This window comes from Amphiura filiformis, chromosome 17 (assembly GCF_039555335.1).
Source record: "Amphiura filiformis chromosome 17, Afil_fr2py, whole genome shotgun sequence".
Classification (NCBI taxonomy): domain Eukaryota; kingdom Metazoa; phylum Echinodermata; class Ophiuroidea; order Amphilepidida; family Amphiuridae; genus Amphiura; species Amphiura filiformis.
Window position 1 is genome coordinate 56,758,347 of NC_092644.1, and position 121,896 is coordinate 56,880,242.

At 35.7% G+C, this 121,896-nt stretch overlaps 4 protein-coding genes across 4 annotated transcripts; 3 read left to right on the forward strand and 1 right to left on the reverse strand.

Annotated features, from left to right (window-relative positions):
• Window positions 1-10,891: 10,891 nt before the first annotated feature.
• LOC140138025 (guanine nucleotide-binding protein-like 1) lies at window positions 10,892-103,707 on the reverse strand. The gene is made up of 11 exons (XM_072159863.1): window positions 103,452-103,707; window positions 71,425-71,569; window positions 64,550-64,637; window positions 63,892-64,089; window positions 61,174-61,456; window positions 58,640-58,729; window positions 58,036-58,203; window positions 55,278-55,456; window positions 51,901-52,072; window positions 17,883-18,023; window positions 10,892-17,280 (listed from the first exon to the last, which is right to left on the reverse strand). Exons 1-11 carry the CDS (start codon window positions 103,555-103,557, stop codon window positions 17,009-17,011), a joined length of 1,842 nt encoding a protein of 613 aa, XP_072015964.1. The 5' UTR covers window positions 103,558-103,707; the 3' UTR covers window positions 10,892-17,008.
• Window positions 23,344-26,081, forward strand: LOC140138024 (uncharacterized). Its single transcript, XM_072159862.1, has one exon. It carries the CDS (start codon window positions 23,937-23,939, stop codon window positions 26,031-26,033), a length of 2,097 nt encoding a protein of 698 aa, XP_072015963.1. The 5' UTR covers window positions 23,344-23,936; the 3' UTR covers window positions 26,034-26,081.
• Window positions 38,951-41,291, forward strand: LOC140138026 (uncharacterized). Its single transcript, XM_072159864.1, has one exon. It carries the CDS (start codon window positions 39,425-39,427, stop codon window positions 41,129-41,131), a length of 1,707 nt encoding a protein of 568 aa, XP_072015965.1. The 5' UTR covers window positions 38,951-39,424; the 3' UTR covers window positions 41,132-41,291.
• Window positions 103,708-103,990: 283 nt separating the features above from the next.
• Window positions 103,991-119,728, forward strand: LOC140138278 (uncharacterized). The gene is made up of 10 exons (XM_072160191.1): window positions 103,991-104,195; window positions 106,765-106,828; window positions 108,873-108,964; window positions 109,808-109,979; window positions 110,533-110,634; window positions 111,064-111,181; window positions 114,961-115,180; window positions 116,173-116,291; window positions 117,021-117,198; window positions 118,828-119,728. Exons 1-10 carry the CDS (start codon window positions 104,110-104,112, stop codon window positions 119,084-119,086), a joined length of 1,410 nt encoding a protein of 469 aa, XP_072016292.1. The 5' UTR covers window positions 103,991-104,109; the 3' UTR covers window positions 119,087-119,728.
• The last annotated feature ends 2,168 nt before the right edge of the window (window positions 119,729-121,896 follow it).

The following is a 121,896-nucleotide window of genomic DNA, read 5'->3' on the forward strand; positions in this document are numbered from 1 at the left end:
TTGTCGGTGCTCATAATTTTACCAGTCAAAGTATAAATGAACATTTAATCATGTATTACATGCATTATCTTGGATATTTGTTCAGTTTTATAATAGTTTTATCATCAGAAAAAGGCATGCAGGGCCGGCCGGATTAAAATTTGGGCTTGTGCTTTCAGTGTGTGGGGGTGTGCCTGTGAGGAAATGTACTCATCATGTAGGCCCAACACTGGGCATGTAGTTTTCATCTATCGTCAACTTAGTCGGGTATTAATTAATTATGAATGGTATCTTATTCCCCCATCCCCCCGGGATCTGCGCCTATATGGCTCTAAGTCTTGGTACTAGAGCTAGACCTATGTCACAACTTTTAATGTATGGTATATCGTGATCTTAGCATGATTCTAGAGTACCATACATAGTTCAATAGATATCCACGAATAAAGCTTATTTCCAACATTTCAGCAAAAATTGATGTGCAAGTTATGTAGTAAATTACAGTACCAATAGGCTACTGCAAAAATTCAAATTGGACAGTATCTGAGCTTTGTCAAACATCCAAATCTGCAAGAAAGCTTAAGAGCACATAATCATGATCATGTGATGTAGTGTCAGGTTTCTGATGGTATAAAAATCTCAACTTGGTGATGAGGCTGTCAATCGGGTCACAGACCTTTAATATGTCAATTGCACAATAATACACAAGATACGGTGTTTTTGAAAGGGTTTAAAATGGAACTTCTAGCACTATGCACTAGTGGTCAACTTGCACAAGTTGGTGGTGGTGCAAATCCACCCTTAGTGGAATAGGTTCCGTCTTCTATCCTTTTTATGTGCCTGATGCATAGTCAGAAGCAGGCAAGAATCCAAAAATCAATTCTCGCAAAGATTCTTGTGAATCTCAAATGATTTCCACAAATTTATTCTGCAAGAATCTAGATTGATTCTTGCACTGTGAAACAAGATTCTGATCAGCCCTGCTGATGATATGTTGATAAATGACAAATCAAATGAATTGAAAAGAAAAATGCCTGATCCTCTGTCTTTTGTGAAAGTTTATCATTTTTAGGCCTGCATAAATTTGGTAAAAAATAAATTTAACAATAAGATTGAATAATTGCAGAATACAAATCTAATTGCAAACTGGGAAGACATTTCAAGAAATTTCCTTTTGATATTTCTACAGGGTAAATTTTAATTATTTTAATATTACTTGTTGCTCGAGAAATTTGACAAAATAATGCACGCATGCTGATGTTGATGCGTCTAATACATGAGCCCCGTAGGAAGGGGGGAGTATAAGATGCATCAACATCAGCGCAAGTGCATTCTGTCTAATTTCTCGATCAACAAGTAATACGCATTCATTAACCTATTTCATATACAAGAAAAAAACATGATTTTTGCTGTTATAACTAAAAATGTTGAAAAATAGAACCAAATATAAATGCATCAACCTGCTCAAAAATAAATCAAACCTACGCTAAGAAAACACATGTGAAAGCACTGCACGTAGTACACATATGTACACAATCAATGCACTCCACATACTTTTCTAACCGCTTTTCTGTTTGGCTTCAAGAATTTATTAGCTCGATTGGTAGAGAGCATTAGTCATGTCATCCCAAGGTCCCAGGTAAAATCCTATGGCACAGCTAATTTTGATCTATGCAAGTCATCTTGAACTACAATCCCAGCATACAAGCTAGGAACAATTACTATAAACTTACACTCTAAGCCTACACAAAATGTAGTCGATTTCAAAGATATTCAGTGATTTCTCACAATTGATTTCACGTTCCACTGGTGTTGTGTGCTATGAACTTCCAGTTACATGACATCTGCATGAACTGTTCATCCTCGTTCATGATCATGTGTATAAGCATTAGTGCATTAATAATTTGTACTGATAAGCTGATAATATCATTGTTGTTGAATATCACATTTTTATATGGGCTGGGTAAAATATTTATAATGAGTAACAAATAGTAATACAATTTTTACTGTTTAAATAATATTCATATATTTATGCCATCACTTCATTACGGCACAATAGAGGGCTCCGCACTACAGCGAGTCTATTGTCGCTAGTGTCATCATATCTTTCAGACGTTGTTGACCCAACAACATGAATTTATAACCTAACTTTGGCTGTAACTTGCCACTATATGCATGGGTAAACAAGATCAGTTACATACTTCCAAAATCAGGTGGTTTTGTTGTTGTTATTAATATTCACGGATCAAAACACATTGGAATGTGGAATAGTACACAGGTGATTTCATTCTGAATTCAAGTATTTAACACTCTGTCATTGGGTTTGAGATTTCACTTTTTGTACGGACGATTACAAATATACTTTATATGAAAATAACAGAACTATGTTCCAAATAAAGAAAACCCCTGTTTTGGGGCGTACTCGCCGCAGCGAGTACGCACTCATTATATTGTCACTTTTGGCCTTTAATGGCGTTTAGTATGAGATGAAACTTTCGACACAATTTTTGTAGTCTGAAACGACGCAAGTGATATTGTGCGATGCAGTTCCAAAGGGGTATTTGTATACTAATTACTCACTATAACATTAACGATCCATTACATACAAGCTAGACACGCACCTCACAGTGATATTTTGATAGAAGTAATAATTATTGGAAATACTAGAATCACTTTTGACCCATACCGGATCTTGCAGAGAAATATTATGACCGTAATATTTGCACAGTACAACCATGACAACGGGCAGTACAATCCCAAGTACAATTGCCAGATTTTTGTCCACGTTTTCGCCCAATGAAAGTGCCGCTGTTTGTTTTCTGGAAAGAACTCATCAACAGAAGTATTTTGGTGGTTAAATGGTCAAAATCGGTCAAAAACTTTTCGAATTATGAATTTTCAAAGTTTCCCATTCTGACCGGTCATTGGAACGAAATAAAATGACAAGGTCCAAAAATAGCAATTGGGAGCAAAATTGGCATAAGCATATATTTACCTTTATATATTTCTTTATTTTAACATATATGCAAACATGAAACAAGCATATTGTGAAAGTATCAAAGGGTTTCTTATGAAATGGCACTTTACTAGTCAATGGCATAAATTATTTTTTCAAACCGAGGCATTGAAATCATGCATTTAGAGAACATTTGCCAAAAATCATCCAAGATGGCCGATATGGCACAATATCAAAATTGCACTAAGTCCAGGTGAACTTTTTTTTTTCACAACCAAAAATTTCAATGTTATTGGGTTTAATATGACCAATTAGTAGGTGTATACAAACAAAATCTTAAGTGTCATTGAAGGTCATTGACTCATTCACAACAATAGAGGTTATCCACTTCACTCATCATGCTCATGTGTGACTTCTAACAAAAGGTGCTGGTTCCTGTAGTATTCTTCATTCAAACCAATTCAATGCATGACCTTGGAGTCACCTGCATGACTTTCGCGGGCTGTTTTGAAACAGTTATGGTTGCACATTCAGGTACTTCTTTTGAAAGTTCTAAACAAGGTATAGCCAGCAGCAAGTTGTAGATGGTATAGGCCTAAATATAAGAAAACGTTTAGGCTTGAAATCAGGTGAAAAATACATCGAATGAGCACAAAACTTCACATTTATGTTCAGAAAGGTGTCTTCTTAGCATGATTCGAAAGGAGTATGGAAATTCCAAAGGGAAGCTGGTGATTTAATTTGTAACTCGAGATCTACTTGTTCAATTTTTTAACCTTTTTACAGAGGGTATGATAGAGGTATTACAGGCAACTCTGCCAAATTACAGCTCAGTAGGCCACGTTTTTCACCTGATCTTATTAATCTGAATATCTTGTGCCATTCTTGAGCCGTGCTGAACTCAGCCACTGGCAATTAAACGTACTGTGGCGATGGACCAATTTTGACTCGCACTTACAGGAAAATGAAATCAGTTGTGTTGCTGTAATTTGCAAGATAGTTACAAAATATAATTGGCATTCACTTCCCCAATTTTTACAGAAAAATATTGAAAAATAAAAGAATGACATCAATTTAGAAATGTCTGTGCAAGCAGTGCACAGTTGAGCTCCCTGCATGTCTATGGGAGCATTCTAATCAAGTTGATGGTTCATTGGTCATCCCTAAACATTATTATGTTTTCAGAATCTTGGTCCCTATACTTTGTACAGAGTTAAAGAGTCCGATTTTTTCACACACATTAATTACAGCCCAATTGGGTGCAATTGACTGCAGGGTGATGTTCTGGAACCTCTCCCCTCAGTCTTTTAATGGCTGTTTTTATATATGTTTCATCGAGATGAAAAATGTTTGCAGTGCCATATATTATTTTGCTCCTTTATCATGTTATACATCTTCCATCGCGCATTCGCTGTGCCGGTCACTCTACTAGTTTTGTTTGTTATTTCGAGGTTGCCATACCATCTTCATGCGGTGAAAATATTTGCTCATATTTTTGTTGCATGAAATATATTGACTGCAGGGTGAAGTTCTGGAACCTCTCCCCTCAGTCCAGGGCTCTCATTATTATTGTTGTTATCTGATCTTCTATCATTTGAAATTGTCACAACAATATCATCAACTTGTATATGAACAGTATTTTTCGTGTATCAATGTTGTCAATTATATTTTGTTTGGCATTTTGTTGTATTAATTAAAAGGAAAAAAAGTGTGTAATTTCCGCTTAGAATAATTTTGTGCAATCCTGTGCTGCATTGTGTGTCGTTATGTTTTTTGCTCACTCTGTGATCCATTAAAGATCACCCGCGACACACTGTGCGGCATGGACCTAAATAATTGTTTTGTATTTTCATTGCCGTATATTTCACATGTTAATCTGTCCTTTTTTGCTCGCCACTGATGTGGACTTTCACACATCTTTATAACTGTGTAATATACATCAACTTTTTACCTCAGTCATTTTATAAAGCTGGTTTGTATTTTAATTATGTATATTAGATATTGCTGCCATGTGTTTATGCTCTTATGTTTGTTTTTGTAAAGCGCTATGAAAACCAGTTTTTACTATGAAAATTTTGCATGCTAGTAATTAATTATAATGATTCAGTTGATTTTGTTGTTTTTTGTATAGGTTAAATTTATGAATTTCCTCTGTCAAAGCCTACTATCGTATTCCACGCTTTGTTGTTTTGTTCTTTTGTGCTTTAAAGCATTCCATTTCTGTGCAATATGCATTGTATGTTTTCCAATTTCTTGCCTCTTGCACATGTGCCTATTTCACATTTTCCAATTTGCGGCTTCTGCGTTTTTTTTGCTTTGCTTCTTGTGTGAAATATGCATCTTGTGTTCTTTTGGCTTTGGTTTTGCATGTTATTGTTGTACACTCTAAGTTGCAGGGATTTAGGAATGGATCCTTGAGACTGTGGTTGGGGACCGATCAATTTTGGATTTGGAATTGATCTTATGGATTTGAATTTTAAATCTTAAAGATTTAATTTTAAGTCTTAGAGATTTGGTTTTGGATCTAACACTTGATTGGTCCCTAACTGCAGTCCCTTGGGATTTGTTTTGGATCCTTGAAATTTGGAGTGTATATTTGACATGCTACTGTCCTCCTGTGCTCGCCTCTGTCGTAACTGTGCAATATACATCAACTTATTTTCTTTATTAATTTTAAAATGTTAGTTCGTATCTTAATGCTGTATATTTAAATATTGTTGCCATGTGTTTATGCTTTTATGTATGCTCTGTAAAGCGCATTGAGATTTGTTTGTAATGCGCTATATAAGATTAAATTATTATTATTATTATTATTATTATTATATTAATACTCTCTGTGAGATTTAATATTGCCATATCAGTACTAACAACAATCTACACCCAATTGGGCACCATACTCACCAAGATCTGGCAACACTGTCAACAACCAAACTGAAAACTGATTTGGCTGTGTGTGGCTGAGTGAATTGCAGTGCAGCAGGGACATAATTCCCAGTGGATTTCTAACTCAAAAATCATTTCTTTTAGAAATTAAAGTAGAAAAAAGATGACAGCCAGTGTTTTGAGCTGTAATTTGTCAAGATTGTTCATGTTTTTAGAGTTATGTAGAATGCATGAGCAGGAAGTCAAGGCCAAGGTAAGTAAGCTTACTTTTCAATAAGCTTATTTTGGAAGTTGCACAAGACATGCATGCTTATGTGCTTGCAATTTGCATTGTGTGAAGCTAGAAAGTTAGGTTTATTCTATTTAATTCTAGCTTAGCCTCAAGGCTTAGTCTAGGCCTTCATCAGCCCAATGTCTCTGTTTAGTGTTCTAGTTCTAACTGCTAATGCTGGCCTATTTGCAGCTGCCAGGCCCAGGTCTATAAATATGTACGTGGGAGCAATTGAATATAAAACCCATGCATAAATCAGCTAGGCCTGAATTTAAGTCCAAGCCTAGTCTTAGGCCTAGATGCTGATTTCACCTTCTACCGCTTGCCGTTTCATCATGCCGCTTGTACTTTTCTGCAACAGTGCAAGCAGAGCGGCACCCCGCTGAACGGTAGCGACATGAATATATTGTCAATGTTGCTGCTCAGCACCGACAGATATCATTTAATATCTCATACGGTACGTCAGAGCAACGCAGCTCCCGAGTTGACTGAAATTGAATTCAACTCCTAGACCTAGCGATCTGTCGCTTTGGGCAAACTGGTAGAGTGAATAATATCTCGGCTTGCTACTGGTAACCGTAGCTGGTGCGACTGCAGTGTGCAGTAAAATTGTTGTCAGAGCAGCAAAGCGGCAGGAAAGTATGAAACCAGCATAGATAGTGCCACAGATGCCAGTCTCTCTAGACTCTACTGCTAGCATTGGTAAATCCTTCAAATATTGCAGCTGCACTGAATGTAATACCGGTACTGTATTTTGCTGGCCATGAACTTGGAAGCAGCATGCCTTCGAACCTAGTAGAGTTCTACGATAAACACAGACTTAAAGAGATTTAAGACAAGTAAAGATTCTGAAAACATAATAATGATAAAATTGGATGGTTTTTTTCACCCAATACTACAAATTTATTGGTCTCGCTATGAGTTTTAAAATATTGGACTCGACTACGTCTCGTATTTTATATTTTAAAACTCATAGCTCGACCAATAAATTTGTAGTATTGGGTTCAAACCATCCAATTTTATATCAAATATGGGTGAGTTCGCAATATACAAAAAATGTGTTTTAATCACACTTAAAAACCTTTTCAAAAATCGTAAAATACTACACGTGCTTGCTCGTTTATCCCAGTTCACTCATTCCTACTATTATTTCCAATACTTATGTCAAACATTTATAATAGGCCTACCCTACATCATGCGCACTTTCTTTGGTATGCCCATTTCCTTTTTAAAGTAATTTTTATTGTAACTTTAGAAGTACATTACCTTAGACCCTATCAAAGGGGAGACAGGCCTTGAGGCGGTCAACAGCAGGCTTTGGGGCAGGCATTTAAAGTAACAAATACAATGAGATAGCATCATATAGGTGTGAAGTTATATGTGCATCTAGCAAACATTGACTTAAATACCATATTATAAACCATACAGGGAGTGCCAAACCCAAAAAGGTAAATAAATAAATAAAATACTTTCCGACTCCCTTCATCGTATTAAAGTTTCAAGGGGTGAAGAGGAGGAAAGACTTCCCACAGGGGGCATGCCACTGATCATTACCGGGAGTCTTCTTCACACTGGAGATTTCAATTTCCATGAGGATGCTACTGATGATCGTGTAGCATCAGCATTTAGCTGCATCTTTGAATCATACGGACTGAAACAACATGTCTGTGATGCAACAGACCACACTCTTGATCTTATTTCTCATAATGATACCAACTTAGTTATAGATTATATCTACCATTTGATCATTACACTTACCTGCTTAACGGACAAAGACTTGCACAAGACTTAGAACACCCTCTTTTGCAAAGAAATTATTTGTCGCATCTGAGGAAAATCTTAAGAAAAGTGTTGATGGGCATTACTCTGTTCTCCAAGAACTGCTACTTTTACAAACCTGCTCCTCATATAACGCATTCTGTTACTTTGCTCCCACATGCTCCTTGGTTCTATGAGTCTTTGTGAAACGAAAAAGACCTGAGTGAAATGTTATTGAAATATTGAAGTACATCTTGGTTGCTTAAACTTAAACTTAAAAACTTAAAGTGACTGCTAAATAAACTTCTGTATTTTAATTACAATTCTTCTGCTTATTAACATTTACTTTCTTTTAGTTTTACAACAGATACACTGTAGTACCTGTTGAAGCTGTTCCAATAGGTCAGTAAAATAACACGCAGACAAAGCTTATCATAAAATGGATGTTTTATTCAATATAATCTGCTGTTTCGTACCCTTTCTAAGGTACTGTCAATAAATTCAAAATGAAAAGTTTGCATATGTCTCTATTTGAGTAACATAAAGTCTCCATTGCAATTATTTATATTGTGCAAAAATATATAGATTAAATTAAAAGAAATGATGTGTTTTATTCACGATATGGACTACTAGTAGTGAAGGAAAAAAGTCTTCCGTAGCAGATTGGCCTTTGACAATAACCTTGGCAACCCTCTTTTCCCAAGTTTTTTTCTGAAACAGATGGATTTACATGTCATTCATATATTGCAAGCAAAATACAAATAAAAAGTTTGAACTCAACAACAAAATATGCTTCTTTCACATTGAGCTGAATGGTTAAGCTATAACTGCATTATGTTTTCTCTGGCTATTTATAGGTCAAATTAAAATAAGAGGATGATTTTCACATTTTTGGCATATACCTGAGGGGCTTGAGTCCTCCCCCAGAGCCACCCTCCTGGGCATGCACATGCCCATATACACATTTTGAAGATTAATTGACAAAAAGAAAAAGATCACATAAACGTAAGAATGTATGTGTAACTTCATAACAACCTGCCAGTATACCTTTTAAGGGTCATAAATTGTAGGGTGTGGACTAGAATTTGGGCAAGGCATTTATTCAGTTTTGGGTATTATATTAGTAGGGATGCCCACTCTCAATACAGTTTCCACTAGAACGATTTTTCATTTACTGTGTGCGTGCACTCACACACGTATTGTCTATGGAGAAACTGATCGATACAAGAAATCCCAGGCCTGTTAAATGGCGTACATACTTGTTTTGATCCAAATGTAGGCCTATATCAGGGTGTTTCAAGAAATTCCTGATTCCACCAGAAAACATTAACCAAACTTTTTCCTGTTTGGTCAGTAAATAGAGAGGACCTTCCTTCATGAAGAGATCAATTTTTTTTAATGAGAAATTTAATGAGATGAGAACTACAACAGGTTGAAGTGACACCATTCCGTGCATCAGGTGTTCAAATGCAATTATCTCCGAATTTGGAGTGAATCATACAAGCAAACTTACATACTCATAAAATTTAACTATTTTTGAAGACAAAATGTGTAGGATGTTAAGAAATTTAAGAATGTTTAAGCCTACCATGCCCATCTCAAATCATGCACTTCCCGTGCACTTCTCACTACCATGTAAATTTCATATGCTATCCATCATGGCTTCCATGCACACACAGTGTATTGCTCAATGTAGTAAAGATAACCTTTGAGTTGGAGCAAATTTCTCAAAATTGGTAGTGATTAATGTTACCAAACTTATGCCATGATGAAATATAATAATTTTGAAGATAAAATGTGCTGACCTTAAAAGATTGAACAATGTTTAAGACTACCGCTTTTCATTTGAAATAATGCACTTATTGTTCATCTCCTCTATGGAGATATTTTCCATAGCGCCATCTATGATCAAGCTTGAGGTTTCACCAAACAAACCATGGGTTTTGAGGTCTTATATTTTTTGTTGTATGTCAACAAAATCGATTAAATTTTCAGGATGATCTTATTTTCATGTTGTTATAAGTAAATATAATGTTCCAGATAAGCTAGTTAATAAATACATTAAGAAAAAGTACCTTAAAGTTGCACTTTCTGTTAGTATTCCTTTTTGGGACTTTTTAACATGTTCTAGCAGCCCTATATAAAACCGTGACACTCGAAAGGCCATATCTCTGGAAAAATGTTTCTTTCATCAATTCCCAGCCAATAAGTTAGGTCTGAATCAATTTAAAAGTACTTCAATTTTTAGTGGACACGCCTAATATTAGTGTTAGAGCATAAAAGAACTTTGTCAGGTTATCCATATCAAAACGATGCACTTGTCGGCTGCTACATGTGTCTCATTTCACATAATAGCTAGGAATAAATACCAGACTCATATCAAGTGTAGGTCGCTTCAAATCATCCCCAAGTCAAATTGTATAAGGAATGATCTCTGTATTCCTCAACCACGTGGCTTGGGATGATTTAAAGTGACCTTCACTTCGGAAATGAGCCTGGTATTTATTCCTAGCTATTATATGAAATGAGACACATGTAGCAGCCGACAAGTACATCGTTTTGATATGGATGTACACAATTTACTTGTCAACTTAAGGGGTAGGGTATGAATGTTTGGACAGTATTTATTGTGGGACATTAGAGCACATCAGACATATTGAATTGCATTCTGAATACGAAGAATGTCCTTCTGATATCAAATGATTAAAAATTGATATTTTTGATATTTAACAGTACTCGAAGTAAACTTTATAAATCTGATGATTTGTACTTAAAGTGTATGTAGGTGGGATGAAAAGCCGATGATCAATTGAAAATTTTGACCTTTTGTATTAAGATATGGATTTTTTCAAAAAAAACACCAAAAAAAAGGTCTTTTGGGAAAAAAATCCATATCTTCAATATGAAAGGTCAAAATTTTCAATTGATCGTCGGCTTTTCATCCCACCTACATACACTTTAAGTACAAATCATCAGATTTATAAAGTTTACTTTGAGGACTGTTATATATCAAAAACCTGAAAAATATCAAATTTTGTCATAAAATTTGAATTATATCATGAATTTCAAAAAATGAAAATTATTTGATATCAGAAAGACATTCTTTGTATTCAGAATGCAATTCGGTATGTCTGATGTGCTCTCATGTCCCACAAAAAATACTGTCGAAACGCCCAAAACACTCATTCCAGTTCCCTTAATTACCAATATATATATTTACTATGCACAGGCGATATAGCCTCCTAAGTCCTAACTTGGCAATCAAACCCAATTCATACACTGGAATTCATTGTATATTCCAACAGATTTAGAATGAGAAACTATTGTTTGGTAACATATCACACACTTATCATTATATAACAAAGTTTGCTTTATGAACCAATGGTAATCTGAATAGCTTGGCCACCACTGCCTGACTCTGCAGACCGTTTCCTCAATACTGCCCTCATTTGTTTATGAGTAGATGGGCAAACTTAATGACAAAATGAGGGCATAACACTCACAGGCATAAATCACCAAGTGATGGGGGGACAAATCCCAAAAAAAATTGATGGGGGGAGAGGATCCATACAAATCATTCCCCCAATGTTGATACGGTACGATACCTGTATGTGGTTTCTGACCAAATTAACCTCATATCTGGCCATTAAAAAAAACAAATTTGCACAATATTTCACCATTTTAGCTTCAATATGAGTGGCAAAAATTTTCATGTGTTTAGCACACACATTTGTACCATAAACTTGTTCTGTCACCAAAAGGTGCTGGATTCACAGTACTTGCAAGAATCTTTTTCCAACCCCATCAGGCAACCAAAAATGGTGTCATGACAGCCTGGCAGACAACTATCTTTAAAATGACAGATATAATCAAAATCATGCAAACTTGCATATTGCTACAAAAGACACCCCTCAAAAAAAATCCTGCACTGAATGCTACACTTTGTCTGGTGACTACCATATCTTACCACTTGTGAAGTTTAAAGTGACTAAATAGGGCAGGGTAACTAAAACATCAAGTCGGGGAAGTGGATTTTTACACAGAGTAGACTTACCCAATGTGAAAGATTTGCGAGGTATGTCTCTGAATACCCTTTTAAACCATTTCTTGCATTTTAACTTACATAATTATGGTCATTTAGTGCTTTCTAACACTTACAAGTATATTCACAATTCACTGTTTTTGTTACAATTGTTTTTCTTATTGCAGAAAAGCTGCAGCATTGTTAATAGGTTATTCCAATTCAAATCCACATACCCACTATGGAAGACATGACCTTAATCTTCCACACAGGGAGTGTAGATCTCAAATGGAGTCACCAAGTCAGGTAACTCCCTGTATGTGATTTTACGGTCATGTCTTTCATGTGATGCATGGATTTTAAATTGAATAGTCGAATGCTGTCATTGTGCAATTTTAATACAAAATGCGTCACAAATTTGTAAATATTTGTATAAAAATTGAGATCTCTGTAAATTATACACACTATGCTCTGTTCAAAATAAGTTGTTCATTTACATAATTTACATGTGCTGTATTACATCAGCAAGAAGTAGTATTAGAGTTGTTACAAATTTGACACGCTATTTCTGCAGACATTTGATATGGTCATAGATGACGACCTTTGAGCTGTCATTGCAACTTGCATTCACTGTCTCTTACTTATACGGTTTCATAGTGTAACATCAAAATTGATTGTTGCTAGGTCAACTGGAACGCTTTCTTTGTTCAGAACTACGATCAAAATAATCACAACATAAAGTCAGTATCTTGTTAACAGGTGTGCAAAACAAGTTCGAACTAGGAAGGTATGACGTATCCACTACGACAGCGTATAACACTACCATTCTATAACAATGTACTTCATACACTTTTCCACATTTCAATTCATAACATATAAACACAGATAACTCCTCTTCTGGATCTTTTGTATGAGCACTCATGAGTGATCCTCTGTGGATCTAATGCTGGTTTCATACTTTCTGCTGCTTGCCGCTGAGCAGAGTGATGCTTCATCATGTCGCTTGTACTTTTCTCCAAGAGGAGCGGCACGCTGCTAAGCGGCAGCAGCGTGACTATGAAAGCCAATGTTGCAGCTTAGCATCACCAAAAATTCTTTTCTGTTCTCAAACGTCAGAGCGGCGCCGCTCCCGAAGTGACTTGAAGTCAACTCCTCGTGATGCTGCCACTTGGGCAAAGCAGCGGTGGAGTGATTGATATATCGGCTTGACGCTGATCAGCGCTAGTGTTTCTGGTGCGACTGCGCAGTGAATCAAAATCGTCATCAGAGCAGCTAAGCGGCAAGCAGCAAACAGTATGAAACCAGCAAAATGAAGTATTACTTGACTTGACATAGAATGCCTGAACTAATACCATAGTAGAGAAGTGACTGTACACCACTCAAAGAATTCAACTGGGAGAATGTGGACTCTGTATGGCTGCATGGATAATGTTATGAGAAATACCTATATTGAGCTGTCACGTTGGGGACCAATAATAGTCAACCTTGTAAAAATCTGAAATAGTACAGTAATTGGTATGCTATGAGCTTGATCATTGCAAATGCTAGAGCATTTACACACACTGCTTAGTACACATAAACAGCACAGCGTGTTGAACACAGATTGCAAGCCCACACTAAGATTGAAGTTGGTTGGGTACATAGTCAAGTAATCTGTAATACCGGTACCACCATTCTATTTTCCCATATATGATTGTCAAGCTAATATAGCAGAGTCAAGTTCTCCCGGCTTATTATCATGGGTACTTGGGTACACTTGATGTACTCGTCAGAGCAACAATCTAGCTGTGTATATCTTCCGTCAGTAGTCTCAGAGAAAGGATAGCACAATTCTGTAATTTGTCATATGCATAAAACTGTCCACTGTTCAATGACAATTGAGCCCATGTGCCAAAATATCCTATAAAATTTGATTCCAACAATATTTGAACATGGCAATTCAAGATTATTACTCTCAATTTCAAATAATGTATATGCAATAATTATAAATATAAAAGGATCTTTACAAAATAGCTATTCAACACAAGCAGAACATTTTACAAATTGAAAATTACACTAACCTATCATTTTTGACCAACATGTAATTTACAAACAGACAACAACAATACCAATACTTATCGGGTAATTTGTAGAAGTTTACAAAATGTAAAAATAAAGTGCTTAGTCATGAAACTCAAAAAATGAACTTGATTGAAATAAAATGAAAAAGGGTACATTTAGGCATGGAAGTACTCATACTTCCATGATGGAAGTACTCATACTTCCATGATGGAAGTACTCATACTTCCATGATTTAGGATGCTGGAGATTTCACTCATCATAAATTACAGACCATTTGTAGAATAGAATCACTCAGTGACTGAGTGACATGTGTATTGTCTGATTTCATTTCTTTTATTACACTCCGACAGTTGATATTTTGCTGTATACGCTGGCGAAGTTACATAATTAATTGGATTAATTACCATAGCAATAAGTGAAAAATTTTTTAACATATCGCGCTGCACTACAAGCAGGTTACACTCATCACCTGTGTATGTCTGCAATCATAGATTTAATACAATACTGGTCTTTTCAAAGATACTAATCTTACAGGTGCAAGTGATCAGCATGATATGGTTCAATGCAGAGGTACCGCGTGAACGTATCAGTGCAGCATGGTATATTCAAATATTGTTTTCACCTATTGCTATGGTAGTTAATCCGATTATTACGTAACTTCGCCAGCGTATTCTCCCAATTCATAACAATTCTGTCTTGTATTTTTCACATTGAAGGCCTGTTTCCAGGATTTATTTTGGGGAGTGCAGGGCTTATGAATGATGGACTGTTTTTGGCAATAGGATACTTGGGAACCAACTTCCCAGAACTTCCTCAATCACAAATTACCATCATGTGGTACCATCAACCACCAAATAATAATTTGGTCACAGAAATTAGTGCCAGTTAAGATGACAAGCTTGGAGGTATTGATTTTTGAGGGATAATTCTTCCTAGAGCAGCCTAATCGATAAACTAACAGATTTAATAAACATATGTAAATCCCATCTCACAATAAATACTAAAAAGAAAAGGAAAGCAAAATGATATGAAGCCATTACAAATTATACACACCAATGAACTCCAAAATAACTTAACAAAAAGTTTGAAATAGTGGTTGGCACCCACCAGATTAGGATTTAGGATTACAGGTTTGAGGATTAGGATTGGGATTAGAGTCAGCATTACAGTTAGGTTTAATGGATTATGATGTCCAGCTTAGTATTAAGGTTAAAGTCGGGATTAATGTTGGGGTAACAGCTAGTATTCTGAAGTTGCTCCCTTATTGTTTTTAACTTGTGTTTCAAAACTTGCCCTCTGCAGCTCAAGATTGGATACTATTAGTGTGTAACTGTGTAGAAATACAACCAAATTCTAAAATGCATTGCTTGTAGCACCTCGCTGTAAAACATATATGGCAATGAGTGTATTTTGGAATGCAAATTCCACTTATATATGACTGACCACAACATTTTGGCAGTGTACATTCCAAAAAATATAAAACAAATCTTCATTATGACAATTATCACACATGGCAAGAAAAATTGAGGCAATTTCTACACTTCATTATAACAAGGAATCAAACCACTGGTTGTTGCTATTGATACTGTAACTGGACTATTCCAGTTGAAATTCATGTACAGTACACCCCCTATGAAAGACATGAACCTAATCTCCCACACAGGGAGTGTGAATTTCAAATGGGGTTACCTGAATGGGTAACTCCCTTTGAAATCTGCATCACCTGTGTGGGAGATTAAGGTCATGTCTTCCATAGATTGTTAACCAGTGTTAATCAATTATAGCCGAAATAGGGAAAAGATGATTGGATGACTCAAGACTGTACATGGATAATTATGTGACCGGGGCCTTAGAGGTGGCATAAAGTGTAATCCAATAAGTTTTATCTCTCAATGGGTATTCCAGTTGAAATCCACACACCATCTATGGAAGACATCGACTTTAATCTCCCACACAGGTGATGAAGATTTTAAAAGGAGTCACCCACTCTGGTACCACATTTGAAATTCACATTCCCAGTGTGGAAGAATAAGATGTCTTCTATATGGGATGTATGGATTGCAAATGAAATAGCCCATTGCCAGTAGGTAAGTGCCCAATTCCAGTCTAATTCATTAGCCAAAACAAAATCCAACATTTTAAAAATCTTTCACCTCTTCAAAATAAATAAAACCCTAATACTTTGGTATGACAAACAAATCAAATATCATTCATTACTGATGTATGTTTTTGAACAATAATGCTCCCCTGATATATATCAGATGCTTTGTTACTTTTAAAGCATTTCATATGGCAAGATATTTCAGTCCTTTTTGCTACAGCATATGTGCAAAGTCATATCAAAATGGTGCATTTGTTGGCAGAATATGCATCTCTTTTCCATGTCTGCTATTTTTTACCGGTCAGAAACTTATACATTTGCCCAGCTGAATGTTTGTTTCTGGTGGCTGGTGGAAAAGTTATTGGGATATTTTAGTTGAAATCCATACACACCCTATGGAATACATGAACATCATCTACCACACATCACAGGGGGTGCAGATTTTAAATGGCGTCACCCATTCAGGTAACCCAATTTGAAATTAACACTCCCTGTGTAGAAGATTAGGGCCATGTCTTCCATAGGGGGTGTATGGATTTCAAATGGAATCGACCATTGGTACAAATAACTTCAAGGACCTTGCATATCTTTCCTGCTATTACTATAGGCATAATAGGATCATGAACGGATGAAAAGCAGGTTATGATCAACAAATGCATCAGTTCGATATGGCTGGTCACATACTGCATGTTACATCAAACAATTCAATGAGACAAGGGTCAAAGATTCATCTTACAGGTTTTCACTTTGCAAGAGCACACAATACATTAGGCTATTGCAGTTGAAATCCATACACCCTGTATGGAACACATGACCTTAATCTCCCCCACTGGGGGTGTAGATTTCACATGGAGTTTCCCATTCAGGTAACCCCATTTGAAATTCACTCTTCCTGTGTGGAAGATTAAGATCATGTCTTACATAGGGGGTGTATGGATTTCAACTGGAATAACCCATTGAAGAATCAACACAAAATCTGTATCAGAAGTCCAAATCAAGTGAACAATCCGTTGATAACAATGCATATTTATTGCTAGTAGAAAACCTTCTCCTCTCAGCTCTTTCATCAGCTTCATCATCGTTCTTCTTGAAATCAGACTCTCCAACATCGTTGCTCTCGACGTCCGCATCACTTTCATCCCCTGATGATGTGAGTTCTGAATGCTCGCCTAGTTCATCATTGCTTTGTGTCTGTTTGTGTTTCTCCTGTAGTTTTGCTATCTCTTTTGTTTCTGGATGCTGGTCCCAGTGTTCTAAAAATTCAATTCATGAAACATGGAGAAAATTGTTCATGACAATTGATGAGTAAAGTATCACTTTCAAAATTTAAAATGGTATTCTGTGTTTGTTTTTTCTCTTATATTTTCTTTTCTCACATCTTCATGCATTAGCAAGGAATCTTTCTTTTGTCACATATCAAATATCATTCAGGTATGGTTAATTATACTACATTCTGTTTTCAGTGGCAGTGCTGGGGCAGGGTACCCCCAGTCAGAACTCTTCCCCCTCCCTGTTGTTCCCCCAGTAAAAAATGACAAAATTCTGCTTTTTGCATAAATTTTGCACAAAATTTGATGTCTTTGCCCCCGGCAAAAAATAATCACTTTGCTCCCCCGATGCCCCCTTCCCCAATTCTTTTTTCTGGTACCACCACTGAATATTTGACCTTATCAGCATCAGTTTCAAATAAAGCAAAGATTTTCGCAGTCTCTTTTATTTATATGTCATGTATTTATTCAAATTTGTTTAATCTACATGTATTTTGGCTTTTTCCCCACATACACAATCAAAAATCAATTTTGAAATAAATTGGGAGCCTAAATCAGTTACATTGGTATTATTAAAATTTGCTCACCTTTTTGACTCGTATATCCTGGCGGTCTTGTACACATACAAAGCCTGCCCTCTACTGTTAGTCTTAAGATGTTATTAGCTGCCCTGTATACATCATGCCTGGCTGCTTTGGCTGTAATGAAACCACGTTTCGCTGCCCACGCTGTTGATAAAAAGAAGAGAGATACTATTTAGTCATTTTTGATACAATATAACACAATCTCACATTTTTCTAAGATACATATAAAAACAAGTCCCATGTTGATTTTGAGGCAGGGAGACAGAACCACTTAAGTATGATAGAATCTACGCATGCATGACCACATTTCTTACACCACTCCCCACATGAGTTTCACATGATCTTGCCAGCAAAAATCATAAACAAGAAAAACTTAAACCATGTTTTTTCCATATTGCAAGTTTTCGGCCAAAATTGGAATTCTTTTGAGACTCAATTCACATAACACAAGCACCGATGGTGCAGTGCTGTAGCCTCACCTAAATTCAGCATTCATATCTGCAAAAGAGTGATGATTCAAATCAGGGAGCCAATGTAAGACATGCAAATTTTCCACAAAGATCAGTCAAATCCGAACAATTTACAATACCCTCCAAATGACCTTTGACATTGGATGACCCCTGGTTGTTTTACACACATCTCCGACACCTTCAAATTAATTTCCAGCAAGTATTTGCCCAAAGAGCAATCTTCTAAAAATTTGCACAAAATTATTTCATTTTAACTAATTATGATGAACTAGTCATAAAGGGCACCTTTTGGATGCTTAAATTAAAGCTAGTCATTTCTAGTCAGACTGTTAAAGCCATATTATAACATTTGCTGAGGAAGACGCCTCACTGAATTTTTAAAATTCCTTTTTTACACGATTAAATTGTGCTTTATTAAACCAATATACCCTGCAAAAAATCAAGACTCTAGGTGCTGTAGTTTTGTCAAAATCCGAGATTTTGAATAAAACGCCGAATCCGCGCTTTATTATTACGATGGAATTATTAGTCGAACGCATACACGATGTTCATAACACACAGTACGTGACGGGCGTATGGGACGGTGATATACATTAACAAAGGGTCGTACCACAACATGACCGAAGGAGTGGTACGTATTGGCGACATGTCGCGCTAGTAGTAAATTCCAATTTTCTTTGCTTTGCCGTAGTTGTTCGGCTCCAAATTAAAAGGGGATATATCTGACAGTAAAAGCTAACATTTTATGGCAAAGAAATGCTAATCTATTTTGTTTGAAAATGTTATAATATGGCTTTAACTGTCCAACAACAAAGGTTAGAAACTGAAGGCAGCTTATTTGACTAACATGACTAAAGAACCTTCAGTCAACCTATCCTTGACTAGTAATTCAAACTAGTCTAAAGAGACTGAGCAGAATTTCATTAGCATGACCAATTGTTATTTTCTGTGTGGGTGTAAACCCTATGTCAATTCATGCATAAAAAGATCAACCTTGAAATCCTACTTGTGGAATTGTTACTTCAGTTGCTATGAACATTTCTGTGGACAAAAATTATATTTATATAGCCACATAACAAAGTGTATATTTCTTCCTGAAATCCAAAATAGGCTAACTCTAGAGATTGACCCATAGCATATGACTGTTCATTAAATTCTTTAATAAATGTCTTTGAACTTTCATCATACAGATCCTGAACTTTTACTTCAGAAGCCAGCTTCAATTACTGACGACAAGTTCCAATTACTTTGCAAATCTTACAATGACCTACATTAATTAGGTCAATTAATAATTTCCACTACATAATCATGATAATGACCACACACCCAATTTCTTGTAAGAAGAGATTGTCAATGTTCCCCCAGGGTTACCAACAATTGTCAGCCCAAATTACAGGTCAAATAATAAAAAAGTCACCCAAATTTATTTCTTAACCATTGGTTTGTATGGAACAGGAAATGGTCGAAATTGTAAGGAAAATATTCAAAAGTCACCCAAATGGGCTACCTAATTGGGGGTTTGGCAACCCTGCATGCATCTCTCAAAAAGTGGCCATTTTGTAGAAGCAAACCTAGAGGATTCTGTCAATTAGTGGTTAAAACTCTTGACAATTTAAACCAATTACAGGATTGCCATGTAAATTGGTTATTAAGTAAAATAAGCAGGGGTTGTATGTCAATTTCACACCCAAAGTGCGGGAAATCAGAAATTTGAGTTTAAGATATTTTTGCACACTACTTTTAAGGAGACCCTACACACACTTTTCAAATTTAAGTTTTGCAGAAATATAGTAAGGACATTCTAAACCCGGTGGGGTCACTCAACTTGCAATACTGACCGCACGATCGTTACCAAAATCACGCAAAAAGGGGTCATTTTTAGGGCTTGTCCGTGGACAAAATTGTCCGTGAAATTGGAAAAATAGAGGTGTTTTATCGCACAAAAATGTCCACAAAATTGAAAAAAAAGGGGTTCTTATTATTTTCTCCGGATCCCGTGGATAGCTGACCAGATAAATTATTAAATAAGGAATAAATTTGGTTTCCTACTTCGTAACTCATCCCATGATCAATATCGTTCTCGGTTCTATTTTGTGCGTAGCCTTAGCATAGATTCGCCAAAATTTTGCAATAGCCAATTTATATGCAAGGAGCTGCAAGGGGTACTACATGTATGTACTTGAATTAAAAAAAACATTCATAAAAGCCTCATCCTTGAAATGTTGAAATAGGGTAAATAGCAAATGTGTCCTCGGAATCTAAAAAATAGGGGTGTTTCAGAGTACCATTTTGTCCTTGTTTTGGGGTAAAAAAGGGGGCAAAATTTCATGATTTGTCCTTGAAATCGACTGCGAAAGGGGGCAATTTGCACTTGTGGTAACGGTCCTACGTGTCCCTCCTGCCAGGGAGTGACCCCACCGGGATTCTAAATATAGTCAAAAACCCATACAAAATCTATGAATGTCACTTTAATCACATACTTTGAGCAGTGCATAAGTTAATTATGCTAACATGTCCCAGTAAAATGTACACCATGCGATGTGTCCCAAAAGTTCAATTTTTGAAATAAAAATCAGTATAATTAGGGTCTATAGCCTTCTTTCTGGAGTAACAATATTCAAAATAACAATGAAAGTCTTCTTTTGAGAAGTTAAAAGTCAAATTCATACAGAAAAACCAACCCTAGGTTCATTACCACCCAAATATAAATCCTGGCTACATTCCTGTAAAAGTGTGACATATGTGATCAAAGGCAGACAGACCTAGTGGAAGCTATACAATAAACTGACAAGGAAACATCTCATCAGGTACACTGATGTAAACAGGACTATAAACTCAATCACATGCATGTCAATCAATGATAAACTTAACTAAGAATGACATTAACGGTCACTCTCCAATAAACGTAGGGTATTCCAGGGCTGTAGCAAGCGGGGCGGCCAGGAATGCCATGGCCGCCCCACTTTTTGAGAAATTTGTTATGTTTTCTTTTATATCTCTATTTCAATTTGGGCCTATTTGTAATTTGGCCACCCCACATTTGTGATGGCTGCCCCACATTTTTCAACCTTGCTACAGCCCTGGGGTATTCATATAATTGTGTTCTTATTGAGGGGGTGCCACATTCTTCAAATACAGGGTTATCAACCAGCAGTCCTAGGGACACACTAGCTGTACCACTACTTCATGTCTTATGCAGCCAGCAACTATTGCAAAGAAGGCTCAAATTTATAGCAATTTGGCCTACTCTGCCTGAAATCCGTAAAAGGTTTTATTTTGGCCCCAAGTAAAAACACAGTGTCTGCTTAGTTATGTACTTGTAAATACTGCATCAACCTAGTAAGGCAGCATCAACTTCACTTCCTCGGACACATCCTGAATATGCCAGTGGAGGAGCGCTGTAGAAGATATTCTCTTTAGTCTTGGGGAGACCAGGGTGACAAAGGACAAGCTATCTGACTAACACAGAAGCTATTGGGAGATACCATTAACGATTTACAATCACATGCAATTGCTTCACTAGCTATGGTTTGTGGTGGTTGGATAAATTTTGTAATCACCTCCTCCTATGCAATCAAATGAAATGAATGAAATACACTCCAAGAAATAAAGGTTTTAAAAAGCTTCTAAGTTGTCCTCTCAGGAGAACCCTAAGAACCAAAAATGGTTCCAAAACCATCGAAAATGGCTGCAAAAATGTGATACAGAACTGTTTTCTGTTCTTTAGAGAACCTTAAAGGTTCTCCAAAATTAAAGAACTTTTTTAGAAGTTCATGAGAAAAGGTTCTCCTGAGAGAACAGAAAAGGTTCTATCTAGAACCTTAATTCTTAGAGTGTACTGAATATCTTACTGAGGCCAGATTGATTAAATGTAACTCTCAAGGCAAAATGGCTGTATCTGGATCATCTTCTTTTGTCTTTTATTTGTAGATATCGCATTTTAATATGGGAGGGTAGAGATGCACTAGCGAGTAAACATGTTAAAAAGGTCAAAAATAATAAGAACAGGTCATAAAAGAGCCATTTTTTATGTAATGATACCTTATTATAAGCCTACAAAAAGTCCATCTGTGTTCACTTCATGCAAGATTATCTTCTGTAAAGATTCAAATCATCCTTCACCCTAATCACCCATTATTTATTTTATTTTTACGGACATAAAATAAAAGAGTAATACAATGGGATATTCCATTTGAAATCCATACTCCCCCTGTGGAAGATTTTGGAAATATCTTCCACAGGGGGAGTGTGAATTTCAAATGGAATTAGCACATAAACCAACTCTATTTGAAACTCATTTTCCCTCTGTTGAAGATTCAGGTTGAATCTTTCTCAGAGGGTGTATGAAATTCAAACGGAGTTGCCTAATATGTTCATTCCATTTGAAATTCATACTCCCCCTGTAGAAGATGTTTCCAAAATCTTCCACAGGGGTAGGGTGGATTTTAAATGGAATAGCCCAATTCATTATTTTTTGATTGAAATATAGGTTACCATCTTCAGGATCACACATAACCAATATTTGGATGCCCCAATTTGCTATGTAATGCTTTATCTTTGGTATAACCATTATTCTAATCAATCAAGCATGTACGATTCCTACCAATTTTTGTGCTTTTAACTTTTTACAGAGTACAGCTAACTGCTCATGGCATCAAAATCACACATCCCAAATTTCACACCATCATGCAAATATATCACTTTTCTATTCTCAATTCTACGGTGAAAAAATTCATTGTTTAACAATCCTAGTATAATAACCTGAAACTACAGAAATACAATCAGTGAAAATAAACTTTACTTTGAAAACTGATCACTATTGTCACATTTCTTTCCACCTAAAAAGCTGGCTATACCTTACCTGAGTGATCACAATGAAAAGTGCAGAGTGCATGCTATGAAATTCTTTGTTATTACTGAGCCTACATATTAAATAGCTGTGGTACAATATATCAAATAATCCTACCAGACAGCATATCACCAATTACTCACTATTTTTTCTATATCTGCAGGGCCAGTATACAACAGAAGTGTATTGTGGACTACTATGTCCATTAAACTCGTTAGTGGACTTTATTCTGTGTGTGTGAAACAGAAATCAAAACCTAAGCAAGTTGGACATTTTTTCACTAAAAAACAACCCTTTTCAAAAGCATGTGTATTGTTGCATTTTGCCTGCATATTTGGAAAGTATAAATGACAGCTAGACCATGGCACACAGGTAAACTATTTGATTACCCAGAGTTGCTATAGTTGGAATTGAATTACAAAACTATTTGGATAAGAGTCTATACTCGCACAATGAATTTGTTGGATTGAATTTTATGACAATGGTGGAAATTTTGAAGTCTACAAGTAAGTTGGGAATACTTCAGTGTGATTACACAACAGAAGAGTGAAGAATGACTATAGCATATGGGAGTATGCTCACAAATTGAGTTGATATAGATTTGCCTTAACATGCTACGAAGGATGAACTCTCCTTAACTCCACTTCATGTTGTAGGAAAAGGATCAAAACGCAGTTACTAAATGAACACTTGCAAATTCAGTTCACATACTACTTATATTCAGTGTAGTTATACATCATGGCAGGGGCAGCAGTTGATAATAAATCAGTCGCTTCAAGCAACATGGCTTCTGCAGGTGCAAGTAAGTCTGCATTACCAAGCCACATAGGAACTAGCACAGTATCATCCAGTAGATCAAGTTCATATACTGATCTTGCCCATGAGGATCTCACCTGTCCTCTTTGTTTTGAATTTATGGTGGACCCACATACACCAAAAGAACTCACGTGCCCTCATGTCTACTGTTACCTCTGTTTACAACGTATGGTCGTAAGAGGACAGAGCATGATTGACTGTCCTGAATGTCGACGTACGACCACTTTACCACGACGAGGGATAGCTGCTCTCAAGACTAATCTGAGGTTGCGCAGTTTAGCGGAGAAACATGTGCAAAGTGAACAGAGCAAGTATTCGATTGAAAAAATTGATAATTTGACTTGTCCTGCTTGTAATAACTTTTTAGTGGATCCACACACTCCTAAGAAACTGACCTGTGCTCACACGTTTTGCAGCAAATGCTTAACAGACTTGATAGACAAAGAGAGTAACATAGAATGCCCTTTATGTAAACATCCAACAAAAGTATCTGAAGATGGAATTAATGCATTAACCACCGATTTGAGATTGAGAAATTTAGCAGAAAAACATCTGCGTGCAAGCATGAAGAGGAACAGGAACGAAAACGGCATCAAATGTCCGCACCATACTGGTGAGAACATGCCCTTTCACTGCTCCACATGTAGCAAAGCGATCTGCCAGTTTTGCCTCTTGCATTCGCACAGAAAACATGATGTAACAGAACAAGACAAACTTGTACAACAAAAGAAAAACCAGTTGGGATCAATATTAAGCTCAGCGCTTAAAGATGTGGACAAATACAAAGCACATATAAAGAAACTGATGGAACTTGAAGGAGCGATAGAAAGTTACTTGAAAGCTGAGGAAGACGAGATTGACAGGTGCATCACTAAAGTGGTGCAATCAGCTCAGAATTCGGGGCAAGCCCTCAAGAAGCAACTCCGCCAGACGGAGCACCAGAGACTTGCGCGAATCCGAGATGAGGTCATTCAAGTGCAGAAGAAGATTGACCTGATTCAGAAAGGTCAGCGTGTCGCACAAGCAGATATAGAAACGTTAACATATGAAAATCATACAGAACAAACGTGTGTTGTGGCTGGAAAGCTCAATCGGTTGTGCATGAAAGAAAAGACTACCCAAATCAACATGCACTTTGTCAACACCGCTAAGTTCATACCGCAAAGGAAAGTTAAGCTTGGTCGGGTAGTAGAGCCTACAAAACTTCACCTAGTGCAAGAATTTGGTGAATTCCAAGGTGCGAATGCTATTGGAGCATCGCTGACTTCTGATGATCTTCTCATCGTTAATGACTTTGGATCGGGACAGATTCATGTGTACAGTTATCAACCGTATGAATACAAACACAAATGTGTTCTTGAGCTTTCCAAAGACAACACATTCCCTCCTCGTGATGTTGCCATCACCATCCGAGAGGAATTCTTGGTTGCAAGATGCACCGGTGTAGAAGTATACTCCACAGATGGGACATACAAGAAAACCATTCTTGGTGTTGATATGGAAGAGGTTGCATCTGAAGATGCTACAGTCAATGTTGCCAGTGTAACCACGACTGGAGATGGCCGTGTCTTGGTTGGTGATACAGGGCGGAATCTTGTGACGGAACATCGGAGCAGAACAAATCGAGTCATACGAACCAGTGTTAAACCTGGCACTGTCGCTGCTGTCGGTGGCACACACATGGCTCTTATAGACAAATATGACAGTGGAAGTGTTCGAGTCCAGAGTCTAGCATCTGGTAAGGAAACCATTAAGCTTGAGATATCAGGATCACAAGGTATTTGCTACGATGAGAAATCAGATTGTATGCTTCTCTTGAGAAGTGAGACTGGAAATGCACCGGGACTTGTGAAGTTAGGAACAGGTGTATTGGAGCAATACTGTAGGGTGAGTGGAAAACTGATTGGATGCTTGATCAGAGGGCTGTACCATCCTAGAGCATTAGTTTTCACCTCTGAAGATATGTTGGCTATAGCAGATCACAAAACTATTAAGATTTACAGAGTTAACCGGAGATAGGAACTGACGATTAAATAAGACATGCATTCTGTAGTAAGATTCTGGATTATTGGGTTATTTGTCAAGACCAACCAAGTTTTCTGCTGACTGTTTAAACAAAATCCTGTTTCTTTTCATTTGGTCTTGACAAATAATCTTAAAATGACTGACAAATTAACATGAATCGCTGAATCATACATAATTCAGATTTAAACAAAAGTATACAGGCTGGCTGTCAATTTGTACAAATGTGTAAATTTCATGGAACTTTTGTTGGTTCTACCTGAAGAAAATACATCTATACTTTGTTCGGCTCATGATTGGCAAAGACTCATAACATAATCGTATAGAACCATTAGAATGGCATACACGCAGTTGGATGCAACACCTATGGCGTAGTTGTGCTTCGAGTGATATGCACAAAATTATGTCAATTTATGCAAACCTCAGTTGGAACTTTATTGATGACAGTAACAAAAACCATTTTTTTGCCAATTGTAAGCAGAACAAATTATAAGCTTTGTAAATGATACAACGAGGTCATTAAATAATACCAATATGCTAATGAAAACATTAACTGAATAATCAGAATACTTGTTGAGATAAGTCATAGTAGAAAATGCTGATTTATAGGAATTGTGTTAACATTTGTTGCTTGTATCTTGAAAATGTGACATAATCAGTACAGATGTACACTTTTAAAAGTACAGAATATATGTGACCATCCACCACTAATGGGCTGTAATGTCCACATAGCTTGCTTTAAGCTATGGTCCATTAAACTTCTCAAAAACCAATCATAGAAAACAAAGGATTTCTCAACTTTTTTACCAATTGTTACTATCTTGCAAATAAGTGACAGGGACATGCAATATATCATTGTAAAGCTTATTTTGAGCAGAATTAGCCTGTCCACTATCTCATAAAAAGAGAAAATGCCAACATTACAGCCGAAATTAAGGCAAAAAAAAAGATTGTTTGCTTGTCCTCCACCGACCGACCCTAATCTGGAAAATCTGGAAAAAAGTTTTTTTTGTTTTACTGCACAAATGAATACCAACCCTAATTTTGAAAATTACAGAAAGTTTTTTTTTCTTTCAACATTTTAACATCCTAAAAAGTTTGTTTTACAGTTTCTATACATTTCTAAACTGTTTTAAAAATATGAATGAAGTGGTATACAGTAGAGAAATATCCCAATTCAAACTATTTGGGCTTATATTTATTAAGCTAATTAAAGGCATACAGTCATGTTTTAGGTATGACCTTTAAAAATAAAAAGATATATTTAAAAAAAAATAATCCTGACCGACCAACCCAATTCTGAAAAAGTTGTGCAGGACAAGCAAACTATCTTTTTTTGGCCTTATGGTGGATGGTAACATATATTATTTAAACAACATTTATGCTTTGTAAATTAACAAACTTCAAGGCGTATTTCATGATCTTACTTTTATAACATTTTCAGTAGATTTCAGTTGAATCTGATTTTTTGTTTTGCGAGTTATGCATGATGATGTGTGCTACACTGCTTCATAGGTGACAAATTTGATGAAATTTTTGCTGAATAAATTATTCTGCAAGAATATTTTTGCACAATATACATTTATCATCAGGTTTCCAGTAGTATAAAATTCTCAACTTTTTTTGTAAAAAGTGGGAGTGATGAGGCTGTGGATCACAAAATGACACTTTTAAAAGGTACTTTTCCAAATTAAAACATTTATATGAATATAAAAAGCAATTTACATTATGCAAATATGTCACAGTTGTTGATTGATCGCAGACTTCACCCATGGGAACATTGCTCAATTTCTGAACAAATAATTTTGTATGTAAATACTTTATATCTTGAAATACCAAACAATGAAATAACTTAATGGAAATATTGGAAATCCTACTTTTTTCTCCAATCAACTTTTTTCTCCAATTTTGAAGGATTCTTAAATAATGCTAGGACTTTCTCTATTGTTTCCGTCACGGCAAGGTCAAAAGTACAACCGTAGTTATGTAAACATTGCAAACAGAACTCGGTATTCCGCTTATGCAAAGCAGGAATAATTGGGAATTTGAGCTTACAGTACTGTTCTGAGTCACTGTTTTATTTAAGGGTTCCAGTATGCCCACTTGTATTTCCTACAAATATAACAATCCTAGTAATCCAAGGCAAAATATTGTGGGAATATCAGATATTATAATCAGGAAAATTGATATAAGCTAGGGGGTGCCAAGGTTTTTATCAACTTTTAACAATATCAAAAATTTATTTTTCACAAATCACAACCCCACCAAAAATACCATAAATATCAAAATACAAGTCTTCCACCAACAGTCCAATGAGGGAGCAATGAGGTCTTCAGTTACAATGTGAAAATGTCACTGTCAAGTATTTCTTTTGCTTTAACTCAAGCAACACAAAATCTTCTGAATTTGTGAGTGCAATACTTTTTAGCTCCTTTGCTGTGTAAAGCACATGAAGGATTTAAAATAATCAATTTGGCAGATTTGTTAAAATAGTGATTATGACCAAATATAGGCAGTTTTTTTAGCTTAAGGATATGTTTACAGCCCTTTATGACTACTTTTCTGACAATTCTCAAATGAAATGGGTATTATATTTGTATGATGTATTTTGAAATGAAGGTGGTTTTGTACAATTCATTCTCAATTAAGCTCCTTTATAGTTTCTCTACGGATGTCGATTTGTGCCTACATTCTTTCCCACAACAGGTACAGTTCAGAGGTTAATCCATCTCCTTTGTTATGCAATATGCACATTGTATTGTGGGAAGGAATTTGGTACAAATCAACATCCGGTAGAGAAACCCTACAGGTGCGTATTGAAGTGGGTTTGTCTTTTTTTTTTTTGGTCCAGAAGTTCAATATACTGCAATCACAGTCGTGTATATAAGTTCATGAGTTGAAGCTAAAATAAAGTGCAAAATGTGTATTTTACTTTAACATTTTGAAACATGCCTCATGAACCACTAGACTTACCAAGCAATATGTGATGCAAAATCAGTCGGAACTCGGAAATATTGATTTTGAGATATAGCCAAACAAAGGAAATATTTCCGTTTGTTTCCTGTTGTTTTGGAAACTCTAAATTACTCATATCTTTGGAACTGGTTGTTCAATTTAAATTTTCTGCAAAATGCAGCTTTATAAATTTATGTGTTTTACTCTCATATAAGAAACTGAAAATTGACTCATTTCTGAGTTCCGACTGATTTTGCTTGATCGCATCACATATATACGACTTCCTTAAAATCACTTCAATTGGTAAGATCCACTGATAACTATATCTGCTCCTTATTTCAGAAGAATACAGACAATGTTTTGGATTGAAAAATTGTTATCCGGTTTTGCCAAATGAAACATAGCTAAATCTTAATCCTTTAGTTCATAATTTTAATATTCTTCCTATGTTGTTTTTGATAATCGGTTATGAAAAAGATTAGAAAATATGTTTACCAAAAATTGGAATGCATAACTTGAAATTAGTCTTTGTACAAATCTTTCCACTTGATTGTCACAACATACAAAAAAACAAAAAACAAAAAAAAACCCCAAGAAAACCATAAAAACACATATTTCGGCCCTTATTTCTAAAAATTGATCAAAAATGAAAATTTGACTTTCATTGCCAGTTAGCAGTTAGAACTAACTAAAGGATTATGATATGATTAAGCTGTGTCTGATCTGTAGTTGCATACATCACTATGTCAGCCTAACTTCATAAGTCAATAATATCACTTTGTATAATATTGGAGACAGAATTACAATTTTATACCTGTGTGACATATTCTCAGTAAATTTAGATATAAACATAATAATTATTTGACTACACATATGTGCCCGATTTTGTGAACTTGCATTTGCAAGGTTATTTGATGTATTTTGGATTAACAAGTCAATATGTATCACCTGAAATTTCCAACAGTTTCATTAAATGTTATCTGATTGTCACAATGTTGCAAAAGGTATTACCAGAATCCCTGACATTTTGAGTCAGTTGAGACATGACTATATACCTGATTTCATGAACTTACATTCCCAAAGAGTGTATTTTTGGAATAGCCCTAATTGTATCATGATCAAGGAAGATGAGTCGTTTCTCAGTCAACCCCATATGGACACTACTGCTTTTCTAACAGAGCCTGTGATTGGTTAATTGCATGATATAATCACCTGTGTAACCAATCTTATCAGAGCTTTTAGATCTCTTAACAATTTTATGCTTGAAAATCTTCTCCAGCCTAATTCTTACCATATCTCTGATTGGCTCAATACACAATATAACCCTCTTTGTAATCAATCAAAATAATGCCTCTAAATATTTGTGTGTATTTTTGAAGAAAAAGACGAAAAGCAGCCACCCTCCACAAAAACATTATTTGGAGTTTGACCTATATATTACTGATCTGAGACTAATATACCTACAGTATATTCATCTCAGTTACTGATACAGGTGGCTGTACAAACAAGTATTATTGTAAGACCAATCTATTGTAATGCTTTTGTGGAGGGGTGTGCCATTTGTCTCTTTCATCATAAAAAAACCCACTCCTTTAGAAGCATATGCTTTTTGATGGAATCCAACAGTATAGTTAATAGCTGATAATTAGGCTGGTAGTGCCCAAGGGGTTAAAAACAAGTTTAGATATGGTCAAGCAATGTTTGTCCCCTCTTTTAAAAAAAAAATTTCATAGTTGTCTACACACTACAACAATGATATATATGGTCGTACACTATGTATGAGCCGTTAAGTCAGCAAATTGTATTCCGAGTTAAGTGTAAAATGTGTCGAAGGTCGTATTCATAAGTACCTCAATAATCCTATTGCTGAAGAGGATAATAATCTTCTACCTATTTCTATAGAATCCTTAAATAGATCTAGTCTTTGTATGCTTTGGCTAAATCCTCTTGAAGTGTTGGGTTACAAAGCTTTGTATTTTGTCCAGGTATAACCAACAATGAACAATGAGAGGACATTCCTAAACCTTATTGACTTGTGGATAGTTTGAAATGACCGCCAATTATGACTGTATGATATTTATTACCAGCAATGTGGAAAAAGAGACACATGTAGAATCGAAAAAAAGGGACCATTTTGTTGAAGGAGCAGAGTTCAACAAACCATAACCCCGCTTCTGGATATCGTTTGAAGTCAAATGATATACCATTTTAAAGCTTATGATATATATTTTCTGAACACAAAATAAAACAAAATTGACCAGAGCCAACTTTACGTCTGATTCGTAGTATCCGGTCACATATATATTTATCGAAGGAACTGCAAGTCAACTTTCTTTGCCCTTTCCATATATTGTAACCTATGGGTGATAATACTTACTGATAGATATTGAAATTTGTATCAAGAGAGAAAACATCTCATTTAGCGTGATCCAGTCATAAATGTTAATATATTACTATCAACCAAATTTTGCAGCAGTTTACTTTATTACAGTAGACAGCAGGACACTTCAGCACATTGTTGCCATTTTAGCATGTACACAATGAAGTGGGGGTTCTGATTGGCCTTTTGGAATGAAAGCTATGAAAGATCAACAGCTCGATCGCTAACAACGCCACATAGCATTGTGTGATGCTGATTTGACCCCCTTCTTTTTATGTTATAAAAAGGTGTGAGCATCGGCCAGTGCTGTACTTTCCTGGTAGCAATTGTAATATAATGTCTGGCAAATTGTGTATTTGTTGTTGGTTTTGATAATAATTATTGTTATTGTTCTGTACAGGAGTAACTTGGGCAAGCTTATAGCCTATTGTACATACTGTGTGTCATCACCAAGAATTATCATACTTTCAATGCTTTTGTTATTTTTAACATGATGTACAAATGTACCAGATACCTGTAAATGTACAAATGTACCAGATACCTGTAAATACACATCTTTAATTACAATTTGATTGTATTATTATAATCAAGAGATAATAATTATATGTTTCATAACAGCAATATGTATACAGGCTTTAACTATAGGCCTATCAGCATTCAATAGCAATCCCTCCTATACACCGTGGAATTCACCATATCACGTCCAGCTCACATTGGGCGCCCTCTTCCTTTTTTAAAGGAATTTTTTATTTAATCTTATTATCAAGCTTCATATGTGACCATCCAGCACAACTGAGCCCTGAAGTGTGCTGGATGGTCACATATGCTGCACATATCACATTCTGCAGTAGAATTGCAGTAGAGGCCTTATTGCATACTGGTAGAGACTACAGTTGTAAAACAGTAATTTGTTGTTATTATTGCAACAACAAAATATTTTGATATCTCCTCTCTCATGACAGATACTTTTGTATCAATAAAGCTAACAACAAAGTATGTGTTTGTCAATTTTTCAAGGGCTGTTTTTTTCTGTAAAAATGTTGAAATCAGCCCTTTTTTGAACAATTTTTTAGCCCCTGCATTCACCTAAAATAAATCATGACGTTACGCACATTTACCTGTCATAATTTTGTCAATATAAATCCAACAGATGTGATGAGTTCTGATATGGATATCGCTGTGATACCAAACCCAAAAATTGGGCTATTCCAGTTGAAATCCATACACCCCTACAGAAGACATGACCTTAATCTTCCACACAGGGAGTGTGAATTTCAAATGGGGTTACCTGCCCAATTATGTTCCAATTTCCCCCCAACATCAGTCTTGTTTACTTGTGTTCAGTCACAAATAATTTAGTGTTCTTAATATGACTCTGTCTACATAGAATTATTCTATTTTTTAGTTGGTTGCTATTGAATAAATGGTAATAACAGAATTCCAATGACAATAAGATTGGTGGATTTACTATACTTAAAAACATTAAAAAGTTTATTGTGTACCTAGTATTTGTAATAATAGTAATATATTTATCATATTAAAATATGTAAAAAAAATGTAATATTATCATCAAACTAAAACTTGTTTCACCATCTTGTAGGCCATGTATAAAATGTTTTGTTATTGATTAAAGCCAACATTACAAGGTAAAGTGATTTTGAAGATCAGATCACACACAAAATGCACTTTTCCAAATTAGAACTTTACAGACAACAATAATTTAGACAATGACATAAGCAAAATTTGTGCATCTCTTAATAGCCTACTTGTTCATTTAGGTATAACTTCCTGTCCACAAGTATCCATAGGGTCTTTATTGTTCTATTATTGAAGTCAGTGACCTATAATTAGTGACTTTAATTGGCCAAGGGGAGGACAAAGTTGTCTGTTACATAACCAATGAGAACTATTACCTGCCAATTACAATGTTATTCATCTGATTCTTGTAGTGTTTGGTTATCATTATTTTTTCTTTAGCAAAAACTGTTTTATTTTTATTTCTGCTATATTTCTGCTATCTTTTGAACTACAGGGTGTCCCAGAAAAAATTACCGAGTGAATAAAATTGAACGTAAGTCGAGAAATAGACATCAGAATCATAATATTTAAAATGTAGCGCATAGCCTATTTTGTTGTGCATCACATACGAAAATTTTATTTGATTCGGTTGACTGGTTCCGAAGAAATGAACGATTGCATAAAGCGTGCATAAATGCACTTCATTCCAAGTTTGATAAACCGGCGCTATTTTTATACTCGCTCACCACTTCCTAAAGTTTGTGTATCTTATTAAATTTAGTCCACATTATCTATTAAAACCCCTCGGTGTCATGTCATTCATGCTTTCACTAACGATGAATAACAATTTGTCCGAGAAAACTTTGATTTCTGCAATTGGAAGCTCTCCAACTTTAATTCTTTAGGTTGTGCAAAAATATACTTTACAAAGAACATTTGAGCCAAAACTGACAATGATCAAGTGCTAACAGCTTTACGTGTGATTTTTGATACCACGCAACATTAATGTTAAAGTTTTAAAAGATTTAAACTTTGCATTACAATTCCTTGGAAATATTCCAAAAACATTAATGTGTGTGAGAAATGTTTAAGCCAGCTGGAATTCTTTATGTAGTAATTCTTTATGCAACATTTATATCAACATTAACAAAAAGATATTTACAAATACTGAGCATCATCTTACATGCAAGCTTTCATTTTCAAACCGTGCAGGTTTTCAAATTTGAACAAAATCTAATTAAATGTTTTGCAAGAAACAGGTTGTTTAAAAAGAACGAAAAGGATTTCATAGAACAAAATATGAAGCCCATTTAAAAGCTGCCCGAGCGAAGTAAACCACGCAGATGCGCCGGACGCGAGTTGTTAAACGGTGATGAACAACGCTGAAACATGGTTGAATCCCTTTCACCAACGAAAAGAAGCTAAATATCGTATAATTCACGATTATTTTACGAGGAATGTCAGTTAATCATTGCCACTCAAACACTTCAATGATTTCTCTTTTGATATCAGCATTGAAACTACAGAATAAAACGGCAATGTTTAGCCGCTACCTGAAAAATACTGAATTCAACTTGTAAGCTGGCATACGCACAAAGGTTCCAGGCATGACGAATTTTCGCGCTCTCGCGTAGTAACGTAGTCTCGCTTCGCGTTACGTATACGCTACAGTAAAAGTGTGGGTTCATCACGGTTTAACAACGGTTGGCTCCTGTACAAAGGTATAGGAAGAGTTGTTGAATGATAGTTTAACCACTAGTGCGCACACATTGTGTTGAATGATCTTTCTTTCAAACTTGGAATGAAGTGAATTGATACATGCGTTATGTAATCGCTCATTTCTTCGCGATCAGTCAACCGATTCCAGTCAAATTGGTGTATAAGAAGCAGAATAAGATGGGCTACACGCTGATGTTTAGATTTTTGGATTCTGATGTCTATTTTGCGACTTACGTCCAAATTCATTTGCCCGGTAATTTTTTCTGGGACACCCTGTATACTCTCTGGCCTAAGGTAACATGCAAACTATACCAGGTAGATTAATATGGAAGGGTTACAATAAATGCCTCCCGAAATATACAAAACATTTGGTTGCCAAGGCATTAGCCAGAGGGGTGTCTTTAGGGTATCCAAAATGGTCAAAAATACCTTATTGTACAAAATCAGGGTGTCCACTTCCTATTCACTCCATTATAAAAATCAGAATTTTAAGGTGTTCAAATTGAAAACAGGGTGTCCAAATGATACCTGGACACCCCTCTGGCTATTAAATGCCTTGTTGGTTGCTTAACTTCACATACATTCCAATGATTTAAGGCCAGAGTAATGGAAGACACATTCGTCCACGCCCGAATTTGAGATTTCTTGATATTTATCAACACTAAGATGTATTCTTTCACTTGAAACTGATAAAATACAACTTGCTAATATTTACACGTATTTTTGCTTGATTTATTTCACTCTTTTCAGCTCTAAAAAGTCACATGGCTCAAGACAGCTTAGTAAATTGGCGGAAATAATGAGTCAGAAATGCGCGAATCTGAAATATTGTGATTACGCAGCGATTCGCGTCAAGCGTGACACGGCAAGCAAACTCTCTGGCGTATGTCCAACGCAGTCAAAGGCGCATTCGGTATGTTGTTAACGCCGGCAAATGCGGTGTAAACAAAACAAAAATTTGGAGTCAAAATGCCACTTGGATTTTTTATTTATTTTGAATTTTGGCGCACTAAAAGCAGACATTACATATTCATTGGTGCAAAAAGATGCATATTTAGACCATGCACCATATACAGCTTTTACAAGCGTGAAAGTCTTGCCGTTTTAAAATATAAGGACATTTTGTGCATAATTTTGAAATTTTTTTACTAAAACGTCGATTTCTCATAGTTCACTTTTGACAATATTGCACGATTTTTGTGACAAGATAACTCGAAAAATATGCAAGCAAAAGGTAAATTTTTTGCACTATCGTTTAGAGTACATCAAAGTCTAGGGAAGGTTTTCTCATTTTTTCAAAATATTTGTTTTAAACAAAAATATACACCATTATGTGCAATTTTAGCTGAATAAAGTGACAAAATTGCTTTTTTCACATGTTTATTCCAATATTAAGAAAAAAGAAAAAAAATAAAAAAAAAAAAAAAAAACCTTCCCTAAGTTCATGTCTCTTCTTCATAAAAAGCTAACTGAAATTTTTTTATTCGAGCGGATTTTTTTAAGTTGTCACAAAAAATTGGGGTAAAAAGTGATTTTTGTGATTTTTCAAAAACTCGAGATTTTTGAAAAATCTGGCGTCACCATGGGATTCCTTGACTCATTTCCTTTCCAAAAATGTATAGTTTTATGTACTTTGGACATACAATTCAGAAATAATGATGCTCGAAAAGGTCCATGTTCTCGAAAAGGTCCATGTTCTCTCCCATTACTCTGCCCTTAAAAACTTTGAAACCCATTAAAAGATGAAATGTTTGGCTACCCACCTAAAGTTGTCTCTATTAAAATCATTTGTTGTTTTTCCAACCAAAAAATAAATAAATCAGATTTTCAAAATTGTGCTGTATGAAACTGATCACATCAAAGTTCAATTATGCATGTTATATATATATATATTCTGTGTTTACACTTTATAATAATTTTTTACTCAAGTCAGAATTCATTTATTCTTATTGTAAGTGTAATTGATTGCTATAATTTATCAAAACATCATCCTCAAAGTAGCTGAATTTGCATCATAAATTAAGTCAAACTTTGTCAAGTTAAGTCTGCTTTCACTGCGTTCACCAATAATAAAGGAACTATTTAATCAGTTACAACTTAATGATTATACTCTTATTTAGTATGTTGTGATGCAAACTTTTGATAACATAGGAACCCTTAATTAATGGTGAGCGATTAGCTGTCCTGGATGTGTGCTGTGTTCCCATTGTTATTTGTGATGCTACAAAGCTAATAGTCTAATGCATAAAGAAATCTTAATTCATGATATAACCAAGTAAATGTAGTATTTTTCTCTGAACTAACCCAGCAAAATACAAAATGTTTTACAGAACAATTAGGCCTACATGTCAGATTATATAAAGGGTATAAATAAAACGTTTTAATAGAGTTCAAAAACATTTTATTTGTGACACGATCTGGTCCATGGGGGCCAAAGGCGGCAAATTTGAAACTGAGATAAAGGTCAAAATATGGAGCAAAAAACAATAAAATACATAAGAAAATAGACATCAAAAAACTTCATAACTTTAGAACTAAGTATGCTAGACCTTTGGTGTTTTCAGTAAATGATAGCCTATTGTATGTATAATGTAATAATTACAGTAACTCAATTTTTAAAAATGCATCCTTTGGCCCCCATGGATCAGATCATGTCACATTTTAGTTTTGACAAAATAATTTTGTAGAAAAATACAAAATTTGAATATATCGAAATCATCCTAGGAAATTTTATTTTCTGGAGGGGCTTTCTTCTTTTCCTTATTGGAGAAGATCAAGTTGGAAGGAGGTCAACAATGATTTCTTTTTCTTTTACCTCATTCGCCAATGGCTACTAAAGCTTCACTACCTGTATACAGCAGCGAGAGGTAAAAATGCATTTCCAGTAATGGATTTAATTCAAAATATTATGTGTATATCACTGCTATACCCACAATACACTACTTCAAAAAATCCAAAGATAAAATCCACCATGGGATACACTCTTTGTTTCAATTTCTAATGCTGACATAGGAACTCTTAATTAATTACCTCAATTATGCAGGTAATATATCCCTATTGTCATGTCCATGATGACCACAAGCTTAACACATTTAGACCTTTGATTTCCTTATTAACAACACAGTACAGTAATTGGGTGGCTGAATACAATCTTTGACAAGTTCTTAATAGCTTATCCAGGGTTTCATAAAAGATGAAATTAAGCAATAAAGGATAAAATAGATAATTACCTGACTGGCCAAAGTCCTGATCCCAGCCCCTTCACTCATAAACTATAGTGGTAACTAAGATTGTTCTTCAATTTTTTAAATATCCCCTTTGCAAGAATATGTCATTAAATTGACCCCATTTTGATGATTTTGCGGTCCCTGCTGCTATTCAAAAAATAACCCCTTTCTGTGATATTTAGTGAAAGGGCTGGGGCCTTGACTAATTAACCAATGAAACTAAGTAAATAAGTAAACTTATTTTTTCTCTCGTCAATTTAAACTCAAATAAATAAATTCTGAAAGAACAACTAGCAGGTATAGCATGAGTAATATGCATTATGAACTAATTGCTTAAATGTCTTTATTACTAATATATAATCAATTAGTTCATGCTCTGTGACTGCTATTGTTATTTGTGTCTACCAGCAATGTTTATATTAAAGTTCAACTAAATTGTCATATAATTGGTTATTGAACTTTTAACCTAAACAAATTGGGACAATAAGTTGTCATCTTCTTCATTCTGAGCAAGTCCAGTTGACTTCCACGTCCTCTCTGGACAACAATGGTCATAAAGATTACTAGAAAATGGTACAAAATTATTGTCCAGAGATAATGCATTGTTTTTTTATGAAGATTCCAGGAAATTTTCAGTATACTGTCTCCAAATTGCAGACCAAAATAGTCATTGTGTTTTAACTGATAATAACAGAGGGATCCACTTTGTGTTTAACCTTAACTCCTCTCTCTGGAGAGAAAAGAGAGAACGTTTGAAAGAAAGTTTGAAAGAAAGAAAGAACAAAAGAAAGTTTGAAAGAAATAAAGTTTGAAAGAAAGAAAGTTTGAAAGAAAGAAAGTTTGAAAGAAAAAAAGTTTGAAAGAAAGATAATATATCTACATTTAAAGACACTTACATAGGGAAAATAGCCAAATAAATAACAAGGGGCATTTACCCCCTTTCTACAGCCAGTTCAAGCCTGTACAAACTTGCTATGTCAGTGGCCTACTGACAGAAGCCCAGGATAAATTATCCAATTTCCAGGCAGCCAATCACAATGCGCCCTTCAAAAACAAAAAAAAACAGGAAGTCAGATGATTTTGGTTTCCTACCAGTCCAATTTCCTGACTGGCATGACACATACAGCAAGGAACTTTGCACTGCAATGAAACAAGTCATAAGTAGGACTTCCTTGATAGGTACAGCAGGAAGTAAGTACTCTCAATAGGCAGTACAGACCTACTTCCTTTTACCTTGGTATGGTCATAAGCACTTACGACATGGTAACAAGGAGGAGGTACTACTAAATACTCTTTCTTCTTTTCAAGCACACTTTTGATCCATTTGTCAGTGTACTGTGAATGAACTACATGGTCATTTGGTGAGCCGGCAGACTAGAACCAACAAGGAACTTGGCTCGGTCTACAGACAATATTGTCAACAAGTGTATTTAAATAGAACGCTCACACAGACAATTCTGACATTTATTGCAACAACTTTGGTGCCACATGGGGCTTTTCAGCTTCACTGTTGTCTTGTGAGACCCAACTGTGCCGTAACTTTATGAAACTTTGTTGATATTGGAATAGTGTTCACTTCAGAAGTCACCATGGCTGGATCATTTTCAGATGTGGCACAAGAAGATCTCACTTGTCCACTGTGCTATGAACTTTTTGTCGACCCACATGTGCCAAAAATCTTGGACTGTTCGCATGTCTGCTGTCAGGTATGTCTAAAACGTCTCGTCAAAGGTGGCAAATCCACCATTTACTGCCCAGAATGCCGACAGACCATCCATGTACCCCAGGGAAAGATACCAGCTCTGAAGACCAATTTGAGAATACGTAGCCTGGCCGAGAAGCACATCCAAATCGGCGCTACAGCTCAAAAAATGCAGAGAAGACAGACCATAACTTGTACTAACCATGAAGGTGAGAAGATGTATTTTCATTGTGTGGCCTGTAACGTACCCATCTGTCAATTCTGTCTGCTGCATAGTCACAAGGAGCATGATGTCAGGGAGCAGAAAGCAGTGGTGCAAGATAAAAAGGATGAGATGGAAAAACTTATGCGAGAAGCGATCGGTGATGTCAAGTCATACGAAGCAAGAGTGCAGGGTCTTAATGACCTTGAACAAGGAATCGAGAAAGCTTTGAAACAAGAGGAAGCCGAAATTGATGAATGTGCAGAGAGAATACGTAGAAAGTGTCAAGCGCTGAAAATTCAACTGCGTCAAGCTGAGGAGGAGCGTTTTAATACCATACGAGAGGAGAGGGAACGACTTGGCATCCAGGCGAAAAACATACGCACCCATCATAATCATGTGGAGAGTAACATAGACACCATGACAGACTATGACTACATCAGTGCACACGATGAGTTCATGATAAAAATGAAAGCTCTCACCGTGAAAGAAAAAGGTGCCGATATCTACATGAAACCCAGCGTGTCGAAATTTGTCGCAACACCAGGTGAGCTTAAACTAGGCTGGTTTTCCAAACCTAAACACATTGATCCAGATCAGGAGTTTGGCGAATTTGAGTCAGCAAGTGGATTAGTGTCAACACCTTTAGGGTTTCTAACTGTATCTGATTTTGGTAATAACCAAGTGTCTGTTTACTCTGAGCAACATAATGAGTATAAGAAACTGATGAATATTACCCTGACATCGTCAAACCAATGTATGCCCATTGATGTTGCTGCTGCACCAGATGGCAGATTCCTCATTGTCAGAGGTTCTGGCATTGAAGTTTACTCAATCAAGGGCAAATATAAGCGAAAGATAGGCACTTCATCAATCACAGAAGGTGGTGAAGGTGCAAACACCGTTGATGTGTGTAGCGTGACCACCACGCGTGATGGCCGCATTCTCGCTGCCGACTACGGCAAGTCAGCCATAACAGTACATGATCCGATGGGACGGATCGTGAAGACCATCAGCACAAGTGTGAAGCCGCAATGTCTTGCAGCCATTCACGATTCCCATGTTATAATGAGCGATTTCCATAGTGGTAAAGTGTGTATCATTGATTTGCAAACAACAGAAGAGACTCTGAACGTAGACATTCCTGAAGCGCAAGGTGTATGTTACGACGAGCAAACCAACTGCATACTGGTGGTGCGCAACGAGAGAGGCAGTGAGCCTGGAAGAGTGTTCATTGGTACAGGAGTTATTGAGCAGTACTGTAGGACCACTGGTCGCCTCATCGCATGTCTAGCAACAGACCTGTACCATCCACGTGCATTGGCATTCACAAGCGATGGCAGGCTTGCAGTGGCTGATAGTAAAACTATTAAGGTCTACAAAAATATTTAAAGTATGACTATATAAACTCTTGGTTCATTATGAAGTATGACAGACAATTGAATGATGTTTTATCATTTGTGAGGATATTTCAGTGCTTTTAATGGCAGATCAACGCATGTTATTTCTGTGTACATAAGATATCCAATTCAGGCTTTACTTCACAATATTTTTAATAAGAAAATTAATATCCTACATTGAAGTATACAATTACAGTAGCAAGTTTTTGTAGTCGCTATTCACAATTCAATAACTTTACTTTCATTATTTAAAATAACCACTTCATTACCTGTTGTTATATGTAACCACAAAATGTCTTAAAGTTGCGAGTATTTGTAAATTTCTGTATTTATGGAGCTTCTATCTTTTAAATTTGTAATAGCCTTTTACTTTGTAAGCACTAGATGATATTAACTTCATAACCTATCATAAAAATTCTTATGCAATAGATGTTTTATAAACTAGTTATATTGTGATATATTGTGTCGAATTGATAATGAATTACACAGTCGCTAACAAGTTTCACTTCTATAAAGACCAATACTAAAAACTTTTAGGAAGAAAACATTAGTATGTACAATGAAAGAAACAATCTACAATTCAGTGCCTTATGTATGTTGTAGAGCAGGTTATCTACACTTCAGTGACCTGTTACGTATCATAGACCCTGTGCACATTAGAAATTTTCTTCATTCGATGAAGATAAGTTAATCTTGATTAACAAATTAAGCATGCGTACACATTACACTGAACGAAGATCGAACTAAGACATTGCACTGTACACATTTCATGCAAATTAACAAAGCTCCAATGAAGCTATTAACGCCTGGCTATTATTAAAGCCGGCGAGGGTCACTTGTCACATGATCACTTTCCTTCGTTGAACGAAGCAAGCGTACACATTACAAAATTAGCTTCGTCTAAAGAAGTATTCCTTCGTCGAAGCAACCTTTTTAGCTTCATTGAACAAAGCAATTTCAATCTTCGTCGAAGGAAGAAAAGTGCGTACACATTAGGAAAATTTTTTAATTTTCATTTGAGGTTCGTCGAAAGAAGAAAATTTTCTAATGTGAACAGGGTCATACATGTTGTAGAGCAGGTTATCTACACTGTTACAATGCCACTTAAAAGTTTAAACAACCTTGTTTAACAGGTGAACTATACAGCAGTTAAAAATAATTAAACAGCTGAATCATTAAACAGAGTTGAATCAACTTTTAAACAGCATTTGACCAGTAACTTTTGCCAAGCTGATCAAAATGAATAATTTTCATTCCATCACAAGGTGTTGTATTTTAAAAATACACATAGATACTAACACCCAAGGACTTTTTGCAGACAGTTACCTACAGATGTAAAGCTTCAAAATTTTACATATTTTGTTTGATGAGACTTGTTCAATGTACACCAAAATTATTCTGTGTTGCAGTTTTTAAACATTTAACAAATTTTAAAACATGTGAAATCTAGTTTGCTTGTTTGTTTTGTTTTATTTCTTCTTTAACCTGGGACTCAATCAGTTGAAAACACAATTGCCCAAGGACTGGTTGTCTTTCATTCCATATAGCAATTAAAAGCATTGTATTAAATGACTAATATCGAATTTTCTAGACATAATTGAGTTAGTATATTTGGAATGTGATCAAGCAAAATTATTCAGAAGTTTTAAATTTTGAGATATGGCTGAAAAAGGTTTCTAATTTCTTATATAATTTATTGTTTTCAATAACAAGAAAACACTATATCTTAAACCTGGGATCTTAACAAGTGGAAGGCCAATTTTGGTGATGTTTTCAGCATACTAGTATAATATCTTCATTAACATATTAATCGGAAAATGAATGTTGATTTTGCTCTAAAAATACTAATTTTGCTCGATTACATAAAATGTGTGTGATCTTGCCCAAATCAGTAATGAACCAACCAATTTGTTAGTGTACATTTCATATTTCACAGCTCAAACCTGAAAATGGACATTACCCAAATCCCCACATGTAAGCTGAGTCATATTGTCTTTCACAGTTTCTATGAAATAAATATTATATATCAAAAGTAGGTTGTGCCAGAATCACACACAGGTTGCAAGTGACTTTACCCTTCCATAAAAAACATTATCCGAACGGATAAAAATATGAAAACATAATCATGTATAAGCCTGCGTGTATTAATCATTCACCTCCACTTCAATTATCGCCTCCTCCAGTGTCAAAATTATGAGTAGGGTATTATAAGACTAACATAAGGATATAGTAGACTACAGGGATATATAACCTCTATAGGAAGTTGTGATATATGCTGCATTAATTTGCGTACGGATATTTATTTTGAGCATGGAGAACCAGCCGTGCCAGAAGGTGCCTTGTGCAGCCCTGTAACTTCAGGGAATGCTGAATAACTTTACAATTATGAAAAACTATATTGTTTAAATGTTAAGTGAGTGTGTAAATATTTAACATGGGTAGATGTCAATTTTTTGTCCACACAATAGTCATAGAAAAACACATAACTAATACCACTTCAATATTTGAACTTGGGACCTAGATTTGTACCGAGATGTTGATGCGTCTAATGCACTCCCCCCTGCACGGCTCGTACATCAGCAGGGATGTACTTCAACACCCACCCAAACTCCAGGGGCAGGTGATTTTGCTGTTGGGTAGGTAAATTTTCAAAAGTACCCGCCCACTTAGGGGTAAGAAATTGATGATAAACTGGTAATATTGCAACCCTGAGCTGAGCTTTCTGTCGGGCTGGTAACTTTTATGAGTTACCTGCCCAAAAAAGTTAGAGTACACCATATACATTAGACGTATCAACATCTCAGTAGGCATGCATTATTTTGTGCAATCTCACTCTCAACTCATTATAATCCTATAAATCATCAACTTACACAGTAACCAAGCATATTATTCTTAAAATTCTTTAATTAGCATACTTAATTGTGAAAGTATGAGCTTTTATTATGCCAATTTTCCTATGTATGTTTTTGTTTTTTGCTGCCTATTTATGATGGTATCTCAATTACACAACTCATCAGGTGTATCACATAGTGACAGATGGTGATTGCATATTCATCAAGAAATGAACATTGAAAAAAACATTGAGTAGGTGAATTGTATTGGGCATAGATTATAAACTTACCATTAATGTTCAGTGAAATATGAAAGTAGAATGTTCAAATATTGTAAAATCTCACATCTCACAAATGTAATAGATTGCCAAAGTTATCTGTCACTGTGAGAAAACAATTTTGTGTGAAATATCATCATCCGTCCCTATGGATTTTACCTGATTAACTAAACTTACTCTTGCTCCTTGGCAAATTGTCATTGAACATGCATACAAAAGCGTAAAAACATTATTCCTAACTGACAGAGAAAATAGTCAGGCAAAAGAAAATGATGTAATGAGTATTTTCATTAACAGTAATAAAAGGATAAGTTTGTGATTTCCCTAAAGTAATCCTGTATGTAAACTGACAATAATACAAGCTGGCATTAGGCTATTCCAGTTGAAATCCATACACCCCCTATGGAAGACATGACCTGAATCTCACACACAGGGGGTGTAGATTTCAAATGGGGTTACCTGAATGGGCAACTCCATTTCAAATCTACACCTCCTGTACAAGATTAAGGCAATACCTTCCAGGGGGTGTATGGATTTCAATTGGAATAGCCCATTGCATAAGGTTGGCAGCCTTCAGCATCACTTGGTTTGATGTAAAGGAGAAATTGAATTTATTACTACGTTTTCCTTTTGGATATTAAAGGGCATCACATATCATTAATCATTTAAAAATGGAAAATGTTACATGCTTGAACTTATAATTGAGTTTCAAACCTCTTTCAATGTGATTCAGGAAGATCTCATTTCTAATAGCAAAGTTCAATAACCGTCAATTAACAATCAGGACTCAGAATTTGACCTCAAATTATAAAGTATGAGTTTTTGTACCCAATTCAGTCAAAGGTCATTTTAAAAGTGTCCAACCTATTGGGGTTATTGAACAATGCCCTTGCTGGTGGGGTTGTTTAAGATCCTAGGGATTTGGATATTGTGATATATACGAAGCAAAGAAATGTAAGAAGCAAAGATATTAAAAGAGCCTGGACTTTGTCATGATAAAGGGCAAAATAGTTTACCTCCAGATTATTTCACCATGTACCTGTAATGCATTTTGCTGATACGAACATTAAGTGATACATGTGCAAATCTTTGTTACGGTCAAGTCTGCAGACAAAAATTATGGTTGATTTGGCATTTGGAAATAAATGCTGGATAGGTACACTATTTTGGTCTCCATTTTTGTCTGACACTCAACTCTAATCTCTTTGGCAAGAACTGATACTTCCATTGTATCTTTGTAGCACTTCATTCAGCAGCGTCAATTTACATAGCTATGTTAAACTCAAAAATTAATAAAGTAATTGAATTGATATCTGTTGTAGTATCAAACAACACGATACCAATGGGTTGATACTTGAAAATCTCTTGCACTCAAGTGGATCTGGTAGGCATATTAAGTGAACAGATAATGGGCTATTCCATTTGAAATCCATGCACCCCTATGGAAGATAGGACCTTAATTTCCCACACAGTGGGTGTAGATTTCAAATGGAATCACCCATTTTGGAAACCCCATTTGAAATTCATACTCCCTGTGTGGATGATTAAGGTCATGTCTTCCATAGAGGGTGTATGAATTTCAAGTGGAATAGCCCAATAGATGTGTGATGAGACTGTAATTAAGTGTAATTTGTTTAGTGCTTAAACCCATCCATACTTACCATTATAATTGGTTTTGTACATTTTGTATGATGTAATATATTGTATGTTTCACAAAATAATTTGATGCTATCACAAATCACATTTACTGTCCAGTTGTATTCCTCATTTATGTTTGCCATGAGTAATTAATTAATTAAGCTAACTTGTTATTGTCATGAAATCACTGAATATTAAAATATACCAATTCAAGTTATGAAACACTCAGAAAAGGGGCAGATGCCTCTTACAAAGCTCATATAATTTCTTAAGTTTGTGATCCTTTTCCACACACTTCAGAACTTAACCCTGTACCAACTGTGTGAATAGGACAATTACAGTTGAAATCCAAACACCCCCTATGGAAGGCATGACCTTAATCATCCACAAAGGGAGTGTGAATTTTAAATGGGGCTATCTGAATGTGGCATGTCTTCCATAGCGGGTACATTGATTGCAACTAGAATAGCCCATTGGTAAACTGGGAAGAGCAAGAGCATTATTATTATTTTAAAGCACATGCTATTATCTTGAAACCTTCAGTTGCACACCCACCTTTCTTCCTCAAAAACATAGCATGCCGTGGGAAAATGACAAAGATGACTAAATGACTGCCTACCATGATCACAATTATGTGTCCAACCTTCAACTGACATAGATATGCGAAATACTCTTCTCAGAATAAATACAACACATTGAACTTCCTGAGAGTACTGGACCACACTACTTCAGGCCAGTGGACCCCTCTAAATTTGTAAAAGTATAAAAAAAGTCCCAATTTGCAAGAAGAAAAAAAACCTTCTTTTGCATTTTTTGATCAGAAAAGTCCAAATTTGGGAAGGTGGTCCACTTGTCACAAAATTACCCCCTGGAAAAAAGGTCCACTTTTTCCAAATCTGCACCCCTCAAAAATAAATCGGGTGTGCTACTGTTAAATCAAAACATCAATTTAGGCATCTTGATGATCAAGACAATGGTCTATATTTTGCCTGTTAAAGAAAGTAAAGAGAGCATACAACCTCAATTAATAATTTGTAATACTTCTGGCGAGATGTCACGAGACAATTTTCCAAATGAAATATATTGATATTAATCTGTGATGTTATAAGACCCGCCGATAACAAGCTGATCCAACTACAGGTAACTAACATTCATAGACCATAATTGGCTGCAAGAACTTCCAAATGTTGAAAGTTATAAAGCATACAACCACAGTGACTTTTACCTCAGACCATCTATGATTAAACCATATAAGGATATTGATAATTGGTTGACAAAAATAAAGTTAAACCATAATTTTTCCTATTATAGAACCATGCTAGACCAGGGTGGTTAGTCTCCTACAAGTCTCCCAACTAGTGTGATGTGTGATACACTATAGCAGACAAAAAAACTTTTGAGGACTGCGACAGAGACAAAACCCAGTTTATCTGTAATCAAATTCTGTTCAATTAACTGGTTCAATTCAAGTCATTACCCAACTAATCATCACAAAGGCCTATTCCAGTTGAAACCCATACACCCCCTGACCTTAATCTCCCACACAGGGGTATAGATTTCAAATGGAACCACCACCCATTTAGGTAATCCCATTTGAAATTCAAACTCCTTGTGCGGAAGATTAGGGTCATATTTTCCATAGGGGGAGTATGGATTTCAACTGGAATATCCAAAAGAGACAGTTGGCCGGCTAGGCGACTTGCCTGTTATCAGATGGTAGGACCAGGTTATATTCAGGGACAACTAATTTCCTTGATAAAACAAGGAAAACTTCCTGTTAATTGTTGTATCATGGCTCATTTCATGAGTACTTCAGCTATTTATCACACGCATGAGCCACTACCATCAACTTGGTGTGTACTTTATGTAGGATGACACGGCATATAATGATACAGGAACTATACCAACCTTGCTGAACACTGACCTATATTAAACTTCGGACAGCATTAGAGACAGAGTTATGACCTTACAATGTGAATCATACAAAGTTCTCCTTCAGACACCCCAGTTTGCCTCATATACCAAAAATTTGGATTTCTTCTCAATTCTATCATCTAATTTCAGTATTCCTTGTTATGTTGTTCCTGCAATGTCCTACACAACAGAGCCTTTAAATGGGCAAGTCATCTGTCATAACATCCCCATATCTATTTATCTTCAGTAGGTGCATGAATTAATTTTACAATGTGTTACACTTAAACATGAACCTATATCTGATCCAAACATTATCCAGAACCTAAAATGATCAAGATGCTACCTAAAGTTCAAAAATATATGGAGTGGTAAGGGGTTACTAGAGGTATGCTTATTTTGTGTAAGAGCTATATATACATTGACCAGCACTGCTGAAGATTGTAATGTTACCATTATATAATGTGTTACTTGTCAACCATAACACTTGTGCTGATGACTCATGCTGTATTTATAAATTAAGAAGCAACATTTTAATTGAGAGTCTTAAAATTAATTGTTTCTGCCAATTAGTGAACTACAAATTGTAAACAACTTGGTACTTGGTTAAGATCCAGTAAAGGTTGAATTATAGATATTGATGTATGTTGCATCAAGAACAAGCTTATCACCAACACAAAGATGACATTGAGTTGTGCACTAGTGATCTGGAAATACATCAATGGTCAAGGGTGCTAAGTTGCCATTTGAGGATAAAAATCATTGAACTAGGTGACAATTTTTGTCCCAAAGTGTCATCAGGCATGCCTTATGAAAGATAAACAGAAAATACAACATGGTATCTTTGAAAAAGCAAGCTCATTTTCATGCAAAATATTGGCCAATTCCAATGCATTTTCAACAAAATGCATTGCCGACTCCTATTTTTTACGTAATGTTTCGCCAAATTTTCTTGTTATTTCCTTTCATTTTCAAGAGTCATGATTTGACAGTATTCTTGTTTACTGGTGTAAATTTGAGGCATTAAGGTCATGTCTTCCATAGGAGTGTATGAATTTCAACTGGAATAGCCTATTACATCTTTATAATTCAGAGATACCACTTTGTGTTGTCAACAATCCAAAAGCACCTGAAAAAATTCTGAATGTACTTTTCCTATACAACTGCACAGACTAATCTAAGCATAACTTTCTAACAGAGAATAAGTTTGATATTACAAGGTTGTGCTACATTAATTTTGGTTATAAGCTGCACCAAGGTTACTGCCATCAATTGCAAACAAATGCAAAAAATTGTTAAATTTACAATTACATTTAAGACTTTGGTCTCCGTAAATAAGTATATTTGAAGAAAAAACATCAGTAGAAAAGTTTTTGAAGGATGATTTTGCGATACCGACAAATTAATACATATTCATAACCTCATTAATAAACGCGATGCGTGCGATCCAATCATATTTTATTATTTGCGAAAACGTGAACGCAAATCGAGGTCATTAATATCTCACAATTGACCGCAAAATGCGTAATTGTTCCAATGTCGCACACAATTGACTTCTGCTGCGCGGTATTGTCGTCCAACAAACTCTTGCTGCGCTGGCTCCCGTGATTTGGATTTGGCGCTACCATATTTGCACAGATTGTGATACGCACTTTTGTTATTGGTCGTTCTGTTTTAGCCTGATCGATTTTTGGCAAGGGAAGATGTAAAAATCATCTATCTTTATAAACTTTTGAGCAAAATTTTGTGTTATTTTGTAAGGTGAAGAGATTAAAGTGACGGTTATGAATGAGGTTAATAACTGCGCATCGGTTATTTGGAGGGCATTGTGAAAAATCTAAACATTTTGCTTTGGACCTCGAATATCAATCTCGGGCTCGCCCTCAGGATATTCCTCGGTTCCAAAGGCAAAATGTTTAGATTTTCACAATGCCTCCAAATAACCGATCGCATTATTAACCTCTAAATAATTATATATAGTTGATTTTTGGTACACTTGACCTATTACCTAAACAGGAAGTGGGTAATATCAAACCTGTTAATTTCCTGAAAAGTGGCATCTCTTTCAGAGTGACAGTAAATCCATTGAAATTTTGTGACATTTGATACCTTTTCACCATGTCACATTACGTATAGGCCTATATGGCTAACAATTACAAGATATACATATCCGATATTGAATTATGGTATAAATTTGTTGAGTAGTCTGGTAATTAGAATTGTTTTGTTGTTGTGATTATAAACATTTAAGATTGTAATACATTACTAATATGCTCTATGCAGTGCATGAGTTCAATAAATCTGTATACACTTTATATTGGTGCAATAACTAACATGTCTGGTTCTCGAGTATATTTCACGAGTGCAAAGATTGATGATTTACGTAAGCATCCTACATCAAGAAAGGAATAGATTTACAAATGTGGGTGACCCAATTGTAATAGCCTCCCCCACTCCCACATACTTTACTCCATCAAGATTTGGGCATCTGTAGAAACCTCATAACCATCGTATAATTTAGGTCTGAGACAAGTTTCCTTTAGACAGCATGAACAAACAAAATTGGTAGCCTCTCCTCAGGTCATAACCATTCTTACTTCAAATATTCAAACCACTGGAGCAAATTTACCTCCAATCTTTGAATTAGATTGTTTTGTTGATAACCGCCATGTAAGGTATTAAAAACCATAATGAAAAATATGGATCACCCATCTTATAGCTATGGCTTCTAAATCTTATTTCAGGAACTCAGTTTTGAAGTGCAAGAGTGCCATGGTATATTATGGTAAACCTGATGCTTTTTGTACAAGTGATTTATAACATGCATGGAATCTCAATCCTTGAGGTTATTATTAACTAAATTCTTAATCTAAGAAATTTGAAATGCTTAATACCATATGATTGAATATCTATCACTGACAATTTTTAGTTCAAAGATATCCATTTGAATTTTGATCATGTATTTCATTCCTGGATTACTGCAAACACCTGTACTAAAACCAGTGCACACAAATACATGATTCTGGAACATTAGCATAATCCCATAGTCCCAAATATCCTAGAACACACCCAAGGGTGACACAACTAATTAAGCATTATCCTATCTGTCATGATGACATGTACTACTTCTCTGCCAGTCACTTTGTTCTTTCACCACCACCTTACCTCCTATAGATCTTTTCAGGAAGACTTTTATGAAAAACACTGATCATGTAAACCATCAAAATATATTCAACCATGCAATTTCTAGTGATTTGAATGCATATTCAACCGAGTTGTGGATATACAAATATTAACTGTCTATGAGTGTAATGGTCGAAATATAATCACGAGGTGAAAGATGGATTGTTCCAATACATCTTTCACCGAGTGATTATATTTCAACCATTACAATTTAAGACAGTTAATATTTGTTTTATATCACTCATGCATAAATTCTATTACTAAAATACTATTTCAGGTAGGAAATACATTTTTTCATCAACATAACACCATGTTTTGCCGTGATATACTTCACATTTTGGGGTCCACCCCATAACTAAATCGGCGAGTCCAAGAGTCAGCGCACGGCTTGGCGCAGGCGCACTCACGGCAGAGCACATGATGGTAAAGACTATCACACGGAGAGGGTGATAGTAAAAATGATAAATGGTAATCAACCAATGAACTGTCTAGAATTTATGTATGAGTGATATAATACCGCATATATGTTGCATCAAGTATCTTGAGTATCCTGTCAGACTACTGTATAGATGAGGTCACATGTGACATCCTACCCCACATTTGGTCAAGAGTTGTCGCTGTTCTTCTTTGCCCAGCAGTATGCATGCATATCCTGGGTTTTTTTAGGACCCATGCTTTTAAAATTTGCGCTGAATAGTACCAAAGAGACTAGGAAAACCTGGACTCCACCACTTTTGCTTACCTTTTGTCTTAAATGTGTGCATGTTTGGGATATGCATTCATTATGTGTTGTGGCACAAAATGAACAAGGAAAACCATTTTAGTCCCAGTATATGACTATCTAATAGCATTACACAAAGGGATATACAGAGTCCAGACTAATCTCTTTGGTACATAAAGAATTGTAGATTGGCACTTACCATCACATATATCATATGCAGACCACTTTGGGCTAGCGGCACCCTCTGGAGAGTCCTTCTCATCCGGATGTTTTAGCTTGAGTATCTCTATCACTGGTATTCTTTGGGCTAGATATCCTACTGCTGTGTATGGTTCCTGAACTTGTGCTATAGGGTACAAGCCTGATAATATCTGTGGAAAATACCAACATTTGACATTTAGAATGAACAGCAATTTATTTATCATATCATAACTTCGCTATGTCACAACTCCGCTATAAATCTACGATAATACTATTTTATAGTAGTGGTTACATTTACAAGTATAAATATTAAGGAAATTAACAATTGTAGCCCACCTTAATGCATATAAAATCAGTTTCCCAACGACTATCAATCATTTTCTTCACACTTGCCTGCATGATGACACAACACAGTTTGAGGGCCAGATGTTATAAACAGGGATTTTAGCAGTGAGAGAAATTCCGATTGTGATATTTTTTGGCACAATGTGCGATATGAAAAAAACTGGTGACCTTATGCCTAATGTTATCGACCTGCTTTAGTCCAGGATCTATAATTCGTACTTCCACTATTAGACTCCAGGGGAGGTACTTAAATTATGGTTTAACAGGTGTGTTGTCCGAGCTTCAAAACCCTACCCTATTTCTAAGGGTAATTTTACTCAAAAAACACAGCTTAACTTTGCTCTTTTAGGGCAATTTTAAGCATGGACCCACATCTTAAGATTATTTGTAAAAACCTACCTCATTTTTGCCATTTGGGGGGAATTTGAAAACATGGACCTATGTCTTTGGATTTTCTGAATAAATATGAATCCACTTGGACAGCTTATCCCCCGGGATTAGACTACCTGTAGGCCTACTTGTTTATCTATTGAAAGCAATGGACATTCATTTCCATGTGATGAGTCAGACAGATATTGTGTGTCATTATTGTCTGATATGACCTGGCCACCTGTGTATTGCTTATATAACACACACAGAGGCTAGGGAGGGCTTTCCTAGTAACAACTTAACACATCTTTAGGCTTTATACATAATACAGTGATAATACTTTGATTGTTTTGTGTGAATTAACAATGGCTATCTAATGAATCATCCCTTAAATCGGTGTGTTGACATGCAAACTCAATATCCCTAGGTAGCACTAGGTCTCTGATATGCTATGATATACTCCAACAAGCTTGGCTCTAGCGGGCTTGAGTGGCCGTTTTGCAGCCATGCATACAGCATAGGAATCAGAGCAACTGAGCCAGTTCTATCCCCAGGATCCATCATGATTGAATTTTATTTGGGCCATCATTCCTGCTGTGTGGATCTACTAATATCTTGAATCAGACCAAGTAAATAGCTCCATGCTTTCTGATACTCTATGATATACTCCAACAAGCTTGGCTCTAGCAGGCTTGAGTGGCCGCTTTGCAGCCATGCGTACAGCATAGCAATCAGAGTAACTGAGCAAGTTCTATCCCCAGGCTCCATCATGATTAAATTTTATTTGGGTCATCATTCCTGCTGTGTGGATCTACTAATATCTTGAATCAGACCAAGTAAACAATGTTTTGCCATAAATCCAAAAATAATCAGCTTCTTAAAGCATGGCAGGTTTGTGCATGTAGTACTTAATGTATAATTGGCACAATACACTACCCACAGATCACAGCACTCTTCTGAAATGTCTTAATTAACCCGGGTCAATCATTTAATGTCAGACATTATTCTCTTTTTTGAATCAGGGATCTCTTGCACCTGAGTCAAAAGAGTGGGATACGCTGCACTTGTATCCCTTACTGTCATGTTTGCCAAGTGCAACACAAGACATTGTGAGATATACACTCTTTCCTCTTTCATGAATGATATGTAAAAACATAGCAGTCCCATCAGTCAAAATCAAAAAGTTGCGACTGGCGTATACTTTCAAATATCACATACATACATACATACATACAATAAGGCTTTTGTAGCCCGCCATTTCATGAAGACCACAGCGGGTGTGATGATACATAATAAAATAAAACACTATAGAGCAAAGAATGAACAAAGACAAGTCAATATGGGAACATGTATGTTTTCAAATTCTTCTTAAATATATGAGGAGATGTTGCAGAGCGAAGGGCTGCTGGAAGTTAGTTCCATAGCTTTGGAGCAGCGAAGTAAAAAGATCGGTCAGCAGCGGATTGAAGTTTCCTGGAGTGAATGGTATGTTCAACTAACCGGGTAATATCTGCAGGCGAGCGCAGTCCAGTGCGGGAAGGTGTGTAATTAAGTAAGTTGGAACCCAGATATGGAGGAGCAATGTTATTCACACACTTAAAAACAAGGAGCAATATCTTAAAAACAATACGTTCATGAATCGGAAGCCAATGTAACTGTTCCATATATGGTGTGGCATGGTCTTGCTTGCCAGCGCGATGAATAAGTTTGACAGCCCAATTTTGCAATCGTTGAAGTTTGGCAATATCTGTTTTGTTGGATCCTAACAGAAGAGCATTGCCGTAGTCTAAGCGAGAAAGTACCAGAGATCTAACAATGTGATGACATGTGTCTGTGTCCAGGAACCGGCGAATCTGAGATATGTTGCGGAGCTGAAAAGTAATAGATTTACAAAGTCCGGATATATGCGGTGACATAAGCATGTGCGTGTCAAATAAAATGCCCAAATTCCGTACAGTATCGGAAGGATGGATGATATCAGTTCCAAGATCAAGGTGAACGGGAGGCATCTTGAGCTTATTATTTCTCGACACGGCAACAAAAAACTCAGTTTTGGTGTCATTTAACATGAGCATGTTCATTGTCATCCACAGTTTGATCTCGGAGATACAAGTAGCTAGGCGTGAAAGAGCAATTTGAATGGAAGATGTGTCCGCAGGATTAAAACTGGTATAAAGTTGAATGTCGTCAGCATACATGTGAAATGACATTTGATGTTTTCTGATGATCGGCCAATAGGTATGGTATAGATCTTAAATGAGCCCGGTCCAACAATGGAGCCCTGTGGTAGTCCATAATTCATGTCTTGTGAGTCTGAGAAGGTACCGTTAATGCACACTTTAGAAGATCTTTCAGCAAAATATGACTTGTACCACGTTAGTGCAGTCCCAGAGAGGCCGATCTCATTTGCCATTCTTCTGACGAGTACGCTATGCTCAACCGTATCAAAAGCGGAAGATAGGTCCAAAAGGACCAGGAACACACCTTGCTGATTATACAGACATGACATAATATCAGTTTTAACTTGTAGGAGTGCTGTTTCGGTGCTGTGTGCTGATCGGTAAGCTGATTGAAGCTCCTCACCTAGATTGTGCTCTTCCATATGTTCATTAATGCACCTGAAAACATGTTTTTCAATTAGTTTTGACCATATAGACTAACCTGTAATTGTTTATCTACAAGTGAAGGGAAGACCAGTCCTGGTGAGTCACACAGCCGTACAGTTGGTGTCAAAAATATTGTCTGGAAATGCTTGGTATGACCTGGTGTTCTAGATGTACTGACTACCTTGCGACCACACAGGCCATTCATTAGTGATGATTTGCCTACATTAGGACAACCTGTATAAAGGGATGGATAGAAATGAAGTAAAACATATATCATGGTAAATAAAGCAACTTAAAATAAAGAGATAATACCCTAACCTTAATCTTAACCCTAAACCCCAGATGGAAATTCAAGGGGAAAAGTGGGTTGTAAACGCTCACACCAAACCGCTTGTGGGCAGAGGTGTTTAGGAGAAGAAAGCAAGATGAATAGGGAAGTTGTTGTTGTCCTTTCTGCATCATACACACATCAAAGGACCGTACTGTAGCATGATCGACAGAGTGACACGCATTAACGATATCAGCTGGTAGTTAATTACAATTTTCTTTGCTTTAAAAAGGGGACATATCTGACAGTAAAAGCTAACATTTTTTATGAAAAAGAAATACTGATCTATTTTTACGGAAATGTTACAATGTGGCTTTACTACTACTTGGTTGTATTTCATGTCGTAATTGTCACCTTTTACCTGGTTGTATCAGATCATACCACATATTTTGATCAAATCTTTTTTTCCTCATAAAAGTCCGGGATAAAAGAATCCATGAAGATCAGGGAAACTTTCACCAACAATGTTTTTCAGGTTAATAAAAAAGGTAATGCATTTTCCTTTGCCTTTACCAACTGAAGTTATCGGGAATAACTTGCAGTTTTGAAGAAAAAAAATATATGGGTCAAGTGTTTGTTAATGGGAAGTATGCAAGGTATTGACATCCGAAATTGGTCATGTTTCAATACCAGGAATTTCCCCAATTCAGTGCATATGTCATTACAGGATATACTGTCTGCATGTGTTTAGGAAGTACACGTATGTTACAGGTGACACCAGGAACATGATTTCATGCATGTACAGATTTATTAACTGTAAGCTGTAAGAAAATATTAAAAATTACATTTTAAAATTAGGCATTTCTACGTGTAGGCAGTAGATGGTACAAAAGATCTTTGATGGCTACTGCTTAAAAGAAAGAGACTTTTATATTTTAACCAGAACAGCACAATACAACATCAAAACTTGATACTGTCAACTACAAATATGAAAATTTCGAAAATTGTGTTATTTCTTGACATAATTTGAAAACCAATATACACTCAAATAAGACACCTTATGTATCTAGGCTAGTTCAGGATGGTCTTGATAGAAAAATTATATCCTAGCATAAACCATAAATAATATAGATATATTTTGTTTCTGTAACTATGATTTCTTTCTTTAAAATATTACCATTCTATAACAAGTGCACAAATTTATGTTCACCTAGCAGCAGATAGGTGGCAAAAATGCCCTCTAAATGGCTCTACACTTTTGTCAGAAATTGAGGGCACTCTTTACACAGAATGTCAATGGTAAACTCTGCAATTCACTATTCTGTAGCATATTCTATGTTTTACAAAAATCTGAAAAAGGTATCAAAATAAGTGCACTCATTTTGTTGGGGACAATCAAATGTATAATCATGCAGAATTTCAAGAGCAATTGTTTTACAAAACTGATGGTATGAGACCTGTAGCAGAATATTTTAACAACTCTCTACAGGTGACGAGACTTCAATCCTCCACTCTTCACCAGCATGCACCTGGCTCAGTTGGTTAGAGTTCTGTGCTAGTATTATGAAGGTTGCTAGTTTGAATCCAGCCACATGCAATTTTTCAACGTTTATGTGCGTGCGCTGGCTGCTCTGGGTAAAGATTAAAATTTGTTCATCTTATCATCCCAGAGAACTAAGCATAATTTCAACCTGAAGAATTATTGGAAGCTTATGATCTATTTATTTGTAACATCAACTTTATTGCATTAAACCAGCCAGGACACCCACAAACTTAAGCCACATATGAATACTATTTTTTCACTTATTTTCAATTCTCATCAGCGATGTAATTCCTTTGTTCAGTGCTCTGTGTCATCACTGTAGCAATTTTGTGTTTGTTGTAACAGCACAATGCCCATAAAATGCCAGACTACATTCTGACCTTCAAAAGTCAACATTAATTATGCAATTATTAATTGAAGTCTCGGTATAGATTTAGTTGTCTAGTGTCACACAATGTGGTTCAAAATGACACATCCATAATGGGCTATTATATTTACAATCCACACACCCCTACAGTCTGTCCACTCTGAAGTACGAAGTAACAACACACGCGTAAACATCACGTAAACAGTGCGCAGTGCTGCGTCTCTGCTGCAGGTATGCGTGCCTTCAAAGTCGGCACAATGTGTGCATCCACGTCGGTACTTTGTACTTCAGAGTAGACCGACTGTATGGTAGATTACACTGTCATCTCAAGCTCCAGTTGCACCTTTTGCTGGTTTTGGGTTTGTTCCCATAACATAATTTTGGTAATGGGTCATCGGAACGATTGAGCAATTTTGCCCTCTTGGAAATTATGGCCAGTACTTCACTGACTACAACTTAACAAAGAAAAAATGAAGCACAGTATATATAGTCCCGGTATATAGTATGGATTGATATGCTTTTTGAACATATGCAGTGCTTTTCTGTATGACATTAATTTGTAGCAACTAGCTCAAGCTTCAGGGTTTTGAACCCTGGAGCTTATTTATAGTTAAGTTTCGATGTAATTGGCTTACCTATACAACCTATTGTTAGTATACCATCCTTGAAAGACACATGTTCCTTGAAAGACGTGTCAGATATTGAGTCTGTATCGCCATCTGCATGATCTGTGATCTGTGCTGCTAGAGCTTCTTCCCCTCGAATCTCTTTTTCTATTCTCTCTCTCCAACTTGATACATCCACTATAAATATTAACAAAATAATACAAAAGGATGGTGTTACCGCATGTGCTTTCAGATTCACTGGTAGTACCTACAACCCTGGACAAAAGTGTTGGAATGAAATTAGTACGGTTTGCAAATGACCCCCCGTTCCCGCAATCATGTTGAATCCTGACATTTTGTTCATGTGCACTCAGTAGTACCCAATATTGATTGGTGGGGCAATGGGAGGTTTTGCCAGTGAGGGTAATGTTTAGACTTGACGCTGAAGCTGCATATTCTATTTTTTATTCCAACCTATTTTGTCTAGCATTGTAGATGACAACTTTATAAAATGTTCTATAAAAATATATTGTCTCAACTTCATACCATATTTAAAAAACAGATGGGAAAAGACCCCAGATGTAGTTTGATTTGTACTTCTAGGTAGGAGCAGTATATATGGGTCTTGACTCACCCTTCCCATGACATATTGATTCACAGGCTCTGAGTAGTTGCATAGGCCCTACTGCTGAAAATGTTCCTCTTCTTCTTTTTCTATGTAATACTGCAAAGGAAAATAAACAACATTGGCCAACATTGGTTACTTCACTTTCAAGCATGGTTCTTGACGTTTACTTTATTGTTGATCCTAATCATGTATAAAGAATGGGACCATACACTAGTTCCCTCGGATACATCTAAATAGTCCATATTGCTACCAGCATGAATCAAAATATTGGGCTATTTCAGTTGAAGTCTGTGCACCACCTATGGAATACATGACCTTAATCTCTCACAGAAGGGGTGTATATTTCAAATGGAGTCACCTATTCAGGTAACCCCATTTGTAAAGTCACACTCTGTGTGAAAGATTAAGGTCATGTCTGTCTTCCACAGGGGGTGTATGCATTTCAACTGGAATAGTTCATTGATATGGAGTGGCATACAAGTAGTTGACGTATCACATTAACTATATTAAAATATGTAATTCTGGATCATGAGAGCCAACTTGGGTATGCACAGATATTTGCGTCGAGCGTACTACGCAAAGACCGGCGCTTACGGCGCAAACACAGCTTTTGAGAACTGACCAATCAATGGTTGTTGCTAGGCAAGGTCAAGGTTTGGTCATGTAGTTAAGCGTGATTGTGTTATTCTATGAAAAGTACGCTGACGCAGAAGGTACATCCTCTCATGATCGAAAATTAGTTATTTTGCCTATAAGTGTATTGTTTGTGGAACTGGTGCACACTCTTGTAAATTTATTCATGTAAAATCTAATGTCACTTAAGGTCCTATTTCCCATGGTACTTTCTAGCATTGATGGGCACGTTCTCATGATATGTAATTAAATTGCATATTTAAGTTGCCAAAAAATATAGTATTGGCGGATGTTATTAAGCCAATAATATAATACAACTACACCTCATGGTTAAGGTCATATGAAGTTCTATTACATGTAAATATCCCCTCAAAGCCTTAGCATATGGCTATTTCCAAGTCACTGTAAGGTACTATAAAAGTGAAAATATTTATGGAACATCAATTTGCACAATTTTTATGCTCAACACAGCTACTGCAAAATAACTGTGTGAACATGTTCTCTTTATGCATAGGTCTATGTACGAAAAATTCAAAATCGCACAATATAAAATCAACAAAGTGAAAAATTGCACATACAAAAAATTACCAATTTGACGGTACTATTCAAGTCACATCTGACACATGGGAGTCCGATGAAGGCGGGCTTAATGGCTAGAATCCTCCAGAGAGATTTACTTATCTTGTCAACTAATAAAGATTAAATTTAGATTGCAGCTTTGTCTAGCAAACTAAGGTCATGATTTTAACATTCCATTTTGCATATTATGAAGCTATTGAATTCTTCTAAAGGGAGATATATTCTTGTTCAGGGTCATCTTTTATCGCATCAAAGATATCAAATTTCAGTTGCAACATTGGTTTTTGTAGGAATTACATTTGATTATTTCTAGGTGAATTATTCAATTCATATTGGTAATTGGCTTTTTTTGCGACTAAGTCTACATACTATGTGGGATATTTTAGGGGATTTGTTCAGTAATGTAAGAATATTAAGCAGTGCATCTGTACAACATATCGGTATCATCAGTATATCCAAAGGGCAAGAGCTTACTTACTCTGTATAACAGAGCAAGCACCAGCGGCTAATTAAAACAGGACAGCCACATGTCCTACCATAGGGGAGAAAGTTACATTACAAAAAAAAAGTGGAGACTAACTTTTTCCACTCAGTGACCATTAAAACTTCCTTAGTTCTGTGTGAGCAAATAGTCCATATTATACTGAAGCTTTTTAAAAATTCTACATGAACATGATTAATTTTGATCTTCACTGGCACATTCAAGTTGCAGCAAATGCATGAATTACACAAGGACCTGGATACATTTCAAGAAAGCATTGTAGATTGTAGCATTTGTACCTAAATAAAAGCATTACAATGGTCGATAAACCTTATGAGCTTTCAAGAACTCTTTATCATCCAAAATAAAGTAGTACCATGATTAAACAAGCATCCACAGCCTCATGATCCCCCCCATTTTGCTCAAAAAAGTTGGGATTTTTATACCAATGGAAACCTCTGGCTAATGTTTATGTACAAAAAAATTCTTGCAGATTAATTCGTTTAGCAAAAATATCATCAAATTTCAATTACGTTCTTGTACACTAGGACAAAATTACAACACAGTGGCCTATGGAGCAGTGTAGTAAACATAATCACATACAACTTGCAAACGCAAAATCGGAATAAACTCAAATTTTGGGAATAACTTTTTTTGTGGGTATCTACAAAAATGTCATAAAAAGGATGCTAGGATCACAAAATACTCCTTTAAAATATGTTAATTTTTCCAAAAGTAAATACTACAAATTTCTAGTAACTGCAAAATACTTGGACCAGGTGCATTTCCCCTTCAAGAGAAAAAAACTTCTTCTTATATAACAATTTGTTTCATACACACAGCATACCTTTTCCAGGTTCTAAACTATTTGTTGTACTCTCCTTTGGGAACGATGTAAAGCACACTACTTGGATATCTGGGAACTTCTCCTTGAAGAATGAATGCCACGCCACTACTAGCCCCGGAGGAGCCAGGTCTATTTTGTTGAGCACCATGATGAGATGTTTTTTAAGGTCTTTGGTGATGTAATCGTATAGAGCTGGAGGGAAGTGGAGAGCTGGATGCCTGATGTCGGTGATTAAGAGGATGATATCGGACATTTCAAGCACCCTCCATAATTGACGCCACGTCTGTAATTTGAAAATAATGATGAAAACAAAACTTTGTATCATATTAAGTAACATATTTATTTTTGGACAACCCAAGAAAGCCTTCAAATGGTGACTTATTTCCATTGGGATATGTGACAAACAGTACTTGGACGTATTGGGTCAGTCAGCAGTTAACTCCTTACTCTTTTCTGAACTGACTGTGAGATACCTGTTCATTGAACATAGGAGCCTCACTGATAACATCCCTGCTAAAGAACCGAGTACTATCATGGTTCCTTTTATTTACCCAATTCTAAAGGCATCAAGCGTAAGTTCTGAATTTAACCTACATATGAAGAGCTTTGTTGCAAAACCCCTTACATCCACTTGAGCAATTTTGAGAACACATCAAAAAATCATCAAAAAAAATCGCTGATATAAGGGGGCTTTCAACAAAAGCAGTTTTTGGCGGGATGCTCATCCTACCCAAGCATTCCGCCAAAAACTGCTTTTGTTGCAAACCCCCAAAGCTCTTCATATGTTGCCAATTAAAGTCAGACTCAAGTTAATATCCCAGCAAGTTGCAACTGCTGAGAATTGAACCCAGGACCTCATGCACCAAGGGCTATTATTATAGAACACTTCACTATCATAGTTCGAATGATTGCGTAATGACAGTGGCGGACATATTTTTTTAACCTGTCCGCTTCAAAGCATCAAAAAACAACATCTTTAACTAATTGCGACAGAAAATTTCGTCTCATTTTTACATCATAAGACCACCGATTCCTGGTGATTTGGCATGGGTGATAAGGCTCCAGAAACGAGATCGAGCTCCAAGCAAAAGCAGAGATCAAGCTCCAAATCATCAATGCCTACAATCAAAGATGGCACCCGTGCCAGTGAACCTACCGCTGACACGCCACAAAGTAAGTTGGCAACTCAGATCAAAGACTTACTATTATCAGACATCAGCATTATTAATAGTATTGCTGATACTCTGGCTGAAATCATCATAAGCTCACCCCCTATGCTGAATACTCTTACTGAAAAACTCAAGGAGTCCCTACAAGATGACTTGAAAGAGGAGGTAAAGCAGGATGTATATACAGCGGTATCCGTTGACATTCACAATCAAGACAATAAACTTAAGAACCTCAAGAAACAGGTAGGGCAGTACACTAAGAAGATAGAAAGCCTTGAAACTTCTCCGGATGATCTTGAACAGTATTCCAGACGCAATTGTCTGCTAATTCAAGTGTACATTTTTTACATTTTGAAAGTTTAGCAAAAACAATTTTCCATAAAGGATAACCTACTATCAAGAGAACCTTTTGAAGTTGCAAGATAAAGGTCACCACAGCCTGTTTATCTTTCCGAATGGGAACAGACAATACATGCTATGCATCATATTTTCCTAAAACAGGTGTATGCCCATGATTAAACAATGCTGAGTTAATTGGTACATCTGAATTGTATGTGACCTCATTCAATCCAAGATGTCTAATAATAAAAACTAGCTTGGTTACCTGGCTTTCATGGTTTATAAATAGGGCAATATAATAAGTTGTATTCATCATTCCAAATATAGTTGATTTCAATTTATGAAATGTTGAGTCGTAATGATATAGCATACCAAGTTGCAAAGATGCACTGGGTTTTAGAACATTGTATTCCTATATTTTCTATTGTTTTAAATATTTTTTTAACATTCCACATTTCTAGAGAATAAACTGATTGGATCAGATCAGGCCACCAGTGCAGTAAAATTTGTGGTGTGATCAAGCGATATCAGTCTGAAGTCGGTTATATTCAATTTTCAGTTTATATGATAGTAGTAAGCATTTACAAAGCTGCATTTTGCAGAAAACCCCATGGAAATTGAACAACACCAGTTCAAAAGATATGAGCAATTAAAGAGTTTTCAAAAAAGGAGAAAACAAAAGGAAATGGCTTTAACTCAAAATCAATATTTCCAACTGATTTCGCTTGATCACATTTGTTAAAGATTATGCTACAGTTGCATCCACCATGGATAGCACTATGAACCCTATGCTATTCCAGGTTGGTTTCAAGATAATTCTATTGGCCATACATTATGCAGGAAACGATCAATCACAAATCTATTTGAAAGCACACGATCAGAACTCTAAAACTCCCTCACAATTCTCTTCTTGCATTATTGTGCTATTATACTACTGACATATGCAAATGTATACCATAGTAGCCTAATTAATGCTTCTACTCTGATAAGTGCTGCCTACAGACAGTTATACCTGTGTAAGCACCCCTTTTGAGTGCAACTGCAGCACTGATAACAATCTGTTAAAATCTTAATGAACCACCAAAAAAACTTTGTTATACTAGTAAACAGTGGCTCCATTTGAAATCTACACACCCTGTGTGGGAGATTAAGGTCACATCTTCCATAGGGGGTATGGATTTCAACTGGAATAGTCCATTCTAATACCAACCTCTAAGTTAATTTCAAAATAGCTAAGTTGTCTAGGTTCATACTGGTCATAGATGTTTGCCAGATATTCCTGGAAGGCCTTCTCTTCTCTTGACTCCACTTGTTCTTTGCTCTTGCTGTAATCCCAAGGAGGCCTCTTTGGCATGTCGAGTACTGAGCCTGGTTTGTAAACATAGTCTAAGTCCACTTCTAGAGATTCCTGCATGGAAAAAATCAGATGTGTGCACAGATTTCATTAACATTTAACTGATGGTATGTGAAGTAAGTCATCAAGTTATTAGTATTCTTTGCTTGTCATCACTTCATGATGGGATCCTCTCATTAATCACATGTGTTATGATCATAGGAATATTATTGGATTTTGCAAACATGCTGAGAACCGGTACAAGTTTTTACCTCATCTGGTTAGCAACACTTACCCCCATTGTGAAGGTGTGGATTCCTCCCAAGTTCACACAATCACTGCTAAGTACTGCTAATTATCAAATTTAAGGGAGCATATTTTCCCCTTCCCTTCATCTACCTCTAGATTTCTCAAATTCTTGACCTTAAAATTGACAGTTTACCATGTTTATATCATGTCATAAAACACAGGTAAGAACCAATAATATTGCAGGAATATTCTCAAGTGTTTATGAATTATAAACAAATGCACCTACCTCTGGTAGCACCTGAAATGGTTGCATAGCATGTTTCTTTCGATGTGCAAGTTCAGCCTTTGACTCTCTTTCAAAGTGTAGGCGAAATCTGTGAAAACAGGGATCAATATCAATTCAATTTTGTTATTAAGAAAACAACAGCATTGAGAGATTCATATACAAATGAATTTTTATGACGATTTATCTTAATGCACCTTAATTTGAAGAGTGATCAATTACCATGGATCAACCTACTTGAATAATACTACATTATTGTTTAATGAAATATAAATATTAGTCACCTGAAGTGATACTATGATCAGCTCGTAATAGGCAGGACTCATTACATTGTGGATTGATATCGGTCGTACACACAGCTGGGTGCAGCACCTACACGAACTGAGCTTTGCGTATTGCATGACTGATGCGTGCTTACATGAATTACTTTATTGATGCATACTCTAACAAAAACCAAATAATTCTTGCCTATTACAAGCTGATCATAGTATTTGGATAGCACAACAAGTAACATGCTGGGATGCATCTATAGCCGTGTTCAGACGCATGGGTTTACACCCGGCGGAAGGTCGGAGGATGTTTGTGGTAAGCACTAGTCGGCGGAAGGTAGTGGGAAATGTCGGAGTAGTGCCAGTGTGAACGCTAGTCGTGATAAGCTCCTCCGACCTTCCCACGACCGATAACACGACTTGATGGGTCGGAGTAGCTGCCCGTGTGAACAAGTATATTCAACGACCAGTCGGAGTAACTTTCACAATGAGCTGGTGATTTTTTTTTTTTGCTATTTGGGAAAGACTACCATTAAGCAAGATGCAAAAAGTGCTCGATGCAATGTTCATCAATGCACCATTTCATACTTTTTCATCATTCTATTTGGGGAGGCGTGGAGAAATTAGTAGTAAAATGTCGAAAAAAAAAGTATTTAAAAGCAGAAGATCAAATTCCAGCTGAAAAAAAAAGTAAAACACTGTCAGCAGCAATTTGTTTTGACCAATAAATAAACAAATTTCGTTTGGGCGTTTCGATGATACCCAATCATATTGGAACTCGTGCTACTTGTTGAAGCAACGACATTGTATGCGGTACTGCCACTTTACTTCCAGAAGTTACTCTGAGTATTCAATAGTCCCCTGCGAAGGTCGTGTTAATTTTGTCTGCGATCCCGTGGTAAAGTAGTTGGAGTAAGTGGGGGTGAACGCGTGCGTGTGAAATTATGTATATTCTTTGGAATGCCGGTGTAAATTTACGCCGAATAGTACCCACGTCTGAACATGGCTTATATGTTTAGTAAAATTATCTTACATTTATGATAAAGATACAATGTTAAATGTTACATAAATCTTTTCTTCTTCTTTCTTGGCAGTATCATTTAACATGTCAGTGTACAAAATATTTGGAAACTCTTTTAATAGGGAACAAACCAAAAGTTCAATGATGTCCTATAAATAAAAGTGCCTTCATTAGGAGGCTTAACCCTCCCTCCCTTAAACTTAGTGTTAAATATTTAAATCCAGAACGAAAGATCAACTTTAAACGATATTTTAACTATTTTTTTACCAACGTAATTGGATTTTTGACCCACTCCCCCCACACCAAAGGACTTTCGTTTTTAAGATGCAATAGAAATTTTGGTTTGTTCCCTTAACAGGCTCCAAACATTGACCTTTAACAACTCAATTATATCACAAAAAAATAGTTATCTTCAGATCTTGTTTCCGTTTTGCTTTCAAAAATGATCTTTTCATACCTGTAACTTCATCAAAATATCCTTAGAGACATTGATATTTAGTGGAAAGCTCTTAATTTCCGCACGCATGTCAACATGGATGTCTCTATCAATGCATCATGCCATTGACATCCTACAGCAAAATAGCTTCACATGCTTCTATCATCACTGTTGCTATTCACAATGTTAAGCTCAATTTATACCATTTCACCTACAATATTTAATTTTTGCTGAATCAATTTCAATTTGAACAGAATTTTTTTTTGTTTTAACATCATTCAATCGCATCAAAATATTCTTTTTTAATTTTCTTAAGACTGGCTTAGTTTCTATAGCAAAATGCTAAAATTTATGACAAAAATAACAACAAAATAGATTGATTAAGTTTGTAAAAGAAACTTTCCACAAAAATAAGGTTTTTATTTCTAGCACTAAAGGGTTGTTGCATATCCACCATCATATATCTAAACAAATACTAAATTTATACTAAAAACAGAGCCCTTTATTTTCACATCATCAAGAATGACTAAAGGCATTCTTTATAATGGCAGGCACAATAACCCACTTTTCTTCCCACTGTTTACACTATGATCCAAAATGGGCTCTTCCATTTGAAATCTATACACCCCCTAATCATCGGGCTAATGCCCCCATGGAAGACATGGCCTTTAGCCTTTATTGCCCACACAGGGGGTGTAGATTTCAAATGGAGTCACCCATTCAGGTAACCCCATTTGAAATTCACACTCCCTGTGTTGAAGATTAAGGTCATGTGTTTTCATATGGGATGTATGGATTTCAACCAGAATAGCCTAATACTCTCATATCCAGTGGCAAAATTCAATGACATCCACAATTATAGCTTGGAAATTGACCTCAAGTTGCGGAGTATGAGTTTTTGTACCACACACATGCAAAGGTCATTATGTGAGTGTAGTAACATAGAGGGATTAAAGAACTGTGTCCTGACAGATGAGAATGTTTTCAATTCTAGTGTTATGCTAGCTGCTGCTGGCTAAGAATCTGGATTTTGACATCAATAAAATAAACTCAGGGAAAGGTTAACTCTGTGTGTATAGTCAATTTTGTGTATTTTTTTTATATTAAACCATTTACTTAATTAAAAAATATAACTTTGTACCAATTCTCTACATGATATTTAATGATGCTAGAGTATATTAGTTTAAAATTTCTCGTGCCAAATATATTCTTTTCACTCTTCTAAGATAATCAGATTTCTATAATTTTCAATCATAAATTTGTGTTTATCCTTGAGGTAAAGCATTCCTTGAAAGTAATGTATATCGGATAAACAAATTTAATTTCATAGAAATCTAACCAAAATTGTATTAAGAAAAATATTTTTAGGAAGAGTAAAAATAAAAACATGTTTCTTCTCCGGGTTTTCAGAAAAAAGGAGGTGGGTGGTGTAAAATACCCATATTTGGCATACAGAATAATGTCTGAAAAAAGGAGGCTGCCTTTTTTACTTTATTGTTTTGGTACTCAGATAACCTTCCAGAAGTGTTTCTTATATAGGCCTACATTGTATTTTAGCAAGGCTACCTCCTAGACATCTTTCTTCAACTGAATTGAAAAAATCAAAATAATTTTGAAGCAGCCTCTAAAAAGCAAGCAGGAGGGGACGACAAACATGTTTTATTTTTACTCTGTCTTATTCAGAGAACTGTGATGCATTCAAGCTAAACGTGCGTACGTGTTTGCCGACAAACGAGGACACACACAAGATTGTTCACCCTAAACTGCTGCAAAAGACCTCAAATGCATGCTAGATGCTTTAAACGCTATTTGCCTGAAACCGAGGACCACACGTGTAAAAACTACCGTCCGCAGGGTGATGGCCAAAATTCCGCTTCGTATTATACACACAAAAAATCTGCCATTTTAGTCCACGGTTAGGCGATGAAAACATCATACACACGTCCTCGGTTAGCAAAACACAATGTCCACGTTTGGAGGCAAACACAGACAGGGGTGTGTGTGTGGGGGGGGGGTGGACATTGCAATCACCTAAGTTGAACAGGGATGTTTGTACATGTATGATACTTAACATTCCATTTGGAGAATGGGGACCTCTCAGGAACCAAGGACTATCCCCAATGGGCTGCAAATAACTTGTGCATAGTGTGTCCCCTATCAGTGATTAAAAAAATGTCACAAAAAATTGTGTATAATATGTGTACGTCGCCACTCAACCAGTAAGAGTATGAAGGTAATATCCCGGGTTTGCCTAGTCCTAAACAGCATTCCCATTCGGAGGCGATTGTAAGTAGGGGTGGGGTGTAGGGAGGGTCTTTCCAGGTATTCTTTGAGTTTTAAATTATGCATTCAAAATATACAATCTTAAGCACAAGACAAAATGTAAAAATAAACAATGGCAAAGCAATCAAATGGATTTCAGTTTTTGTAAGCTGCATAGCCACTGTAATAGTTGCTGATCTATCCTTGGCTTTATCTGCGGCTCAAGGCAAGTTGAGTCACAGTTAATTACAAGCGCTTAATTCTTCTAAATACTGGGGTGGTTTTTAATTGGCTATATAGACTATAGCCTTCTGGGCTCAATTGTAAAGCGCTTCTATCTCATAATTTATCTCTAGTACTAGTACACAGTAGTAGTTGCATTTTAATGCTGAATGCAAAATAACACAGAGTTCAAATGCAAAATATCCAAAGGCTGCCGTGTACATATTTTTTGTATTCATTATGTTATTTTATAATATAATATAAGGCAATGAAAACAAAATGCTGTTTTACAGGCCTGGCTGACCCAGGTAATGCATTTTGGGAGAATATTTGTTTAAATTTCGCTAAAATCCTGTAAAATCAGCTGTATTTTGTTTAAAAAATCAGAACATTTTCAAAATGTGTTTGCAAAAAATCATCAAAATTTTGCCAGATTTTCCAAGCTTTCAGTGATATTTTAGGGCAATTTTAGCCTAGAGAAAAAAATCCTCACCAACTGACGACTGATCCAACTTGAAAAGTCTGTCTGCCCATAAAACAGGTTTATTTATTTATATATTTTTTGCCTTTAATGAGATATCTTTATTATCAATAATTACGAATCAGGGTGAATTCAGATTAAAGGTATACAATTCCAAAAAGATATATACACTTAAATGTAATAACATCAGTAAGAATAAAGATAGAAGTACCACAAGGCAGCTATGGCATATCACACTTTGTACCTGAACACGTCAATTGTAAAGCAATGCCACTTGTCGTGGATAGCAATTAATAAGAGAGCCTCATTAGCTTCCTTTGCAGCATGTACAGCTAGATTCAGTATTCGCAATTTAATATAAACAATTGTCATACAAGTACATCTTCTTCAGCTTTGAAAATGAATCGTTTTGCATCAAACTTTTAGTTTTCCAGAATTTACATAATATGCAGGTTGTATCTCTAGAAGTAGCTCCACACTTGACATGAAATGGTAAATTTAGTCTGTTGTTACATATAATATATTCATAGGATGTACAAATGAATTGAATTTCCATCAGGATTTTTCTTTCATGCAGTTGTTATGACATCTGTAATACACTTGTTACAGACATGAAAACATGTCAAATCATATTCTGCCCCTCATCTGTATAATATGCTACATGCAATTTCGCTATTATATGTCCAGCACATACACCGTTTTAAACTTTCTCACATGATATGACATTTCTGCGTTTCGGTCACTTTTTCATGGAAAAAATTGAGTATTGATGAAGTAGCTATCTACTGCTGATATGGGCGTTGATGAAGTAGCTATCTACTGCCATTTATTAAAGTGGAAATTTATTACAGACAATACGGTAATTTTTGTCACGATTTTATTCTGAACAGTTTAGCAGGTTTGTTTTAGGTTAATTTGTGGTTTCTAACAGCACCAATATGCCCTACAGGTCTTAATAATTTTGCAAGCTTTTAAATTCACAGTTGCCAAGTTATCAGCAAAGATGCGCATCAATGAAATCCTCACAAATATTTGCCGCTACACGTAATATAATTCCTTTTCTTGCTCTCAATTGCAATCCATCTATTTATCCAGCATAAATTAATAGGCAGCTTCCTTGCACTATTTTCAGCTAATATCAATTCTGTTGTGATTGTATTTTGAAGAGTTTACACACAAACACAACAAATGCAAACATGTAAATTGAGCTGCGCTTTGCCACGATAGCACGCGCTGACACTACTCAAAATGGATATTCTGTATTGCTACAGGTGATATTATCTAAATTGGTTTCAAATATTTGTGTCCTCCTTTCAATTCTATGTGATACAAAGCTAGAGTGTACTTCACGATATTGAGCCTGGCCTGTTCTACTGATAGCCTACCCCTGCCACCACATCAACATCAACAACACAAGAGCCACCTAAACAAACATTTCCAACATTGCAATTTGCCATACCGTTTACGGCTCTTATACAATATTCCTCTTGAAAATGACTCTACCCCAACCTGATTTCAGCGACAAGGTGTAAGTACCACTCGGAGTTGCCAACAAAATTTCAGCCTGAATTTCGAGACATTGCCCAATTATTGTTCTTTTGAATGTTGTTTTCTATGGGACAGGAGACTACAGGACGTTGCAGGAGCCAATGTTGAAAGGTCCTCCAATTTCTTTCTAAACCATTGGTTTCTATGTGACATAAATGGTTCACAAATCGCTGGAAAAATCTTAGAAAATCACCTAATTGGGCTACCAAATTGCAGGTTTGGCAACCCTTGTTCTATTGGCAATTTTCAATCGGTCAATTATTACATGTTAAGGTGGTACTACACCCCTTGATAAATTTGTGACTATTTTTGCATTTTTCTCAAAAAATAATAACACACTGGTAACAAATGTTTTGTATATTATAGGGGCAAGAAATCCAGTTGCTACACTGGAATTTCAGTGACTCAAGACAAGCGGTACGTTATTTATGATAAGAAAGAGGTACCGTTAGAATGTACCTCATTTCTTAACATATATAATGAACCACTTGCCTTGAATCACTGAAATTTCAGTGAAGTAATTGGATTCATTGCCCATATAACATACATACTTTTGTTACCAGTGTGTAGTTATTTTTTGAGAAAAATGCAAAATTAGTCACAAAATTTATCAAGGATATAGTACCACCTTAACCTTACCTGTTAGGATCATAATTCCTATCCAGTTGCTTCTTTGACATAGGTTGTTGATTTAACTTGGCTACTTCTATCTCATTCTCTGATGACCCCTGCTCCTCACTGCTATTGATTTCCACCGACTGTTGTCTACTTCGATGTGATTGACCTAAACACAGAAAAATAATGACACATTGTAATCTCATTATTTGAAGAATTTGGTTTGAATCAAAAGTTACACATAATATTCAACCAATAGAAAATATTGAGGTATTTGGATAGAAATTTATCCAAAATAAAACCATCACAACCAATCACACTGTTGAGTGTGTGGCATAGTTGTTCACACCAACTATGTATCATATGTGAAAACATCGCTATCCGAGCCCTAAATTAAAACTCAAATCATTTGCAAGACTGTTTGCTAAGAACTGCCATATATTTGAAGACAAAAATGGAGAGGCATTTTTGCCCAGTGGGACACTTTGCAGCCAAACAAGAAAAACAAATTGATGAAAAAATGTGAATTCACAGGTTCCTAGTTAACACTGTCCTACTTTCAGATCTATGTGAATAGGAAAAAAATCAAATTGTAATTTTCTATAGTGCTTGTGTGTAAAAGCACACTTGTAATCAATTTCATATGTTGTCACCTCCGAGATAGAGTTTCAGCTTGAGTGAAAAGCTACAAAACTGTGGAAATTGATGTAGCTATCATAGACTCAACAGTGCTTGTAAATATAAGCATGCGTCGGGATGTATCACAGTTTTTTTGTAATTTGAATTGTACCATTAGCTCTGCACATATTCTTGGAGTATATAATATGCACGATATGTAATGATATCACCTGTTTCTGTATATGTATCGGTGAAACAAAGTGTAAAATTTGTATGAGAAACATTTAAAGGTATACTTCAGTTCAAAACCATTAAATACATTGCTGCTCAGAAGTTAGCTTGTTTCAATTGACAGGAAGTTCTATGTTGAAGGTGGCAAAACAGCTATTGTCGGCTGATATCAGTGCTGATGAAGTAGCTTTCTATTGCTGATATCAGCATTGATCATAAAGTAATGATCTGCTGCTGATATCAGTTCTGTTGAAACATATATCTGCTGCTGATATCCGGACTGGTGATATAGCTATCTACTGCTGATCAGTAAGGCATTTTAAAAACAAATTAGTTTTATTTTTCGATCGACCATCGATGCCTGGTCGATCCATGATGTTGATGAAGTAACTATCTGCTGCTAATAAGGGTGTTGATGAAGTAGCTATCTACTGCTGATATGGATGTTGCTGAAGTAGCTATCTATTGCTGATAAGGGTGTTGATGAAGTAGCTGTCTACGGCTGATATTGGTGTTGATGAAATAGTTATCTACTGTTGATATGGGTGTTGATGAAGCAGGCTACTGCTGATAAGGGTGTTGATGAATAACCTACTGCTGATATGGGTGTTGATGAAGTAGCTATCTACTGCTGATATGGGTGTTGATGAAGTAACTGTCTACTGCTAATATGGGTGTTGATGAAGTAGCTATCTACTGCTGATATGGATGTTGATGAAGTAGCTATCTATTGCTGATATGGGTGTTCGTGAAGTAGCTGTCTACTGCTGATATGGTTGTTGATGCAGTAGCTAACTACTGCTGATAATCTGATTTGATGAAGTAGCTATCTACTGCTGATATGGATGTTGATGAAGTAGCTATCTACTGCTGATATGGATGTTGATGAAGTAGCTATCTATTGCTGATATGGGTGTTGGTGAAGTAGCTGTCTACTGCTGATATAGATGTTGATGAAGTAGCTGATGAAGTAGCTATATATACTGTATATATCGGTGTATATATCTGCTGCTGATATCCGGGCTGGTGATATAGCTATCTACTGCTGATCAGAATTAAATTACTTATATACTGCTGATATCAGTAAGGCATTAAAAACGAATAAGTTTTATCTTTCGATCGACCATCGATGCTTGGTCGATCCATGATGTTGATGAAGTAACTATCTACTGCTAATAAGGGTGTTGATGAAGTAGCTATCTACTGCTGATATTGGTGGTGATGAAGTAACTATCTGCTGCTGATACTGGTATTGATGAAGTAACTATCTGCTGCTGATATTGGTGTTAATGAAGTAACTATCTGCTGCTGATATTGGTGTTAATGAAGTAACTATCTACTGCTAATAAGGGTGTTGATGAAGTAGCTATCTACTGCTGATATGGATGTTGACGAAGTAGCTATCTATTGCTGATATGGGTGTTGATGAAGCTGGCTACTGCTGATATGGGTGTTGATGAATTATCTACTGCTGATATGGATGTTGATGAAGTAGCAATCTACTGCTGATATGGATGTTGATGAAATAGCTATCTACTGCTGATATCAGTGTTGATGAATGATCTATCTACTACTGATATGGATGTTGATGAAGTAGCTATCTACTGCTGATATGGGTGTTGATGAAGTAACTGTCTACTGCTGATATAGGTGTTGATGAAGTAGCTATCTACTGCTGATATGGATGTTGATGAAGTAGCTATAGCTATCTAATGCTGATATGGGTGTTGGTGAAGTAGCTGTCTATTGCTGATATGGTTGTTGATGAAGTAGCTAACTACTGCTGATATGGACGTTGATGAAGGTTCTATCTACTGCTGATGTGGATGTTATTGAAGTAGCTACTGCTGATATCAGTATGAAGTAGCTATCTACTGCTCATATCGGTGATGATGAAGTAGTTATCTACAGATGATGTCAGTATTAATGAAGTAGGTATCTATTGCTGATGTAAGTTTTGACAAAAATTTCAATACAAAATGATCCGTATTTCAGTTGCAGTGTATCACACACCTCATTTTGTTGCACGAACTGGCATATGTGTGATATTCCCCATCATCTGATATGTTCAAGCAAGACACTGCATGCCAAAATTTCAATAAACTAAATCAGTACTACTAGCCAAAACACACGTGAACCAATGAAGCTATTCCTTGACCATCATATTATTACACTTCTTAAAATCCTGGCAACTACTCATGTTGGTCAAATCAATACAAAATAAAACTGCTGTGCATGCAATCTTGATGAAATGGTCAGACATCCATGTCACAGTGTAATAAGTATTGGACAAAAGACTGACCTGATTTAATGAAAGTCCTCATAAAAAAAGGATCCTACTTATTTATTAGTATCTTTCAAAACAGCATTAACATTTAAATCAGATGAGAGTCATAGTAATGTTCAGGCAACAGAACGCTTGCACTTATACAGAGTACTAAAGTCACATGACACATAAAAGCACTATGGTAAGAACCAGGAGAACAGAAGAAGAAAGAATGCAAATCAGAAATGTCAGATTCTGAACCTTTTTATATTTTCAGAGTAACATAGTGTGTATTGGTCCAGTATTCCAAAAATAGACAGATTTTTACGTTTAATTACAAAATCTTGTGCAAATTTTTAAAATAAAATCAGAACAGGGAAAATATTTAATCAAGAAATGTTTTAAATTTTTTAGAATCAACTATTTATATCTTTTGGATATACTGCTTCAGTTCAGAGAAACTTGTATTTTAAGTACTTCATTATAATAACAATGATATGATTTGATACAAAATGGGCAAAATAAAGAAATTTAATGATAAATAAGAAATTTGTTCATTTCATAGCAAAATGCTTGAATAGTGCTTGGCACAGAGGCCAGTCGCACAAGATGTATTTGGAATTCAATTCAAATTAGCATGGCTGACAGCAAGCAGGGCAGACACGTACAACAACAAACCTTTGTGTTAGAACCCATTTCTTAAGCAGCATTTGGTTTATTCAGTTAGTATTTCAGAAAACCACAGCTGACAAAATGCAGCATTGACACACAGAAACAAGACATTATGCGCTCATCCAAAAATGTTTGGATTTTTCACAGAAATTGATATATTTGTTGAGGTTAGCTTTTATTTGGCACCCTGACCACACTTTGATGCAAAAGTATTAATGCAAAACAACAATTTGTTACTAGATAGCTTATAAAATATGTATATCTTTAATAGAACTCTTCCTTTTGAAGGCAAACGGTGGTGAATTTATTTTCGGTTCAGAAAAAGTACTACTGTTATAAACAAAATCAAGACTGATCCTCACAACATCTTACTCCCAATTTCATGAATTGATTAGTATTTGATTATAAGCATCTATAATTTTTTTTCTAGTTCTAATCTTAAATTGCTAACTGATTTCTGAAACTATTTATTCAAATGAAAATAAAGTACAGGCAAAATAAAGTCAATTTACAGTGTTCAAGTACTCATAAACATGACAATCCAGTGTCAAATCTACAGCTGATTGGGGAGATGGGTACTGACAGCCTGACATTTTTGTAGCCAAGGATGAAAAATATCCACACAATGGGAAGAACATTCCATAAATTTCCCGATAAATAATAGATCGTTGCTTTTCATCATCTGACTATTTTGTATGAATGTTTAATATTGTTGTGCATCACTCTGAGTGATTTACCTTTCACTTTTTGTTGTTGAAATTTTGATTTGACATACAAGATACTTATAATGTAATGTGGTCGCGTACAATCAGTATTTTGTGGCTAAAATTGATTTTGAAGATAGTATGGTCAAGAGTAGTGTTGAAGGTGTGATTTTCATGTTATATATGTGACACGATCTGGTCCATGGGGGCCAAAGGCGGCAAATTTGAAATTGAGATAAGGGTAAAAATATGGAGTAAAAAACAATGAAATACATAAGAAAATAGACATCACGAAACTTCATAACTTTAGAACCAAGTATGCTAAACCTTTGGTGTTTTCAGTAAATGATAGCATAATGTTTGTATAAGGTAATAGTAATAGTAACTCAATTTTCAAAAATGCCTCCTTTGGCCCCCATGGACCAGATCGTGTCACATATACAGCATGAAAATATTCAAATCCTACTACAGTCAGTCTACTCTGAAGTACAAAGTACCGACGCGGACACAAACATTGTGCCGACTTTGAAGGAACGCATACCTCCAGCAGAGACGCAGCACTGTTTACGCGCTGTGTTCGCGCGCGTTGTCACTTTGTACTTCAGAGTGGACAAACTGCAAACCGGCATAATTGTACTTTGTACCAGTTAAATGGGAAAATATTCAGTAAGATTATGAAGTAGGCAAATACCAACTTGTGCAAAATCACAACTTGGTCATCACAAAATCACGATGGAATAATGTGTGAACATTATACATTGTATTCATGAATGCTTGAATCTTGTAACCAGAGCATTCCTATTCTTTATTTGTTCTTTTTTGTCACCTGATAAATACTTTACAAGTTGATGAATATATGAACATTCTTTCAAGTTTTGATCAGTGATCATTGATTTCATCAGTACTAAATATTACAGTTTTCAGCCAGGCTCTTCAGCGGTCTGCCAATTTGGCGCTGTTTATGGCGTAAACATGGACATGTTTTTTTTTAAATGGCTAATTGAATCACGTCATCAACACATCAGCACCTCACTTGCTGGTCAAGCTGCGTAACATTGCGTGACCTTGTAGTACTTTTTGCTGAATTTGTTGAATTCTATAACAGCAAATTGTTCAGATTTAAACATGCACAGTGGGGACGACCCCATTGGTCGAAAAGTCCGTTTGGTGTGAAAAAGACACAAAAAAGTCCCCTAGCCAGAAAAAAATGAATATACAGGGAGAGAGAGATACACACACAATTATTTTGATTCTATAGCTTGTAAGACACTCACCCTTCTGTGTGAATTAATAATTGAATGGGCATTATAGTGTTGATAATCTGCATGAAATATTGAATGACTTGACATTATGATGACCTCTATATAAGTGAGCAAGTCTGAGCAATCCATATTAAATACAGACGTGTCTACATGAAATGACACAATAAAATAAAACTGTGAACCCCTCCTACTGGCTCAAGATTTTCTTTTCTTTTCACTAAATATATTAAGGTAAATGATATAAACAAATGTGTGGTTACCATGGTAACATAATGAACAATTAACATACAATACTTTACTGCTCCCAAGATAGACTGCAGTTGTTGTTACATGCTAAATATAATTATATTGAGAAAATCATAAAGCAAACATCTGTAGTAGAAGCAAACAGCTACTCTTTAAGGAGATGATAAATGTACATAATGATAAATCTAATCACTTCACAAGGGAAGTATTATGTGAAATGCAAACATCCATATTACATGAAATTGGATGAGTTGTTTGTAATAGCTACTTATACTATAGAGTGTCAGTTTATACTTCAATTACATTTAGAGATCGGCTCATTATTGGATTGGATGGATAATAATAATTAGAAATTAAAGATTGGCAAATTTAGATATTTTACCAACACGCAAAGCAACACAAAAATGGGGAAACAAGGATTGTCACCATCTATATGCATTGATAGTATAGAGACAAATCCCCAGGGATATATCAATCATTATGCTTCTTAGTTACTTGGTAAAAGAACACTTCAAAACATTGTTATCGGAAAAGGTTACACAGTCAGGATAAGATACCTAGTGTTTTCTTGTAGAATGATCCCCTATAAGTGGTTGTGTGATATCAATCACTGTAATGCACAGAGCTCTCAAATACTACCCTTTGATCAGTACCATAGGTGTCAGAAATCATTCAGTTTGTGCTCAACTTTGTGCACCTATCTCCAGGTCTCGACGATTTGTGCAGACATCAATAGTAGATTGCCAAAAAAAAACGCATTTTATGAAGGAATTGCATGGTAAATAGTAAATTTTAAGGAAATTAATGTACATTGCACTGGAATTAAGGGCTGGGGTATGAACGTTTGGACAGTATTTATTTTGGGACATCAGAGCACATCAGACATATCGAATTGCATTCTGAATACGAAGAATGTCATTCTGATATCAAATAATTTTGATTTTTGAAATTCGCAATTTAATACACATTTTATGGCAAATCATTAAAATTGATATTTTGATATTTAACAGTACTTGAAGTAAACTTTATAAATCTGATAATTTATACTTAAAGTGTATGTAGGTGGAATGAAAAGTCGACGATCAATTGAAAATTTTGACCTTTCGTATTGAAGATATGGATTTTTTAAAAAAAACACCAAAAAAAAATTAGGTCTTTTTGGGAAAAAAATCCATATCTTCAATATGAAAGGTCAAAATTTTCAATTGACCGTCGGCTTTTCCTCCCTGCTACATACACTTTAAGAATATATCATTAGATTTATATAATTTACTTCGAGGACTGTTATATATCAAAAATTTGAAAAATATCAAATTTTAATAATTTGTCATAAAATTTGTATTATATTGTGATTTTCAAAAATGAAAATTATTTGATATCAGAAAGACATGCTTCGTATTCAGAATGCAATTCGACAGGTCCGAGGCGCCTCATGTCCCACAAAAAATACTGTCGAAACGCAATAAACGCTCATTTTAGATCCCTTAAGTGCAAAATGGCTAACATTGTAGGCATCTGAGCAGAATTTTTACAATATCTAAAGAAAAGAGATCCAAGCTTATAAATTGTGTACATTGAAACTTAGACTTCAAGCATAGGCCTTTTTTGAAGGCCTATGTTTTTGGTTTTTTTGGTCAGTAAAATGGCAGAAAGTCAGATAAGATTTTAAACATGCTCATTTGCAGGGCACTGTTCTTAGTCCAATATGTTAGTACACATATAAAATGGTGTTTGAATATCTCATGTACTATACTATACTTTGATCAGCTCGTAATCGGCGGCCTTAGAACATCGCGTATTAATATCAAAATATTTTAATACCAAAATATTTTATTTTGAGAGTTTTCTTGTGAAAGCTCTCCAGAAGCATCACAAATTATTAAATGCAAGCCCAATACTTTGTCTACTTTCTTTAACACACAAAATAAAGACCAGACAGGTCTACTAATAGCACTCTTAAAGTGGGCCTACTTTTCGGCAAAGTGGTAAAAGCCTAACAATTCCCGCCGATTACAAGCTGATCAAGCTATATACCTATATACCATTGAAGGCTAGGTTTTTCAATAAGGAGGGTATGAACTGCTCTCATAATAATCAGAGGGTGTATGACAGGAGTGGCTTACGAGATTCTAAAGTTGCATGCTGTTGGAAATTAGAACAACTTCTGTCACATTTTGAGGCCCGCCTATTTAGTACTGAACAAAGTATAGGGCTGAATCTCACAAGCTTAGTGTTATCTTTGCCAGCAGCTGCATGCATGTCTCCTACAGCTCCATGATGGTCACAATGTGCTGTATTTTTAAGGGTAAATTATGAAAATTCACACATACATTGTACACAAGTTGAAGTAAATATAACTCCTGCCTACAGCATTGGTCTAACTTGAGTAGAGGATCAAATAGGAGACTTAGACTTGGAATAAACACAAATAACATAACAACATCTGAAAGTTGTATCCTGGGCTTTATTCCTAGAAATCTATATTTATGCCCTCAGCATGTGAGAGAGTCCGCCTGCAAGACACTGGACCTTTGGTAGAACACTCATCTTCTACATTGGATCCATACACACAAGTGCTTAATAACAAGCTTGAAATGGTGTAAATGAGAGCGGCATAGACTAATTATATTTTTCCAACAGTCAAAGTCCCTGTGCATTGTATGCTGTGAATTCTTGTCATGAGGTGCTGAACATTCAATCGTGCGTGTCTAACAATCATGACAGCATTGTGTGCCTTCGCGTATACGCAGTACCGTAAAAACTTGATAGTTAGCATATGTGCTATTTCACATTTATGCGAAAGACCGTAAAAATAAAGTTTAACACAGTGCAACAAGTTAAACTCAATTTACCCTTGCTGAGAATGGGCCAATCCATGTTATTGTTTACCGGGTCAGATGTCAATCATTGTCATGCAGATAAATTTGTATTGTTTGGCTCGACCCGGGAACCAATGGGATTTGCCGCCTTCGCGGGTTTCGGGCGTGATTAGGTGGTGATCTATTCACTGTTGGTTTTGTATTGGACACGACAACAACAAAAATCTTCCCACCCACCGCGCCCTGTGTGGACATGTGAGAAGGAAGTAAAATATAATTATGTGTGACAGTACTGAGATAATGACCTGTATAAATACAGATATATTTTATCTGCTACATGGTAGTGTGTTAAATAATAGCTAATTAAAGCATTTAACTGTCTGTAAGTTTAAAAGAAAAATCAAGAATTATGGTCCCTGTAGATAAGGAGGGAGGAATAAAGAGTTGATGCCGATCTTTAAAATTACATGTGACTTGCAATTAATTTCCCTTTCTCAGATCTTCAAAGATACAATGTACACTGTTTAATTAGATCATGTGTTCAATATGTTGCTACATAAAATTTATATAATTGTTCTGTATCAACCTTTTTTAGAATGATAGTTCAAGAGGGAAAGTAAGTAGTCAAAACTATATATATGTACAGGAATTGACAATCGTATTGTTACATGCAGTCACAGGTGTCATCAAAAACAGTAAAGTAGTCTTTTATAAGGTCAAAGACTTCACACAGTAAGCAAAAGAAAATAATGCTGGGTTTTGAATTATCTTTTCTGTATTTATTTATTATGATATATGTATATGTCATAGAATGCTAACATTAAGACTTGATCCTTTGAACTTCAGGTAGATCACCTGTTGAAGAGTCTCAGGAATTCCACTTGGGAGCGTGGGATCTGTATGCACCAGTACCGTAATTTATTGTTGAGTTTCCAGCCATGATATTTGATGAATATTCCACGGGTTCGGGGTCAAACGCTCAGAATTTAGCCTCGGGTGGCGGCCATCCGAGTGCAAGTTTGGATCACATTTGGTTTAGCCATGATATTTGATTTAATGATCCACGGGTTCGGGGTCAAACGCTCAGAATTTAGCCTCGGGTGGCGGCCACCAGAGTGCAAGTTTGGATCACATTTGGTTTTGCTAAAACAAGATTTTCTGCGCCTTTTGGTCGTTGTTTCGCTAGAGTCTTGGGTTGGGTAATTAAGCTCGATTAGAGAATCTCCTATTATATATTTGGCTATAATACGGCTGAGAATTTGTTTGTTTGTTTGTTTGTTTGTTTGTTTATTTGTTGTAGGTACTGGTGCGGGTCTTAAACAAAAGTCAATAAATGGTTGTCGTGTCTGATTGCCAACATGCATGCAAATTTTGCGTCCGAGTGTTTTTCAATTTCTCTGTCTTAGGGTAATATGCGGTATTATGCGTAAGAGTTTCATCTGTCACACTAAATGGAATGATCAGCCCTCATTATCAAATGATGCTGAGACTTTGACTGTTTGGAGTTGTATCTCATTTAGTTCATGGAGAGTGGCCTGCTTTGTAAGTGGGTATTATAAGTCCAGATCACAAGGTTGTATGACAGAGTTGCTCCACAAGCTGGACTGGACAGACCAGAAGAAAATGTAGAAGACTAACCACACTCCAGAAAGCCATCACTAATCACCTATCCTTATTGTTGGAAACCTCCTTCAGCCCACCCCATGTGTGTCACAACATACTAATTCTCGAGCATTCGCAATAGCAGCAGCTACAAAAGACTGCTAGAAGAACTCGTTTTTTTCTGAGAACTATAAAAGTATTCTTTTAATAATCCCCCACATATCTGTCATTTTTATCACTGAGGATACTGAGATACCTCCTTTACTGGTACACAGTGTCTTCGACCCTATATCTTCATGGCAGGAATCGCCATGGTAGGTTAAATCCACAGCCACGATTAGCCATTTGGTTCAAACCTTTAAAGCTCTTTTAAACTAATAATTAGTCGAGGGACATAACTAAGGCTACTCACAATAGCCGGGTAATCGATCTTGGTTGTGCGTGATTAAGCTTGTATACCCCATTGAGGTCAATGGTCATCGACTTTTATACTGCCTACAGTGAGTGCAGCTGTACTACACGCTGCACGCTGTAGTCCATAACAGGACCAACGCAATATAAAATGGTCAAATTTTGAGTTCAAAGCGCACGGCCAATTTTCAAAGCGCATTCTAGCGACTATCATATCTGTTCAACACGTATTTCCAAGTTTATGAGACCAAATCTGGTTTCTTGAGAAAAAAATCATGACGGGAGATATTCATCATTTTCTACTGAATGTAGTTTGTTGTATTTTGAAATCCTGATTTAAATTATTATGCTGGCATAATGTTTTATCACTTTAAAATTTAAATTCTCATAGTGCAATAAGAAATAATAATAATATTAATTTTGTCAATGTATTTGAAAATGTAGTCTAATTAATGCAATATAGTGTGTGCTATGTATTATTTTTTACCTATCTCTTAATATTATTGTTGTACTCAATTAATTTTGGTAATTAATGTAATTTAAGTTAATATAGTAAATTATTCTAAGTGTTTTGTAATTATTTATTTGTATTTTTAGTATGTAATAACTGGGCCATATGGAAGAACAGGGGAATACTTAAATTTTCCCCTGAATATGGACCCAGTATAAAGAAGAAATAAACAAACAAACAAACAAACAAACCCGGTATCAGAAGATTTTCGTCTGATATCAAAATCGTGCATAGCAATTCACGTGTATCGATCCCGTGTATTCATTTTAGAGTCCCTTCTGCACCAAATAATTATTAGCCAGGCGGTGTCGGTGTGTGGTAGGCATCCCCTTTTTATACAAAATAATAATGATATTTTCAAAGTAGAGCCAGAATTTGTTTTACATACTCAACAGGATCACAATACTCCTTCTACATGTAACCTATTGGAAAGTTACTGTAGGCACAAAACACAGGATAAAGCTTATAAATATATTGAACTACCACAGCGGGGGAAAATACCTCAATCACATCTCTTTGCTGTAAGCAAACACATCATCCCCTTGTCACATTCAACTCGCTCATTCTCACTGGACCTGCAGTAAAACTAGGTCTCTATTTAAAAAATTCTTACTGCATTTTTTATCGAACTGTCATCAAACTGAAAACAGGTTTTAAGAAATGAAATGCTAAAATTAGATTGCAAGTCTGAGGGATTTTTTACATGGACGTGATGCTTTGTAGGAAAATATAGTGAGTATCCTTCCTGAGGTGTTTGTTAACATATTTGAGATGTCATCAACATGTAATGCTCCTGAAGCACAACTAGTTTACTTATTTTTTAGTACAACTCTATTATAATCTATTCTATGACTGAGAAAGAATCAAACTGAGACAATTAGTTATCTGTGGATGGTGTTCCAGCTCCAGTGGACCTTTGGATGTATTTTAGGCATTTTCCTTTGAGAAATCAAGATAATGCTTAATGCCAAGTTATATACAGGGGGAAAATAACAATGATTCTACTGTGACTCAAACCCAGCCATTTAGGGACTGTGAAACAAGCTTATAGATAGTCTGTGCTACAGACCATGTACATATTATCCATAAGGAAAGAAACTACTGGGTACCTCACACTCACAGAAACCAGTGGCTGCTTGATATTGCAGCGATCTCCTGCCTTCTCCCCCCTCTATCGATGTGAAGCTGCTCGTCCCCCCTTGATCGCGAGTAGTCTTAGTGTAATGGTCCAAGACCACTGCACTACGTACATGCATGTATCTGAGCTACCAGAAGGTTTTTATTTAAAAAACACCCTTTAAATGATATTAAAACTTACATGGATACATTAGATGGACACACAATATGAATGCACAATGGAATAGACTATTCATACTTAAATGGAAACAGTAACAGAATATAGTGCCCCTTAGAGGTTACAAAACAAGTTTTGCTCCAGGAGCACTACATGTCGATGACATCTCACATAGTCTTTTGTATTATAGGTGGTTCACCAACACCTTATCTCAGATGCTGTGTCTGTTACAGAACACAGATTTGTGTCTGTCAAACACATAGTAAAAGGGAAATTCAATATTATTGTGTAATATGGATGGCTAGGGATGAATATCATGTAGACAGAAATCAAATACATACACATACAATGTGTGAGTGCATCCAGATTTGTTTGTGTGTAGCTAAAGGGGACAAAATAGTATACCTCGAGATTATTTCACCATACACTCCATTGGCTCCTAGTGTGTGCGAAGCACTATGAGTAAAAATACCAATCATTGTTCAATTTCAGGCTGTTAAATACCCGAGATATACTATTAAAGTCCCTTTATCAGTTTCCAGAACCAAGAAAAATCATCAAACATGCTATCAGCCAAAATGTTGTGTCCTCGGGCAAGACACTGTCTCACTTGTTCCACTCCACCCAGGTGAACAATGGGGAGCTGTTTAGGGGGTAGTCATACAGGTGCTTTACAACTTGTTGTAGGCATCCACTTAGTATGATTTATCCTAGTGGCAGCAGAATAAATGCAGAGTGCTTTGAAAAAATTGAGAAGGCGCCCCAAAAATGCCAACATTCATTTCATTTATTTATAAACTTGTTGAAAGTGACTCCATAGTCATTTCCAAGATTATTCAGTCATTCTATTTTAAAAAAAAAGCTTAGCTATATACATTTTGCCTCCCTATATAAACTACACACATTTTAAAGCAAATAAATACTTATCATACAAAAAATACATAATTTTTTTCATGTCAGAAGTCAATTTCATGTTAACATTTGTACTAAACCTTTCAACAAGAACCATTAAAAAAACATTCCCGAAAAACCTCTGGAGCTAGTGAACTTTTATCAGCAAATATTACGATACTCTTCAAAGCAATGCAGCACACACATGCAACATATCTACAGGCTACACTTCAACTCTCAGAATAGGCCACACACTCCTACCTATGTATGCAACTTGCAGACTTACATTACATGTATATGTTGTACTACAACTACTATTTATATTTTAAAGTGGACATTTTTGTGCTAGTACTTTTCACACTCCAAACAAGTCCACATAAATACAAACATACAAATATGCTATTCATATACAACTCTAGGCAGCTCAAATCTCAAATTTAAACAAGCCACAAATATAGTTCAGAATTGGCAAAACATGAAAAACTAGACACATCAAAATATCCACATTTCCCGTGTCATTCATGTACACACACAAAAAAAACTGACTTGACTGTAATTTAAATCTATCTTCCCCTCAATCTAACCTGGGTATTAAATGTTACAGTAAAGTCACAACCTAAATATATCAGGGGCAAGACTGGACTGGTATGTGTACATACAGCCGGCCACCCGTTATCAATTTAAACCGACAAGTTCATCAATGTCTGTCAGGTGCGACTTTCACATACACACACGACTAGGGGAGCTAGCTGTGATACCGGTTGGCAGGTTGGGGATGGCAATTTATATCATCCTGTCTAGTAGCATATTAAGTTACACATTTAGAGGATTGAAGGAACAATTCATTTCATGTCAAGAATGTCGGTTTTATTTTTTTCGGATCTTCGTTCGAAATTTGACATTTAAAACTTATGACAGCCATTTTAATCAGCTGTTTTCACAACTACCGTATACTTTACTTGATGCCTAGTTAGTTAGTATTAAAGCGAACCAGAATTGATTAAATTTGACCACTTGTTTCAATAAAATTGCTGATTGCATAATAATATTTTCATTTTTATTTTGAGTTCACATTTTAAAAAGACACACTGACAGATCACATCTGGTAGTATATTTTTTTAAACCTTATTTTCTCCAAATCTTTAAAAGCAACAAATCCATAAACACTATGTCTAATTTCATACTATTCACTTTTCTGATATAGAATCCCTACTCATTTATTTTTGATCCCGTAACTTTTCGTTTTGATGAGATTTGGTGTTCATTTTGATTATGTATATTATCACTTTGAACCGACAATCTTATCAAAATGAACAGTTTCCAGTTTTCCAGTTTATTTTAACAAGTAACTATTTAAATTGAAAATATCTCCCAACTCATTATTTGACAAGATTAACATCCATTTCAATTTGAAAAGGTTCTATTATATCCCCCTCGGAGAAGACACAAACTATTCAAATTTCATTTTTTGGTCATTTTTGATAAGAACCTATTCATTTTTGACAAGAACCTATTCATTTTTTTTAAATGACATGACAATCGTATCAAATTTGATGAGTTTCTTCTCATTTTGATCATGGGTAGTGCTAGAACAAAGCGCTCCAGAGTCTGCAGGGACCCCGAACTTGCAGAAAATCTGAAAGTAGAGGGTCCGTAGTAGAGTTTGGTGAGTCAGAGTTGCCTAAATGCAGCACAAATAGTGAGAATATCCGATTCATTTTGAAGTGAAATATGTTCATCTTGAAGAGAAATCTGCTATATTCCCATCCGAATAGTTTCCCTTGTCACATTTTACAAGGTTCTATTAAATAATGAATCAATCGTTTTATTAAGAGTGTACCTTTGAGCAGTGGCATAGGTTTTTTTATTGCTGTCATTCAATGGCCCCGTATGCAATAGTTCTGAACAAAATTTTGATTGCTTCTCACTATATGACCTTACATTTTCCCTTACATCAACAGTTCTTTAAGATTACCATATTTGTTCCATTAACCGCCCAGGGTGCTTAACAGTCATTTTAGGAGGGCGCTTACTTTTTACATTGTTTACATAATAATTGCATGTACGTAAAAAAAATAACCCTAAATATTCATCCATAATCAATGTGCCTTATGTTTCAGGCAATGATCCAGATTTGCATAGGCAGTTTATAATAATATCACAGTTTACCTGTTGCAAAGTCCCTGGATGGACACTTATAAGGGCATGGACAGTTAATGCAACAAATATGGAATTTAAAATGTTTAAACAAAATTCTCCCTTTTTTTATTATGCTATGATATGATAACACTTACATTTGTCTCACTGAATGACATCATGATAGGGCAAATGTGGAATCCAATATGTACAATGTACATGTAATGCACCCCATTGCCCATACTATTTCTTCCCAAATGGGCTTCAACCCACTTTCTCGGTTTGTGTAAGCCAAATAATGTTAATAGCTTGCAACACACATGCAATAAAGAGTACAATTATTACTAGTTACTATCCTCAGGAGACAGCCATCACACTGACAATGATGAGTTGACAACTGCAGAATGATGATGATAGATAGCGATATTTACCACATTATTAATTTAAACCCGAGGAACCCTAATATGATGAGATAGCAAGCTGGCCAATATTAAAATAAATTGCTGTGTTTATCTCAAATGAAAAGGTCAAGAAAAAATGATGGATATTATTTTTTTATCTACACTGCTAATTGACTGCTTTCAATGCTTATATGTGAAGCAATGTGACTATAGACAGGAGACAGGGCATTCAATTTTGACCTACTTAATATATATAAGTACTGATCCTCACAGAAGAGCATAGTTGTAGTTTCCAACAGTTTTATATTTAGACCAGTATTATGCAGACCAATTTGCAAAATTTCAAAATGAATGAATGAATGAATGAATGAATGAATGAAAGGATCAATCGATTGTTAGATTGATCAATCAATCAATCAAAATAGGTATGAATGAATGACATGCTAATGGCAGAATGGGTGGACACATGACAAATTTCAGCAAATGGAAAGGAATGAATAAGTACATACCTTGATATATACAATGTACATACCATATTTGACCCAATTAGGGCCCTCCCCTAATAAGTACCCTTACGGAATATTTGCGCCCTTTGCAATGCACCACTACAACTAAATTCTGTCAAATGTTAAAATAAAATTACCTTCTGGCTAAGGATTATGATGATTTTGACTTCAGATACACTGTAATTTCAAGACACTTTTTAAGACTTTTTAAAGCACGAGGGGGGGGGGGGGGCCCTCTTTTCAGTATAAGTTATATTGGCGAATTGTTTCCAGTCTTACAGCAATCAGTTTTGTGTTATAAACGCAATACCTCAACCAACTACATTGTACAGTAGTAAATTTGACCAAGATATTATTTATTCTTGAGGTACCCTGCCTTTAACGCTATGCTTCACATGCTCTTACGAATTAACAACAAAATTGAAAACTCTTGCCTTGCCTTCAAGGAAGATACATCAATTATCAGTTGTAGAGTTCAGATGTACCGTACATGTAATATGCGGTTGAACCAAAGACTGCCTGTTGTTGTATATGGTCATTTTCACGGTAAAGGGTGTAACTTTGGATTTTTAACATTTTAATCCGTAGTGTTCTAATAAAGCCACAGAATTCCATGATTTTTGGCCACATAAGTCATCTAGTTAGCAGCTACCTTGGGTAGCATAATCAGCTTTGGGAGTTACTGCGTTCAGTTTTAGCAGGCTTAAATGTACTTAATATTGCCATTTTGAAAAACTATAAAAAACAGTAACATTTTTGTAAAACCCTGTGTTTTCTTCAGTTAGTTCATGGATAATTTTTCTTATCCTGAAAGTACAGTCATATGTTCAGTAAACACTGCCACATTAGATTTAATTGTGAACAGCCCTGTATTTTTGATAACCGGACTTCGATATTTGTCGCTTCGAGGTTTCATTTTCCGCTAACAATTGTTAACAAACTTTGTGGGTGTAGCTTTGGTTCATAATTCTTGGTTATTTCTTCACTTCTTCTTGATTCATAACAGTTGTTATCTTAACTTGAAATGGGTAACAAAAATTAGTCGATTTGCAAGCTTTTAAAATTTTTATAAAATCTTGACTTCAAAGAGCCGTTTTTCCGTTAACTTTTTGAAGCCTCCAAACAAACTGTTCAGCAAGCTTGTGCAAATATAAATAAAAGAGCTCATCCAATCTATTTATCAAAATGTAGCAAAGTAGATCCTCAAGTCACATGTTTTTAAATCGTGGAGATATATATCACCGCTTGAAAATGGGACCCAATACAAACTTTCCGTTAACAATTGAAGCCTCCAAATAAATGAAGCCTCCAAAACAACAATAAGATTAATTATCATCTATGCATATCTAAATTGGTGTGTTTCATACTGATATCTGCATTATAATTATTACTTGATATGTGCAGAATGTCATAAATTAAAAAAAAATTTGACATTATGGTTAATGTTTGAAAAATATACTGATACCCCAAAAAGCCTGTTTCGGAGGCTTCACATGCAAAAAACACCATACTTAACAAATGGGTGAAAAAATTAACATGTGATAAATCTACAATATCTGCCGCATAGAATCATTGATTCAATACACACAAGAAAATAACAGCTTAGATGATCCCAACACTGTTGTTTTCAAAAAACTACTTCTGCAATGTTTAACAATTGTTAACATGAAGCCTCCGAAACAAAAAAAAATGACTTGCTGGGATAATTTAATTTTTGTCACAACTGAAATTCAATACTTAGAAGCAAAGCATGAAAATTGGTAATTGTGATATTTTTTACCTATTTTTTTATGTCAACTTGTAGTAGTTAGCCAAATATTTTACTTTTATGATCACCTGTGTTGTTAACTGAAGCCTCCGAAACACAAATCGCTTGAATTGCCAATTCTAAAAAATAACTCCAATTTCTGTGAAACTTGGTTGGGAGGTTCCTTTCATCAAGTAGTATTTGTACATGAAGTTAGACATTCAAATTATTTTAGGAACCCAATTAAAACTTAAAAAATATGTTTAAGGTTTGGAAATTTCCATTGTAAATGACACTTGATGTTAAAAATGTTCAAAACTGCAATTACAAACATCTAGCAAAACATGGTATAAAATTTAACTTATATCTGTTGACTTACTTTGGAATGGGATTTCACATGTATTCCAGCTTTCATGTCATAATTTTCTGAGGTTATGTAAAATACATTTTTTCTTAGATTTTAACCAAAATGTTATGGAAATGTCAAATTTTTTATTAGAAATCAAAAGGTTTAAGCCTTGAAACATTATTTTACCGGAATTTAAGTTGCTTCTATGCATGATTTCAGTAAACAGAAACATAAAAAAGTGGTTTGAAATTTTGACCCTAAAAATCAAAAGTTACACCCTTTACTGTGAAAATGACCATATGCTATTAATTTGTGTTGTAAGGGGCTGTGCAATAATCGTGAGCCGGGGGGAGTGTAAAATTAGGGGGGAACAAGCATTTTTTGCCAGCCAAAATGGGGACATTACTTTTTGGCCAGCCATGAGGGAGACCAGTAATTTTTTTGCACACATTAATAGGATGCCTTTTAAATAAAACCTTTTAAAATGGTTTTGGAAAACAGTACGGAAACGGTTAAATATGCAAATTTTCCTATTCACTGCGCTTGCAATATTATCTAGACCATTTAAGGTTTGCAAATTGGGCCTTCAAAAAATTTGGCACGTGCAAAGGAGGGGGGGGGGGGTATTTTTGGGAGGCCAAGAGGGGGGAGCAAGCAATTTTTTGGCAGACGAGAGGAAGGGAAATCATTTTTTAGCACGCTGTTGGAATATTTCTCAAATTTGGTCAACATTTAAAAAAAGTTCCTTGATATATTTGTATCTACAATCCAGGAAAAAAGGTTGGCACACTTTGCCTGTCTTTTGGTATATCTCTGCCCCCCGCTCCCCCAATTCAATAGATAGAACGAGGCCCAAAAAACAACCGTAGAAGGGTCAATACATTTCTTTCAAAAAAGAAATATGAACATTAAAATAATAAAATAATAATAGAAAAAAAAATGTGCAAGGTAGCAAATGGCGTACATGTATATTACATCTTGCACCTTAACTCGGTTTGGCACATAGAAGAATACATAATTAAAGGGGCTTGAAAGATTGCATATCTAATCCAAGCACCTTAGTACCCAATCAAACTAGCGATTTATGGATTACTACTAACTCAGCGGAGAACATATTGAAAACATGTTTCAGTTTTTAAGGAACACTATCACTACATGTCTTTTAATCATTCTTTTCAAGTTCGCTTGTAATTTTTTTTGTAAGTTCCAAATAGTTTACCAGCTTCTCCATCTACCAAACTAAAGCCTTCTCTATCTCATGGAATACAGAATCTGAAGTAAATCACAGTTTATCACCCTAAAAAGTTTGGAAGTATTAACCTACTACATGTATTTCAGGCAATACATGAAGATAGCCTGAGGATTATAATGCTTCCACTCATGGCAAATATGACCACCATTCATACATGTATGACTATATTTTGGGCCAAATTTGGATCAAATCAAAATATCACCAACAAAATGACATAGTGTACATTGTACAATGGTACACTTCTACACTTGCTGGTAGAGAAGAATGGACCTGTCTCATCTTTTGAGTGAATATGCAGCATTTAAACACAGGTGTGGGGCTCTGATTGGCTGTTCAATCATCCCAAAAGAATAATAACAGCACATAACAACTGATTTTGGTTCTGACTTCACTGCAGGTATCAATATACATTTGCCCTCATTGGCAGGTGACATTCCATGTATAATCATGCTGAGTTTGAAGAACCTACCATTTACAGAACCAAAGTTAAAAGAGCAGTAGAACTTACTGAAAGACCCTTGTAGAATGCCTGTTCAGTGCTTTTTTGGTATACATGTATAATGCATCAAGACTAGCACACCATCAGTCACATAATCTTAAAGTTTCTTCTTTTTCTCAGTTTTGCAGGATGCAAATGCTTCTCTGCCTGTGGCTCATCCAGATAAATTCCACATTAGCATGTCATCTTCAGTAGATAGCAGATATAAGCAACTAAACATAATTGGAAAAAAATCCCTCAAAAGATACTGGTTTGTAATTAAGTACATCCAGGGTACATACATTTTACCTTGGCATTATCTGATAGGACAAGTTTACATCTAGCTTCAATGATACATTCAATTTACATCTAATTAACACACTAATCAAATTATATCTTGCAATCAGGTGCAAAAGGTTTTGCAGGGTGCATTCTAATTCATGTTTGGAAATGATCAGCAGCATATATTTTCCTGAGCAAATAAATATACCATCTTGAATGATCAGTTCCTCACAATGCACAAATAATATTAGAATGGAAGAAAGGCCAATTTTGCAAAATGCATCATGGCATTACGACACTAGGCAGTATGTATGTGGAGGCAAGATTGAAATTGGAAAATACATCACTGCATTACACATGATAATTCAAGACTTAGTCCCAACTGGTTTGTATAAAGTAGCGAAGTATCACACAAGCTATAAATGTTGAACCATAACATTTTGACAACACAACTACGCATTCAAAAAGTGAAAGAAATAATGCAAAATCCCCATTAATTTGCACAGTTGTAGCTACAGCTCTGGTCACAAGCATTAAGCCTAAGGGAAAGCTAGCCCGCTGTTTCCACTGTTCTGAGTTAATTTTGTACACAGATTGGGTACGGTACAATGGACACCGCTTATGAATTGCTCCAATTTTCTGCTCGCTTAGATTTGCAGTCTGCGTTGAAGCATGCAATTTCATGTTACAGCATGAATACGCAGAAACAGACAAGGTGTGATGTATTTGAAATAAGTCACAATAGTAGTTTGGTTGCTTTTTTGATCAAAAATTTAAGGGTAGACAAGGTATTGTTGGTCGAAGCAGCCAAAAAACTGATTTTCATTATTCAATATATTATTGAAAAATAACACTTTGATGTTTTGCAAAAGTTCATTCTACAAATCATATACTTTGGAAACTTGCTTGATTTATTGTTGTTTGAGTTACTGTAAAACCTACAAGCAAATAGAGTGTTTTTATGAAAGCTAAATTAATTCAAACAAGCATAAACATGCCAATAAATAGATTGGTGGGTGTCAATGTAGACTACCCCGTAGTCCACTTGCCCATTCTGCATATACTCTGGATATTGTATTTAAGCTTAAAACTCTGACTTAATTAATGTGTGCACAATTGATAAATCATTTCAAATCTGATCTTTTCAGTCACCCTACACCCTGTTTGTTAGCTCCCCAAGTGGACTACTGACATTGGATTGCAGTTTTCCCGCTTAACACTGCTGTCTATGAGCTTCTATGGATGAGATTGTCGGAAATCTGGCCTACTAAAATTGGCGGTCGTGTAATGCAACTTGAAATGTATCTGGCTTGTGATTGGTCGCCCAGATCTCGTTATGGTTTAAATCCTCCGGGTATCATTACCATTAATAACTACATGGTACACAAGTATGCAGCCATTGTGTTGTGTAATTGCATGAACGTGTCAGTATTGTGCATGAGCGCGTATTGTATTTGCTTGCGGTTAAATTTGATTGATAAACAAGTATGATTGACAGTGTGAGTGTTAGGGACTTTGCCCGCTGAAAATCCCGTTTAAAATTTAAAGTCCATAGTCTATTTTTATTAACCTGGAATTTCGCGATTAATAAACTGGCAGATTGTAAAATCAGAATTGTTCAGTGAAGTGCCATTACAATTACGACATTATGATATGTTGCATTCAATAATATAAGCCTACGTACACTTTACTTTTACTGTCACTATAAACTTTTTCATAACAATTTTATACTAGTAGGCCTATATATATTTATGTAATAAATATCAGTATAATTTCGAGTTCAACTGAATGCTTTCATCATGATTAACATTAATAACATGCTTTTATTTATCAAAAATAGACTATGGCATAGTCTAGTGTCAATGCCGCCACTTTTTGACAATTCAGGCCAAATTCCACCCATCACCCATCCCAAGACAGATTGATGCTAATGCTTGAAGGCAACTCCTCTATCATCTTGTTAATGACATGATGATATAATGTATGGTGGGCACAGAATTAGAGAAGGAGAACCGGGACTCCCTATACCGCCGAGTACAATCGCGTCGTCACCTATGGGGAGAAAATTGGGGGTATTCGGGTCCTTGCCGACGGTGCGCCGGAGACTAACGAAAACAATTCTGCGTCTTGGTACTCGCGTGCAGGTCGCATCAAGTGCATCTCTCAAATGCGCCCATCATTCATGTTGCGATTGCATGACAACGAATGCCTCGAGCGCATTCCGAGGGAAAGCGAATACCCCCAAAAACCACAAAACTTACACAGAAAAGACGAAAAAGATAATGCTAAAAAAGATGCTAAATAGCATGTCTGACCCCCGGCCGGTCGTAAAATTATCACATTTGCGATGTTGGGGTTCAGCATACTCAATACGAAGGACATGTGAATTAGACGGCAGGGAATGTAACTATAAATGACACATTTTTACAAAAGAATCCCAGTACAATTGGTGCACTATATTTTTAGTACAAGAAACAAACAAAAAATGCTTTTATAAAATATGTGTTTATATATATTTCACTCAGCTGAAAAATAAATTGAACATTTTGAAATGATTTAGTGTGATGACATAAATGTAACTGATTGATTGACCTCCAATCCAGGTCAGTTTACACAACTTGTGTTTACAAGAGGGGTAAAGCGACATTGTCAACTCAATTCTTCTCATGGGGGGGGGGGGGACATGGCTCCTGAATCCAGTTTGAACATGTTTGTTTTTCTTTATAATGGTGATCAATTGCCTTACAGATATCTACATATATGTACATTTGATGTGATTATATTTTGTTGACAAAGGTTTCAGATACACACACGTTGGTCTAGCAGGGTCCCCAAGTCAATTGTCAAAAAATCATAAAAATAAGATCAAGAGATCCCAAGTTTATTTTTACATTTACTGACAGAGAATTACCACTTTTTAGATGAGATTTTTGATATTTAACAGTCCTCAAGTAAACTTTATAAATCTTATGATTTGTACTAAAAGTGTATGTACCTGGGATGAAAAGCCGACGATCAATTGAAAAATTTGACCTTTCAATATTGAAGATACATGTATGTGACTTGTTTGCGTTTGACATACACGCAGGGTTGCTATGTCCTGTGTCACATAATGCGACTTGTGTACATAATAACAATATTTCGCATTCGCGCATTCCTGACTCATTATTTCCCACCAATTTATTAAGGGATCTGGAATGAGCGTTTTGACAGTATTTTTTATAGAACATGAGAGCACCTCAGACGTATCGAATTGCATTCTGAATACGAAGCATGTCTTTCTGATATCAAATAATTTTAATTTTTTGAAAATCACGATATAATACAAATTTTATGACAAATTATAAAACTGTGATATTTTTCAAATTTTTGATATATAACAGTCCTCAAAGTAAATTTTATAAATCTAATGATATATTCTTAAAGTGTATGTAGCTGGGAGGAAAAGGCGACGATCAATTGAAAATTTTGACCTTTAATATTGAAGTTATAGATTTTTTTCACCAAAAGACCTATTTTTTTTGTTTTTTGGGGGAAAAAAATGCATATCTTCAATACTGAAAGGTCAAAATTTTCAATTGATCGTCGGCTTTTCATCCCACCTACACACGTTAAGTATAAATCATCAGATTTATAAAGTTTACTTCAAGTACTGTTAAATATCAAAATATCAATTTTTAATGATTTGCCATAAAATGTGTATTACATTGCAATTTCAAAAAATCCAAATTATTTGATATCAGAATGACATTCTTCGTATTCAGAATGCAATTCAATATGTCTGATGTGCTCTAATGTTCCACAATAAATACTGTCCAAACGTTCATACCCATGTGACTTTTTGGAGTTGAAAAGAGTGAAATAATGATTTTTAAATCAAGCAAAATTGGGCAAACAAGTTGTTGTAGTTTATCAGTTACAAGAGAAAGAATACATCTTAGTGTATCAAGAAATCTCAAATTTGAGCATGGGTAAATGTGTCTCCCCTTATTCTGCCCTTAAATTTGGCTTTTTAGCTACCTAAGGCGTCCAGAAAAAATTCTTGGTCCATAAAGATTATGAGACCAGTGCTACCCCTGGAAGTAAAAAGTACATTGAACAATTTGATGGTGTTCAACAATGTTTATTGACATAAAATATACTGATGTTTCGTACAAAAGTACTTTACCATTTAAGTGAGAAAATAGAGAATATCCTGGAAGGTTGGATATTCTCAAAGTTTTAAAATCTTGTAAAATCAGAACACTTTTTTCCTTTAGCAAAGCATTTATTAAAGGTCTGTTTTTTATGTTTGCTGCAATCTTCTTTCAATCTCATATCTAAAAAATAGCTTGAAAAAGGTACAAAAAGCCACTTTGTTTCAAAATACTATTCACTTTGCTAGATCTAAGTATGTTTAAAATCCTTTAGTTTGAGGATATGAAGCACCTTTTCCTCAACTCAGAATGCATGTACACTAATATTTGCCAAATTCGCAATTCTCAGCAACAGGATTCCAAGATATTGCCAATATGTGTACGTTCATATCAAAACGATGCACTTGTCGTCTCCTACATGTGTCTCATTTCACATAATACCAGACTCATCTCCGAAGTGGAGGTCACTTCAAATCATCCCAAGTCACATGGTTTAGGAAAACAGAGAATATGCCTTAATGTGAGTGCCCTCCCCGGGTTTATCAAATTAAACTTTTGCATCAATGTTAAAACATGTTTTAAGCTGAACAAAGATACCTTTAATTTCATCAAACAAACTTTATTTTGTTCCAAAATCCATGTTTTTATCACAATTTTTGACGTAAAAGAGCTGAATGCACAACCGGTGGCAAACTCCAAACTTTCACGCTGCACAGACGTTTGATGTACGCTTGTTTTGACTAGAGTTGGCCGATCCCGATCTCTGAATCGGAGATCGGTGCCGATATGGACTGCATCGGCCTTGAATCTGAATCGGCAGATGAGCTATCAGCTGCCGATCTAGCTTACCGATCTCTGAACTTGACAGTAATAAAAGTACACAACAATTCTTTAAGCTTACCATTACTTTCTTATGTAACATTACTACTATTTAATGCCAATATATTTCAAAAAAACGTTGTTACCACCGCAAGAATCATGTCGTTTCATACTGTATTTTATAATATTATCCACTCAGTGACAACACTCCCGACTGTACAGTGCGTCCCTGGGAAAAATTTGTAAACATTTTAACACTCGACATGTGCGCCCTTCAATGTCGGGTTTCCCAAGGTGAATTTGAGGGCATGTTATTTTTAGAATTGCGCACATTCGAGCTATTCCTCCTCACACGGACGATTTCATCTCTTAATCTCCGAACACATGAATTCTTTCTGTAAACAACTCTGCACAACCAATCAGGATGGGAATTCCGCGGTATTCCCCAATACGTCATATGCATAAATTATTATAATATCGATGGAGCTGATTTAGCTGCAGGGTCATCGAATCAATTCGCGCAGTGATTCGCCTAACTTATACACACGCAAATCAAAGTTGATTCATGGAGAAGAAAGAAGAATAAAACAATCAAGAGAAATGGATTAATGATTAAACTTCCGACAATCGGAGGCACTGAGTGAGTAACGCTGGGACTTGGGGTGTAAAATGGTATTTTATTTGGGTTGATATTGACATGAAAAACCTCTAAAAACGATCATCATAATACATAGTTACAGGTTTGGGGAATTAAGCTTTGACCGTTAACATTACTGGGGCCCGACTTGAATGAACTTGTACTGGTTGTAGAATAACATTTAAGGAATCTGAATCGAGGTCGGATCGGCCCGATCTGCTAATTTTCAGATCGGAGATCGGCAGATCCGATCTTGGGTTGGATCGGCCAACACTAGTTTTGACAGCGATTTCAAGCGTGTTTCAAGCATTTTTTTACTGTGTGACACAATTCTGCATTTATTCAAGATGGCACATTTCTCAAAAAACGTGATCTTTTTTTATTTACAAAATTACTTCATTCTCTGTAAGGCCCGGCAAAAAACGAGATCTCGCTTTTCACGCCGTGATTCTTGCTATTAACCAATTATCTCGCTTTTTAAGAGAGTTTCCAAGCAGTATACTTACTATAAAAATGTTGCTTTATGCCATAAAAGTTCGTTGAATTCCATGAAATGAACTTCAACATCGGAAAAGAGTGCAGAATTCAACAGCATTGCAACCACATTGCTAGGTGCAAAAGCCATTCTTTACTTAATAAAAATGACATTTCATTGCAAATGAGTTCAAGTTTAGGCCAAATATCGTTATATTTATTGAATTATTGGAATATTTTGACTATAAAACATAATTCAAGGTCAAATTTGTGTAACTTTTTTGCCCTCTGACGACAAGGTAGTAAAGGGGGCACATCCTCACTGTTGTCATTGACCGAATCTGAACAACAGAGGGCTTTTTTATGGAATTATTTTTTAATTTTTTTTTTTCGGATTTTCGTATTTTCGGGGCGTTTTAAAGCTTCTTGTGCCATTTTCCAAGGGAAATCTCGCTTTTCTCACTTTTCAATACTTTGGATCTCGTTTTTTACTTCAAAAAATTGCGTTTTTTGCCGGGGCCTAATTCTCTGCCACTTTCTACTCATCTGATCATCGTTTTATGTGACAGAAGTGATGCTGATTTATGAAGGTTTGTTTCTTGCTTTTCCGATAATTTTTAAATTGTTTTTTGAGACAAAACCTTCCTAGCAAAATAGCTATTTTCACTTCTTTTCAAAAAGTTGTTTTAACCATGTTTTTTACCCCATAATTTCCCTCATTAATCGAAGCCCTGCCCTCCTTCCAATACCGGTACTGGTACATTAAAAACCTTGACTTTAAAGTGTTTGACAAATTGATGCAAAAGTAAACCTTGATGTAAAAGTAATAACTTATTCCCTATATCAGATAGAGCGAGGGTGGTCTAAACCCGGGGAGGGCACTCACATTTCCCAGCTATACAGGTGTGTGCCGCGATGACAACCCCGTTTTTCAGAGCCGCTAGCCGTTCCTTAGACCCTCTGAATTCATTGATTGCCGCTCTTTAAGCCCTGAAAGTTTTCTGAGCCGTTCCATAGACTCTCAGATCATCGATCTCCGGTCTCATTGGCAATTTGATCGGCATGTTTTCTGTCCTACTATTTCAAGCCCAAAGGCTACTTTGGCGAGCCCAAAAGCTTCAGAGGGAATTTTCCATTAAATTCTTCCCCATTGAAACACATTGTAAGGAATAAGGTGAACTTTGGACGGGAGTTTGGCTCCTTTTAGTAGTGGCAACACTGGTTAGTTGTTTATAAACAGCGATTGCAGCACTGTCGAGTGCCGACACCATCAGCTGATGAACATTTTGCTAGAAATAAATGATTTCGAGATCTCTTTTGGGAATAAAATTGCCAAATATGAGGAAAAGTACCTCAGATAATTATGTACCGTACACATCCTTGCAGCTGGCCATAACAGTGAATTAAAAGGTAATTTACGATCTACTGGTCTAGTGGAAAGGCTGTCAAATTCTGCATACTTCACTCAATCATCTCATTTATACTAAATGTTTTTCTTTACGGCACTAAAAATATTTTTGTGGGTTTGTTTTTATGGAATGCTGCTGGCTGCTGCTGTAATTATCAATTGGCTATGGTCTGGTTGGTCTGCAGGTTCTAGTAATTTTGATTCGAATGCTGTTTTGCTTTGCTGAGATTTCCATCGTAATAGACCACCTCAGACCCCATTTTGCATTATGTTTTTCCTGATTTAAGGGGGTACTTACACCCCTGGCCAATTTTGTGCCTATTTTTGCATTTTTCTCAAAAATTATAGCGCATTGGTGACAGGTAAGATATGTATATTATAGGGGCAAAAACTACAACTACTGCACTGAACATTCAGCAACTCAAGGCAAGTAGTTATTGATTTATTGATCAAATATTGGTTTTCCCTCATTTTTGACTGTAACTCCACAACTGTTGTCTGTGCTGAAATAACATTTCCAGTGCAGTAGTTGTAGTCCTTGCCCCTATAAGGCCCATGAAAGTCAATTCCGAGTTTATCGTCCCTTTTTTTCCCAGGTTGGTGAGGTGACTTTTTCATTTTTCATTTTTCATTATTGACCTATAAAAGTGCGTATTGATTTGAAGCCACACTCATACATGTTATTTATAAACATGTTTTTATATGGGTAGGGACTAGAAAAGTTAGAAAAGAGCCTGGTTTTGGTTCCAAGTTATAAATTTATATGTTTTACAAACAAAAATATATGTTTCCAATTGCTAAAACTGGTGAAAACACTGATACTTTGAAAATAATAAATTATTTTGGCATTTTTGAAAATTTGACGCGGGAGGGGGACGATAAACTCGGAATCGACTTTCACGCGCCTAATATACATATCTTACTTGTCACCAATGCACTATAATTTTTGAGAAAAATGAAAAAATAGCCACAAAATTGGGCAGGGGTGTAGTACCCCCTTAATAATTTGATGCACAATTCAAAGTAAAATCGATTCCTTCAAAAATCTGTGGCAAAAACGCAACAAAATTGAACCCTGGTTTGGCCTGCATGGTTTAGTTCCCGAGACCCCCATTTTCAGATTTTGGCAGCTAATCAGTTCCCAAGAACTTGCTCGAGAAGTCTAGCCAAGAATTTGCTCACCGATAGCTTCACATTCTAGGCTAGAGACCATTCGCTGAAGCATGGCACCGTGTAAAGCAATAGAAGTTCAGAAGTAAATACAGCCAATCACAACAGATGACCGCATCAAAAATGTTGCTAAAATTACACTTCAGCAAAATTTTAGACTGTCCAAAATAGGCAAATCTTGCTAAAAAGATAGAGTTGACTTTGCTCGAGAAGTCTAGCCAAGACTTTGCTCACCGATAGCTTCACATTCTAGGCTAGAGACCATTGCATTCAAAATCTAGTCAGATTCGCTGAAGCACGACACCGTGTAAAGCAATGGAAGTTCAGAAGTAAACACAGCCGATCACGACAGGAGATCACATCAAAAATGTTGCTAAAATTACACTTCAGCAAAATTGTCCAAAATAGGCAAATCTTGCTCAAACGATACAGTTGACTCATCGAAAGAACTTTCATCCTAATTTCAACATTAACAGAATAAATAACCTCCGTGCAAAAAAAATTGCACCGCTATCCAATTCGAAAAACAATGGCAACGTTTCTAGCATCGAATGCAACTATCGTGTGCAAATTCGATGCTAGAGTTCTCAAGTAAAGTTGACTCATCTAAATAACTTGCATCCAAATTTCAACATTAAGGGGATACTACACCCCTCGGTAAATTTGTGTCTATTTTTGCATTTTTCTCAAAACTAATAACACACTGGTAACAAAAGTTATGTATATTATAGGGGCAAGCAATCCAATTACTACACTGGAATTTCAGTGACTCAAGACAAGCGGTTTGTTATTTATGATCAGAAATAAGGTACCGCTAGGATGTACCTCGTTTCCTATCATATATACTGAACCGTTTGTCTTGAGTCACTGAAATTTCAGTGTAGTAATTGGATTCCTTGCCCCAATAATATACATAACTTTTGTTACCAGTGTGTAATTATTTTTTGAGAAAAATGCAAAAATAGTCACAAATTTACCACAGGGGTGTAGTACCCCCTTAACAGAATAAATAACCACCGGTGCAAAAAATTGCACTGCTATCCGACCGAAAAACGATAACAACGCACTCTAGCATCGATGCGTATAAACTATTGTGTGCAAATTTGAAGCTAAAGTTCACGAGTAACCAAGACCCCCCCCCCTTTTTCGTCTGGCAGATCATTTCCCTAGACCCCCCCTAATTTTGGCTGGCCGATCAGTTCCTTAGACCTCAAGTTCAAACTGGCGGTGGCACCCCCCGTAGGTATGATCATCAAATTTTCAAGTATGATATTTCACATTGAAATTGATTTATTTAGAAAGGTGATTATTTAACTTAAAAAATGAGGGGTCAACCATGTCTGTAGGACAAAAATTAGCGAAGTTATGGGCAAATGTAATTTTCCAAGTTCTGTGACCATCATTGACGGTACCCTGTGTAAAGATAGTCACTTGTGCTGAGCATGAAATTGGTCACTTATCGCTCACTGTTCAAAATGTGACATCTACACCAATTACAGTCCCCGAAACTGTCTAATTTTTAGCCGACCTCAATTCCGAAACATTTAGTGATAGTTAAAAATGCGATCCCCAACCCTTTGGTTACCTTTGGACGAATTTTTCGAAATCTCCGCGGAGTCTCCGTGTCTGAAATTCCCCGGTACAAACATCGAAAATTTAGCAATTCTCAGTTCTCGGTGATGATACTATATCCGCATCGCTGTTTTCATACATGAATATGCATATCTCTGACCCTGTAAGGTCAAAAACGTGGCGTTGATTTCAACCAATCCGATCCACCGCTTAATAAGGAGCTTGATACTGACGTCATATCTGAGGTGACCAGGAGGCAGGAGCTACCATTTTGGTAAACTGAACTCGACTCGTGCGTTCTTTTGGTTCACATAAATCGAACAAAATTTTCAATTATAACGGGTAATAGTATGATTTCAATTTTTTATTAATGAAGTTACTTGTAGTTTTGAGGAATGACAAAGTTGTTTTTGGAAACTTAGATGTTTGTTTCAACTGATGATGTAGGATCGCAAGGTGAGTGAATTCGTGAAGAGATTTGCTTGTTTGAGTGATAGTAGGATACGGGATGTAGGCTAGTCCTCTGTGTTTGACCGGCTCCGACGTCTCAATTCACAACGTCTCAATTCGTACCTGCTTACCAGACAGCAATACTGCGTATTGCTGTATGGAACCAGATATACATTGACGGTACCTTACAATGAATTACTGTACAAACAAGCAAGTACATGCAACATTTTTCAGTATGGCGATCCATTTTACAGAAAAGCGATTTTATTTGAAAAAAAATTACTATCACTGAATGATAACTTCTGTATCAAAGTATACCAGTTGACACTTTTTTTCTTTCTACGCAAGGTTTCCGGCGTCTAAATTTCACATTTTGTATTTTCCTATGGGGATTACACAGTTAAGCCATTTCTGTGGTCACAAGTAGGAGTTGAATGAGGCCCTCTGTAATAAGCAATGTGGGCATTCCTACCCCCGGTCTAAAGGAAAAGATCGCCATGCAAATTTATGTGGTGAGCTAACTAACACTAACTTTACTAACAGCTCAGACTCAGTCCACTTGAATTTCCGTCCGCTTCCTGGCAAACTCTAAACCATAACCTGGCCCAGTACCTCAAATTGTTTACTTAGTGTTGATAGTAACTATTAAAACTTGGTTTTGCACATAATCATTTACTTTGCTTTGCATATTTTAATTTTAAGCTTACCTGCGTGAGGTCGAGGATGTCCAAAAGAATCTGTTCTTTTCCGATCCCTCTTTTCTTGGAGTTGTTTCTTCTTCTGCTTCCCACTGAACGGCTTTTTCCGCGGCATTTTGCTTGTGTATCAGTAGTTAAGATGTCTAGCTAAATGCTACGTTCACCGTAACTAGAAATTAAGACAAGGAAAGGCGAAATTCCAGGTATTTTTGATAAACAACACAATCACATTTGCACAAAATGTCAAATTCAGCAAGGTCTTTAATTTTACCGCTGCCTGATGGGAAAGATTTTAATCGAGTAAACATTATAATCCGGGTTAACCAGTTATGGTGTTTTTATACTTTAGTTTTCTAAAACGAAACTACTAAAATGTTATTAAATGACGTGTAAAGAGGTAAAATATATCAAATTTGAATAGAAATTACAAAAAGTAAAGCATAATTGCTGTCAAAATTACTTAACTTTACTTTTTGGCAATTGTTGTAAATCTGTTTTCATTATAGAAACTTGCAATAACCTGGTTTATCGCAAACCATTATGTTTATATGATTTATTGACCTTTGACATTGTTGGAATGGAGACGAAAACTCTCGAAGAGGATCGTTGAAAGTCGGTAAAAAGTACTATTTTAGGGCAAGAAATAATTTATAAGCAACTTGTAAGTATGGAATTTGCTTTTAATATCAACCATCTATTTGGGGAGACAATTTCTGTTGTCGATAGCAGACTATTACCATGCAAAAATCACAGGTGAGTTTTTAAGCTTATCAAAATACACTGACAGTTCATGCATGCATGCATGCATGACATTTATACAAGCGGCTAGGGGACGCAGGGGTAACCTTGTCAATCAAATACTTCATCTATTGTGTCCAATACTTAATCCGATAAGTGATCCATGTATGGATAAAAATATGGAATTAAACTATAGCGGCGCACTTTAATACTTTACGAGGTGATTCAGTCAGGTACCTGGATTCAGCATTCAATAACATTAACAGGATGCCATGACTAAAATTTATTCTTTATGATTACGATTAAAACAAACAAACAATAATAAAAATATAAACAAAATAATGATAATATTATAAGAATATAAGGCATAGGCCTATAAGATTTCTTTTATTAAAGAAATTAAACATTTTTTATCATAGGCCTAAGACAGTATGAATTCGTAACGTTATACCAGAGAAATGTTATATTAAAATGCGCTTTGTGATTTTTAATTTGGTTAAAACTAAGCTTGCACTTTAATAATTCTCATATTGTTAATACAAATAGGAATGCGTCTTTGTGTTATTCAATTTTGAATTATGTTCAATTATCCCAGCAAACACAAAATGTTTTTGAGTTTTCGACATCATTCGCAAAAGGTTAGAAAAGGTTGCCAGAAAAACGTTTTTACCAAAACACAAACCCAAAAATATAGGCCTAACCTGTTTAAAACGTTTTAAAAACGATTTGTGTTTGCCAGGATGGCATTTAGACCTTCACATTAAAATGTTATTATTATTATCATTAGGCCTATTTATAACATTGTGATGATTTTTCATTATTATTATAAATTTCTATTTCATTTAAAATTGTAATATTTTATATTTATATAACTTTTATTCCATGCACATTTATGCGCACACGTTAAACTTAGTCAATTTCGTACAGTGTTCCTCTGGGGATAATTGCCTATCGATTGAAATGATAACGGATAAACGTATTGGTGATGTCATAAGCTTAACTTTGGTGGACAATAGAATAATATTTGATTGACAAGGTTACCCCTGCGTCCCCTAGCTGCTTGTACATTTATTTGTATATAAATGAATTATGATTGAATAACCACACCCTGCCTGACCAACAAGCTGTCAGTCACTCAGCATTAATTGGCTGCCCACGGCCCCAAGCCACGGCTCAGACGGTGAACAGCAAATGACCATAACACAACGGGAAAGAGCCTAAGAGGCAAGCAAGGTCCCCGTTTTGGAAAGCGCAAAAAAAGACCGCTGAATTTTAGTACACCAAAATAGAGCACTGAAAGACCCTCCCCTGATTTTGGTTTATTTTTTGATCTTTTCCTTAATTAGACCACATTCGGCTTCGCTATATATTCTACAACTAAATTATTACCGTACCTTCGCATCAAATTCAAAATACTCTTGCATCAAGGTTACAGTTTTCATGCCAAACACTTGATTACAAGGTTTTTATTTGAAGGAGAGCAAGGCTTTGATAACTGAGGTAAAAAAAACATGATTAAAACAACTTTTTGAAAACAATTGAAAACGGCCATTTTGATTTTGCTTACTATTTATATCAAAGACAGAGAAAAAAAGATTTTATCCCATCTGACGTCATCTATCAATCAAACTCAAGCATGGTTTGTTTAAACAAGTGTTGTGATGATGACTTGCTGAATGCAGCGGTATAACCCGGGCGCCTTATTGTTAATTAATAATTTTGCACCTGCAAACACAAACCATCTCAAAAGTTAGGTCTCTATATTAGGAAACTTTCTTTCACAAAGGCACCATGTCAACAATGCCTAGAAATGTTGCTTTTTGCCTGGTAAAAGTACATAATTTTTCACCATTTACTGCTATTCCTTTTCTCCGATCGGCACCACATACATCGGCCTTCCTTTTACACGCTATTAACCAATCAAGGATCGTAATCGACAGTCAAGTCAAGTCAAGTCAGACGTGTAAAATCTTTTTATTTTTGTCTTTGATAATAGGAAGTTTTTGTCTCAAAAACAATTTAAAAATAAACGAAAAAGCAATCTTGAACATGACATCATAAAAGCACTTGTTCCAGTGCACTTTTGTATTCTTATTGATCCCTGTTGTCTTTGCAGGGTTAACACTTCTGTGGGCCTTGGAATTGGTCATTTTTGGCTATCAAACTTTACATACTTCTTGTATGCCTACATTTGTTGTTTTTTGTCCCCCTCTGCATACTGTCTACTAGTCTGTATTTTGTTTCCCTGCATCAAGTTGGTATACCTTGCACTCTTTCTTTTCAGTCATTGTCAATGACAATGTTATGTTTTTTGTTTTGTTGAAATCAATAGGGGGTGGGGAAACTTGTCAGTGCCCATATTTCAGGAATCTTTAATAATAGGCCTATATGATTTTTTTGTGCAATTTATAATAACTTGCCAAGTAAGTTATAATTTTCTGAATACTATCAAACTTAACACTGAAATAATTATTATTTCACATCACTGTCTCAATGTGTAACAGAATTTGATAAAATTGCTGTATAAATTTTCTGCGCTGTACATATAAACTTACATTTTGATTTTTGTTCTGTTTGATTGCAGCTTAGATGATTTACAAGGCAATCTTGAAAGAGTTATAGATGACATGGGAGAAGCATCAGCAAAGGTAATGGCGTTATCTTATCTGTTGAGATTAGAGATGAGCCGAGCCCCTCAATCACAAATGACCAATCTATTCCAGTTGAAATCCATACACCCCTTTTGGAAGACATGACCTGAATCTTCCACACAGTGAGTGTGAATTTCAAATGGGATTACTTGAATAAGTGACTCCATTTGAAATCTACACCCCTGTGTGGGAGATTAACATCATGTCTTCCATAGGGGGAATAGGCCTATAGATTTCAAATAGAATAATAATAATAATAATTTGCACATATTTATTAAGGGCTGGGGTATGAACGTTTGGACAGTATTTATTTTGGGACATTAGAGCACATCAGACATATCGAATTGCATTCTGAATACGAAGAATGTCATTCTGATATCAAATAATTTGGATTTTTTGAAATTCGCAATTTAATACACATTTTATGGCAAATCATTAAAATTGATATTTTTGATATTTAACTGTACTTGAAGTAAACTTTATACATCTGATGATTTAAACTTAAAGTGTATGTAGGTGGGATGAAAAGCCGACGATCAATTGAAAATTGTGACCTTTCGTATTGAAGATATGGATTTTTTTTCCAAAAACACCAAAAAAAATTGGATCTTTTTGGAAAAAAAATCCATATCTTCAATATGAAAGGTCAAAATTTTCAATTGACCGTCGGCTTTTCCTCCCTGCTACATACACTTTAAGAATATATCATTAGATTTATATAATTTACTTCGAGGACTGTTATATATCAAAAAATTTGAAAAATATCAAATTTTTATAATTTGTCATAAAATTTGTATTATATTGTGATTTTCAAAAATGAAAATTATTTGATATCAGAAAGACATGCTTCAGATTCAGAATGCAATTCGATAGGTCTGAGGTGCTCTCATGTCCCATAAAAAATACTGTCGAAACGCAATAAACGCTTATTTTAGATCCCTTAAGCGCTTACAAAATTAATCTCGAAGCGCTGTACAAAGCATTAAAAAACATATAGTCCAATATATTTTGTGTTAAATTGAAAGAAGACAATCTAAATGCTTCACCATAATAGGGTGTAAGAAAATGTATCGTTAGACACAAGTGATATATGGGAGAATCACAAATAACAGAAAAAGGAAAAGCTTGGGGAATTGACATGCAATAATGTATAATAAACAAAGAGAGTGAAATAACCAGCATACTCAATGATTTCCAGTCAAGAACCTGTTCAAGTGACCCACACACATCTACAACGGATTCCTGCTGAATCTGTACTATACTTCATTTCACCTTGAGTTTGGTAGTGATGTCAGTGCTTTCAAGTTATATGTGTACTGACAAACTGCCTTCGTACACTTAAATATGTATATGCTGTCAAACCGCCTTTGTTTGCATATATGTATAGACTTTGTGGGATTAGGTTGGTGTGTGCAATGTGATACTGCGACCAGCGAAATACACCCCTACATCACTGTCAAACTTAGGATAAAACAAAGTATAGTCATGATCACTTCCTCTCTCAAGAAAATATTTTGCAACGCAGTAATAATCTGATAGTATAAAGGATAAAGTCACAGTGGAAAATAAAGAGAATTTCTCAAGATCTTTAGATTTTTGATCAATCTAAATTCCCAATGCTTGAGACAGTAAAGCATTAAACCACAGCTTTTCATACATTTTCTCAGCTGTTTGTTATAACAAACTGTTAAGCTGAATTTACTCTTGATCACTGAGCTATTGCGATGCATTGCTTTTTAAAAGCGATGGGCAATATTGCTGAATTATGCGATTTTAATTTTGTGAGTAAAAGTTCAGCTTCATTCCCAGAGTTCAAATGCCTCCTATTTTGCACATATTCATATATAACTAAACCAATATTGCTCTCATTCCTAGTGTACACAAGCCTCTATGAATTGAACATTTTTATATAAATTGTTAATCACAGTGAATGTGCATCCTTTAGATAAAAGAACATGCACATACGTCTTGTGTGCATTCACTGAATGCTGTATGTAGAAGTAAGACCAAAATAGATTACAATAACACTTTTATTTTACAGGCCCAAGGTTTAAATGGAGCAATCACATCTGCCCACAGAATGAGATACAGCAACCATAAGTTATATGTTGTTAAAGATGGCAGTGCAAACAGGTAAGTAAGAACACATTTGGGCTATTCTAGTTGAAATCCATAGATCCCTATATGGAAGACATGACCTTAATCTTCCACACAGCGAGTGTAGATTTCAAATGGAGTCACCCATTCACACATACCGAGTGGGAGATTAAGATCATGTCTTCCATAGGGGTGTATGGAGTTTACCTGGAATAGCCCATTTTTTCAAGCTTGTTCTTGCTTGCAAAGCTAGAATCAGAGAGCAAAGCAATAAATTAAGCTTGGCCAAGTAAACTCTTCTATCTCTGGGTAATCAAAGAGATGGTACTATTGGTTTGTCGCTCATGGAGAGTCAATACTGTACCTCCAACATTTATTTAGCAATAGTCCGAAATCAAATGATGATTTGCATGTCAAGCTTGAGCATTAAAAAGGTTTACATACTCAACGATTAGAGTGCATTTTTGTTGCAACACATTACATGCTCAGCGTAAAAGACAATACATTTTGATTCAAAATTAGCCGGGCACATAGTTACTTATTACTCTTTGGTTCTATACCTCATTGGGGCAAATGCATATATGTGATGCGATCAAGCAAAATCAGTCGGAACTCGGAAATATTGATTTTGAGATATAGCCAAACAAAGGAAATATTTCCTTTTGTTTCCTGTGTTTTGGAAACTCTTCAATCGCTCATATCTTTGAAACTGGTTGTTCAATTTCAATGGGGTTTTCTGCAAAATGCAGCTTTGTAAATGTTTTTTACTTTCCTATAAGAAACTGAAAATTTAATATTTCCGAGTTCCGACAGATTTTGCTTGATCGCACCACATATTTGAACTCATGCATTTATTTATTTGTATATTTTCACTTGCAGAGGTGCTGGAAGTGTGGTAGGCATTATCAAAATAGGCAGAAAGAAACTCTTTGTATTAGACAAACATGGCAACCAAAATGAGATGGAACCATTGTGTGTGCTAGATTTCTATGTCCATGAATCCTGTCAACGAAAGGGCTACGGTAAAAGACTATTTGAACATATACTACAGGTGAGTATGGGTAATCATTGTGTGTGCTAGATTTCTATGTCCATGAATCATGTCAACGAAAGGGCTACGGTAAAAGACTATTTGAACATATACTACAGGTGAGTATGGGTAATCATTGTGTGTGCTAGATTTCTATGTCCATGAATCATGTCAACGAAAGGGCTATGGTAAAAGACTATTTGAACATATACTACGGGTGAGTACATACTGTAACCATTGTGTGTGCTAGATTTCTATGTCCATGAATCATGTCAACGAAAGTTTGTTCGGCATATGCCTGTCAGTTTGTTCTTCTGTCTGTCTGTGAATTCTCTCTTTCTCTATTTCTTGATATCTCTTTGTGTATCCCTTTCTCTCTCATCATTACTGACTATTTAATACAGACATTTCCCACTTCAGTGTTTCTGTTCTATTGGGGAGAACATTAGTCATTTTACAAATGTAAAAATAAGGTAATGTTGAATTTGTTGTTGAAAGCTTACATGCATATATTGCTGTCAATTTTAGTGTGCAATATGTCATATTTACCCTTCTATTGTTTATTTCTTATCAGGTTGAAAATATAAGAGCCCAGCATATAGCAATAGACAGACCATCACCAAAGTTCACCTCATTTCTTATGAAGCATTACAATCTCAGGGCTACCATCGCACAGGTAAGAGACTAACTACAGATGTCAGGAAAGAAATTGAATTGAATATTCTGTTTTGTCAGATGAAACATTGGCACATCAAAACATGCAAAATGATCTCTTTGGGCATTTCCAGAAACCCAGAGTTAAAGTTTATACGGAAGTCAGAACCAGAACAGCTCAAATTTTGCTTAAACCCATAGTCACTATAGTTTGATCAGCTCATAATTGGCAGGAATTGTTAGGCTTTTACCACTAAATGCCGAAAATTAGACCCTCATTAATAAGAGTGATATGGTTGAAAGTATGGTATGATATGGTTGAGTATATGACTTGAAATGCAAAATATTGATATTATTCCGTGATGTTATAAGGCCTGCCAATTACGAGCTGATCAGACTATAGATGGGCTCCATAGAAACTGAATTTTGTATTATTGTTTCTTCTCTGCAGGTTAATAATTTTGTGATATTTGAAGGCTTTTTCACCAATCAACCAGAGGAAAGCTATTGTAGAAATAGACGGCTTGGTAGCGCTGGTAAACCACCTATAGCACCCAACACTAGACAAGGTAAACTGGTTAAAATTACATCAGTATTCTGAGAGCTATTTGACTGCCTGATGTTAGAATTATCACCAATAAACTGTATAGATTGAATTTTGCCAATGTTACACAAATTGTGTGAATGCACAAAACTAATGTCTTAATGCAGGTAAAACTTACAGGTACAAATTAGACAAAGTCTCACATAACCTATACCTATCAATGGGTTCAAATTATCTGGAGAAATGCTGTAATATTATTGGAAGAATTTTGATAAGTTACAAAGATATACCCCATATCAGGAATTGAGCCAATCAGAGGTACAGTAAGAATGACCAATAGGATTGAAGGGGTAAGCTCTAAAAGCTCTATTTTGATTGGTTACTTAGATGATTATATCATGAAATTAACCAATCAGGAGCTCTGTAAGAAAGGCAGTAGTCCACATGCAGATAATTATGCCTCATCTTGTTCCACCACTTATAGAATTTAATTTAAGATAATTATGCCTCATCTTGTTCCACCACTTATAGAATTTATTCCTCCTCTCGCCATCTTGTGGGTTCAAATCAATTTGCATTTACATGCGTTGGACCTACGCGCAGAATGTAGCATATCACACAACTAATTACGTGTGTTAGTGCTCTGTTTTGCATTTTCATGTGAAGACACAACAAAAGGCCTGTACCTGTAAGTTGGTGGATATATGATGTCATGGGAATAACATCTATACTGATTATAAGACTATTCAAATATAAAGTTCAATTGGTAATAAAATTTCTAAAAGTGATTCAACAAACTTCCACCACAAATTTGAATATGTAACAAACCTTGGGAAATTTTTCATCAAAAGAGTTGTGGTGGATTGTTTTAAAAGAAGTGTGACATATCAATAATTATCATAATTCAAAGTCAGTGTTTGCTAAAAAGGTGTTTTACTTTTTGATTAGTCATATCTATTCAAACAATAATAATATTAACCAGCTTCATGATTCTAAGGAGATAAAAGTCTGGTCATTCAGAATTTAGTCCTGATTGTGTAATCCAAAAGCATCCAAAAAGTGCTCATTCAATAGAAATGTTCGCTTTTTCTGTCTGGATTTTACCTGATTGTATTTGTCCAAAACTCTGGTTATGACACTGATATTAACATCTTTTTCCCCATTTACTAACACTGAATTTTATTTCCTGTACTCATAATCACAGCCATGCACTCCTACTCATACTCAAAAATGTATAGCTTGAGTAAGTTCTTTCTCATTACTAAACTGTGGTCTATGGTTACTCGCATCTTTTCTGCAGATTATAATAGCTATAATGTTTCTACATGTACTAATCCTATACACATTCAATACTCATTTATAGAAGCCATATTTCTCTCTTATTCTTTCCCTCTTTTCTGTGTCTCTCTATCTCTCACTCTATTTGTCATTTCATCTATCTCTCTTCCTCACTGTATGTCTGTCATGGTTTGTGTCTGTGTGTCTTTCCCATTGTTTCCTTCTGTCTTTCTTTGACAGATGTCTCTCAGCCCTCTGTCTCTAGATCTATTGCACTGTCCTCTTTCCTGCCCTCTTTTGACACCCTTTGCAACTTGCATACAAATGCACATAGTTTGCACACACAGACAAATCTAATTTCTATCAGAATTGATTCATTCAATTCTCACTATTGCCATTCACACCTTTGGTAGCAGTCACAGCTCCAGTAAAGCTATTCATTTCCCATTTCGTACGTGTACATCATAAACTTAACATTGTTATTAGTATTAGTTATCTTTCCACTCTGCATTTGAGTTAGTATTAATTGCTCTCTTATGATTCATTATCTATCTGTAAACTTTTACTCTTCAAAGTATTCCTTTAAAGTAGTTATTTCCAGAGCTTTTGCTCTTTATTGGCACTCTGACACACTTTTCTGTCTTGTATTGCCATCTGTCCTCCTAGAGTACAGCACCCCTAATATAGTAAAAGGGTGTATCAGATATTTACTTGCTTTGCCGTAGTTGAGGTCAACTTTTCTATTTGATTCAATCGAAAAAAGGTTGTAACATACAACAAGATTTAAAAAAATTTATTGTCTTTTGCGTATATGGCAAAATAAAGTATCTACCTCATTTTGGCTTTAGAAATTACATCCTTTACCATGTGAGAATCATTGAAAAAAATGACAAAAGCTATATCAAAAATAAGTAACGTGTTAGTGGAGTAAATATAACATTCACCCTTACTGGTTTTTTTAATACAGTAGTTTAGATGTGGCATGCTACACAGGTACAAAGGGGCTAATCTATTGATGCTAAATCTGTATTTTCTATCTCACAGTTATCATGCAGTAGCCAATTATTTTGGTGGACATAAGCAGATGATTTGCACACTACTTTATATCTTTATGTATTACCATATTTAACCTGGTTAGCACCTACTAAGTACCCCCGCCTTTCAATACACCTGTAAAGTATATAAATTCTTAACAAAATGTCTTAACAAAATTACCATCAAAACTGTCTTGTATGACTTAACCCTAAAGGTCCAAGTGCTTTTTGGTGAATGGAAGGGAAAGAAGAAAGGAATAAAGAGAGGAGATGAACAAAGAAGTTGCTTGATTTGGTGGGGATTCAAACCTGAGACCCCTCGCGTGCCAAGTCATCTATCACGACCAGTAGCCATGGGTGTGTCGCTGAACTGGACAACATAGTAATTTGTTATAGTTTTAGGGTTAAGATTAAATTTCCAATTTTGACTTTCATTTCATTGTTTTAATAAGCACCCCTATTGACTCACTAAGTTCCTGGGGCTGCGGTGCTAATTAGGTTGGACATGGTATGTTATTTTCATCAATACAGAAGTTGCTGCATGATATGAGATACTCACTAGTGCATGTCTTTATTTTCAGACATTAGATATTAAACTCAAACTAACTCTTTCCTTTTCTCTTATTTTTCACCATCATCGTCATGTCACCTTCTCACTTTTGCACATCTTTTACTATTCACATGCAACCAGCATTACACATGACATGATCAGTAATCATATCTCTTAAGTGTGCACAATGTCGTCCTGTCATTCCTTATCTTATCATATAGCATGATGATAAACTTAAAAGATGAACAATGTTGAACTCTAAATGAAACTGATGATATTAATGATAATTAAAATACAAAATTAGAAGGAGGGCTAAAATATTTTCAGCGGCATTGTACTGTAGATAAAGGATTAAACAAATGAGATATTCTAGTAGTAGTAGTATATTACAATCTTTATTCAGGTTATGTCATTTAGTTTACAAAAAACTGGTCTCCCATGAGACCCTGATATAATTGATTTTTCCTTATATTGGTTGGATGTTAGTGGGGGTGTAATGTAGGATGTATGTCTGGAAAAGAAACATATGCTTGGTGGAGATAAAAGACAAGTAAATACAAATGTTGGGTGTTTGAAATGTGTCTATAGTTCAATTTCATATTGTAGAAATGGTCATAGCATTTTGCATCATGTCATGAAGTGATTTGGAAGCAACCAATAAATTTTCTGTAATAAAATGAACACAATTTGTTATGGACAATTTGTTATTGATACTCTCTCTAGGAGCACATTATGATGTATTTATTTCAACCAAACTTAACACTAAATTAGCTCATCCTGATCAATTATTTGTGACATTTATTCTTCACACACAACAACAAAATGACAGTAAAGAACTGCCATTACATTCCAAGGAATACAGGGTGATGTTATCACTCACATAGAGAGGAAGCTTAACTTTCAATATCGCCTCATACCATGTCATCATGTTACCATTTTCAGGTTCTTCCAAACCACATGGTGGGTACCGCAATGCCTCACGTCCCCTGTGGTCAGCTGGTAGTGGTTCCCCTCTGAATCAGAGAAGAATCAGCAATCCTGAAGAAGTTGAAGCATTGATGAATGTGAAGATATCACCGGTGAACTTGAACAGATCTGTGTCGGCTGGGTCACTGTCATCAACTGGGTCAGGGGACGGAATGTTTGCTGAGCAAGGAATGGAGTAAGTATCAAGTAGGGATCTCCTCTGTTTTCAAAATTGAATGGACACATGCAAATGATGTAATACACTCTTGTGGTGTATATATCATTGACTGTGTCACATACTGTCATATCTTGAAAGGTCGCCTTTATTATTGTCATCTAATGTTGGCGAGTTTCACTATAAAATCAACTGTAATTTTGTCCATTCATAAAAGAGAATCATGCTAAATATTAAGTAATAATATGAAATACAACAAGGATAATAAAAATCACACAAGTCAGCCTTTTGAGATATGACAGTATGTGATGCGGCCAACTAGATAATATACAAATATTGACTGCTATGAGGGGCATGGTTAAAATTATAGACCCGTGTTGATCTCAAAACCATGACTATGCACCGAGACGAAATCTAGGGGCATTGTCATGGTTTTAGATCACCGCGGACCTATAATTTTAACCATGCCCCAAATATAAAGCTGTCAATATTTGTTTTATATACCGAATAAAATTGATTCTTGTCAATTGATTGGTTAAAAGAATCAGTCTCTTCTACAATCGGACTATCACACTTGGTATTGTAAACAACAATATTATTCAATCGAGAAGGATTATAATGAAAAAACACAAATGAACTATTGCCCGGGCAATAATTTAGTTTTGACGTAATTCTTAAAAAGGGGTCATAGCTAATTCAATGACCGCACTTTTAAACAATCAGATGACAGGAATCTATATGAGGTATATAACATAATATACTATGGTTCATCAACATTTGTATGTTTAATTTTGAGAAATATGTCTGGAAATCTGGAAATCACTTAATTATGAATCTAGGGTATTTTGTGTAGGAACATAACAGGAGAATCATGATTATAGTAAATCATGTAATTTAGTGTGAGAGGAGCGGTTAGTTGTACTGTGATTGACATTTTGAATGATGGCACTGATGTCATGTTAATCCAGTAACCACTTCTGTAACGTTCTCAATATGCTGCTTTCAATTTACAGCAGTTCTCGAGGTCAAGCAGCACATGCTACCCATTACAGCAGATATGAGTTAGGGACAACACCATCAAGGAGTAGAAGTAATTCAAAGACAAGGGAATCACCACTTGCTGCCTCACCAGGTATGTAAAGCATAGTATTATGGAATGTGTGTCTGTCTGTGTTGGGGTGGGGGAACTTGTTTTGCCTATCCAACCCGTGACATGCAGGGTTGTGACGGTTCTTGCTGGACGGCAGTACATGCCACTTGTAGTTGCTGACCAGCATTAAATCAAATTAAGCTTCCTTCTGACCAGCACAAATTTTGAACAAATAATGTATGATTATGTACAAAATTTAGTAAATATCGAAAATCTACTCCAAATTCTGATATTTTTTACGTACGCATGCATATAAAACTGCAATTTCCAGTGACATACACCGCTCGATCAGTCACGGCAGCCATTGTTGTATCACAATTTCATCAATAGGTGGTGCAGTAATACAGGTCCCAAACCTGGTGTTTCCTTGCAAGTAAATTACCTGGCACTAAATTTAGGCTGGTCACAACCCTAGTGACATGAACGAGAACAATTTGCCTGTAATGGGGATACACCGCCAAACGGGGATATCCCTGATTCCATAAAGGGCTCTAATATGCAACTGGGTATATGAGTATGTTAAAACACTAAGAAATTGTATAGGGGGTGCAAAAATGTTGTCTGTCTACTGGGGATGTTTTAACACACACACATGCAATTGGGGAAATACTCAGGTATTTGTGGGATACTTGTGAAAAAGTTATTCAATTTTCTCATTGGATAAAAATAAGATGTACCTAAGCAATTGATATATTATTTACTTTCTTACAGCTCGTAACACCCCACCAAATGCAGGCAATGTTCGTGCAGGTCTGCGATCGCGAGAAAACACGCCACCATTTGGCGCTGTAGGTTCACGCATGTTAAATAGCCATGTGAATACGCAAGGCAGAGGAGGACATCTAAAAGTAGCACCCAAGGCAACACCAACAACAAATCATTATGAAAGGTAAGTGGTGTCATCTTTGTAGTGAAATTCAATTTAGTAAAAAAAAGCAACTTTTTTAAACAAAAAAGAACCTTAAATAATGAAGGAGTCATCCTATATGCTTTTCCCTAGTAGGGCATAAGACAATGCAAGACACAAATAATAAAGGCAAGGATCAGAAATAAATGATTCAAGCCCAAGAAATTATGATTTATATGAGGATTTTGGGGTTGGAGGAAACTGGCATATGAAAATTTTGAGAAGGTAGTGCACTGGTTAAGATTCTGGACTGGTAATCCAGCGACTGGGGTTCAATCCCTGCTGAGCCTTGATTTTTTTCTCTTTCAAAATTCTCATATGCCAGTTTACGAGCCCCAAAATCGTCCAAAAAGAACCTTGAGAGATTTTATTTTCTGCGCAAAGTAACATGCCTCGCTACTCCATGAATAGACTGATCAGGTAAGTTTGACCATAGTGAGACTATCAATACAAGGCACTAAGCAGGGATGTAAATTCTCCGTAAATTTACGGAATTCCGTAATTTTGTAGATTTGACAAAATTTTCCGTATTTTCCTGTTATTTATTGATTTTTTCCGTTTTTTCTGTATCTTTTAATTTTCCGAAATGTTTTTTTTAATGCCGCAAATCACTGTCTGGCAAAATAAATTAATAAGTAAATAGCGCCATCATTTGTCGTCTCTCTTACATTTGTACAACCTCTGTTACCAGTTTCATGTGGAACGATAATACACAAGTACGTATGTGAAAGCGAGAATGGAATGGCTGTACAAGAGACCGATTCAAAATCAAAGATGGCGATCGCGATTAAAACATTGTGTGTACAGAGCGAGTAAAAATTAGTTAAATTAAAGGAGTATTTACATGACGATTTACTGCCATTTTACCCCACGATTACAGCTTCCTAAGGGCTCTAAACATGCAGAAACCCTACAGCTTCGGGGGGCTTCTCCTCCGGCGCTCGCCACTGTCACTGTCACTCTCCTTAACAATTTACTTCTGATATTTTCTGTAATTTTTTCAAAGCATCATTTACATCCCTGACTAAGATCTGTGTACACAAAGCAAGTTAGACCATGTCTAACTTTAGACCTGGTATAACTGTGGAGGTTAAACTTAGCGAGAGAACCCTTTAATCTTTTATTTTATTCCTTTCCTCCTAGCAAAGTCCAACAATTATACTGTAACCAGCTACGCTAATGCTTCAGAAATCCAACTCAATGTGGATGCATTGCACATTTTGGACTGCCTATTTTGCAAGTAACAGTGTGCATGTTGTGACATTTGAAAATAGCTGTAGACGTAAGTCTACAGCAATACATGATGGAAGTTGCCCTGAAAAGTTTATGTACTCATGCAGCAGTGCAGTGTCATGCTACACCTGTTTAGACAATGAAAGCTATGAGAGTATCCCATTGATGGCCTTGTGAATCTGTTGGCCTATGTAGAAAAACACACAGTAGTTTTAAATAAAACAGCACACTCACCTCAATATTGCAAAAGTGTCAGGATATTTAGATGCTTTTGAAATATACTTATTATACCAAATCAGGATCTTTTTAATGTTTCTGGAATTGTATTTGTAACTATATATCAAACTAAATTCTTGCTTATCACCTTTTTGTTTACAGCCCATCGCAACCACAAATGCAAGCTTCAGGCAACAACAATATCATCAATGTACAAGAATCACCATCAAACTCTTCCCAACTAAACACCTCAGATACAGCAGAAGAAGTTCATACCACACCTGAAGGGAACTATAATCTGTGTGTCACATGGAAACCAAGAAATATGCATTCCTCATGGAATGTAATGGGTATACCACCATCAGGTGCACAAAGCAACGCACCGAAGAGTAGGCACAGGACTACAAATATGTTTTATTGATCAATTGCTTACATAAACAGCACAAATCAGGGGATGTTCTAACAGAGATTGGAATGCTCTGTGTTGGAAGCAAGAATTGCCAAACCTCTCTGAGCAGAGATGGTTTGAAGGGAGTGTTGGCTGCGTAAAAAGCTAGATTGCTATCTTGTTTGAAATGCAGCATGAATCTTTTGAGGCTATCACTCTTGCACTCTCTTAGCTAATTGCTTGGAATAGTTGTGATGTATAATGCAATAAGGTTGGTGTATTCTGGCATAGGAAGCATATTGCACAGATACAACAGGTGCATGGATTGTATCACTTAGTCTTACTAATGGGACTAAAGGCTAAATGTCAAGCGGATGACTTCGCTAAGCGTATTGTGCAGATGTGATGGAGCAGAACTTTGTTCTTGTCTCCTGAATGAGTTGATGAGAAAAGTACCAACAACTTGCCTTCTGCACACCGATTGAGCTGATTTTAAAAAACTTGGGTTCTGACTTTACATATAAGAATATGTAGTTGGATTTTCCTCAGGCAAATGATCAGTGGCTCGTGTGCAAAAATGAGTGAGGATATTCAGTGCACTATGGACAGAAAATTATCCTGGAGCAACAGGCTAGAATATAAGAAGCAGAGAAAAGGGGGAGAATAAGAAGTAGAGAAAAGGGGAGAAGATAAGATTGAAGAGGATAGTGTTGTCTTCCCTGTCTGTCTATACTAAATGTGTGTGTGACTATACTTTGGTTTACCTCAAGTTTGATAGTGATGTCAATGCTTTTTGTGTTTGTGCCACAAGTGTGCCAACAAAGGGCCCTTGGACATGTGCGTTTACACTCTGCATGATAAACTTTACGCAGGTGATTCAATTCTGCAATCAGTGAAATGTGCCCATCCACCACAAACTGGTCGTAAAGTCGGCATTTACCATTTTGAGATACAATCAAAAACAATATATGGATTTCTATGTAAAATATATAAGAAATTTGACCTTTGATGAACCATAACTTCACTTCCAGATGTCAGATGAAGCTGGTTGAAGTGTCATTCTTAAGCTGAAAGTACATTGTTACAAAATCTGCAATAAACAGAAAATGGTCTAGAGCCGACTTTACTACCACTTCGTGGTGGATGGTCACAAATATGCTCCTACATCACTACCGACCTTGAGGTGAACCAAAGATTAGTATTAGATGCTATAATTGTTGCAATTAGATATTTTTAAACATTCCAAGATGCCTGTTAATTCTTTGTGTGTTATACTATCTAGCCACCTAGCCAACAGGTGGAATATCCTATATCCCATCGTGCTGTGTCCCATGGTACAGTGTAATCTAATTTTGAAGTTTAAATCCAAGTCGTGAAGTTGGACATTCGAAAACAGACATGAGATTATCACCAGAAGAAGTACCCCTGGAATAGTGCTCTTTGGGATATAGGGATAAAAGTGATAAGGAGGTTATGGATAGAAATAGAACATACTTGATGATATCAAAATCCAGAATTGATGAAGATGATTTTAATGTGCTCCTAGCTATGTTGCATACATAGAAGTTGTTCATCTTTCTTTTGGGATATTAGGCCTCAAATGTAATTTTTCACCTAAAGAATCAGCATCAAAAGTATTCAGGCGTTGCTAGTGTTTTCTATTTTTAACCAAAATCACTAAATGTTTGTGTGTGAAAATTTCTTGATGTTTTTTCATCAATTTGTGTACCTTTAAGTCAGTATCATGCTTCGATGTAGTTCTCCATGTATTACTTTTGGTACATTCATAAACACATAACAAAAGGTAATTGCCCCTTTGATATGAGACTTACTCAAAATCTATGCATTCAATTTTAAAACTGAAATAGCAAAAAGAACCCCAATTTTCTGCAACATTTGATGCCTCAGTTGTCTTAATAGCCCAAACTGTGTTACCATGGTGACCTATGAGCTGTTTTATGATCCTGCACCATAATTTAAAACAATAGTCTACTACATGATGCCTGTGTTATATGTAATTTTAAGTTCTTATTTATTTGAATTGTACATTAATATCTGAGGAAGGGAATGGTCATAGATTGTTAATTATTATGTTACTGTTGCTCAGTAGCCAGATCTTTTTATATTTTCACATGAAAATGTATAATGGTATATTTTGCCCAAATGGTAATATATTTTAAGATGTGAAATTATTATACTTAACTTCTCTGGGTTGATAGGATTAACAAATATTAATCTTGAAAAATATGCATTAACATTATATATGCATTAACATTTTTTTAGTAGTTGCAGAGAAAAAGATCCGAAATAGAAGATAGCATCGGGATTATCTTGCGCCTTGGATTAGATTTAATTTTCTAGATAAATGGCGCATTATAAATGCTTATTATTATTATTATTATCTTTACCCAGAGCAGCAAGCGCACATAAATGTTGAAAAAACAAACTCAGTACATCTGGCCCTATGTGACTTCCTGTATTGCTATTATTGTATCCCAATGGACTGCATACCACCGTACCCACCTTTTAACGAAGACATCCTGGCAGTACCACCATGAGTGCCTATAATTTGGTTCACCTCAAGTTCGGTAATGGCGTATGTGCATATTTTGCTCGCCGCAGTATCGAATCGCGCGCGTAAAGATAAACACGCTGAGTGTACATGCCTGAGAACAGGGGCAGTTTATCGCCATGCTTGCGGCGCAATCGCAAAAAAGCATTGACGTCATTACCAAACTTGAGGTGAACCAAATTATATACAAAGTATTTTGTATGGATGATTTATGCAGCCATTTTCCTTTCAAAGGTGTTTTTTATTGCTCATTAATATTTTGAAATGCCAG

Bases quoted from the DNA above. Each gene is read 5' to 3' on its own strand.
- LOC140138024 (XM_072159862.1), top strand. From the start codon at position 23,937: ATGGCAGGGGCAGCAGTTGATAATAAATCAGTCGCTTCAAGCAACATG.
- LOC140138026 (XM_072159864.1), top strand. From the start codon at position 39,425: ATGGCTGGATCATTTTCAGATGTGGCACAAGAAGATCTCACTTGTCCA.
- LOC140138025 (XM_072159863.1), bottom strand. From the start codon at position 103,557: ATGCCGCGGAAAAAGCCGTTCAGTGGGAAGCAGAAGAAGAAACAACTC. The intron at 58,730-61,173 runs GTATGCTGTGTG...TTTCCTTTGCAG, and splicing joins TAGTTTAGAACCTGGAAAAG to TATTACATAGAAAAAGAAGA. The intron at 55,457-58,035 runs GTAAGCCAATTA...CCCTTTATACAG, and splicing joins ACTAACAATAGGTTGTATAG to GTTGTCCTAATGTAGGCAAA.
- LOC140138278 (XM_072160191.1), top strand. From the start codon at position 104,110: ATGGAATTTGCTTTTAATATCAACCATCTATTTGGGGAGACAATTTCT. The intron at 110,635-111,063 runs GTAAGAGACTAA...TCTTCTCTGCAG, and splicing joins TCAGGGCTACCATCGCACAG to GTTAATAATTTTGTGATATT. The intron at 111,182-114,960 runs GTAAACTGGTTA...TACCATTTTCAG, and splicing joins AGCACCCAACACTAGACAAG to GTTCTTCCAAACCACATGGT.